This window comes from Sorex araneus, chromosome X, assembly GCF_027595985.1.
Source record: "Sorex araneus isolate mSorAra2 chromosome X, mSorAra2.pri, whole genome shotgun sequence".
Taxonomy (NCBI): Eukaryota; Metazoa; Chordata; class Mammalia; order Eulipotyphla; family Soricidae; genus Sorex; species Sorex araneus.
Window position 1 is genome coordinate 260,722,675 of NC_073313.1, and position 137,644 is coordinate 260,860,318.

General features: G+C 45.4%; 1 protein-coding gene across 1 annotated transcript; it reads right to left on the reverse strand.

Moving 5' to 3' along the window:
- Positions 1-5,814: 5,814 nt before the first annotated feature.
- COL4A4 (collagen type IV alpha 4 chain) lies at positions 5,815-120,034 on the reverse strand. Its single transcript, XM_012933241.2, has 47 exons — positions 119,961-120,034; positions 119,798-119,840; positions 115,766-115,843; positions 100,979-101,113; positions 99,480-99,524; positions 98,648-98,764; positions 95,165-95,233; positions 91,411-91,446; positions 89,896-89,958; positions 89,544-89,579; positions 89,315-89,356; positions 85,659-85,739; positions 84,691-84,744; positions 84,109-84,168; positions 83,216-83,260; positions 81,573-81,626; positions 80,671-80,740; positions 79,495-79,599; positions 71,797-71,961; positions 67,945-68,034; positions 66,537-66,700; positions 64,245-64,317; positions 62,169-62,275; positions 60,035-60,218; positions 57,608-57,676; positions 57,344-57,451; positions 56,653-56,871; positions 51,821-51,982; positions 49,534-49,704; positions 46,914-47,057; positions 44,448-44,555; positions 42,830-43,011; positions 41,605-41,668; positions 39,559-39,633; positions 33,866-33,973; positions 32,859-32,966; positions 25,592-25,663; positions 23,574-23,702; positions 23,372-23,485; positions 21,415-21,570; positions 17,163-17,270; positions 15,732-15,740; positions 12,672-12,797; positions 10,510-10,626; positions 9,381-9,569; positions 6,855-7,141; positions 5,815-6,208 (listed from the first exon to the last, which is right to left on the reverse strand). The coding sequence occupies exons 1-47, from the start codon at positions 120,032-120,034 to the stop codon at positions 5,945-5,947; spliced, it is 5,079 nt and encodes a 1,692-aa protein (XP_012788695.2). The 3' UTR covers positions 5,815-5,944.
- Positions 120,035-137,644: the final 17,610 nt, after the last annotated feature.

Sequence of the window (137,644 nt, forward strand, 5' to 3'; positions counted from 1 at the left end):
ACAGTGACATCGCAGAGGACTGGTTTATAATGTCAATTGTTTTGTTCCCTGCAGAACTTCCTGATAATGTCCCTATAGAAAACGGTGGGGTATTTTTTCCTCCATGGTACAGTAGCTTTGAGAATTGAAATGAAACAGCATTCCCAAAGACATTATAAATTTGCGAACTGTAAAGTAATTCTTATCCATACTTTATATGTTCTGTAAGAATCGTCATATAATTCTACTAAGTAAAACCACCGGGGCCCCTCAGAGGGGTGGGCTTCAGTTTCCCTCCCCGCCCTGACCAGAGCTCCCATGGCCAAAGACCTCCGGACCCTAGCTACAGCCATGCTCAAGGCCCCTCTCCACATGTTCGGACGAGGCGCACACATGAAGGAACTGGCAGAGGAACCCAGGTATGTGGGACCCAGTGCTGAGACCTCCAAGGCTGCTTGGATCGGGACTGGTCTCTTCCGCCCAGATTCCCCATTTTCCAGTAGCTAGGCAGTCACACCCAGGCACTGCCCCTGGTGCTGTGTAATCTCACCAATGGCCAACATCCAGAAACTATAAAACCAAGCTCCCGAAAGTTCATGTCCACTTTGTGGCCACACGACATCTTATAGCCTAGTTCTCCCTCTGAGAGAACCTGGCAAACTACCTAGAGTTTCCTGCCCCCATGGGAGAGCCTCGAAAACTCCCCATGGCATATTCATATGCCAAAATCAGTAACAATGATGGGCCTCATTCCCCTGACCCTGAAAGAGCCTCCAATGCGGCAACAATTGGAAAGGACAAGTAAAGAGAGGCTTCTAAAATCTTGGGGCTAGGATGAATAATATTACTGAGACCAAGAAATTCGACAATCAACAGGATGATGATGATGATGATGATGATGATGATGATGATGATGATGATGAAGTAAAACCACCTTAGGAATTATTCTTTATGTTAAGTGACTTATTTTATTATTTTTATTTTGTTGTTGTTTTGGGGCCATAGTCATTGATACTCAGGGCTTAGTCCTGGCTCTGCTCTCAGGGATCACTCTTGGTGGGCTGGTGGGATCATATGGGTGCCAGGAATTGAACCCAGGCCGGCCACATGCAAGGCAAATTCCTGACCCGCTGTACTATCACTTTGGCCCCAAATTGCTTATTTTAAATAAATGACCGAACCAAAACATATTTACTACTACTGGGTTAGGCATATGCTCTAATTTAATTTCCAATGTAAGAGATGTTATCCCATTTTATAAATGAGCAAAGTGGGTCTCAGGGAGTTGATGTGATTCACTTAGGTCAAAAAATGACAGAAATGCATAACTTTCTATAGTTGTGACAGTTCTTCTAAAAAAAAAGAATGGTTACCAGGTTGGCCTGGTGAGGAGGTAAATCACTAGCTTAATGTCAGTTCCTGGGACACAGATCATTTGCTTTATGCTTAAACAAAAAAATAAACAAATAATTTTTTTCCATTCCTAGAAAATCTTCCATCAAGTTCAGTACATTATTCATGAACTAAATTTTAAGTACTAGAAGGCATCTAGAAAGATTGGAGCAGTGGTTCTTGTTCCGAAAAGAATTATTGTGGTTGCAGGGTGGGTATTGAACCCAGGCATGTTCTCTACCATGTGTGCCTTTCTTTAAAGTTCTGTTTTGGCTTTTGGGTTTGTTAGTTTGGGGGGGTCTTATCTGGTAACATTCAGGGGCTCCTTTTTAGGGCGCCTCAAAGTTCAGGACTCAGGGAATTATTTGGTGTTAGGGATCAAATCGGGGCTCCTGCCTGCCAATCATACATTCAATCTTGAGCTATCTCCCTGGCCCCTTCTAAAAGGCTGAAGCTTCGAAATGAGGAGGAAGTCGGGGCAACAGGTAAGGCATAGCTCATCTCTGCGACAAAATGTCTCTCACCTAGATTTCTCAAAACTTACCATGACTGAAACTTCAGTCTATGGAAAAGCTGGGTTTCGACTATTCAGACTCCTCCGTTGACTCCCAGTCTGTAATTATGAGAGGAGCGTGGGAGAGTGAAAGCTGACAGATACACCCAAAGTTTCTGGAATAGAGGAACTCTGTCTTCATTTTGTCAATGAGAACTCTCTCCACAGAGCCATAGGTCACTGTCACCTCCTGACACTAAACTGCCACTGAACAAAGAACAGGGTGTCAATGAGGTGCTTGGCTGTGTGCAGACCCTGGTCACACAGACAGGACAAAGCATGGTCCCTAAAGTGGACCATGAAGGAGGTGACAAGCCATTGTGGGAACAACTGACACACCCACAGGGACAGGTCCACAAGCTATGCTGGGAAGAGCAGAAGGAAGTCCAGGAGTCTAGGAGAAGTAGAAAGTTCTCGCATGCTCTCCTCCTTGCTCCCTGACGCCAGTGCAAACTCTCCTGGGAATTAGTGCTCTGTCTGGCACACGTGTACCTGGAGGGGGATGTCGGCCATGGAAAGAGTGGAAGTAAAATCTCCTGGTGACCTTTTACCCCGGAAGTCATTGGGGAGAGGTGAAGGCGAAGAGCAAGTTCAAGTTTCCCTCCCAGAGACATGATAACTGGGCTTTGAAATGGGCGGTATCCACTGGGAGATGTCAAGTACCGGGCGCTGGTGAGAGGCTGTGTTCAGACAGGCATCCCAGGGGGCAGAGCAAGAATGTGGCCGGTCACAGGAAGCACTCTCTAGGGTCAGGACTAGGGAGCATAGAGAAGAGGAGGAAGGAGCAGCTGTTTACTGCCCTGATGCCCCAAGACCAGTTTCCTGGAAGGAAGGGAGCCCCACGGAGAGACTGAGGACCCAGAAGGGAAGCGGCCCAAACCAGCACAAAACCTAGAGCAGAGTGGCTGGAGACATAGCACAGGGGCCAGGACACAAGCCTTGCATGTAGCCAACCCCAGTTTGATCCCTGGCACCAAATGGTCCCCCAAGCATTGCTGGGCGGGGCCCAGGAGCCACTGCTGGGGCGGTCGGGGTAATCTCTGGTATCCAGGGCCTAAGCAACAGGGTCCTGCATTGAACCACTGGCCAGATTAGCTGAATAGCTCCAGGAGTGGCCCCCTGTGAGCTCTGAGCACTGCTTGGAAGCCCCCTCTGGGAAAAAGAGAAAAAAAAAACACCACCTAGAACAAGTTCCTGTGGATAATCCTGATGCATTCTATACCACAAGCAAGGTGGGGATTCTTGGGAAGAGGATCTCTTCAAGGCTAAGTGAGGACAGGAATAGATGTGGAAAACAGTGTTCAACATAGTTCATGCTGCACAGAGAAAGGCTGTTTCTCTAACCAGCTGAAGAAACATGTGGCCTTCTGGTCCAACACATTATTTTGCTTTTCCCCGACTGTATTTGCCCCTGGAGGCCTGTACCAGCTTTTTCAGCCTCAGAAGGCTGTGTCGGTGATGCTTGAGAGGGAATCTGGAGAGAACGGTATTTCAAAACATCAGTCTTGTCCCCATATCCCAGGCCAATTACCCACTTTACTCAGTCTGTTTTCAGAAAAGTTTATTTAGCCAGTGTCTGAAGGAAATTCTAATACCAGAGTTAATGTGTTTCAAGTCAAAGGCACACACCTGTGTGATACAGCAGGTAGGGTGCTTGCTTTGTATGTAGCTGACACAAGTTTGTTTCCCAGCATCACCAGGAGTTATCCCTGAGCACAGAGACAGGAGTAAGCCCTGAGCACTGTCAGATGAGTCCCCAAATCCAAAACCCAAAAAGTTCACACACAAAAAACATGAAAGTTGAAGGAGCAAACATATGTCCTGCTTATTATTTCATGGATCCTCCTTCTATCTTCCCAGGAGAGGTCTGACTGGCCACCATCAGGAATGAATGGAATGACTTTTTCAAGGGCTTACATTTGGGGACTGTGGGATAGTGTGCTTGGAAACAAAAAAAATAAGTGTCATTATAAATACGGGTGAAATAGAAGTGTTGAGTGAAACAGGAACTGTTCGGGCCCATCAAGGAAAATTGTTGTGTTAACGTTTCTGTTGATCAGGAAGTGTTTCTCTTGATCAGGAAGTAGTTTTTTAAAAAGATTAAGAAATGGCCAGTGGGCAGGACGGGTGAGGGGGGAGGGAGCAGGGTGGGGAGTAATCTAACATAAGGCTGTTTGGGAGCTAGAGAATAGCTTTTTCAGCCACCATTGGCAAGAAAAACTTTTTCTATCAACACTGTCTCATTGAGCTTTTCTATGCCCAGCTATTTTTAAGTCTGTTGAGGCTGAGCACTGAAATCGAAGTCGTTTTCTTACAAGTAATTTACTTAGTTTTCCTAGAAGTGACACTTTTTAGTACAAGGAAGGCTATTTCCCTAAACGTGTTCTGTTGTTGGTGTTTCCAGAAGGTCTTTTAGTTTTTAAAAGATAAATAGACAATGGGAAAATAGAAAATGGATCTTTGGCTTTTCAGTGGATCCAGAATACAGAGGATGCGCCATTAAGCATGAACCTACTGGGCCAGAGATAGTCAAGCAGCTAGGGCAGTGCCTTGTATGCATCTGACCCGGTTCTGTCCCTGAACTCTGCCAGGAGTGACCCATGAGCACGGATCCAGGAGTAAGCCCTGAGCACCACTAGGTGAGCCATCCTGCACCGTCACCAATGAACCTGTCTTGTCCACTGCATGGAAAATAGAAAGGCTGAACGTCTAACTACTGGCTGTGTGTCATGGTGAAAGAAAAATATAAGGATGCTTTGAAAATTGGAAAGAGAAGATGGTCCTATAAAAACCAGTCTTAGGAACATAAAATTCAAATTTCAGGCTGCCTTTTGTTGCGTTTTAAAGATAGCACCATGACGCCCTGGCAGGGTGACCCAGACTTAAATGAATCTTCTTCCCTAAGTTTAATTAAGTCGGCCCTTAATTTTCTCCCAAGTACATAATGATAGCGCTGTCACTCGCCCTCCGAGCTGTCATTATGCCAAGGGAAGGAGAGGCACACATGGGCCTGAGGCTTTGTACGCCCTCATGCCCCCTGAGGGGGCCCCAGGTGGCGACAGCCCCATTTGCAGGGGCGCAGGGAGGCTGGCTGGGCCCCCCGACTGGGGAAAAAGCGTTCTGTTTGGAAGTTCCCGGCAATGCCCGTCCATTTTTGTGAATCACGGCCTTAATATTCATTAACAGCTCTTAGGCTCTTAATCCCTTATTGAATATATACATTTTTCCCATAATTGCTGCTTTTCAAAAGCGTTGCCCAAGCAGGCATTTCCATTCTCTGCAAACTGCAGAAGAGAGTGTTTTATGCTCTCGTCTGGGATGTGTTTATGCTAATACCGCATCCCTAGGAGGCCAAGGCCCTTCCCGGCATCCTGATTCATTCTGCTTTGCAGTGAACTGTGAACACTGGGGTGGTTGGTGTGTGTGTGTGTGTGTGTGTGTGTGTGTGTGTGTGTGTGTGTGTGTGTGTGTGTGTGTGGTTGTTGTTGTTGTTGTTGAAATCCCTCCGGGTCATGATTTTACAATTATTTAAAGTGCATGGAAAAATAGATGACAGAGGAAATCATTTTGAAATGTTGGAAATCTCTACTTTCAACATTCATTTGTGGTCCTATTTCTTTCTTTTCTTTCTTTTTTTTTTCTTTCCCTGCAAAATCCAGCCGGAAGCCTGCTGGGTTCTGGAGTAATTGACTTCCATGGTTGAAAACGCTGCTCCCCAATGAGGGGAGACCTCAGTAACGCAATTTGTCGGCTGTCTCTCCCCATTGATTTCTGCCTGCCTGGGAATTCGCATAGTTTTCAATAAAGTCGGCTCACGCCCGTCCTGGAGGAGCTGAAAACTCCAGCTTAAAAAAAAAAAAAAATGGAGTCTGGAGGGAGAAGGAGGGGGAGCAGGACTCCCGGGGCTCCGGGAAAGCAGAATTCAAAACTGAGCACCTTGAGAGTTGCTGTCCTGGCGCTGTTGGAGGCCTCAGCCAGGCGGGTTTCTGGCTCCACCCCTGGCACTGTCCCCGCTGTCCTCTAGCCGGGCCTCATGCACACCTGGCAGCGGCTGACCCTCTGGCGCTGGGCCTGGCCAGTTTTCAGGGTGGCCGGGGATGGCGCCGAGGAAAACTGCCCATCTGCGCCGACGGTGCTCAGCCAGAAGCTGTACTCACTGGCGAAGAAGTGGCACGTGCCCCGCCGGCCTTGGCACTCGATGAAGGGGGCCACCCTGAAGTCTTCCAGGCAGCTGCCTGGGGACATGAGGGCCTGCCCGCCGCCCTGGGCCCCGGCTCCTGTGTGCTGCCGGGGAGCAAGAGACGGTCAGGGCGCTGGGTTCAGGGTGGGGGGGGGGGGCAAGGCGCTGACCCCAGGTCCATCCCCGCAACAGTGGGTCACCCCCTTCTAGCCTCACTGGGGACGGAACTGCAGGCCCTGGAGTGCCATTAGGGTGACCCCTGTGAACACCTCGAGGTTCCCAATAAACCATGACCAGGAGGGCCCCAAAGCCTGCCCGAGCAATGCTGGGGAGATGTGTCCCCAGATTTAAGAATTGGGGTGCAGACATGGGCCCACAAGCCCAGGCCCAGTCAGAGCACATGGAGGCCTGCACTTGACTTTTGCTTTCTGTTCTCCCTGAAATTAGCCCAGGAAGAGCCAAGTCCCACCTGCCTCGGAAAGAGAATTGATGCCCATCCTCCACCCCCAAAAAAGAAGAGAAACCCCGAGGCAGAGATTGACCTGTCTCCCCAATCCTGCCCAAGAAATAAGAACCCAGAGCGGCAACAAAGAAGCGAAAGGGTCCTTCTGTGGCCGGGTGGGGGGGGGGACCTCGGGGAGCTCATGTCCACCCCTGGCCCCCCAGGCTGACTGCCCGTATTTATGGGACCACCGTCCACAGCGCTAGTGTGGGGGCTGGGCGGGCCGGGGCGGGGACGGGGGTGCTCACCATCAGGAAGGAGTAGCCGGTCCAGAGGCTGGTCCATGCGCCCGGGCACGGGGGCACGGTCTGGTCCTGGCTATGCACAGCCACCGCCTGCGCGGGCGCCTCGCACACGGCGCAGCGGCTGATGTAGGGGCGGATGTCCTCCTCCGAGAGCGGGGCGGTGGGCACGGGCCCCGCGCTGGCCAGCCAGTAGGATTTGTCGTTCCTCCGGGCGTAGTGGCACACTTGGTGGATGTTGCAGTAAGCGAAGGGCAGCGTGCTGAACACGGGCAGGCAGGAGCCGGCCAGTCCTGGGCACGGGGAGAAGAGACGGAGGGTCAAGGCGCGCCCAGGGCCGTCCCTACGTGCCCGGTGCCCATCGCTCACAGGCTCTGTTGAAGGTTGCTCCCGTGTCGGAGAAACCTGATGCTTCTCCCACCCCGGACTCTCCTGGGCCCAGCAAAGGGCCAGGGGTGCAGGGACAGTGAGCTATGGAGTCTTTACAAAGCTTCCACCTGTGGGGCTGGAGCCATAGCACAGTGGGTAGGGTGTCGACCCAGGTTCGATTCCCAGCATCCCCTATGGTCCCCTGAGCACCGCCAGGAGTAATTCCTGAGTGCGGAGCCAGGAGTAACCTCTGTGCATCACCGGGTGTGACCCAAAAAGAAAAAAAAAAGGCTGGAGTAATAGCACAGCAGGTAAGGTGGTTGACTTGCATGCGTCAGACCCGGATTCAATTCCCAGCATCCCATATGGAGTAATTCCTGAGTGCAGAGCCAGGAGTAACCCCTGTGCATCTCTGGGTGTGACCCCCCAAAAAAAGAAAGAAAGAAAAATGTGGATAGAGTGGAAGTGGGATGAGCAAATGGGCAGAATGACAGAAATACAAAATCATAATGATGTAGGCAGGTAGGCAGATAGGGAAGGTCCCTGCCAAGGCAATGAAGGTAAGTGCTCAGGGGAACAGTCATACGGGGTGTCTGAGATTGAGATGGGGTTGGCTGCCTGCAAGGCAAGTGTCTCCCCATGCACTATTTCTCCGGCCCCCTGAGAGTTTTGTGATAAGGGAGCTAGGAGCTGAACGGGCTCTGAGATGTGACGGGAGGGAAGCTCAGTGAAACCCTGGATGTGAGTTTTACTGAGCTCATTAGGGAGTTTGGATTTTAGCTCAATAGTTCTGCAGAGTTTCGAGATGTTGACTCTGGCCTGACCAGGGCAGGAGTCAGACTCGGAGCATACGGGGCGGGCGGCAGGAGAGAGACTGAAGGGTCAGCAGGAGAGAAGGAAGAGAATGAAAAAGGGGCAAGACCAAGGCTGACCTCCAGGGGGCGACCGAGAGAGATGTGGAAGCAGCAGCCCCCTTTGCTGCCGGGGTCTTAGCCCAGGGGGCAGTGACCAGAGTCCACTTGCCGTCAACCATTCCTGTTAGTGCCTGCAAGGCCCACCATCCCACCACTGGCTTGGAAAATGAGGTCCAATGTGGTGCATGCTTGACCCCGCAGCCCAAACCCCATTCCCAAAGGGGACGCCGTCTGTTACTGAGAACCGGTCGGGAATGTCGGGCATCAGGCAGTAGAGGCAGCTGCAGGACTTGAAAAACAAACCTGAGCTGGACAGGGAGTGGGCAGCCGCCTGGAAGGACATCTCCTGGGCAGGGTGCTGACCATGCCCCCTCCTGCCCCACCCCTGACACACCGGTTCTCTGTGCCGGGATTCAAACCCCTGCTGGCAAGTCCCAACCGTTTCGTATCAGAGATGTCCTGGACATCAGTGGGGACATCAGGCGTTCCTAAAGCCTGCTGGCTGGCGGGCTGACCGTCCTGACTGCAGCCAGAGGTCGAACCTCGGCTCCTTAGAGTGTTGTAGAGTTGATAGCGTTTGGCTGAGAATTGACCGTAGTCCAGAGTCAGGGCCTGAGAGATGGTCCAGCGGTTCAGGCTGGTGCCTGGCCTGCACTCGACCCGGCCCGATGTTCAGCACTGTAGGATCCCTCCCAAGCACCGCCAGGTGGAGCCCAGGAGGCCCAGAGGCCCCCAGATCTGCAGGGTCTGTGTAGTGACACATTCTCGGGCGTCCAGAATGGCCGTGACTCCCCGGTGGTGCCCCTGGACCCCCTGAATACTTTGGGCAGGACCAACCCCAAACTACAGAAATTTGTAAATGAATGAAAAACGCTGAAGTCAAGGATCTCATTGAAGATGCCACGAGAGATAGCCCAGGGGGTTAGGGGGTTGCCTGGCGCCTCTCTCGCCCGGGTTTGATCCCTGGCACCACACAGGGCCCATGAGCTCTGCCAGGAGTGATCCCTGGGCACAGAGCCAGGTGTACGCCCCGAGCACACTCTGCTGCAGCCCCCGAAAGCAATCAAATAGAAACCAGTGGTGGAGGGTAGGGGCTGGGACCCCTGCGTGCCTGGGCCCTTGTCACTAACAGAACTGAAGCCATGGCACTTAGAGGAGAGAAGTTAAGGCCAGCCAAGAAACAACCCATCGCTGTTTCCATAAAAATGAGCCCAAATCTTGCTCCCACAGGCCCTGGCCGGGCACCTACCGAGGTCCTGGTTGTGAGCTTTCTCCTGCCCTTCCAGGAACAGCAGGCTGTAGCCCGCCCAGAGCCGGGCCATGCCCGCTGGGCACACGGGTTCTCTGTCCGTCTGACTGTGCAGAACCAGGAGGAAGCCCCCGAAGGCTGCGGCGCTGAGCCCCGGGCGCCCAGGAGCCCCAGGGGGCCCCGGAGGACCTGGCGGAATAAAGAGGGGAGATGGGAAGGCAGTTTTGGGAGCACAGCGGAGTGAGTCAGCAATAGCACACAGGCCGGCCCCTTGCTGTGGCACGCGCTCAGGAAACAGAGCAGCGTGCCTGGAGGCATTCCCAGGAATGCCCATCCCAGTGGCATAAAGATCAGAGCACACCGGAGTCAGCAGGGAGGGGCTTACGCTCCTCCTAGAGCCCCAGGGTGCATCCCTCTAGGGCCGGAGAGAGGGTAAGGTGCGTGCCTCACACAGAAGCAGCCCAGGTTATGGAGACACATATGTACATGCACGCACACACACATGCACACACACATGCATGAGCGCATGTGCATATATACATATGCACATGCATGCACTCGCGCTCACACATGTATACACATGCACACATGTGCACACATGCATGCACACATACACACACTCATGAACACACACACACCCTCCTACTGTCTGAATTTGCCACGCACACACACACACACACACACCCTCCTACTGTCTGAATTTGCCACACACACACACACACACCCTCCTACTGTCTGAATTTGCCATGCACACACACACACACACACACCCTCCTACTGTCTGAATTTGCCACACACACACACACACACACACACACACACACACACACACACACACACACATACCCTCCTCCTGTCTGAATTTGCTGTAGGCCATAGGCTAAGATGAAGGGACTCAGAGGCCCAGTGATTCTCCCGCTTGTAGCGGGTGAACACCCCACCCACTCACCCACCCACCCACCCACCCACCCCTGGAACAGCAGCAGCATAGCCGCGGTGTCCTGGGGGCTCAGCTACCTCAGGAAGAGACGGACGGAGCGGCCTGGACCCTGGGCACCAAGGCTGAGCCTTGGCTGGGCTGGAGGCACCAGGGACGCTGCACACAGCCTGCCCGAAGCGCCTCACTTACCTGCTGGGCCAGGGAAGCCCGCCTCGCCATGGTCCCCTGGGCGTCCTGGAGGCCCGGGGGAGCCGGGGATGCCGTCCTCGCCCCTCCTGCCGTCCAGGCCCGGCTCCCCTTTGCACCCTGCATGGGAGGTGAGGATGGCCGTGGGGAAACAGCTCGGGCCTGCCAGCACCCCAGAGGCCCAGGAGAACCCCAGCTGGCCCTGGGCTTCTCATTTCCACTGTCCCTGCCCACCCCCTCCCAGGGCACGATGGCAGGGGGGGCTGGAGCACTAGGACGGTCAGCGTGGCCATGAGGTCACGGGCAGGAGCGCGTGACCCACACCCACACGTGCTCAGTGAGAATGTTCCCCGTAGGTTAGGGATGTGGGGCCACGTGGACTCAGATGGTTTCTAGAATTCTCCATCTTTGAAGCCAGAGTGGAAGAGTGCATTGAACTTGTTAAATCCAACTGGGACTCAAATGAAGTTTGGGACGAGGGCAGCAGTTTTTACAGGGTTTTAAGTGATTAAAAATTGTAATAAAATGAATGATGTCTTGCGTGTTGCAGGGCTGTGCGTGAATCATGCCAGTCATTCTGCACCGCAGTGAGGTGCCAAGGGGTTCATAGATGCCAGGCCATCCTAGGGAAACTGAAGCCCAGCCAGCCCAAGGTGCCCTCACGGGCAGGGGGCATTGTCAGCCACCAGCACCTGTCTGGGGACAGCATTGCACCGGGGCTGGAAGGTCCCTGTGTGCTCACCATGAGTCCAGCGTGGACTTTGCACAGCACCTTTGGGTCAGGACAGGGTATGGTCCTTTCTGGGGGTGTATTGGTGTGGTGGATAAACAGGTTTAAGCTGAGTTATTAGGTCCCCTGGGGTTCCTTGGGGTTCCTTTCTCTCTCTCTCTCTCTCTCTCTCCTCTTTTCTGTTCCTGTGTCCTCTTGCTTCCCTTCTCTCCTATCCTCTAGCCCTTCCTCTTCTCCTTCTCTTTATCATCCCTCCTCCTCCTCTCTCCCTCTCTCATCACTCTCTCCCTCCCCAGTCTCTCCCTCTGCTCCCCTCTGTCTGCCAGAATCAGCTTGAGACCACCCGTGCATCAAAGAGCGTGTGCTCTAGTGACTCCCACACGCTCACTCACTCCCCTGCACAGCTCTTCAAGGTGGACCCTGCCGAGGGGGCCCACCCCGGAAACCTTGACTTTGGGGCCATCGAGAAGGCAAATGGCGGCACTGAGAGACCCGAGTGAAGGGCAAATCCTGAGACCTTGTGGGAGAGGCGAGGGTGGACATCAGCGTTGTGTGGCCTGACCCACGCTTAGTGGGCGTGCAGCGACCACTGAGATCACCACCGGGAGCATGGCTCACCCTTAGCTGCTTGGGTTTGAGGAAACAAGTGGTAACAAATTCAGTTCTACACCCACTTCGCCAACAACAACAACAGGAATCAAGCCAGCGCTGAGGGAGAGCCAGTGGCCTCTGGCCCCTGAAGCTCATTTTCACTCAGGGGGTGCAGGGTCAGGGGCACTGGCCACTGGGGTGGCTGAACTCCCATCCAGGGCTCCCTCTGTAAGTGCAAAGGACCAGAGGCAGTGGGGCTAGGCACAGAGAACACAAACTGGAGAATGCTTTTTTCAGAGAATCGTTCGGCTTACATTCTTCTATAAGCCCCCTGCCGTGACATCCCTGAAGGAACAGGGTGCAAGTTGGTTAGAGGGGGCAATGGTGCCACTGGCATCATTTAGTAGGAGCCCCCTCTCCCTCCCCCTCCTCTATGCAATAAATACATCTCCTCTTTGCTTCTTGTCAGCTGTTTCTGCTCCACTGAGCCAAGGCAATTGTTGTTCACTTAAAAGCAAGTCAACAGCTATTAACCACTATGAATAGAACATCTACTCTGTTGTCCTATGAGGTTTCAAAACCTCAAATCCCAACGCCGCCCAAACAGAAAGGATTTCAATAGTGTTTAACACAGAAGTAGAAGGAATGCGTTGATTCAGTTAAGGCAGGAAACCTTCAGGGAAGCCTGGAAAACGCTATGGAAGAGGAAGACTTTCATCACTTCATCCTGACAAGGATGAAAGACTTTTTAGCCTCCATATGAACACTCTACCTGGCACAACCAGTAGGGTTTCGATTCAGTGATACAGGGTACAAATAGTGAACATCAGCATGAGACTTGTACCTGGTCCTGGAGGGCCTCTTGTGCCAGGGGGTCCTATGGCTCCTTCTGGTCCTCTTGGGCCTGGTACCCCAGGCAGTCCCGGGATTCGGGGGCAGGAATCCAAGTCTGCAGGTGGTCCTCGTTCACCTGAAATTGGAACCTCAGCTTATATGGTGATTTGTATGCTTCCATGAATGGACAATCTCCTTCTTCCTTGTCTGGGATTCTGAACGATGCTGAACATTTTCAAGATTCTTCAAGAGTCCAGTGTCAGCGCCATGAAGGCAGAATTTTAATTCACTGTGAGGTGCATGAAAACCTTCCAGGAAGGATCTTGTTAAATGAATGGATGAATATGTGAATGGTTATTTAGAGGAAGCAAAGTAAGTGTGAGACAAGGAAGATTGGCTGGAACATGATTATTTAGTCATTCCAACAGGGGTTCCTGCCTTTGGGCCACTCTTGCTGGCATAGAGAGAGACACTGGTGGGTTCCTAATGCTCAGTTTAATGTCCTTCTAGTTTGTTACTCTACATTGCAGAGGGAGGTTTCCTTTGCATTGTGTCTGTTGCTCGAAGAGAAAGAATTTCAGGGTTGCTGGAGATCTGAAAGCAATGTTTTTCCAAACTGAGTGCATGTCAAAATTCTGCACGAGCATCATAAAAATAATCTGGATGCCTGAGTCCCCAATATACAGGTTAATGGTCTAAGTTACAGTCTGGGCATTGCCCTTAATCCAATCCAATGAATCCAGCTAGAGCTTTTGAGAATAACTGGCACCGGGACCCCTGCTTAGATGTAAAGAATTGGAATTTCAGGGGGATGAGCAACTGGCTTCAGTTACTTTTTTATATTCTCTAGCTGTTTGCACGGTCAGTCAAGCCTGGGAAGTATCATACTAGGAAGTGGAACTCTGACCATAGCACATGAGAACTTAGTTTATCAGATCCTCGAGGCCCTGAGCCTTACGTGTTCCCAGGGCAGGCTCACGGGCTGACGTTGAGAACCACTGCTCTAAAAGTTTGAGACTTCACTTGGTTATGATTGCATCTTTAAGGCATTTTTTCTTCTAATGCTTCATTTAGTCACCTGGCTGGGATCGCCCCCAGGAAGAGAAATGATAATGCTAAGTAGACGAGAAACATGAATGGAAGTTATTGAATTGAAGTAAACCAATGGCAGTGAGTTGAATTGTTGGATTGACTGATTTATCGAGTAGCAGACCCTCTGCTAAGAGCTCCTCATGCAGTGCTCCCTCCAGTGCTGTGTGCTGCTGTCGGGAGAAAGTTACAGGTGATTCCACTCAGGTAAGGGACACATCTAACATCACAGGACTAACACAGCAGCCTATAATGAACTTCAGCCTTCAGGTTTAAGCCCCCTGCTCGTAATTGTCATACCGACTGCATGAAGAACTCTCAGCATCCGTGAGATGAATTTTACAGAATGCAATTTTATGTAAAACATGACTTCTTAGGCTTAAAACTCATACAAATGTGCGGAAAAATTTTAATGACAGCTAAGCACCCTTTTGTTTGAAGGAGCCCAACTACAACAAAAATGGTACTCACATAAACAGTGCAGTGATAATCGCAAGAAAATCCTAATGGCCAAGTTTTAGTCTATATAAGAGCAGATTTGCCTGTGTAAATTGACTTGAATTCTTTATAAGCAGTTGGAATTTAACCCCTCGATAAACACTGTATGAAATCCAAGCATGGCAGAGCTAGATATCTTTTTACAATATATGTAATTTCATGTAAAACTTGGAACTTCTACCCTGGGTGACTTGAGAGAGATGCATGTCAATATTTTCCACTTTCCCCTGAATAATCTGGTGAATTACTGTGGAAATTTACCAGTGGTGGCAGGAGGAAGAGGAGGAAACGGGAGGGGACGTATACGGCTGGGCTATCTTATTTAGCCTTGGAATGCGTTTATGTACAACCTTAGAGATGCACTAAAAGGATTATGGCAAAAACTCAGCAAATACCCAACTTTAAGTTTTTAATGCAAATTTTTAGATAGTAGGATTTTTTCCCCAAATTCTGATTTTGGGTTTGTTTTTCTTTTTTAATACTCTTTAATAAACCAGAGGCTGATAGAGAAAACTGAGGTTCTAAGACCACCTCCTCCCTTCAGAAATAAAATACAGTATTTATGTTCAGGACTGGAGCAATAGCGCAGCTGGTAGGGCGTTTGCCTTGCACATGGTTGACTCGGGTTTCATTCCTTCATCCCTCTCGGAGAGCCTGGCAAGCTACTGAGAGTATCCCGCCCGCACGGCAGAGCCTGGCAAGCTACCCGTCGCATACTTGATATGCCAAAAACAGTAACAACAAGTCTCACAATGGAAACATTACTGGTGCCCGTTCGAGCAAATTGATGAACAACAGGACTGGACAACAGTGCTATTTTGTGCTCACTTCCTATAGGGTTAATCACACATGCCTGGAAAGAATAAATGTAAGAAAGGCATGCTTTCCCCCTTCTCTCCTTTTTGAGAAACTCCCTTTATCCTCACTGAAAATGCCAGGCATGAAATAATATGTTGCTTTTGCGTGATAGAAGCATAAGTGAACACCGAGTTAAAAAGACTAATGGCATTTTCCTCTGAACACACAAAGAAATTTGCTCCCTAAAAATGGACTTGGGGCACGATGGAAAACATTTGTTGCAGCTCCTGACTGGGTTTCAAGACCCCGTCTTTTCATGGGGTTGATACTGCTTATTTTAGGGGTGTTCCATGTATTTATAGTGTAGGATTTATAAAAGAAACGTACATGGGTGTGTGCTGTAGCATTTGACAGAGAAAGCACTCATACTCCAGGCTTGAATTGAAATTACATAACTGAGCATCTAGCCCGCCTTGACAACCTATAATGAGGCTCTGCACTGGGACACTCTAATATGGGGTTACTATATCTGTAACGAGGAAGCGATGGCACTACAACCTAATATAATTACAGCACCCCGACGACCAAAATGTAACCAAGCGGAGCTCACAAGACAAAAAGGCAAGCGCGGAAGTGGCTGGAAACCAGAATTAGAGGAAATAATTTATGCAATAGCAATACTTACCTTTGGAGCCTGAAGAGATTCAGATCCAAGGCCGCACGATATTCGTAGGGCGGAAAGAGATGTCAGATTTATCAGTTAGGACAAAAGTGGAAGAGATCATTTGAGAACATACATAATCATTTGAGGAACGCTTCAGGAGCAAGCAGGATGGCAGGACGTTATTTACATAAAAAGTCGGCATGAATATTGCTGACGGGAGCCGTGAGGATTTAGGGATGGAGTTTCCATAGCAAGACTGGAAATGAAACTCTCCTGCACGATATAAAATTTTCATGGGGTAGAAAAATATGCCCTAAAAAAAAAAGGAACATATAGAGGGGTTCTATCTAATTGGAAGAATTCTGAGAATTCCATGTTATTTTGCCAAGTTTTATAGGTGCTGGACGGAACCAAAGTGTAAAACCTCGTGAGATTGAGCTCTGTCCCAGCCTAGGGCAGTGCAGTTCGTGGTTTGGACCAGGGGTTCATTGATGATATTGTCCCCTATACCAAACGGACACCACATTATCATCATATAGATTTTGGATCAATGTTGGAATGGATGGGCTGGAGCGATAGCACAGCGGTAGGGCTTTTGCCTTTCACGCAGCTGACCCGTGTTCGATTCCTCCGCCCCTCTCGGAGAGCCTGGCAAGCTACCGAGAGCATCACGCCTGCACGGCAGAGCCTGGCAAGCTACCCATGGCGTATTGGATATGCCAAAAGCAGTAACAATAAGTCTCTCAATGAGAGACGTTACAGGTGCCCGCTGGAACAAATCGATGAGCAATGGGATGACAGTTGGAACAGATACTTCTGTCCCTCTCAGACACACTTGTCTGTCTCTCCTTCCAACTCAGCTCTGGTGCACTGTCACCCTGAGACGGAGCCATGTTAGGTTTCAAGCTTGGGTTAAACAGCTTTTCTCCGTCCTAGGAACCAATGTCCTTTGCAGAAAATGTTGAATAAAACATCCAGGGAAATCAGTGGGAATCCAGGGGCTTTCGGGAACGGGGCAGACAGTTCTCACACACAATCACCGGATCAGCCTTGGCTTCTCGTGGGAGCAAACACCGACTTACTTACTTTAGAAATATTCGGTGTGAAATCAACTCCTCATGTTCAGACTTATGTGGTCAGACAGTAAATATTTGCTTACCAAACACAAGGCTTGGTAGTGTGCCTGAAATAAATACAATCTTTTTCTTGGAGTGGAGACGAGGGATCCCAAGCAAGCAGAGGGGGCCTGCACGGTGACATATGGGGAATATTCAAGAGCTCTAATCCCTGTATTTTCCCCCCCCTCCCCAGCCTCTAAATTCAAACATTAGGTAGCGGGGCTACTTCCTCAGGAGATGCTAGTAATTTGAGATAATGCCATGGCTTTCTGATAGATGGCCTCCCAAACTCACGTTTGAACAAATTGCCAGGTAGAGATGTGTAGAGGCTTACCTGGAGGACCGGGGGGGCCTGGAAAACCCGGGTTTCCAGGCAAACCCTTCTCTCCTGGTGACCCTGGAAGCCCAGGTGGTCCTTGTGGCCCTGGAAATCCCATAGGACCTGAAAGGAACATATGGCAATAAGGCACCTGGGATGGAGATACAGAAAGACAAGGTGGGTTGAGGAGGAGCTAAACTCTGAGGGTCACCCCTACACGCTGTATCAGCCTCAAGACCAAGGCGACATTCCCTTTCCTTCTGTACACGGGACTCCCTCCGTCTGGAGGAAGCATGCTAATACGGCAGTAGGGCTGAAGGAAGTCCATGATATCAGAGTCACAGCAGCGCGTCCCGGAAGACACCATATCGCTGGAGATCTCTCTGGGGCCCTGTACTGAGATAATTTCACCAGGGCACCTCAGGTGGAGCAGGTGTGCTCTCTCTGCCAGCTCCAGATGAAGTCCCAGTGACCAAGAGCTGCCAGAAGCAAGGCCCAGGTATGCAGGTTCCAGGACTCAGACTCCAGGCCACACGGTGGTGGCAGCAGAGGAGCCGGCTATCCCTCCCCGACTCCCTATCCACTTGGCATCCTGGCTGTCACGCCCACAATCTGGATCTGGATGCCATCTCAGCACACCAACGGCCCTGGCCCAGGGACTCCCAGTTAAATCCCAAAATGGATTAGCACCCTACAGAGATGTCTCTGGACCCCAGCCATTTACAATCTTAGAATTCCAGAAGTGTGCGGCCACAAAAGCCGCTCATCATATTCAAAGCGAGCAATAGAAAATAACTTATCTAGCATATTCGATATGCCAAAAACAGTAACAAGTCTCACAATGGAGAAGTTACTGGTGCCCAATCGAGCAAATTGATGAGCAACAGGATGACAGTGATACAGTGATTTCCTGTTGAGAAGTCAACAGGCTGCTACAAACCTCAACGTTTGCCTCTCTGATACCCAACACCCTTGTTTATGAAGGAACATTGTTTATTGACTTCTGATCAACACAAATGTAGTTCTAGGGCCAGAAAGATAGTCCAGGAGTTGAGGTGGTTTCCTAGTACACAGGAAATCTGGTTTGCTTCCCAGCACCTACAGACAGTCCCTTGAGCACTGCCAGGACTGATCCCTGAGCACAGAGTCAGAAGTAAGCCCTGAGCACTCTTGGGTGTTCTGACCCCAAAACTTAAAAAAAAAAAAAAAGGAGTTCTATAAATCCAGTCTCTAAAATCCAGGCGACCAAATTCTAGTGCCCCTGAAATATTGTCACTTGGGTAAGAATTAATTGAAATGACTATTTTGGAGCAATTCAGAAACAGGAACTCTTTGGAAGACTTAAACCAGCAACCTAAAATAACTATCCAAGAAAAACACACCAGACTCTTGAACACTTGAAATTGATAAGTCCAAACTGAGTGAAGATTGATGAACTGCAAAGAAGAGTCTGGTTTAGGAAAGGAATAAATATTGCACAACTGTCCCTGGATAGCCTATTGATAATCGATATCGACCATAATCAAAATGATGCTACTTGAATAAACTGTATTAATGAAATCAAGGATGCATAAAGAGAGATTCTAAAATCTCAGGGCTAGGATGAATGGAGACGTTACTGAGATTGCTCAAGAAATTTGACCATCAATGGGATGATGATGATGATGATGATGATGAATGAAATTAAGTATGAAAACTAATTTTACTTTTTTCCTTGTCTGTATGGGGGAGGCTTGGGGCCACACTCAGGGATTGCTCAGAGCTTACTCCTGACTCTGTGCTCAGGGATTATTCTTGGCAGGCTCAGGGAACCATTTATGGTGCTGGAATCAAACCTAGGTTAGCCATATGTAAAGCAAATGCCTTACCCACTGGACCATCTCAGTGTCCCCTGCTGCGGCTGCTGTGACCAGAGGGTCACAGACTTGGCTTCAGTTGCTTCAAGCTGATGACTCCAAGGACTCCAAATCTCAGCGCTGTTGGATGGAGTCAGTGCCTGGATGGAGTGACATGGCCTCCTGCCTGCGAGGCTGGTGCCCTGTGTGGAGTCGTCTGGGGGGCCCCTTTTTGTACCATGCAAAAATGTGGCAACTGCATCCTTTTAGTGGGTGGGACCAGAGGGTTCTCTGCAGAGGGAATTTTTCCCTGATGGGACTTTCAGCTCAGAGGAGGCCCATGGACCCTTGGGATGTGGGGGAGGGGGAGAGCAGGCCAGCCCCTGGCTCCTGGCATCCAGGTGGACAGCCTCCCAGAATCCACTGAACCTTTGAGGCAGGGGCTATGGGCATGAAAGCAACATGGAAACTGAGGGAGGCAAAGCAGATGAATGGGTGCGTGTGGAGGGGTGGGAGTGGTGAGGATAAACGGAGGATCCCAAAGGTTGAGTTTCCTGGACCCTCCTCTGCTCTTGCCCAGGCTCCACAGGGGCTGCAAAGCTCTGTCTATTCCCAGTATCCTGCCTGGAGGCCACTCAGGGTATAGGAGGACCCAGCTAAGACCACTTGTTGAGGGTCTCACCCGGCTCTTCCTGGCTGCAGGACTTCTGGGCCAGCCGCCAGGCTGCTCACTTCTGGGTTCCCTCATCCAGGGAATTTGGGGTCTCTTGGAGCCTAAAGTCACCTGCAGGTCACTTTCTTCCCCTTGGCACAGCTGGCTTCACATGCTCGGGAACAGCTTACATCACTTCTCTGAGCCTGCTCTAGGTCACAGTGCTCAGAGGGCCAGAGGCCATTCGGGACAATCTTCAGCCCCGCTGGCCTGAATGTCTAGTGCTTGAACTTGGCAATGAGGCCCAGCAGAGTGTGGGTGGTCAGGGGAGTGTTGGGGCGTGACCAGAGCATTGGCAGGAGAGGCTCATGGGCCATGTGGTGTGGGGCTAGGAACAGCCAGAGCATTCACTCAGCCTTTCGAATCCTCTCCCCAGCCCAGAGACCATGTCTTTTTAAAAAAATTTTTTTATATATTTTTTGCTTTTTGGTTCACACCCAGCGATGTACAGAGGTTACTCCTGGCTCATGCACTCAGGAGTTACTCCTGGCAGTGCTCAGGGGACCATATGGGATGCTGGGAATCGAACCTGGGCCAGCCGCGTGCAAGGCAAATGCCCTACCCATTGTGCTATTGCTCCAGCCCTGAGACTCCGTCTTTTAATAACATATGGCCTGCATTTTATTTCTATAGTTTAGTTCCCATTTAGAGAGAAGACAATTGTGTGTTCTTGGAGAGGAACTGGTCCTTCTTATTTTAACTTGTCAATTTCTACTCACAGGAAGTAGGAAATACACTGGCAGTGTGGGCCTCACCTCAGAGCTTTAAGATGAAGTAATACTCAAGGAGATAGTCTAGTTCTCCCTCTGGGAGAACCTAGCAAGCTACCAAGAGTTTCCTGGCCTGGTGGGAGAGCCTGGCAAGCTCCCTGTGGCGTATTCATATGCCAAAACCAGTAACAATGATGGGTCTCATTCCCCTGACCCTGAAAGAGCCTCCAATGCAGCACCATTGGGAAAGACAAGTAAAGAGAGGCTTCTAAAATTTCAGGGATAGGACGAATGGAGATGTCATTGAGACTGCTTGAGAAAATCGACGATCAATGGGATGATGATGATGATGATGATGATGATGATGATGATGATGATGATGAATACTCGAGGACAGTAGAAACAAGGGACAGGAGGATTGGTCCATGGTTGGAAGCCTCCAAAAGTGAGGGAAGGGGGAGTGGGGAGGGCAGTTAGGGTAGAGATGGGACCATGATGACAATGAAAGCCAGAAATCGCACTGAAGAACTGCGTGCCATCTGCCTATGGGTGGTGATGGGAAACATCGAATGGTGGTGGTGGGAAGGTGTAATAGTCATGGGATTGGGGTTGAAATATTGAATGTAATCAATTATCATGAACATGGAAACTTTATGAAAATAAAATTTTAAATTTTTTTTAAAAAATAAAACTGCATGCTAAAAGTAGGTAAAGGGACAGATGTATTTCAGTACCTATCTTGCAAATCATAATGTCCAAAAGGAAAGAGAGAGAGAGAGACAGAGATAAAAAAAGAAGTGCCTCCCATAGAGGTAGACTGGGGGGAAGGAGGGCAGGAGAGTAACTCAGGACATTGGTGGTGGGAAATGTACACTGGTGAAAGAATGGGTGCTGGAACACTATATGACTGAAATCCTGCCATGAACAACTTTGGAACTGTGTATCTCATGGTGATTTAACAATTTAAAAAATTAAAATTTTTTTACCCATGAAACCATTTGCGCCCATACCTTTCGGACCATCTTTTCCGTCGCATCCTGGGAAGCCTTTATGTCCTGGAGGTCCTGGTGGGCCTGGGGGACCTGGTGGCCCTGGCAGACCACAGTCTCCTGGATCCCCTCTCAGAAGCTCAACACTCCCAGGGGTGCCCGGAGGTCCAGGGGCTCCTGAACAGAGGGAAGAGGGTCTCTCAGTGAAGTGCAAAGTATGTGTGAGAGTTTATTAATGAATGGATTTGATGGCTGGCAAGCAAAGAATGAAGATAAGAAGAATGTCAGCAGCATCCGATGTAAAAAGAGATTGTGCTTCATCAAGCCCCAGTTGAAAAATAGCTAATAGTCTTAGGAACTGTGTGAGTAAAAGAAGTTAAGCAGTTTTCCTTCTTTCAGAGCCATTCCTGTTAGAAGGAGCACTTTATGAGTTTTAGTTACATTGCCAAACCACTGCTTTAACACAAGGGGTGGATGGAGACGTGGACAGATAGGTGGATATATGTGTGGGTTGGTGGTTGGGTGGATGGGTGGATGGATGGGTGGATGGACGGGTGGATGGATGGATGGATGGATGGATGGATGGATGGATGGATGGGTAGAGGGTTGGTGGATGGATGGGTGGGTGGATGGATGGGTGGATGGATGGATGGATGGATGGATGGGTAGAGGGTTGGTGGCTGGATGGGTAGGTGGGTGGATGGATGGGTGGGTGGATGGATGGGTGGATGGATGGATGGATGGATGGATGGATGGGTAGCGGGTTGGTGGCTGGATGGGTAGGTGGGTGGATGGATGGGTGGATGGGTGGATGGATGGTGGATGTGTGGGTGGATGGATGGATGGGTAGATGGATGGGTGGATGGGTAGATGGATGGTGGATGTGTGGGTGAATGGATGAGTGGATGGATGGATGAGTGGATGGGTGGGTGAATGGATGGGTGGATGGATGGATGGTTGGATGGATGGGTGGATGGATGGGTGAACGGGTGGGTGGGTGGGTAGATGGCTGGGTAGGTAGATGGATGGATAGGTGGGTGGATGAATGGATGGGTGGATGAGTGGGTGGGTGGATGGATGGGTGGATGAGTGGGTGGGTGGATAGACATGTGGCTACTGCTTAGATGCTGCCGGGATGACTAGGTAGATGTGTGGATTGGAATGAGTGGACAGATAGATGGATTATAGGATAGGGTAATAAAGAAAGCTGGCAGGTGAAAAGGAATGTTTATGCAATGAAATTTATCATTCACTTTGAAAATTAGTATCTTTACACAGGAATTAAACTGAAATTCTATTCCTAGTTAACTTGTAGACTTCTCTGGACATTTTAAGCATCTTTCCATGTCATGTACAAGACAGAATTACATCATACTTGAATCCCATCCTTACTAAGGTCCTGGAAATTTAAGGACAGTGAGCCGGTGTTTTCTAGAAGAGCTCTAGTTGGAATGAGATTGTCTGCACGTAGCAAGATCTCACTGTTCTGTGCTCTCTACTACCCCCACCCCCCACCCCAGTCATCCCACTCTGTCACATCAGGTCTTTGCTAGAGTGAAAGTGAGGAAGGGAACCCAAAGCGCTGTTAGCGGTACATGAAGAGATTCTGCAGCTGCTCTGCCTGACACCTCTGTCCCTCAGGGCAAGAGACAATGGTTTTGGTGACAGGCACCAGAGACCACCAGTAGTTGCAGTTCTTTCCTGCTGGTTCCATCCAGACCCTCACGGCCAAGCTACGGGCAAGGCTTGCTTGAGTCGGAGTCCTCAGAGTGGGCTTCTGGGCCACATAAAGAAGGAGCAAAAGGAGCTTAAGCTCTGGCTGGGCTGTCGAGGTGAGCCTGTGGCCGTCCACTCTCCACGAGCCCAGTGTCCATCTTCCCAGTGCTGGAACCACCACGGGCATCTCCCCCGCCCTTTCCCCACGGAGCATCCAAGGGAAGGGGCATCGCTGTCCCCCAAAGACACAATTTGCTTGTACCTCTAGCTCCGTCGGGGCCAGGAGGTCCCGGATCTCCAGTGGGGCCCGGATCAGGAATGTCCCCCTCAGCAGCTCTCCCTGGGACACCTGCAGGGCCGGGTGGCCCACGGCGCCCTGTGGGGGACACATGCAGTCATGAGTCTTGTGACACCCAGCAGATCCCGATGCACCACCAAGAGAAGCAACGAGTGCATTGTCCTACCTGGAGGACCGGGGGGACCTTTCTCTCCAAAGGGGCCGGGGGGAGAAACCCCTGGGCTCCCCGGATCTCCGGGCTCTCCCTTCTGCCCAGGTATGCCCGGGGCGCCTCGTGGGCCCATTTCATGCAGACCTGGATGAAGAAACAGCGTTAGCCGCGTGATTCTTACGTGGCCTGGAAAGCTCGTACTTGCCAAGAGGGCCGTGACGGGGCAGTGGCTGGTTCCGCTGAGCTGGGGTCTGGAGTTGACCTTGTTCAGTGCTCAGGGTTAACTCCTGACTGTGCACAAGGATCACTACCGGCAGTGCTTGGGGGGCCATATCCAGGGTCAGAGGCTGAACAAGGGTTGGCAGTGCCAGGCAGGTGCCCTGCCTCCTGTGCTAACTCTCTGTGCCATTGCCGCATTCTGTACTCTCTCCACGCACCAAGTAACCACCGGGTCCAGCGAATGGGTGGCTCTTTCCTAGATATATATTTATTTTTAGCTTCTAGAGAACAGAAAGTTATTCTCACAGTTTGGGGAACCAGGAGCCTCCAATTTCTTTTTTTTAAACACTGGACCTGGGCTGGAGCGATAGCACAGCGGGTAGGGCATTTGCCTTGCATGTGGCCAACCTGGGTTCGATTCCCAGCGTCCCATATGGTCCCCTGAGCACCACCAGAGGTGATTCCTGAGTGCAGAGCCAGGAGTATCCCCTGTGCAGCACCAGATGTGACCCAAAAAAAGCAAAAAAAAAAAAAAAATTTAAACCCTGGACCTGAGAGTACAAAAAAAAAGGCCCTGGCCTGGCATATGGCCAACCTGGGTTCGATCCATGGCATCCCCAAAGGTCCCCTTGAGCACCGCCAAGAGAGATTCCTGAGCACAGAGCCAGGAGTAAGCCCTAAGCACTGCTAGGTGTGGCCCCAAACAAAAATAAATTGAAAAATATAAAATCACAACCCCAGAAGCAATCAGCCCATCTCTACTGTGGAAAGATGGACCAGAAAGGTCACTGAATGGCCAGGAAAAAAAAATGAAGAAATGAGTTAGGAACTTGAGGCACTTGAGGTTGGTAGGGAGTGTCACCCCAAAAGGGGAGAGAGAAGCATCAGCAGATTCTGGGAGGGAAATACACATCTGATCAAGCATATCTGTGGGGACCACTCTATGACTCAGAAGGCAGCTGACTTCCTCTTGCCCTTCCCACCCTTAGGAAGAATGTAAGAATGTGTCTCTCACACGGCCCATTCAAGCTATGCCCACGATTCCTGCAGCCTACGGTCCCGATCCCAGATTTCCCCGCCCACCCCCCGCCCCCCCCCCCCCCCGGCCCCGCCGATGGAGAGCAATTTTCCTCAGAAACCAATGCAACAGCAGGCGTGGTATTGAATAGACGCGGCTAAGATGCTGTTGTTGATGAGCCTGTTCGCACCATCAAAAAAATAACAGCAATTCATTCAGGTAATTTGTTTTAGCAGCAGGCTCTTGAAGGATGCGGAAAGCCCTAATTAGACCCATGCGATCATGCTTGGCACTACTACACTTAAAACAATACCCCCCAGAATAAAAACCGCAGCGCTTTATTTGTTATTCATAACATTTTGAAACCTAACTCCACCTAAGCAATTTGTCAGAGGTACTTTGGGTAGAGAGGGAGTCTCAGGCAATATCAACCACATGCCTTCTTTTATTTGGCAGGGGGGGTGGAGGCGGCACACCCAAGGGTGCTGCACAGGGATGACTCCCGGCTCTGTGCTCAGGGATGACTCTTGGTGGTACTCAAGGGATCTTATGACCAAAGCAAGTCAGCCACATGCAAGGCCAGCTCCGGGACCCCTATTCTAGCTCTTTGGCCAAAACCCTGACTTTGGAAACACCTGTTTGTTTGTTTGTTATAAAACATCTTCAGCACCAAAGAATTGTCCCGAAATATCACGTCTCTCGGCTAGTTCTTAGTGTTGAACCTGGAAAACGGCACCTACCAGAGGTAGCACGGTCCCACTGGCCCTGAATCTCTCACAAGTGGGAATTTTCTTACCTGAAGCGCCTTTGGATCCTTTCTGGCCCTTTAAGCCATGCAAGCCGTCCCGACCCGGTGACCCAGTGGGACCTGAAACACACCACAGGCCTGTGACATGCAAGAAGGGAGGAAGGACTCAACTCACAGAGTCCTGGCCCCCAGTCGCAGGTGCCGCCCTGAGGAGGCCACTGAGCTCTCAGGGGGATGCCACGAGCTCTTGGCCCCCAGAGAAACTCCACGGCATGGGGTTATTCCTAACGCCTCCATGGGATGGCTGTTCAACACGCTCTTCTTTGGCTTGGAAGCACTGCTCTTGGGGTCTGAGTCTGCCACTGGGACCTCTCCTTCCAGCCCACTGCAGACACCCTCACCAGTCTACAATTACTGGGTCCAGGTGTGGAAAGTGACCTTTGAATTTATATTGGTAAAATCACCCTAGATGAAGACACAGATTCAATAGGAGCATGAGGTTCAGGATCTAGGCGGGCTGTCACGTCTGCTGAGGATTTCTTGAGGATCTGGTCAGATCAGCGTAGTAAGACAAAAGGGAGGGGTGGGGTCTGCGGTATGCCAGAGAAAGCACACCTTTATCTCCTTATTTATTTCTGATATTTTTTTGAGTCCTGGGGTGGGGTGGGAAATGGGTTCAAGTCAAGTGTTTCCACAGCTATTAGTTTGTAATAACTTTCAAAGTAAATCCTTTTGTTGCCTCTTTAAGGAAGAGAAGTGTATTTTATAATAATCTCCAATCAGTCATTAGAGAGGGCCTCACTGATAACTTCTTTCAGAGTCTGTCAGACATCAGTGTAGTTTCTTCAGGGTAAATCTATCAACCAAACTTGAAGTTGTCACTTAACATTGAACACCAATAAGTCCACAGAATTGAAATTATAGATAGATTACATAGCTAATTGTGATACTCAAACAGCATATTATTATAACATATAGCATATATAACACAAAATTTGTGTTAGAATGGCACATCATTAACTTTTTAATTAAATATCATCTTTATTGATATAATATTTCATACTTATGTCTATTGATATAATATTTACAATATGTGAATATTTAAATTTACAAGGAGAAGACAGAGGGAGGGAGAGGCTGGTGATAGGAAAGAAAGGAGAGAGACAGCTAATACGTATAAAATATCTCCTGGCACCAAGGCCTCCACTGGGCCCTTCACACAGTCTTGTCCCAAGGTTTGGTTTAAAGGAAGGAACCTTCTGAGGGCTGGAGTGATAGCACAGCGAGTAGGGCATTTGCCTTGCACGCGGCAAACCCGGGTTTAATTCCCAGCATCCCATATGGTCCCCTGAGCACCGCCAGGGGTAATTCCTGAGTGCAGAGCCAGGAGTGACCCCTGTGTATCACTGGGTGTGACCAAAAAAAGCCAAATAAATAAATAACTAAATAAAATAAAGGAAGGAACCTTCTAAGCCCCTGGTCAAGCCTAGTAACCTGCCTCGGATGCTAAGAGATTTCCCATCCAGCAGCTTCCTTCCCAGCACAGGACAAACTCACTGAGTATAATGCAGACAACTGGTTCAGGGCCTCATCCCTCTCAGGTTTTAGGAGCAGAAAGTGTCCCTCCTCTCCCAAGCACCTACAAAGAGCTCCCTCCAAACTCTCAACCCTTCCCCATGCTCTACCCCTGTCCTGTCTCTGGATGACCGGTTGCCTTCTGGTACATTTATTGACTGAAAAGCTAGGTCTTTCTAGGTCCTATGTAGCATATCTCCTGCCACACATGAGGTGCCTAATAAATATGACATGATTATGTGGATTAATGAAAGATAAAGCAAGGTGGGGTGTGGGGGGGTGTCCAGGGAGAGAGAGAGAGAGAGAGAGGGAGAGAGAGAGAGGGAGAGCGGGAGAGAGAGAGGGAGAGGGAGAGAGGGAGAGAGGAAGAGAGAGAGACAGAGGGAGAGGGAGCGAGAGAGAGAGACAGAGAGGGAGAGGGAGAGAGGGAAAGAGAGAGAGAGGGAGAGAGAGACAGAGGGAGAGAGAGACAGAGGGAGAGGGAGCAAGAGAGAGAGACAGAGAGGGAGAGGGAGAGAGGGAAAGAGAGAGAGAGGGAGAGAGAGACAGAGGGAGAGAGAGACAGAGGGAGAGGGAGCGAGAGAGAGAGAGAGAGAGAGAGAGAGAGAGAGGGAGAGAGAGAGAGGGGGGAGAGAGCGTGCGCACAGCAGGCAAGGTGCTTGCTGTCCATGCTGCTGGTCCTGGGTCCACCCCCTGGCACTGAATATGGGTCCCAAGAGTCACTGGGAGTGATCCCTGAGCACAGAGATAGGTCTAAGTCTGGAGCACTGTCAGGTGTGACCCAACTCTTGCACCCCCCCAAATAGAGAAGGAGGGTCATGGTGAGGGAGAGGCTGAAGTGGTGCCGAGAAGACTATGAAGACTATTCCAAAAGAGTGCTACAATTTCTGATTCCATGCTATCACTTCCTTTGATGGATTTACAGGGTGACAAGATTTGAGGAGTCAGAAGTATCCGTTGGTACATAAATAATTCAAGTGCTAATTATTATCTATTCATTAAGCATGTCCTCCGTGGACTTCTTATTAGAAGATGTAACAGTTAATTGGTTCCATTTTCTATATAATGAGTCCATGCAACAGATAGTTACTCTATTTTTAAAATCTAAACTTAGATTGGTGCTAATGGGTTCTCTTTGCACATACACACAACTAGGGAGGCACCCTTATTCTCTCCAAAACATTATTTCCTAACCGCTTAATTTTTTTAAAAACAAATAATTCTGGTTTCATTTATTTTCTAATCTTCTTTCTTATTTATGTGCCAGTGTTTCAAGTTTGCACCAAAAGAACACACAGGCCTTCTTTAGCAGCCAAGTCTAGATATTTATTATGATCTATCTGAAATGGTGATACATTTGTTGAGACCACTTTGTTCTGTCAGTGGTTTTGATCTCCAGCTTAAGCCACCAAGACTGATGGTGTGGGGGACTCGGCTGGGGGTGGACAGTCCCCACTGCTGCCAGCTCGCCCTGGCCTCACCATACGCCCAGACCCTGGCTTGCCCGAGCTCCAGCCCCTCACCATTGTTGAACTGGCTGACCCGGGCCTGACCCAATGTTATCTTTCTAAATTGAATCAGCTACATCTGGGCAGGGTTTTCAGGGTGATCGTCCCCCCCCCCCCGTCGCTTTTTCACTGAAAGCTTTTTTATCAATCCCATCTCTAAATCAGAAAGTTGTTCATGCATAAAATATAGACAGTGCAGATGAGGCAATTAGGCTAACAAAGCACATCCTTGGTAATGAGGATGTTTTATTCACGTCTGAGGTCCATCCTCCCCTTAACAACCCTCACTGGAGAGGGTTCCAGGGGGCACCCCCAGCTCAGAGGCTACCACACTCCCCCTCCAGCCAGAGAGTCTCATTCCCTCCCCCCCAGCCCCCACCCGGCCCCCCAGCTAGCCTCCAACTAGCAGGGTTCCTTGGTTGGATCCTACTTCTGAGAACTTCTTTTGTTGTAAAGCCTGAAAAATTGTTCTTTGCAATCCCCCTCTCACCAGGGGCCTTTTATCCTACGTTTAATAGAGTGGCCCGTTTGTTCCACTTTGGGATGCTTCCAAATCTAGCATGGAATGCATCCCATCCTGAGATATTTTCTCAGTCCCAAGCCAACCGGGACAACTGGTCACCTGGACATCAGAGCAAATGGGCACGAGACATCCAGGTGATGCTTCCTCCTGAAGGGACCGTATCCAACCCTTATCAGAATAACCTCTGGGGCTGGAGCGATAGCACAGCAGGTAGGGTGTTTGCCTTACACGCCGCCAACCCGGGTTTGACTCCCAGCATCCCATATGGTCCCCTGAACACCGCCAGGAGTGATTCCTGAGTGCAAAGTCAGGAGTAACCCCTGTGCATCGCCAGGTGTGACCCCCCAAAGAAACAAAACAAAAAACCGAATAACTTGTGAAATTAGATTGCAAATTGAACTCTTCATTCGAAGGAGACTTGAGTGTCTGCCAAGGAAAGCCAAGAGAGCGGAAACATCCTCTTCACTGTCTCAAAGCTAAAGCCGCATGTAAGACCTAGCGGCAGAGCTAGTGACAGGCTCAGCTGAGGGAGGCAGAAACCCTTGACTTGAACAGAACAAATGGCAGTTTCCTCAGGAGGGGGAAGTGCGGAGTCAAGGGTTAGGAGGGGAAGACCTCGGGACTCCAGGGGTGAGAAGCTGGGAGAGCACCTCTGTGATTCTCTTACCTCAAACCTGGCATTTTTCTGATCCCAGAGACAGTTCCTGATGCTTTTGTTCTCAGGAAACGCTTTACTTGGCGCCAATCAAAATAACCCACATGACCATTCTTGACACTTGTCATGCTACAGAGCTCTCTTAAGATCCCCAGGATCTTGTGTGGAGACTCAGCTGGGGATTGAGTGTCTCCTTGGGGGGGGGCGGGGACTGGGGGTGGGGAACTGTGTGCTTAGACACTCACATCGAGGCATCAAGCCATTTATTTAAAAGCCCACATTCAAGTTCAAGTTTAAGTCGGACACAGCGTAGACCGGGGCTCTGAATCCACATGGCCTGTGGGAGCCGAGCGAACAGCTCAGTTCAGTGGCGGGTTTGTTCAAACAAGATCAATAGTCTCCTTGACTTATTCAGAACATACTTCAAATATTTAGCTTCTCAGTTCAAAGCGTTTCTGCTGGAGGGTGATTCATTTTTCGATCAGCATGATACACTGCAACAATGGATTTCTATTGTAGGCGTTTACATTTTTTAGCAACGGGTTTCACAGTTTTGTTTGGAAGTCGTGGTGGGTGGGGGTGAGGGGGAGCTGCAGGGTCCAGGCGACAGTTTGCAGTGCAACAGCGCCTCTGCGTGGCCAGGAAGCACACTGCAGCTGAAGCTGAGGAAGGGGAATGAAGGCGTTCTAGTCCCTTTCTGAACCAGTGCACAGAGTTAGGGTGTGACCAGAGATTATTTTCAAGGAATCTGTTACTCAGTCACGCTCGCTGGCTATTAGATCTCTAATATGGAAAATCTCTAATGTGGAAAAGCAATACTAGGAACTAAACTTTGTCATTCGAGTCCAAGTGGGTACTTGTTACCATACCAGGAAAATTCTTATCGTTTTTATTAAATTGGAAGGTTAGAAAGATGTGGCAATGCAGTAGGGGGGATTAATATTGGGAAATGTTCTTTGGGGGTCATATTTTAGTTTTATCTGCCAGAGACTCCAAAAAGTGGCAAAGAATAACCCGTTAGCAGAGCTGGGGCCATGGCTTGAAAGGCTGGAGTTTATGCTTTTGCATGCAAGGACCATAGGTTCGATCCCTGGCAAGGCATTGATACCACCTGGTCCCCTTTACATCCCCAGCACTACTAGAAGTATCCCCCTCACCCCCTAAAAAATCTTATATGGACACAAAGGCTGCCAGAAACAAGAAATAGTCACAGTAACTAGAGAGAGAGATTCCTAAGACAACCAATTTATTGCTTTTCTTGAGCTTCTATATTGCTTTACAAATAACTAGTTAAAAATACCTAAGAAATAGTTTTTTTCACAAAAACAGATAATTTGTGGGGTTTTTTTTTGAGGGGTGCGTCACCCCTGGAGATGCACAGGGGTTAGTCCTGGCTCTGCACTCAGGAATTACTCCTGGCGGTACTCAGGGGACCATATGGGATGCTGGGAATCGAACCCGGGTCAGCTGCATGCAAGACAAACGTGCTATCATTCCAGCCCAATAATCTGGTTTTGTGACGGGAACTTTCTCCAGCAAGTTATCTGGCTAAATAGAAACAGAGAAGTTGGCCATTTCTGCAAAATTAGCGGCTTCCTCTTTGTAGGTTTGTCCCAGGTAAGTCTACAACTTACTGGAAAATAGGAACTACTTGAAAAACATTGAGGAATGAAGCCATGAGGTAAACACACACACACATACATACACACACACACACACGCACACACACACACCAGTATTTGCACTTTTGAAACAATAAAATGATGAATCCTTTCCACCCAAAAGAGATTTCCAAATTTCCTAGAGGAAGAATGTTTAGCTTACCAAAATTTAGTATATGCATGAGTCAATGAGCAGAGAGAAAGTGGGAGGAGAGGCGGAAAAGGTAGAGGCGGTTGGTTATGGGAACACAGTGGCTAAGGGTTGCGCCTGCAATGGCTGGTTAAGGGGGCAAGTCTCAGCTTCCCAGCTACTAGTTCACTTTGTCACTGTTTACTCATTCATTTAATTCATAAATTAATACGCAAATCAGCCAGCAGGCTTCATGAATTCCCACTTGTTGTCAGGGATACAAAAAGTCGTTTCTGCTTTAAAAATAAATCCTATTCGACTAGATGAGAAAAACCTCTAAACAAAGAGGATCCGACGTAAGCCTTATGCTAGGACACGCACACAATATCCATGAAAAATGTCTTCTTTCTACAATGGAGGCAACGAACTGAAGAAAATGAAGCACGGATGAATGAGAGGCAATGAAAATTGTTAATTGCAAATTATTATATTCCATGCTGTATTGTATTTGATAGTGCCTTGTGTTGTAACAAAGTAGCAGTCTATGTTATAACTAGACTGCTGTTACTGTTAAAGGGAAAAAATAAACTGGATAAAAAGGTCTAACATCTAACAAAGACGATGACTACTAGTAACGTCTCCATTGGGAGACTTGTTGTTACTGATTTTGGCATATAAGAATACACCACGGGGAGCTTGCCAGGCTCTGCTGTGCGGGTGGGATACTCTCAGAAGCTTGACAGGCTCTCCGAGAGGGATGGAGGAATTGAACCCGGGTCTGTCGTGTGCAAAGCAAACGCCCTACCCGCTGTGCTATCGCTCTGGTCCACTTAGCACCATTGGTAAATGTAACTTTACTTGGATATTTAATTTTATATCTGCCTTTCCTGTTACAATACTCCATGAAGGAAGAAGTCATATCTTGTTTTCTTCAGAATTATGTGTCGCGTGTCACACACGTTCACAGACATCATAGGAGCTTAACTTCTTGGAGAGTGAGTCAGTGGTTAAATCTGACATTATGGACATCCCGGGGGAAATGCCCTCAGAGACGGTAAGGCAGTGCCATCGTTGCTGTAGAAGGCAGACCAGGAGACAGATGAGCACAGCCCCAGACTGTAAGAAGAAATAGGGAATGGTGCTTCTTCCCATCATCTCGGGAACGAGCAATAACGCGAAGTCTAGATGGCCGATGACTGAAAGGCACCGTGAGTTTGATCCCTAGATGGAGCTTTCCAATGGGCCGAGTTCCTTTGGACTTACCTTGTACCCCGGGAAGACCGGGTGGCCCTGGGTCTCCCGTGACACCTCTTGGTCCAGGATCCCCCGTTGCTCCTGGATGTCCCTCCTGTCCAGGCATTCCTGGGTTACCTGGAGGTGACATGAACATTTTGCTGACACTCAGATAATCCCTGACTTGCATTCACGGGGCAGTTTATCTGTGTTCCTACGGGGAAGCAAGGCCAGGTCACCTTTTCGTCTTAGAGCTCTACCTCTGGGGACAGCCACATGCTGATGCCAGGAGGAGAAAATAAACTCGAAGTTGCCAACCACAATTTAAAACTCTCTCTTTGGGGGGTGGGGGTGGGGTGGCGGAAGGGATACTGGGGACATTGGTGGCGGAGAAAGGGCACTGGTGGAGGGATAGGTACTCAATCATTGTATGACTGAAACGTAATCACGAAAGTTTGTAAATCTGTAACTGTATCTCGCAGTGATTCATTAAAAATAAAAAGCAAAATTGGAGAACAAGGTAACCAAAAATAAATAAATAAATAAAGATGGGCACTACTTCCTCATACTAAAATAAATAAATAAATAAAATAAAGTAAAATAAAATAAAATAAATAAAACTCTGCCTTTATTTGGCACCTGTGGGCAGAGGCGAGAGCCCAGGAGAGGGGCTGGTGTGCGTGCAGTGTGCCCACAGGTCTGAAAGAGAGCCAGAATCTCGATCCTGAGTGACTGGGGAGTGAGGGAGGGCGACACACGCACCTCTCTCGGCCAGACGGTGCAGGCGAGCTGGCACCCTGCGTGGCACTCTGGGCAGGGGTGGTCTTCACCTACCCCCACAGCGGCACTGGGAGACAGGACCAGCTCCAGCTGACAGGGGGGTGGAGGTCTGGGGAAGCCTAACTGACTCCTTGGAAGTCACAAGTCTGAGGAACGGGAGAACCGAAGCCCAAGGCAAGTCTAAGGGAAATCTGGCTGCTCCCAATTCACCAAGATAAATGTGAGTGCTGGGAAGGTTCTGGGCCCCCTCGGGGTACCTGGACACCCTGGGGGTCCGAAGGAGCCTGGTGGTCCTGGTCTTCCCGGCGGTCCTCTGGGCCCTTGAACACCCGGCATGCCCCGTTCTCCAGTTTCTCCAGGATACCCTAAAGGAAAAGGGTCAAACCTTTGAGCGGTTGGGCATCGCTTTCTGACAGTAAACCTAGAAAGCCTCACTTTGAGACCTGTTTCTCCATTGAAACTTCCTTCCTTCCTTCCTTCCTTCCTTCCTTCCTTCCTTCCTTCCTTCCTTCCTTCCTTCCTTCCTTCCTTCCTTCCTTCCTTCCTTCCTTCCTTCCTTCCTTCCTTTCTTCCTTTCTTTCTTTCTTTCCTTTTTGGGTCACACCTGATGGCATACAGGGGTTACTTCTGGCTCTGTACTCAGGAATCACTCCTGGCGACGCTCAGGGGACCATATGGGATGCTGGGAATCGAACCCGGGTTGGCCGTGTGCAAGGCAAATGCCTTACCCGCTGTGCTATTGCTCCAGCCCCTGTATTGTAACTTTAATACCAACAACTTTTCTATTGAGAAGATAACTTAAAGGAAAAACTGAAAACAAAAGCCCTATATTCAGATCACCTTCACACAGTTTTTTGCCACCGTACAATATGCAAATCTTGCCCATACTTTCAAATTCAAATTTTCTCGAGTTAGCGTTATATCATAAGTCATGATTCAACTTAGCTATTATTTGCCTAATTTTAGATGACAGCTCCGAGCTTATTGAGTTAATCTTTGATAAATTAATTCATCGAACTTCCCCCTACTACAGGTCATTTGAATTATTTCAACATAATGATCTTTATGTATTAAAAGATATTTTCTACTTAATCCACTTACATTTAATCCATTTTCTTCCATTAAATTATTTCCTAGGAAAATTCTTAAGAAACACCTAGGAAAAATCCTTAGGTAATACACTATGTTTTAATTCCTTTTTATGCATTTTTAAAATGTTGAACTATTTTATTTATTTATTTATTTATTTACTGTTGGACTATTTCAAAGTAAACCACAGACATCATAGAATTCCACCCCTAGATCCTTCAGGAGGCATGTCTGAAAAATAAGATTACTTTCCTGCATAACCAAAATAATATTATTAGAGCCCAAAATATTAAACACAGTTCCTTAATATCATCTCATGCTGATTTCATACTTGAGTTATCCCAATTTTCCCTTTAACGTACTTTCCAGCTGGTTTTCCACCTGTATTCCACTTCTATCTAGGGGACCTAACCCTTGAAATAAATAAAAACCCAAGAGACTCTTTTTCTCCTAACAGTGATCTGTCACAGAGAATAGATAGTCACAGTGTCACAGTGTCATAGAGCAAAAGTCTTTTGGAACAGACCACTACCACTTTCCGTTTGGTTTTTGATAGAGGTTGCCAGCAGGTTGGGTAAATAAACCAGCAACTCTTACCAACACACCCCAGCTTTGCTTCCATCCACAGCTCCCCAAGACAACTCTAACAGATGGCTATGATGTTCTCACAGAAGACTTTCCATTTGTTTGGTGCTTCTCTTGCTAATTTAGTCAGGACAAGATGGTATTTCAGACGGACTTTACCTTTCTTTGCTTGCTAAAGAAGAGGAATGCTCCCCCCTGGGTTAGTTTCTAATCTGTGTCTCTAATAAATTCACGTGAGGAGGATAACCAGTGCTGAAAATCACCAGTTGAATCTATGAATCAACTATATGACTCTATTGTCAAACCCATGGGGAGATGTGTATGGAAGGGACAGTCATCATTTACATAATAGATATGAGACAAGTCTATGACAGTCTCTCTCTGTTTCCTAGTAGAATTTGTGATCTATGCACCTCACTGGTTTTTGTTGTTGTTGTTTTACTTATTCTGAAAACAGCCTTTCAGTACAGGTAAGGCACCACTAGCCTTATCTCCAAATTTACAAAGTGCAAGTATTGGAAGTCTTCTCTCCCCGGTCCTTTTGAAAATTGTTATTATCAATCACAGGACTTGTGAGTTCACTTTGACGTGCCTTCCCTCTGGAATGAAAGGGGAGCTGGTTCTGAACCCGGGATAGTCCTACATAATCCGTTGACACAGACTTTGGAACCATGCTTTCTTCTAAGTTCATTACAACTCACTACAGCATTTCCCAGTTGATGGAAATTGCATACGCAGGTGAAGTCTGCACTGGTGAGTAACATGATATAATCTAACAAGTGTCATCTCACACCATGCCATCGGGTAAAGGGATCAATTTAAATGGTGATAATCTGGGAAACCAGAAAACTACAAGACAAATGTTCTTGAAAAAGAATTTAGGCATAATAAGAACTCAGATTTAGGTCTTTAAATTAAGTTCTGAGGCAACACAGAGAATTCCATTTTGAACCTTTTGTTTTATAAATCCTCATCATCTTTAAGGTTATGGACAAATGCTCATATATGTACCAAAAAAAACCTCAACATTTTGTGGACTGTCACTGATGCTGAGAACAGCATGAGTCCGAGTGTGTAGCCATGTTTAGTTTTACATTGATTTCAGACTCTTGCTGGTGGGGCTGGAGCGATAGTACAGCAGGGAGGGAGTTAGCCTTGCATGCAGCCAACCCAGGTTCAATTCCCATCATCCCATCTGGGTTATCCTGGGTTTAAAGCAACACCAGGATTAATTCCTGAGTGCAGAGCCAGAAGTAACCCAGGAGCATCTCTGGGTGTGACCTCCAAAGTCCTACCCCCCCAGGAAAAAAAGAATTCCCCAAAGATTCCCCCTGGCCCCTCATTGCAATCTGAGAAGCAACTGAGAGGTGAAGGAGCAGAATCGTTTTGATTTGCATGTCTCTGATGATTGGTGACGGAGAGACATTTTTTTCACATATCTTCTGGCCATTTGTATTTCTTCTCTGTTGTTTCTGTTCATCTCTGCTCCCCATTTTTTTTTTGGTAGAATTCTATGGGTTTTACCAGTGCTTTATATATCTTAGATATTATTGGATAAGTGGCAGATTAATAGTTTCTCCCACCCTGTGGGCTATCTTTGTGTTCTGGTCATTATATCCTGTGAGGTTCAGAAGATTCTTAATTTAATAAGTCCTTTTTGTTTATGCTTGCTTCTACTTGCAGGTTTAGGGACAGGAAGGAAGCAGGGGACATTGGTGCAGGGTAGTGGACACTGGTGAAGGGGTGGGTGTTGGAATATTGTACGCCTGCAACTCAATCACAAATATCTTGTAACTTTGTAATTCCTGGTGATTCAATGAAAAACAATTTTTTTTTAGAAAAAGAAGAAACAGAACCCAGAAATTAACAACCTACCAAGACCTCACAAGCAGTCTTAACAGTCACTGTGAACCAATGAGTGTTCTTGCTGAAACTTCTCACTTTGGAATTTCATATGAACTTCAGTAGTGCCAACCCCAAATTTCTCCTCCAGTTACATACATAAGTTATACACACATCCATATATTAGCTAAAGTGTTATGTTATTTATGGTTATTTGGCCATATCAGTGGTGAGAGAACCACACAAATGTCGGAAATGAAGTTTTTCCCACCTTGACTTCTTTTACTATTAGACTTCTATTTTATCACTTACGTGGTATAAAAAAAACAAAATAAAATGAATTCCCCCAGTAGTTCTGCTCAGATATTTTTCCCTCTTATATTGAATGAAACATGTCTATAGCCAGAGAAAAAATATAAGAGAATATACAAAAATGTATAAAATATATGCAACATATTTGTTGATATACATATAAAATATGTATACATCAAAAATAAGCTATGTTTTGATTTACAAGGACCCCATCTAAATACAAAACTGACATTTCACTGGTCCCCAACCTTTTATCTGACATTGGATTTCCACCATGAAAAGGACATACCTGTGTACACACCTTTGTATACTTATATGCTGTCACTGTCACTGTCACTGTCACTGTTATCCTGTTGCTCATCAATTTGCTCGAGCAGGCACCAGTAACGTCTCCATTGTGAGACTTATTATTGGTTTTGGAATATCGGATACACCACAAGGAGCTTGCCAGGCTCTGCCATGCAGGCAGGATACTCTCGATAGTTTGCCGGGCTCTCTGAGAGGGGCGGAGGAATTGAACCCGGGCAAGGCAAACGCCCTACCCACTGTGCTGTCGCTCCCTTATATGCAGATTAAGATCAATCCCTCTAGTCAGGGAGTAGTCAAAAGGGCTGAGTGCATGAGGGAGTTTGAAGTTCCGTCCGCAGCGAGCCATGATCCCCTGAGCACCATGGGATTGACTCCTGAACACAGGTCCTGGAGTAGCTTCTGAGCAGGGCTGGGTGTGATCCCAAAGCAAAAAATAAACTATACATACAAATGTATTCCAACAAGTGGACGATGCATATCTTTTTTTTTTTTTTTTTGCTTTTTGGGTCACACCCAGCGATGCTCAGGGGTTACTCCTGGTTTTGCACTCAGGAATTACTTCTGGCGGTGCTTGGGGGACCATATGGGATGCCAGAGATCGAACCTGGGTTGGCCGTGTGCAAGGCAAACGCCCTACCCACTGTGCTATTGCTCTGGCCCCGGATGATGCATATCTTGAATGCAAATGCACGTTCCATCATGCACAACAGAAGGGAGTGCAACTGTATTCCCCACCAGTCTGAAAGGTAAATCTACGAGTCACACCAATGTCCTACATCCACTCTTCCCCGTGGGGGATGCTATTCTGCAACTTTTCCTGGGAAGTGTGGAGTTGTGCATGTGTGGGGCCTCTTTCCCCTGTGGTTCACCTACGGGAGGTGCCGGGACTCGGCACAGGAGTCCACTGGCACATCACCATCTGCCGTGAGGAGCTCTCAGTGCTCGGGTGACTGAGGTTTGCTGGGATGGTGGTGGGTTTTATATCTGTCTGCTTTGTGTGCCCGTACATCAGAGCACTGGCCTTCATTCTCACGGCTTTTGTGAATCAGAAATGAAGGGCGGACTGTCAACTGGCCGCTGGGGGGAGTGTGGATGGGCGTTGCTAATGGAGCACATTAAGGTTTTCTTTTTCTTTTGGGCCACACCTGGCATGCTCAGGGGTCACCCCTGGCTCTGCACACAAGAGTTACTCCTGGACGGCTCTGGGTGCTCCCCTGGGGTGCTTGGGATCTAACCTGGGTGGTTCGATGGAAACACACATGCACATACAAGGCAAATCCCTACCCGCTGTATTATCACTCCAGTCCCAACTAATGTAGCACATTTAATTGTAGAGATTACAAAATAGTCGGGTTTTACTAGCCTGCAATAGCTCTTCTCGACTGTGTCACAATCTGGGCATGCGGAGGGGAGTGGATGCATATTCAACATTGTGAGAACCAGGGGAGAAAAAAAGATTGAGAACCCCCCGTGTCTAATCCTGGCGTGCTCTGAGACTGGGAAAGTGATGTCAGTGTTTATAAACAAATCTCCTGGCTTATATCCTAATGGTCAAATGGGAATGACATTAGAGTATCAATCATTTTGGCTGGGAGGGTAGAGTAACTGTCCTATTTTTAAAACTAACCTTCCTTCCTTCCTTCCTTCCTTCCTTCCTTCCTTCCTTCCTTCCTTCCTTCCTTCCTTCCTTCCTTCCTTCCTTCCTTCCTTCCTTCCTTCCTTCCTTCCTTCCTTCCTTCCTTTCTTCCTTCCTCCCTTCCTTCCTCCCTTCCTTCCTTCCTCTATTTCTCTCTAAGAAACCACATCCCTGTACCTGGGTATCCAGGGGCTCCTGGTTCACCCTTTGGCCCAGGGAGGTCGCAGTGCCTTGCAGGATCCCCCCTGTGTCCTGTAAGTAAGAAAATGCACGCACCATTATTGAAGAGAATTTAATTTTGTCTCGACAAGTGACCTCGTCACATTTACATTTTTATTTAGGGCCTATTTAAAAATACTTCAGAAGATAATTTTTGAGAAAATTCTTTTGGTTCCTATCTGACAATAAAAAAAATACATGGGTGCAATGTGTGAGGGAAACACACACTTTCACCTTTTACAGTTATTAGAAGGAACAACAAATGCTTAAGTCAGAACCTTTAAAATTCCCTAACACTTAAAGATACACAGAAGGCAACAACCAAGACCCAAAGGCAACGAAACGGTAGAACTGCCGGGCTCAGTAGGTTTGGGTGGCAGCGAGGCAGCAGGCTGGAGGGGCTTTGCTGCTAACGGGCACCAGGGCGGAATAGTGTCAGAAGAGTGGCCGTGACGTCAGTGTTTAGAGTACTGGAAGCCGAAACTTTAAAATGATTAAATAAATAAAATTCCATAACAGAGTTTCAAATTGAGGCTGGAGTGATAGCACAGTGGGTAAGGCGTTTGCCTTGCATGCAGCCAACCCAGGTTCGATTCCTCCACCCCTCTCAGAGAGCCCGGCAAGCTACCGAGAGTATCTTGCCCGCACGGCAGAGCCTGGCAAGCTACCCCGGGTATATTTGATATGCCAAAAACAGTAACAACAAGTCTCACAATGGAGACGTTACTGGTGCCCGCTCGAGCAAATCGATGAGCAATGGGATGACAGTGACAATGATACAGTGACAGCTAAAAAAAAAAATAAGTTGGCTCTGCGTGACTGTACCCTGCATGGTGTTTGGGACAAGTAGAGCAGAGGGAGGTGGACAGGGGGAGGGGGAGGGAGGAGGGAAGGGGGAGGGCTGTCAGTGCTTGGCTGCTGTAAGCTCATGGCCCAGTCTCTCGAGGAAGCCCGTCTCTGTCCTCTCGGGAGGTGCCGTGCTCGAAGGGCATCGCTGACGATGGCCCCCACAGTCCCAGGGAACCTGGGCTGAACCATCCACTTCCCTCAGGGTAGAAGCCAGCCGCCCCTTGAAGGCCCCGTTGCTCTGGGCGGTGGACACTCCCATCCTCTGCTCCACCCCTACTGTCTTCCCGTGTAAATCACGGTGCGCCTGAACCTCGGCCAGGCAGCGCCTCTGTGCTCATTGTCTAGAGTGCCTTGGTGCAGCAGGGATGTTCTGAGACAGCAAAACTGAAAATTGTTATGATCGTGTGTGTGTGTGTGTGTGTGTGTGTGTGTGTGTGTGTGTGAGCATTTGTAAGTCAGCTCAATTGTAAATGACGTGTCACCCGGGTCTTCCTTCCTGCGTGATGCTGGGACGCCGTGGCTCCCCCTTCCCTGGGCACAGTGATTGAGACCCCAAAGCTGCCACAATGCAGTGCTTACAGGAAACATTTCCAGGCCCAGGTGGACAGTGGCCTGTGGCTGGGTGTCCGGTCCCTCCCCTTGAGACATCACGTCCAGAACTGTGGTCACTGGAGGGAAAAGGAGCGGGGAGGAAGAGGTAGAGGAGGAGGGGAGAGGGAGAGAGAGGAGAAGAAGGAGAGGGAGAAGGGGGGGAGGAGGAGGAGGAAGATGGAAAAGAGGAGGAAAGGAGGGGGAGGAGGGGGAGAAAGGAAGGACGGGGGAGAAGGAAGAAGGGGAAGAGGAGGGGGAGGGGCAGGAGGAGGAAGACGGGGGAGGAAGAGGAGGAGGAAGGGGGTAAAAGATGATGATGAGGAGGAGGAGGAGGAGGGGGAGGAGGGCGAGGAGAAGGACCCACAGTTGTGGCTGCTCTGTCATTCTGCATTTGAAGGACTAACGCCAGCGATGTGGGCCTAGAGTGTTTGACTATCTGGAAGAGTTTAAGTAGAATGTTCTGGCAGGTGCAGTTGCTGGCTTTGCTGTTCACAGCCAACCAAGGTCACCGTGGCCCAGGTGCAGTGGACGAGCCTCGCTGGGTGCTGCTGTTCCCAAGCTTACCTTTGGGTCCTTTGGTTCCGTCCATTCCTGGGAGTCCAGGGAGCCCGGGAGCACCTGGCGGACCCTGTGGTTTAGCCACACAGAAACGACCCTTAACTGGGTCCAGACACGGGACTCAGACCTTCCCATTACCCCCATTTGGTCTGGGCGCTGAGCAGTGGCAAAGAACATTGGCGATGCAGCGCAAGTACCTGGCGCCTGTGCGAGTTGTTCAGCCAAGATAAAACTCAGAATTACAGACGGAGACAAACTGGTCACGTCCATTTCTCTGTTCTGGACTGCAAGCCAGTCATGGCCTCACATTTTGAATTTCGAGGCCTGAAGGAATGAGTGGTTCCCAAAGGAAATATTTTAAGTCACCATTCCATAGCCCACAGTAAAAAAAAAAAAATCAACTTTATCCCCAAGTAAGGGTAGCAAGTTTGACATGAAAATTTTCAAAAAGTTGTCCAGACCAAATGCTGTTAGAGCAAACTCGGAGATCTCTGCAGGCAGATGGGAAGGCTGAGAAGCCAAGAGATAGGCCCACTCTTTTTAAGTATTTATTTTAAAATTTATACTTATTTTTTAATTGAATCACAGTGAGATACACAGTTACAAAATTGCTCATGATTGGATTCCAGTCATATAATTTTCTTGCCACTTCACCAGTGTCCATTTCCCACCATCAATGTTCCAAGTTTCTCTCCCACCCGACCCCCCACCCCCCACCTGCCTATTTGGAGGGCGCTTCTCTTCTCTCTCTCCCTCTCTCTCTCTCTCTTTCTCTCTCTCCCTCTCCCTCTCTCTCTCTTTCTCTCTCTCCCTCCCTCTTCCCCCTCTCCTTCTCCCTCCCTCTGCCTCTCTCTCCCTCCCTCCCTCCCTCCCTCCCTCCCTCCCTCCCTCCCTCCCTCTCCTTCTCCCTCTCCCTCTCCCTCTTTCTCCTTTGAGTGGACCCACTCTTGAGATGACTCTCTGTTCTGATTAACCAAAGTCAAGTTGCTACAGCTGTGTCTCGTAGGCTGTGGACAGTGTCTGGGTACTTGGAATAACCTGGTGAGGGCAACCAACCATGAGCACTGCTCAGAAATTAGTTATACATCATGACCTTCCAGAAGGTCCCATTCTTCCCTTAGCCTATTTCCTAGAGTCTAAAAGTGACTAACAATATGGCACATATGTAAGCACGATACCCGAGAGACAGAAGATTTACTCCAACCTTGCTCCCCCGGCAGCGGCCGCTTACCTGGTCACCTGGATACCCTGGAAAGCCAATGACCCCTCTCAGCCCAGGCGAGCCTGGAGGGCCTGGGAGTCCCGGCGTCCCTGGCGGTCCACTGCTTCCGGGGTCCCCTTTGCGAAGTCCCGGGGGTCCCATTCTTCCCGGCTCTCCTCTCCTCCCTTGCATCCCAGGGGTGCCTTTGTCACCTGGTGGGGTCGGAGTGTTACAAAACATCTTCCCAGAAACTGGGCTCTAGTTCCACCGAGGTCTTCCTCCTGCTTTGAGGAGATGAAGACCAAGGTCTCGGGCCTCCTTCCGACTACCCAGCTCTGCCCCGTGCTTCAGAGGACCCCCCCCCTCGGGAAGGCAGCTGCCTGAGACAGACTCGGGGCTCCAAGGCAAGGCGCAGGCGTGGAACTGACAGATGAGTAAACACTTCCAGGGACCTCCAAGCCTGGGTCCCCAGACAACAGGTTCAAGACAGAGTCAAGTCTCTCGGAGATGACGTCTGAATTTTGGGGGGAGAGAACACAAATATGGTCAAAACTCTTTTTCTTCTTTTTGTGCTTTTTTTTTGGGGGGGGCAGGGGGTCATACCTGGCAATGCTCAAGGACTACTCCTGGCTCTGCACTCAGGAATTACTCATGGCAGTGCTCGGGGGACCCCATGGGATGCTGGGGATCGAACCCGGATTGACTGCATGCAAGGCAAATGCCCTACCCCCTGTACTATCACTCTGGCCCCTTGGTCAAAACTCTTGCCGGAGCCTGGTTCTGAGGATGAGCAAGACGGGGTGGCGAGACACGGGCAGCGGGAGGGCCCAGCTGCAGACCCACTGACTCGGAATCTGCACCGTAACCAAAACATTTGAGGAGCACTAGGAGAAGAGTTGAAGTTTGCTGTGATATTCATTTTTATTGCAGCCTCCCTAAATGGGAATACTTTTCACCAGGAACCGACATGATTGCTCTACAACCTTCCCATCAACTGCAGACCACTTGTTCACTTATTTCAGGCACACCCCCTCACCCCCCCCCCCACTCCCCGCTCTCCTCAAGTCAAGATGAAGCAGTTAAACTCTACCGTGCAGGTCTGAACAATGACCCCTCTATGACACTCAATGACGAAACCACCTCATGATGCGTTTCTAGGAACGTGTCCCAGTGTTAAGTACCACAGGACTGTTCATATCTCAGGAACAGTCTTAGTATGGGATATTCACATTTATAAGGACTTACACATGTCAGTTACATTCTAGCATGGAAAGGCAAAAAGGAAAACAAAAAGCGCGATGAAGTTCATTACTAGGTACTGATATCTATAAAAATGACCTTTTTTTAACTTTAGTGTTTTGAGGGGAAGCTGTTTCATGCCCAGGGCTGTTTCAATGCTCTACAGATAAGTTCATTTATTTGATATTATTATTATTATTATTATTTGCTTTTTGGGTCACACCCAGCAATGCACAGGGGTCACTCCTGGCTCATGCACTCAGGAATCACCCCTGGCAGTGCTCAGGGGACCATATGGGATGCTGGGATTTGAACCCGGGTCGGCCACGTGCAAGGCAAACGCCCTACCTGCTGTGCTATCACTCCAGCCCCCTTATTTGATATTATTTTTTTAAAAATAAGGGTTTACCTTCTTTTCCTGGGAAGCCATCATCTCCCGGAGGTCCAGGTTGTCCCATTTGGCCTTTTTGGGAAATTATAGTCGTTTCTCCTGCATCTCCGGGAGGGCCTCTAGATCCTTCAAATACAGATTACGTAAGAACAAGCCCGAGGAAGGCATCACACGAGTGAGTTCTCTATTAAGGCACTTCCCGTCCAGCGTGCAAATCTCTATTTAACCTAAGCCATGTGCATGCTTAGAGACTGCACGACACCAGAGTTGTTGATCCATCACCCTAGTTCAGGAACACCTTCTTACCTGCCTCTTCCAACCTGCCCAGTCACAGGCTTGGTGAACTGCATGCCAAGTGGGTGTTGGCAAAATTCAACCAAACAGTCTCAGACATAAGGGGAAGTAGAAGAGCCAGAAATATTTCTGCTCTGAAATATTTCTCTTCACTCTGTGAAAGTTGAAATGCCCATCCCATCTTTCCCAGTTCCCTGTCTTCCCCTGCCTCAACACCTCTTATTATTTTCTTTCCAGGAGAAAAACAGTAGATGTGTCAATAATTGATAATAATATCTAAATTATTACTAGTCAATAATGTATAGACTTAGTAAAACAAAAAATAATAGCAGAATCAATCAACGAAGAAGTAAAAATAACCTGAATTAAATGAGACTATTTTCCCCAAGGGTTTTCAGGACAACACCTTGCCTTGTAAAAATTGTTACGCGTTCACTCTCAGCATGCTTAAGAGAACGCCAAAGAGTAGGAAGTGTTGTATGGGTGGTATGTTCTTTTTGCCTGAGTTTTGTAGACCATGTGCAGTGGTAGACATGAAGTGGAGTGGGCTTGAGACCATCTCATGTATCAGATGTAAAACTGGTGGCAGCCTTGAGTCAAATGTGATTGGAACATTGGTGTGAGGGCCGGAGCATTGACAACACAGCAATGGGAACACATCCCTATCAGCACGACAGTTAGTATTTTTAGTTTAGAGCATCAATTTGCCAGCCCAGTGTGGCCATTCACTGGTCCCCTGCTCACCCTTGTAACGTGGGATCATTTTATGGTAGCACAATAGCATTGCAAACCTCACTTATCTAAGCTAGCAGAGTAACGTGGATTCCTGAATTCCACGTCAATAATTTATAGACTAGCCAAAAAAAAAAAAATAGAATCAATCAACGAAGAAGTAAAAATAATTCGAACTAAATGAGACTATTTTCCCAAAGGGCTTTCAGGACAAAATCCTTGCTTATAAAAATTGTCAAGCGTTCACTGTCAGCATAGGAAGCGCGATGCTATCTTCAATCATGCCCACAGCCTCGGGGCTGAGAGCGGAAGGAAACATTGAAGAGAATGGATGTAGGGTATTTAAACCCACAGTATTAAAACTTTTTATTTCTGCTATTAATGAAAACTCCTTCTTGAAACAGAACTCAGGAAGACAGTCCGTGATGGGCAGGCTTATGGGCTATGCCTGTTGTCTCTATGTGATGCTTGGTCTAGACACGGATTTTTACACTTTTAAACCATTGGGAAAGAAAACTCAAAACAAGGCAAGTGTAGCAATGGCCTTTGAAAATAAAATCAATAAAAACTTTCTGGGTGTCTGAATAAAAAATGTGGGGGGCGGGTGGAGGCTGGAGCGATAGCACAGTGAGTAGGGTGTTTGCCTTGCACTTGGCCGACCCAGCATCCCATCTGGTCCCCTGAGCACCACCAGAAGTGATTCCTGAATGCTCAGGAGTAACCCCTGAGCATCACCAGGTGTGACCCAAAAAGAAAAAAGAATGTGTGGGAACACACTGTGCCTGTTGGCCTCTGGCTCCTTCTGTTTCCATAAGTTGAGTAGATCTGAGAGACCATTGGGTCTGCAAGGCCTAGAATGTTCATCCTGGCCCTTTGCCAAAATGTTTTCTGCTTATTGTGGAAGTTGTGCCCAGAAGTCCTGGGATACTTTTGGTGCCTGGCAGAGAAGGCGTACGCCCTATCCCTTGAGTTTTCTCCCTGATCCCAAACTACTTATTTTTGTAAAATAAATAAATAAATAAATAAATAAATAAATAAATAAATAAATAAATAAAAGGAGAAAGAAATAGAAGTGCTCACACATCCACTTTCAACCAGTGAGACGTTCTCTGGTACCCAACTGTCATAAAACAGAGAGATTGCTAGTTTATCTATTGATCAAAAATTCTATCATATGGGAAGATACAATAGGGTGAAGATTTAGATTTGAAAATAGATTTCAAAATAGACTTGAAAATAGATGGTATCATAACAGCTTGACCTAAACTATTCTGCAGCGCTCTGCTTATGGTGATAGATGTTAAATATTACACATAATTGCATTACACTATATCAATTAATGCAGTCTAGAGATATGGAAAAATCAATTTTGTTTAAAATTCTAACCCATGGAAACCCAAAGGAGGAGGAAGCCGGGTTGCAGGTGATAGTTCTGGGTTTGGGTCAAATCCCCCTTACCTTTGGCCCCTCTCACTCCGGGGTCTCCTGGGGGCCCAGGCCAACCTTTCTCTCCAAGTTCTCCTTTTCTGCCAGGGGTTCCCTCGGGTCCAGGTTTTCCTCTCTCTCCGGGAAAGCCTGGAAAGCCAGGCAGTCCCTGGGGTCCTAAAAAACAAGAACCAGGCCTTTAGGGGCACCTGCTACCCCCTGTCTACTGCTGCTTACAGCTACATTTTGGCTGACTTCAACTCATACTGTGGACACGCCTGCAAATCCCTGGACTCTCTCTGAGACCCGGTAGTTTGATTTTCCCCCGGACCATAAACTCAGCCCCAGCTCCTGGGCTCACAGGAGAGCAAGAGATAATGAACAGTGCCCAGAGAGATGGTCAAATAGATAACTTAAAAGGCCCTAAATACATCCAGACAGGGGGCTAGTCTTATCATAGCAACACAATGGGCCCTGAACTAACAAGACAGCTCTGGGGAACACTGGGAATCTTCTCATACGCTGTGTTTGATAAGTAACACAGAGACTCAGTTTACCTATAAAAACCCACACAACGAGCCATACTTAACTTAGTCTTATACGAAGCCCCTTCCCTACTAGTAGGATGACATTACTTTGTCCTTTCCCTCCTTGCCACAAGTAGCTTGTCCCGGTTTTCCCCGGAGTTTAGGCTTACCCAAGTCTCACCCATCAAGGTGTTCCCGACTCTCTCCCATCCCTTTGTTTAGCTATAATCACTTCTCCATGCTCTCTTCCCCAAAAGAGTTAATCCGTGGCTTTCCCTTAATCTGACTCTGCTAATTTGTAAATTCAGACCTTTCTAGGATACTGAATTTATATTATATAAGTTAATATTGCCTTTCTCCTCTTCTTGTGCCTTTTGAATAATTTACTTTAAAGCTATGTCTGTTTTGTATAGACACAAGAAGACAATATTATGTTTTTATAACTTGGGAATTAATTGGCCTCGAATATTATTCCCTCCCGGGCATCTGCTTTCTCCACTTAAGCCTCAGTTGCCCTCAGTTCCTAGCAGCCCAAAAGCAGGGTCCCGACGAGGGACGGGAAGGATCCAGGGCAAGCGGTGAGTTATGTGCTACCTTGGCATCGAGATGGGCCTGGCCAATGTGCCTAATTCTTAACTATAAGTTAAGAGCTTGATCATAGACAAATACTGTCATGATCCAAAAGTAATGACGAGACTAGGACCCTGCTAGGGATAGGAAAGACTGATCTGGCCTGAGCACTGTAGTCTGAGATTGAGATGGCCCCAGGAGAGCAATTCCATAAGCTTTAATGCATCTCTTATTGTGTCCATACAAAATGATTAATATTATGAATTCTTATATGTTTGCTGGCTGAGGAGGAGAGAAACACATTCATGGGACTCTGCCCTTGGGTGGATCCTCCTGCTGAAAGAGAATTAAGTCCTAGGAGAAGCATCCCCTAAGGGAAAGGAACCTTACCCTATTGATGGTGACCACACCTAGGTGTACACCCCAACACCCCCGCATGTGGTGGAGATTTAACTAGGCTGTAAGGGTGGGTTGGGGGCCCAGATCCACGGGGGCCAGATCCACAGATCCTGAGAGAGATCCAGAGCCGGGAGAGAAGCAGGGAGAGAGAATGAAATAAACTGATCGAGCAACCAGTTTGGCCTTCTTCCTTCCATGGCCTGCCCTTGACCGACAGCACACACAGCGGTTCCAGTGCACCGAACTTGGGTGGTGAGACAGAGCCACCCGGAGAGCCCGAGAGTGCACTCGCCCCTCGGCGAGCCTTAGTTTTTTACAGCTACTGAGGAGATTTTTTTCTCTTCTACTTACTTTCCAATAAACTTCTCTATTGTCTAACCCTGAGCCTAAGCATATTTATTACTCAATATTTTCAATATTTTCGTTTGTGAAAATATTGAAGAACCCTTGAGCTGTGACAGAACTCAGACATCCTCCGTCACCACTCCTGGACACTGGAAAGACCTCCCTGCCTCTGCATCTGTCTTTCTCAGGAGAGGACCATGAAGGTGGCTTCACCAACGCTAGTCACAGCGTGTGTCCCGTCCATGCCACAGAGACCAGTTCTGGCCAGTGTTTCCACACCACAGAGACCAGTGTCGTCTACATGCTCCTGAGTCCTGGTTCTAACATGCTCTCTAAACATGCTTGATTCTAGCTCTGTAACGTGTGAAGAGAGCTGGGTGGAGGGTGGGCTCCATCTGAGGGGAAGAGTCTCAGCCCTGACCTTGACACGTCACTCTTTTCCCCAGCCCTGTGCAGTATTCACTACTTAATCTACGGAAGGGACCATGAGTCTGACACCCTAGTCTGACACCCTAGACACTCCCCAGCACCCCACACCCTTATGCCTTCAGTGACGTGCCCTGATGCAGGAAACAGCAGTGCAGAGGGCAAGAGAAGGCAGATGCCACAAAGCAAGCAATGGAACAGCTTTCGACTCTCTCTGTCTCTTTCTCTTTGTCTTTGTCTCTCTGTCTCTGTCTCTCTCTATTCCCCCCCCCCCCGCTCTCAGGGACCCCATGGAAACATTGAAAACCCACCCTTGAAAAGAAAATCCATTTTAAGCAGTAGGTTTCATAAAATGCAGTTGGGGGATATGACAAAGGTCTACTTACCTTTTGGGCCGGGAGGACCAGGTAGCCCATCATCTCCAATGGGCCCCGGGAGTCCTGGGGGCCCCAAGTGTCCATGTGCCCCCGGCAATCCAGGTACCCCAGGCAGACCCTTCATTCCAGCTGATCCAGGGGGGCCCCGATCCCCAGGCTCTCCTTTCCAACCCGGGGCACCTGAGACAAACCACAATGACAACATGTGTGAAGAAAGAAAACTGGTTTCACTTCCTGTTTATCCGGACAGTAGAAACCATATTCATGGTAACTAAAATGATTTCTCTACAACTGCTGAAGTGGAAGGAAAGCAGGTTTCATCAGCGAAGGTGGCCGTCCCAACTCTCACAGTCTATGGAATTTTTTTTTTACTGCAATTAAAAACAAAGAGAAGGGGCTGGAGCGATAGCACAGTGGGTAAGGTGTTTGCCTTGCACGCAGCCAACCAGAGTTCGATTCCCAGCATCCCATATGGTCCCCTGAGCACTTCCAGGAGTAATTCCTGAGTGCATGAGCCAAGAGTAACCCCTATCCATCCCCAGGTGTGACCTAAAAAGCAAAGAAACAAAAACAAAACCAAAAAACACAGAACAACAAAGAGAAGATGACTGAAGAAATAAATATCTCCTAGTAGGGATGCATGATTATTATAAAGAAATTTGTTTTTAAAGATGGAAGTGGATAGGGAAAAAATTTTAAAAATTTTTTCATAGTATTGATCTTATAAATTAAGATTAGTATTGATCTTAGAAATCAGGCTCTGATTTCTGGGGTCCCTGGGTACCCAACACTTCCTGCTCTGCCTTTGAGGACATTGGAGACCTGGAAACCCAGGCATGCCAGATGGTCCTAGAAAGACACATCCATGACACAGTGACATCAAACCATGTCCATGGCCTCTGACCAGCTCATCAAGACCAGAAGCAAATATTTTGTTTTTGGCTCTGTGCTTAAATGATTCATATTTTCTAAGGGGTGAGTAGCTAATAAAAGAAAACTTCCCAGATGCTCCCTGAAGTTTTCACTAGGTGAATTCTCTGCAGGCTGTTTGTTGTGAGGAGAGGATTTCAGAAATCAGAGCAATCCCATACAGGATCGGTGGGGTTGGGAAGAAAGGGGCAGAGGTAGGCTTGTTCTGGTTTTGTCTGGCTCCTGGGAGTGGATGCATTCCTGCCAGCGACCCACAGGACTTGAGGAGCAGAGCCAGCTTGGATGGGGAAATGAAGTGCAGAGTGGAAAAAGTTCCCAGCCTCGGGGCTGGAGCGATAGTACAGTGGGTAAGGCATTTGGGCATTTGCCTTGCACGCGGCCAACCCGGGTTCGATCCCCAACATCCCATATGGTCCCCCAAGCACCGCCAGGAGTAATTATTTAGTGCAGAGCTGGGAGTAGCCCCTGAGCATCGCTGGGTGTGACCCAAAATGCAAAAACAAATAAATACATAAATAAAATAAAATAAAAATTTCCCAGTATCACCTGTTGAGAGACTCCCAGTCTTGGATCTTGTGGAGAATCTACAATGTCTCACTAGCTATGCCAAGCATGAAATGGCCCGACTGTTCTTTACATGGATGGGGGCAAAGAAATTGTTCATTACAAGGTCATTTTTACTGCAAGCAACCCTGGCAGAAAAGAAAGCTGTCTGTAGGAGTTCCCAGGCTCGGGGGCCCTCACAGACACCCCCGTTCACCCATCTAGCCTTACATATGCTCTCAAATGACGTCATTTCCATGGCTCTTGGATGATGAGGAAAAGAATCCCAGCCAGCATTAAAACTCATGTAGAACGGTGCCACGGACCAGAAGGTCCTCGACTCTGACCTTGGGCATTCAGGAAAGAGCCATGGCTAGGCTTACTTTTCTTCAGAAGTAGGATGGCCCCCCGGCACCGTGCAATCCCACCAACGGCCAACACCCAGAGACTTAAAACCAAGCTCCCAGAAGCACATGGCCGCTTTGCAGCCACATGACATCTTATAGCCTAGTTCTCCCTCTGGGAGAACCCGGCAAGCTACCAAGAGTTTCCTGTCCACATGGAAGAGCCTTGCAAACTCCCCATGGTGTATTCATATGCCAAAACCAGTAACAATGATGGGTCTCATTCCCCTGACCCTGAAAGAGCCTCCAATGCGGCATTGTTGGGAAGGACGAGCAAAGAGAGGCTGCTAAAATCTCAGGGCTAGGACGAATGGAGACATTGCTGAGACCACTCAAGAAATTCTACGATCAACGGGTTGATGATGATAATGAGGAAGAGGATGGCACCCTTCAAAGCTCCCAGCACCGTGGGCACTTACCTGGACTGCCCGGAGCCCCAGGGAGCCCAGCTTGCCCTGGTCTTCCTGGATCCCCTCTTCCACAGGAACTGCCGGGGACACCTGGGGGCCCTGGATACCCAGCACTTCCAGCTCTGCCTTTGGGACCTTTGAGACCTGGAAAGCCGGGCACACCATGTCGTCCTGGAAAGATACAATACATCCACGACACTGTGACAGTAACCTATGTCCATGGCCTCTGACAAGATCCACAGACTCAGCAAGACCAGAAATAAACTTTTTGTTCTTGGCTCTGTGCTTAAATGAATTAAGACTCTGAATAGGTTTTCTTATCGTAGATCCCAGTAAGCTTCCAAAGACTAAGAAACCATGCGCTGCTAAGAGAGTTATTTTGATAAGGTTATGCAGACAAAAAGAAGTGGCTTATGCAAATTAAAAGCCCATGCTGCTCGTCCAGATTTTAATTAACCTCTGACTTTGGAGCAGCTTTACACCAGATTTTCACAATACTTACAACCACAGTTTGTGACTTAAAATTTGCATTTTGTAAGAACCGTCGTCATTTACGCTCTCAAATTTCTATCTGTTAAGAAGGCAATGCCATAATTTTCAGAAAGAAAGATAACTCCCACATAATTTCACACCCTCACCCCAAAGCCCACTTTATTTTTCTGTTTCATTATATTTTGGCTGATGTATTAGCTCTTTAAAAATAACAATCACATTCAATTGTTGAATTATTCCACATTGCATGGTCATCTGCAAATGACCAAAAATTTGTTTGAATTTTTACAACTATAATTTCAATCTCTAATAGAGAAGAATTGCATTTCTTTGAGAGAGACAGACAAGAAGAGAGTTAAGGGAGAAAAAAGGATCACTTATTTTTCCTGATTGTTTCCAAATTGTTCCTCTATTGCAGGCAGTACTCCAAGAATATTTTCATCTTCACCACCCTTGCCCTCTGTCGGACACTTCCTCTGAATACATTTCCACATGTAAGATAATGGTGGACTAAGTCAAATTTATTTTTATTGATTCACATAAAGTATTTTCTCGTTATCTTACAATGAGTTGGGCTCTTATTTTTCATGAATTAAAAACAATTATAATTTAAGTAACGGGTGACCATAGTGTTAATGTTTAGGAGACTACCGTGTTAAAGTTACTGCTGCCCAATACCCCCAAAGTGCCCAAACTTTCTACCACTGACTGTTTGTTCTCTCTAGTCCTATAGGCAAAGATGTGGGCTTGTAAATTACAATCCGTTCCCTGAGGACAACGAATGGGGCTTATCCAACCCCCACTGCCCTCCACTTGCCTGATTCAGCTCCACTATCATCACAAAGAGACTTAAAAGATAGCATCGTTAATGTGGGGACCAAGCACCAACACAGCAGACACAGCATCGGTCAAAGTCAAATCTGCTATACCCACCACCATCCTAGGGGAAGGGCCCCCCACCCTATTTTAATGTAATTGACACTTTAATGTAATTGACAATCAGAAGTGGTGATGATCCCAGCCCCCTCCTTGGTTTTTCTAAGTCACTAACACGTGGACATGGTGATGCAGGCAGGTAGTTTAGGGAAGCCCCCTACTCCACCCCAAACATGATGGCAATGAAAATTCTGGAAGTAATAAAGCCATTAGTCCTAAGTCTGACCCAACTTGTGGATACTGAAAGCAAGAACTGATAAGACTTTCTCCAGCAGACCCTGAGGAGACTGGACCCCTCCCTACAGAAAGGGCCTGAAGGAAATTACTGGAGAATCCTTGATTCCTACCTTTAATCTGACTATGGACTGGACTATGGACTGGAGCGATAGCACAATGGGTAGGGCATTTGCCTTGCACGTAGCCGATCTGGGTTCATATATGCTGCCAGAGCCCATGTGCTGCTTGTACCCATGTGGCTGAGCACATGTGCTGCCCGAGCACGTGTGTCGTCCACATCTCCCCTCTTGAGATGTGTACTTTCATGCTTCCGTGTCTAATGCTGGGATGTGTGTAGGGGCTCTCTTCGCTCTTGGAGAAGACCGCATTCTCTCTTGAGCATGTTACACTCCACTCTCCTCCACTTTCTCTCCATCCTTCCCCTTAAGATCTCCAGATAAAATCTGTTTGACTTCATTGTTCATCTACTCCTGAAATTCTTTTCTGTGCGGCGAGACTGTAAGAACCCAGTAACCCTGGGTCCCGGGTGGCAGAGGTGGATGGGGAGAAAGTGACCCGTCTTTCTCCTCCCTGCTTCACATAAGCCACTCATAGGGCCACCGACATCAATGTGTTGGGACCCGCTTAACCAGAGAACTGCCATTTCCTCTGGTTTTGAGGCCTCTGAGTGATTTAGGCCTCTTCCAGGAACAAGAAAAACAGAAACACCAGATGCTTTTGTCAAAGATTACATCCCCATCCCTGGAATGAGATTAGGTCTCTGGAAAGTAACTGTCAGGAAGTGGGCTGGATGTTGCAGGCCAAAACAACAACAAAATATATGTACTCTACAGGTAACAGAAATTTGCTGAGTAATGCTTACTTGCCAAAATGGAAGTATAAGAACTTGCTGAACCTAGTCTCGGGGTCCTTGTTGAAACCCGCTGGGCCAGGCGGATATTTGGACTTTAGTGAATTGGAGCCATAAACCTTCGCTTGTGTGATTTGCTTTATCGGCTCTGTTCTCTGTCCTTGAGGGGTGGTCGACTCCGGACCCTAACAAATGGAGGTTCCTTAGTGACTTCTGAACAGGACACAAACCCGAGCAGGATTGTCTTCCCGCCTGGAACTTTCTTGTCCCATCAGCTTTCAGATAGACTCTTTCTGCCCACCCCCTTCCCCTGCCAAAGTGTGTTTCTGCAGGACTCAGCTCATCCTTCAGGCCTTCCAGAGCTCTCACCCTCACAGCTCTGCCCTTTGCAGCACCCTCCTCATCCCTCTTTTTCTGCCCTTCCACTGGACTCCTCCTTCTCAGCACCAAAGCACCATTCTGAACCGAAAAGCAAAGCAGCTGGCTTCAAGTCATCTGCACTGATGCACGCACAAAACGTTCATTTTCTCAATTTCTAGGCCAGACTGTCTAACCACTCTGCATTCCAGGTTATGTGTCGGATTCCCCCACTGGCACTGCTCCCAAACCTTCTGGGCGATGCTGCCCTGTGGACTATACACCCGGGGATTCTCCTCGAAGGGACAGAGCTTCAGAGACTATAACTCCGAAGCAAAGGACAGCACCCCAAGGGGCACCGGCTCCCCATAATTTGCGATCCGTGCGCCTCTATTACTAGCAGTTCGGCCTGGCTCAGGTCTGCTTCTCTGCTAGGCCTTGATGTTAATTGAGTTCTGGGCCATCCTTTGTCTCACCAGTGCTTCCAGGGTAATAGACTCCCCGGGGCTACTCACATTCCCTGCTCCTGTTAAACTTCTCCTTTGTGCTACACTTCCCCTGCATTGTTTCCCAGTCTATCACTGCCCCCCCATCCCCTAGAGATTCCCCTTTCCTATACAAAGTCTGATTGGGAATAAAGCTTGTTGATTTTTACTTCTATCTCCCTCTATTTTATTTGGTTTAGTGGTCACAGTCAGTAATATTGAAGGGCTGCTTCTGGCTCAATGCTCAGGGATCACTTTTGGTTGTGCTCTGGGGACCAGAACGAGTACTGGGGAATTAGCCAGGTCTGGCCATATGTAAGACTAGTGCCTCAATCCCTTTGTATTATCTTGGGCCAGGAGACATCTTATAGCCAAGTTCTCCCTCTTGGAGAACCTGGTAAGCTACCAAGAGTTTCCTGCCCACATGGGAGAGCCTGGCAAGCTCCCCGTGGCGTATTCATATGCCAAAACCAGTAACAATGCTGGGTCTCATTCCCCTGACCCTGAAAGAGCCTCCAATGCGGCACCATTGGGAAGGACGTGCAAAGAGAGGCTGCTATAATCTCAGGGCTAGGATGAATGGAGACATAACTGAGACCACTGGAGAAAATTGATGATCAACGGGATGATGAAGATAATGGTGATGATGATGATCTGGTTATCTGTCTGCAACCTTTCTCCTGTATCAGTTGGGGATCATCTATTGTCCCCGAACGCATCATAGGGGGATCCTGGTGATGTAGGCAGGCAGATAGGGAAAGGCCCTTGGCAATTAAAATTGAGATTTAACAGAGTCTCTGGGAAGGGGACTCTTAAGATGTGCAGATTCAAGAAAACAAAAGACCCGGAAGAAACCGTCAGCAGACCCTGAGGATAATGGACCCCTCCCCAGGGGGTTCCCCAAAGAAGGCCATCACCACTCCCAACCTCCCTGGTAACCTCCTTAGCAACGGACTTTTACCTGGGAAGAAGCCCCCACGTGGGGGCAGGTTGGAGAAACCCTATAAAGGCCACCTTGAACAAAGGAAGCGCGCGCATATGCTGCCTGAGCCCATGTGCTGCTTGTGCCATGTGGCCGAGCACATGTGTCGCCCGCATCTCCCCCCCTTGAGATGTGTACTTTCATGCTTTCGTGTCCAGTGCTAGGGTGTGTGTAGAGCTCCCTCCATCTTTGGAGGAGCCCGCGTTCTTTCTTGAGCGCGTTACTCCTACTGCTTTTTCCTTTTCCACTTATCTCTTCCTCCTTCCCTAAGACCTTCTAAATAAAGTCTGTTACTTCACTGCTTGTCTACTCCTGAAATTCTTTTCCGCGAGCGAGACAAGAACCCAGTAACCCTGGGTCCCGGGTGTCTGAGGCAGTTGGAGAGAAAGTGACCGTCTTTCTCTTCCCCGCTCCACGAGAGTCACCCGTGGGGCCCACCGACGTCACTGGTAGCACGGGGATGGTGACTCAGACATTTATGGACCTCAGGGATCCCACATACCTGCAGGACCCGGGCATCCTGGACTGCCTCTGTGTCCTTTCAAGCCAGGTGCTCCTGAAAGCCCCCTCTCCCCTGGGGGTCCCGGGGGCCCATAAGCAGGGTCTCCAGGGATTCCTTTCTGTCCGTTTGCTCCAGGAGGACCAGGAGGGCCTGGGGGGCCCCTCGGGGAGGGCCCCTGTTCGCCTTTAAAGCCTGGATCTCCCATGTCACCACGAAAACCTATTTAACAACAACAAAAAAAGGTTAAATGAAGAACCATAGATACACGCCCAGCCCCTGCATTCTCTTAAAATATCAAAGGACTTGGACCATTTTGAGCAACTTAATAGATAGCGTCTGGCCCATCCTTTGTAGCAAAATAAATGGTCCCTTTGTGTTTCCTGTAAGTCAATGATGATTCCCTAATAGCTTTCATTCTCTGGAGAACAGTCTGGCTGCAGTGAGCAGCTTCTGCAGCCTAATAGAGCAGCAATGGCCCACAAATCATGCTGCAGGTAGAAGCACAAGAATACTTATTAAATTGCCATAACCCAAATGTGGTCGGGGACACGGCTAAAAGCTTAATAGATCAAGAAAGTCCACTTCGGCATTGTGTAGGGCTCCAAGGGCCATTGGCTTACTCAGATGATCCCATCTCAGCGCTATACAAGCACAACCATTCCGAAAGCAGGAAAACCACTCATTCACTTACCGGGGGGCCCGGGGATATCTGGTCGGCCTGGTTTGCCGGGTTGACCCTTTGGCCCATCCAAACACCTGGGCCCGGGAGAGCCCTGAGGTCCAGGAAAGCCCTTAAGGCCTAAAAGGACAATAAAGTAGACTCAAGAGAACAGAAATCAAATGAAAACAAAATAAGGAGATTTTCTAAAAAATCTGGGCTGTAATTTTTTAATTCTTTTTTTTGGAGATGGAATCAAAGATGCTGGCCAGCCTGATTGTCAGCTGCTGATCATACCTGGAGGGCCGTCCATTCCAGGGGGGCCTGGACTCCCAGGGTAGCTCACACCACAAGGAATTGTATCACCTGGAAGGAAAAACAAAAGTGGCATTCCGTCATCAGTTGCTCAATGCATCAAGAATGTGAGTCTCAATAGCAACACATTAGGCTCTTTCTCTGTAGAGGTGTGGCATTAAGAGAAAGAAGACTGTCAAGAATGATGGAGCTTGGGGCTGGAGCAATAGCACAGCGAGTAGGGCGTTTGCCTTGCACATGGCTGACCTGGGTTCGATCCTGGCATCCCATATGCCAGGAGTAATTCCTGCGTGCAGAGCCAGGAGTAACCTCCGAGCATCACCATGTGTGACCCGAAAAGAAAAAAAAAAGACAGAACTTGAAGGCTGGAGTGATAGTCCAGTGGGTAGGGTATTTGCCTTGCATGTGGCCAATTCCGGTTCAATTCCCAGCATCCCATGTGGTCCTCCAAGCACCGCCAGGAGTAATTCCTGAGTGCAAATCCAGGAGTAACCCCTGTGCGTTGCCCAAAACAAAACAAAAAGAATGATGAGCTCTTGAACTACTTTGCTTCTGAATTTCAACTACCAAATAAGTTATATACACAAGGGGGAAAAATAGAATGGGACTATCAGAAAAATATTGATTTCAAGAACTTTCTATTTTAATTACTATAAATAACAATGCATTTGAGGCCCAGGCATCACTTATTCATTTTTGTTTCGCTTTTTGTGTCACAGTCGCTGATGCTCAGGGCTTACTCCTGGCTCTGCACACAGAAATTATTCTTGGTGGTGCTTGGGGGACCATATGGGATGCCAGGGATTGAACCTGGGCTGGCCGCATGCAAGGCAAATGCCCTGCCCGCTGTGCTATCATCACTCCGCCCCCCAGGCCCAGGAATTCCTAATATAATAGATGTGACTCCTTTGCTAAGACATGAAAGTAACAATAAGCAGTCAGCCTGGAGTCCTGAAGATCTGGCTCCTCTGAATGATGGGGATTGGGCATGAAAAACTATTCTGGAGTGTTCCCAAACCAGTGGACCAGAACCCCAATGTGAATTCTTACCAAAGCTACAAAAGAAGAAAGTAGGGGGGAGAGTATGCCAGCTGCCATGGGTTGAGTCTGCCATGGGTCAGTGACTTCAAGCATCTCATCTCTTGTTTTTTGAATGATTGCACCATGTGGTTATTGTTGTCCCCCATTTTAATTTCTAAGAAAAACAGCAAGACTTCAAAAAAAAGGTTCCTCTGAGTTCCCAGCTACTTAAAATGGAATATTTCTTTTATAATAGAAATGCTATCTCACTGTGTATTACTTCTGACCTTCTCCGCTAAAAATTGTATAACTTAAAAAAAATGTTAGAGTTGGGTTGGATCCCAGTTGATAATCAGCTTTGATGATGATCTTCAATTTTAGGTATTTGTCTTTCTATTTAGTCAAAGGAACAACAAAGACTAACGTTTTGTTTAAAATTTCACAATTCCAGACTATATAGTTCAAGATATATGGACACATTAGCACTGTCATCCTGTTGTTCATCAATTTGATCTAGTGGCACCAGTAACGTCTCCATTGTGAGACTTGTTGTTACTGTTTTGGCATATAGAATATGCCATGGGTAGCTTGCCAGGCTCTGCCATGCAGCTGGGATACTCTTGGTAGCTTTCTGGGCTCTCCAAGAGGGGTGGAGGAATTGAACCTGGGTCAGCTTCGTGCAAGGCAAATGCCCTACCCGCTGTGCTATCACTCCAGTCCATGGACACATTACAAAAGTAAAAATCTTAGGCTAGAGAGATGGTATAGGGGTAAAGGGACTTACTCTGCTGGAACTACTGCAAAGTAAGTCCCTGTGAGCACTGCTGGGTATGGCCCCAAAGACACCCCTCCCATAAAAAAAAGAAAAATAAAGAAAATATTATGCAAATCATTTTCCAACCCATAAAAGAGTTTCAGCTACCATATCATAAGTCATTGTTGTTTGAAATTCATATCACTGCCAAATACATTTAAAATCCTTTTGTCCCCTCCCTAGAATGCTTACAAATGGGCATGATGTACTTTAAAAATAAAATTCTAATGGTTTTTAAAAAATACCTTACATTATATCAAATAAAGATTTATCTTTTGAATATATCTCTAGCATTGAAATACAGTCAGATTGTAAAAGTTGATAAAGAGAAATGGATGAAAAGCAATTTTAGTGTGCCAAATAAATAAAGCAAAGGACATTTCAAAATGTGAAAGGTCTATCTTAAATATTGGTGGTGCTGTGGTGCTTTTACTGGTGTAACAGCGTGCAAGGTTTGAACAAGGGCTGGACGGGATTTGGTGAACTGTTCCACCACAGCTGTGGCCAATCAGAGAAGCTCACCAAAGCTACCACGGTTTCTCTTCACCCTCTACCATTCAAAACATTAAAATTACCTTTTCGGCCTTTCATGCCTTCAGGTCCCCTCTTGCCTGGGTGGCCTGGATCTCCTGGTAGTCCTCTGGGGCCTGGTGGACCAGGATATCCAAGACCTGGAGGCCCCCTTGGGCCTGTTCTTCCCTGGGGGCCTGGGGGCCCAGGAAACCCTCGGTCACCTGGTGTAGCATCTTCATGATCCCCCTGGGGATGTTTGTATTCTGAATTAGTAGTCAGTCCTGGAAATCTGGGGACTCAAGTCAGTGATTGTTAGGAGCTGACTGAATACAGAGAGGCCCTAGTTCCAGAAGAGGCTATTCAAAAGCAAGTATAATTAAAAAGAATCCACTTGGGTGGTCCGCATACATATTTGCATAGGTGCATACATACCTATCTATTGAGGTGTTTGTGAAATGCAGAAATTTAATTATGTGTTAAAGCTAGAATAAGAAACTTTGTGCAGACATATTTTCTGGTAGCACTTAAAATACCACATAGAAGCACTTCATTTAAGAGAGGCTGTGGGCCTCGAGGGATTGGAGGTGGGTTGCTCCTTGAATCTCCTGGCCCCTTCAGGGTTCTGGCGATCACGCCCATGAACAGCTTCTGGGCACCATTTAAGCACATTAGCAGCCATGATCCAGAGACTCACGAACAAATCTCAGAACCCAGCAGCTCACTGCAGAGATGTCTCTGGACCCCAGTTATTTAAAATTTTAGAGTTCTGGATGAACCGGGAGCCGTGGCACGAGAAACAGACCCTCCTCGCCTATTGACTGTGATCCTGAGGTCTCCTAACCCATTTTGGCACCAGAGCGGATTCTTGCAGCCATCCATTTTGACTGTGAACTGAGCTAAAATATTAGAAACCTAAAACTTAAAGTCTTCACTCTTAGCAATCAAGAGAAATTATTAGATGATGCCTATTCAGCAGGCCTGATTGTTGGGGAAAATTTCCAATCAATAATAGTAAGTTCTGTATGGAAATATGGAATGTACTCAATATATAGAGAGAATAATGGGAATATCATTAGCTACTTGGATGGGGGGTGGGGTGGGAGGGGGGTGTATTGGGGTTCTTGGTGGTGGAACGGGTGCACTGGTAAAGGGATGGTGGTTTAATCAGTATTTGACTGTGACTTAAACCTGAAAGCTTTGTATTTTTTTCCTTTTTTCACGGTGGTTCAATAAAATATTTCTTTTAAAAAAAATAAAAAAAATAAAATTTTAGAGTTCTGGGAGCTATATCTCATGCTATTCATAACAAGCAATACAAAACAAATTATCTATCATCTGCCTGTGGGGCAGGCTTGACGTGGTGGTGGGAAAATTCAAAATAATGTTGATGGGAAGATGTAATGGTGGTGGGATTGGTGTTTAGATATTGAATATAATCAATAATTGTGAACAACTTTATGAAAAATAAAAAAATAAAGAGAGGCAGGGGGAATCTTAAATTGGGTAAATTCGTACATCTTCAGAATTAATTTTCTGCACTTTACAAGAAGCTACAGAGTTTAGATGAAATCAGAGGCCCCCAAATGAGAGACGTGTTATAAGAATGACACCAAGTTTGCCTTGCATGCAGCCATCCCCAGTTTGTTCCCTGGTATCCATAAGGTCCTCTGAGAACTTCCAAGCGTGATCCTTAAGTATAGAACCACAAGTAAACTCTGAGCACAGCTTACTATGACTCCAAATCAATTAGCAAGGAAATAAATAGAATGGCACAAAAATTGGAGACTGAACTGAACTAACCCTCAGACTATTATAAATGTCTTCAATTGTGCCTTGTCTTTGAGAATGGCTGCCTTCTCATGGCAGTCCATCGAAAGATGACTCTATGAAAAGCAAAGTGCCTGCCATAACGAATGGGGTCGGGAGAAGGTAGTGGGAGGGATACTGGGGACATTGGTGGTGGGAAATGTGCACTGGTGAAGGGATGGATGTTTGATCATTGTACAGCCTAAACTCAATCATGAAAGCGTTGTAAGTGTATCTCACAATTATTTAATAAAAAACTATTTTTCAAAGGTGACTATGTGTAGCATGTTGACACACCATTGAGCTGTGGATTTTTAAAACTGAGAAAGGGAAATAGTAACCATATTTTAAAAAAATTGTGAAATTCAAAATCAGAAGAATTGTACATACTGGGCGTCCCGGATCTCCCTTTTCCCCATCATATCCATCCCGACCATGCTGTCCTGGCTGCCCAGGGAATCCTGGGAGTCCCTCAGGTCCTCTTTCTCCTTTGCGCCCTGGGAACAAAGATCAAAACACAATCAAGCTCTCAACAACCGGGCAATGTAGGAAGAACTGAAGGACTAAAGATATGGGCAACCGCCTTCGTGATGATGAAAGACAAAGGCAACACCCTTGACTCTGGGCAAGTAGACTTTCCTCTAAGTTCCCGACTTGATTCCTGTCATGCAGACATCCATGCAAAAGTCAGAGAGGAGAATGGCAGCTTCAAAACACGAATGTCATTATGTGGAAAATGTTTCTTTTCCCTTTCAACAAGGTTGTATATGCAGGTGCCAATCACAGCAGCATTTCCTGTTATGTGATGCTAAGCATGGTACTCTGCTTCCTGTCATCGTGAATGTCCTGAGGCAAGTCTAATTCTTCCTAATCTGTATTTTTCTAACTGAAAATAAAAATTTTCTTTGGTTATTTATCTTTAATAATTTATCTTTGGTTGTAAAAACATGTAGGCATATGCCCACATCTCCTGAGAACCTGTATCCACAGCCAGTCCTGCAGGGAAATGCGTATGGCACAATGACAGATGTATGATGCAAGGAGACTCCGGATGCTAGCTGAGACCCTGGATTAGGTTGCTTTAGTGTGAATATTATATCTGCCCTTTCAAATGCTGTTAAGGAGCAGGAGAGATAGTTCAGAGCATAAGGTGCTTGTCTTGCATGTGGCCAACCCAGGTTTAATGCCAGGCACCACATATGGTCCCTCTAGGAGTTATCCCTGAGCACAAAGCAAGAAGTAAGCCCTGAGCAAGGTGTCCCCCAAACAAAACAAAATAAGAAACCAAATCAATAAGATGTTATTGAGATAAGTCAGTACATCACTTTCACTGCCACTGTCACTGTCACTGTCATCCTGTTGCTCATCAATTTGCTGGAGAAGGCACCAGTAACGTCTCCATTGTGAGATTTGTTGTTACTGGTTTTGGCGTATCGAATATGCCACGGGCAGCTTACCAGGCTCTGCCGTGCAGGCAGGATACTCTCGGTAGCTTGCCGGGCTCTCCGAGAGGGATGGAGGAATCGAACCCAGCATTTTTCTTAAACTACTTCATGCTGGACTTTATTTTTTTCTCCCTACCCAGCAGTGCTTATGGCTTATTCCTGGATCTGTGCTTAGGAAGCGTGTAGGATGCTGGGTTTTGAACACAAGTTGTCTGTGTGCAAGGTAAGCACCCTGCCAACTGTGCTATCACTCTGACTCTCAACCTGGATTTCAATGTCAACTAAAGTATGCTTGATTCATACCAAATACTATATGTATTTCAGTGAACAGATAGTGGACCAGTGAAAGGCATTCTTGTGTCAAAGATGAAGATGTAAATATACCTAAAGGAACATTTTTAAAACAGATGTTTGGGGGTTCCATTTCCATGTGACTGTGAAAGTCAGGGAGTACTTTTAAAAAATTTTTTAAACTTTATTGAATCACCATGAGATAGTTACAAGCTTTCATGTTTGGGTTACAGTCTCACAATGATCAAACACCCATCCCTCCACCAGTGCACATTCCCCACCACCAATATTCCAGGTATACCCCCACCTTCCCCATCTTCCCCCTGTCTCCATGGCAGACAATATTCCCCATACTCTCTCTCTACTTTTGGGCATTATGACTTGCAACACAGACACTGAGAGGTCATCATGTTTGGTCCATTATCTACTTTCAGCCTGCGTCTCCCATCCCAACTGGTTCCTCCAGCCATCATTTTCTTAGTGATTCCTTCTCTATTCCATCTGCCTTCTCCCCTCCACTCATGAAGCAGGCTTCCAGCTATGGAGCAATCCCCCTGGCCCTTGTATCTACCTTCCTTGGGTGTCAGCCTCATGTGATGCTACCCCACACTCCAAAAATGAGTGCAGTCTACAAGGAGTATTTTTAAAGCAATCTTGAAAAGTCCTGTTATAGAATTGATCTATGGTCATAGGAAGTTAATGCCAGAGCTAAGTGATTGATTACACTCACCTTTTATCCTGGATACGACCATGTTCCCCTTTTCTCCTTTGCTGCCAGGTGGTCCTGAGGCACCAGGATTTCCCTTGGTAAAATTATGATGGACAAATATATTTGTGATGGGTCAAAAGTTATTTACATCCATGTGCAATTTATATCCATAAAATAGCCTTTATTTCTTTCTAGATTGCCTATTCTACAATCTACTTGGGTACTTATGGTCTTCTCTTGCCGTCTTTCAAAGTAGATCCTACTTTATAAAGTCGGCTGCCAAGAACTATGTGTGAAAACACAGGGTCTATGAACAAGACTCTTACTCAAGTCAATGGAAAGGTATTAGTGTCAATTTCCTGGCTTAGGCAATATACTGTGATCCTAGAAGTTATCTCTGGGAGAAGCTGGAAGAAGTATATGTGGGATCTTAATATGATTGTACCTTAAAATGTTAAAGTTTCTCAAAATAAAAGAAATGACTAAAAACTGTTAAATGATAGTGGATTTTATAATAGTAGAATTGTCATGGGAGGAGTGTTAACTGCGACAGCAGCTGTGAGAACTGAATAAATATTCAAGAAATGGATAATTTTCCTTGAAGGAGGTAAATATGATGGAACGCGTTGATTTGCTTGCACAGATGTGCTGTGTTATTTTCATAAATCCAACAACCAATCAAGCAAGCTTAGTTTTCTTTCTAACTGGCCTCTACTTCTTTATAAGCAGTGAACAACTCAGGGAGGAAGAGACACATGGGAGCTACACACAATGGCAGCATTGTGTAATGAAAGCGAAGAAGCTGTCCCCAAAACACACAACAGGCACCAAACGTCAGGTGAAATAAACATCAGGTGGAGAAATCCATAGCACTCCGTTGTTCTGCCAATTGAGAAAACAACTAGATTTTTTATGCATCACCAGTAGTGAAGTTATTCAAGTTATCTTAATGCAGACTAAAAGGCAACTTGATGACATAGTTCACTCAGTCTCCCTAAAACTCACTCTCCACCAGCAGACTGTCTATTGGTTCCTCTCTTCAAGCTCTCTACGGGCTGTGCCACGTCATCCACAAAGCAAGCTCAAATCTAGCCCACCTACTAAGACTCAAATTCTGCACTCCTCCACGCACCTTTGGCTTCACCATCTTCAGCTCTCTCCTCACTTTCTTGTGTCACTAAACTTATGAGTTTTTAAAAAATTTTTATTAGTGAATTACTGTGAGGTACAGTTACAAACTTATGAACTTTCATGTTTGCATTTCATTTACATCTCTCCACCAGTGCCCATTCTCCTCCACCAATGATCCCAGTATCCCTCCCACCACCTCTATCCCAACACCTTCTACCCCACCCTGTCTCTGTGGCAGGACATTCCCTTTTGTTCTCTCTCCTGTTGGATGTTGTAGTTTGCAATAGAGGTATTGAGTGGCCATCTTGTTCGGTCTATCGTCTACTTTTGGCACACAGCTTTCAACCCGAGTGGTTGAAATCACCTCCCAACATCCTCTACTAGGTGTTCCCTTCTCTATCTCAGCTGCCTTTTCCCCCAGACTGTGAGGTCAGTTTCCAAGTTTGGGGCAGACCTCCTGGTTCTTAGCTCTACTATTCTTGGGTGTTAAAACTCATGATGGTTTTAACCCACATCTGTATTATGTATGCTGACTCGCTATCAATTAGATAGCAGGTCTCTCTCTCTCTCTCTCTCTCTCTCTCTCTCTCTCTCTCTCTCTCTCTGTGTCTCTCTCTCTTATTGAATTGCTATGAGATACAGTTACAAAACTTTCATTATTGAGATTCAGTCATAAAGTGATTGAACACCCATGCCTCCTCCACCAGTGTGCTCCAATATCTACCACCAATGTTCTCCTTCACCACCAATGTCTCCAGTATCCCTCCTTCCACCCCGCCTCATCCCACCCCCTGACTCTATGACAGGCACCTTCCTTCTTACTCTCTCCTTTTGGGCATCATGGTTTGATACTAAGAGGCCATCATGTTTTGTCCTTAGTCTACTCTTAGCACACATCTCCCATCCTGAGCGATCCCTCCAACTATCATTGACTGAGTGGTCTTCGTAGAGCAGAGGTCCCCAGAGACTCTGCTCTGGTCTCTGCTGGAATACAGTTGGTGCCAAATAAATGAGTTGAATGCACATAAATGATTTGGGGGTCAATCATATATAACTTAATAATATAGAAATGGGCATTTTCAAAAATGTAAAATATAGAATATACTACACATTTGATAGCAGCATTACTGGGTTATTAAACTGTCTCTCACATTGAAAGGCTGTCACTGGTAAGATACTCACAGGTGGTCCTGGGGGTCCGTCAGCACCAGGAGGTCCTGGAAGACCTTTTTCTCCAAACCACCCAGGGGGTCCTCGGTCTCCCTCTCTCCCCGGCCTCCCAGGAGACCCTGGAGAGCCTGGAGGGCCCGGGGGACAAAGCTGACAGGCACAGATCCCCTGGTTTCCTGGAGAGAGGATTAAGGCAGCTTTGTCATGTTTCCAGAATCCCAATAACTGCTTGATTATACAAAACCACTAGTGCAAATACGAACAAAATCCCAAAACTTTAACCATTGTATTCTAATTGTCAGGCACGGTTTTCATTAAACCATAATGAATTGTGATACCTTTGATTTGCTTTGTTTTGTTTTCTGTATATGGCATTCTTTTTTATTTTAGGCAATTTCCAGTATGCATCTGAAAGAAGTTTGAATTAAACTATGTACAGCTTATCAGATAATGGAATGCTCTAAGCGGCATTCAGAGAATGCTGGTGTCGTCATTTGTGTTATCTTAGAAATTCTGTTTTTAACATTTTAATTGTACTGCTGCTTGCAGTTTTTCTTGAAAAAGATCACCCATTTTCTGTGTATGCTGTATACTTATAATGCACTCAATATTCAAGTGAAAGACATTCTGCTTTAAAAACATTGATTCTACAATTTCGATCATGACTACTGATAACTTATAATGGGGGGAGAGTGCACGGAATACAGTTGTGTAGTGCCAGGCACAGTCTGCAGGGCTGTCATTTCCAGACAAAAGAGCTATTTAGCTCATTCTGATTAATTCTATGGGGAAAATTGATCATCTGATTCTACTGAAGAAAGCTAATAAATAAGAAAAATTTCGTATTTATTGGAAGTCTGGAAGTCTCCTAATTGGTTCCCATTGAAGAAATGAACAAAAGCAGCCAGGGTAAAAACTCTGAACACTTAAAATAATGCATCAAAGGAATGCTAGTTTCATGGTGTATTGCTAACTGATAATTTACTACCATGTGTTATTTACTCACTAGAACTTTCAGTGGAAATAAATGTGGTGAGGAGAGTCATCATCCTGCGTTTTCATGTTCTCACACCACCTGACTCAGGTGGCCAGAGAAGGCTCCAAACAAAAGTACAGACAAAGACACTACTGTAGGGGACCCACAGAAAGAAATGAAAATAAGAGTCCTATCTTGGTCTTTTTCAGGAAGCAAGAGGACCTGAGGAGGGAGGTGACCAAATTTTCTGGCACAAAGGGGTTGCTATTAGACAGAGATGCAAGCGTTTTTTTGTTTTGTCAGCTTCATCACAGTCTGAGCACTACTCCCCATGGAACTGAGAGTAGTGAAAAATATATGAAATGCCAGTGTCCAGTTTCACAAGTGCCTTCTCTTGGTGATATGTGCTGTCTCTCAGAAATCCTTCCTCTGCTATAGACTTGCCTTTTTCCCCTTGGGAGCCTCTTCTTCCTGGAGGACCCATTTGGCCTTTTGCTCCCGGTGGTCCTGGACGTCCAGCTCTACAGTAGAGAGCTATAAAACAAGGGAGAGGGTGGACAGAGAGAACCGTGCAACTTCTGTGAATGTCTTCTAGAGAACAACTAAAAACATCCCTGGTACCCAGAGTTTCCCTTCATTCCCATTTCTTCTTCCAATCTTCCCTAGGATGCTTTCTGTTAGCTCTAAGGCCACATGGAGGAACAGGCCACCATTGTCTCCACATGGTCCCGATACCATGCCCTACATAAGCCCTTCCTTATTCTCAGCCTCATGCAGTGAGTTGCAAAGCTAGTTAACGGACCACAAAACTCTCACCCACACAAAGCAGAGTATATATGACAAAGAAAATTTTCTCTGTTGACCCTCAAACATAACCTAGTAAATAAATTATAACGCATAGCTTGTAAAACAAAATAAAACAAAAATATTGAGACAATTGGATAAAGCTGACTGATAAATGTAAGCAAAAAGTTCCTTGTTCTCTTCCACATCTGAGTAAAACCACAATGAAGGGCTATTGTGAAAAAGGCGTAAGCAGGGGGTGAGGGATGAGACAGAGGGTACAGCCGACCCTATACAGCTGACCCTGTATACAGCCGACCCAGGTTCAGTCCCTGATATCCCTTGTGGTCCCCCGAGCACAGCCAGGAGTATTTCCTGAGTGCAGAGCCAGAAGTAACCCCTGAACATCACTGGGTGTGGCCTCAAAACCAAAAATCAAAAAAGAAAAAAAAAGGCATAAGCCCCGGTGAGTCATTAAAATATAAAAAAAAGGCATAAGTCCATGGGAAAGAATAGTAGAATGAAAAAGACAGGAAAAGAAAAAATATATATTGTGTTTTATATAGACATATTTGTATATAGTTATGGTATATAAACATATTTATCATATATATTTGGACTTCTCAAACCATAGAAAGTTGAATTCTAAGCAGATAGCATAGTAAGCAGAGAAAGAAAAAAACTGGATGCAAAATCTCTCCCAAAGAAAAATTGGTAAATCAGAAATAGAGAGATCCTGAGACCCCCGCATATAGACTTGTTAAAGAAAGAGCTAAACCATAAGATGGCCTTTTCAAAATTATCAACAGGCAAGACCAAGGACCCCTCACATCGGGGAAAGCAGACAACTCAGTAAGAAGATGACCTGAAATTCAATAATTCAGAAAGCAGATGAGGAAAAGTATTTCATCCCTGAAATAAGAGCAGGCTGCTACAAAAGGAAACGTTAAAAAATATATATTCTCTAGGATAGGAGAGATAGTCCAGCAGATGAGGACCTAGCCCTAAGCTGAACCCAAAGGAAGCCCTAAGCACAGCGGGGGGCTGTCCAGCCTACCCCCCAAACGAGCAAATAAAACAAGAAAAATGCTGCAGCAAAAGCATCTGAGATTGAAAAGAGATTATGACTAAAGGCAATCTTCATGAAGCAAGAGACACCCCCACCACCAACTGTTACAGACAACAGATGGGGGAGCAAGACGAGAAAGAGGAGCCAGGAGGACTGAGTCTCCATCAGGAGAGTGTAAAGGGTTCAGAAAGAGAAAGAAGGAAAAAGTTAGAAGCCAGAATATTTTTAAACAGATGCTTCAAGAACTTTTCCCACAAATGAAGGATTTGGGTTGGGTTGACATGGATCCAGAGTGGCAGCGGATGGATGTATTTGAACCCACCCAGGACACAGCAGGAAGAAAGGTCACTGAAACCAGAACCATCCTTTCCACTTTCAGAGAGCAAAAGAAACTCTGAATTATCAGGTCAGTGAACTTCTCGGTAACCAATGGTGGAAAAAGGAAGCAAGAGAAAGGACTGGAGCCATAGTACAGGGGGGAGGGCGTTGGCCTAGCATGCAGTCAACCAGGGTTGGATCCCTGACATCCCATATGGTCCCCGAGCACTGCAGGAGTAATTCTTTTTGTTTTGTTTTGTTTTTTCTTTTTTCTTCTTTTGCAGGAGTAATTCTTAAGTACAGAGCGAGGAGTAACCCCTGAGCATCGTGGGGTGTGACCCAGAGAGAGAGAGAGAGAGAGAGAGAGAGAGAGAGAGAGAGATTAAATTTAGAAAAAATAAAGGCATTTCCAGACAGGTAATATCCCTCAATCTACAAGCTTTCTCAGTAAGTAGAATGTGGAGTGTAGCTCATTGAGATACAATGTATGCACACCAGAGTGATTACATAGTTCATAAGCCAAAAGTTACTGAGTCAACTTTAAAAGTCTTCATTACAATAGATATTTGTAACTGTATGGTGGTAAACATCAACAAGGCTTATTATGACCATTTTGCAAATATCAACTCATCTAAATCATATCTAAATCAAATATATTATATATCAGTTATAGCTCAATAAAATCAAATTTTAAAATATGCAAAATCTAGCCTTAGAAAAAAATTGAAAATGTAATTAGTCACTATAAAAGAAAGGAAAAGGGGACCAGGGAGATAACTCAGAGTATCTTAGTGCTATACCCAGAGTTTTATCCTTAGTCATATGGTCCCCTAAGGGATAGCTCTAGTGATCCCTATCTAGCACCACCTGGTTCAGCTTCTAAAACCATTAGGCCCACATAGTCAGGCAGAATATTAGTGGGAATGACCCCTAGGCTCTTTGAGCACTGTTTGGAAGCCTCCATACCCCCCAAAAAGAAAGGAATAAATGAGAATGTATGTTATGGGAAACAAAACAGGACACAGTGAAACAGAGGGGGAGAGAGAGAAGGAAAAGGGAAAGAGAAGGAGAGGAAAAGAGAGGAAGAAAGGAGAGTGAGAAGAATTAGGAGAGAGAGAGAGAGCGAGAGAGAGAGGGAGGAAGAGACAAAAGGAGGGAGGGATAGAAAGAGGGAAAAAGAGGGAGGTAAAGAGAGAGAGGGAGAGGGAGGGGAGGAGAGAGAGAAGAAGAGAGTGATAGGGAGAATTTACTGGGTAATGGTGATGAAAGATCTCAAGATACCATATGAGCAGCAGATTAAAAATGCAACCTAATGTGAATAGGTCCCCAAAAGCTCCAGGAGAGATAATTCAAAGAGATAATATTGACAGAGAATTTAATGAGTTACCAGGCACTCCTCTGAGATTTAGATAATTCAAGATGGGTTGAAGTTGAATAAACTATAAGTATATTGAAAATCAAGCAAACACATGCAAGGAAAACAAGATAATTATCAACAAAATATAGTGCCGGAAAAGTAATAATATACACTATTTTGTGACTGAATTGGTAAATAGCATTTAACTATTCAGTGTAAACAGTGAATGTGGATTTAACCAAAATGATGAAGGTAACTATAGTTTCTATTGTGTGTCTGTATGATGGCAGTTGGGAGGGACGGGAGGACAATTCTATTCATCTTCTGTTGAGGGACATCAACGCAAATGCTAAATGGAAAACTTGAGAAATAGCAATACACAAGTCTTCATGGCAAAAAAAAAAAAAGGCAAATAATAAAAGATCCAAGTCAACTGCCCTTGGAAAAAAGAGATTAGTAAAGTTTATCTGAGACAGCAAAAAGACTTTTTTCACAAGCAGATTTTGTAGAACAAAGTCCATCTCTAACTCTGATAAAAATGAAAACATCGAGACACTGAAAGTAGCCTTTTACTACAAAGAACTGCCAGCAAATGTCTTCATCTGCTTTCAGTAAGATTCCATACACCAGTGCGTATTTTTTTGCACTATTAATACTACTGGGCTCATGAAATAGGAAATGACTTCTATGTTTAGGCAGCAGAGTTTCTGAACAACAGGGCAACCATCAAACGCAACATGCTGATGAAGACGAAGGAGGCACATGTTACCATCTGATCCTGGTGCTCCCGGTGGCCCTGGTGCTCCAGGCAGCCCAGGTGGTCCCGGGTTGCCTGGTTTTCCTGGAACAGCAGCCAAACTTCCAGGAATCCCAGCAGCCCCTGGAAGTCCCGGGTGTCCAGGAAAGCCGGGTGGTCCAGGCGGTCCCATCGGGCCTCCAAGAGAAATTGAGAATGAAAACCAGTGTAAATTCTAAGAGAAACCAAATCAGTGTACTCTTCCTTGGGCTGTGAGATTTCGTAAAAGGGAAGCACATCAGTTTAATATAACTCAAACTGTGGTTCTTCCCAGAGTGGGGGTGAGCTACCTCCCCCCGCCTGCCCAAACTTCAGGGAGCCCCGGCAGCCACACCCAGAGCCCACTATTGCTGCCATGTGGGCTCTCTGCCCAGTGAGATACTCTGAATTCTCTGGAGTGGCTGTGCAACATCTTCAAACTCTATCAATACTAACATCCCGGTAGGAGCACAGCAGACTGACGGGAATGTGATGGAGCAGTCAACTAAGCCCAGTTCACAAAAACATCAACACAGAAGATTCAACTAGTGACAGCAGCTGAGTAAGCCCTCAGACAGGAACTTAATGTCCCCACGGTGAGATAGAGCAATTTTCACAAATTTTCTTTAATGACGTATTTATTTTTATCATTCCATGAGTCACTTAGTGATAACAATCATGTAAAGGACATGATTTGGGGCCTGCTACCAGGGCAGGCTTGAGAAGCAGTTGGGAAAATGAGGACAATGGTGGTGGGAAGGTCACAGTGGCAGTGCGATTGGCGTTGGAATATGGATGCCTGTAACAAATGCATCATGAACAACTTTGTAAATCACGGTGTTTAAATAAAGTGGAAAAGATAAAATACCTCATGTCTCTGTCCTAAGGAAGGCTCAGTGCAGAAAGCGCGCACAGCTACACTCAGTGCAGTGCACTGCAAGTTGGATCCCCAGCACCAGTCGCAGGGGTTGAGAACTGCTCAGGCAGTTCTTCTTGTAGGAGCTCCTGGTCACTGCCACTGTCATCCCACTGTTCATCGATTTGCTCGAGTGGGCACCAGTAATGTCCCCATGGTGAGACTTGTTGCTACTGTTTTTGACATATTGAATACACCATGGGTAGCTTGCCAGGCTCTGCTGTGCGGGTGGGATACTCTCGGTAGCTTGCTGGGCTCTCCAAGAGGGACAGAGGAATCGAACCCGGTTGGCAAATGCTCTACCCGCTGTGCTATCACTCCAGTCCGTTAGGAGCTCCTGGTGCTGGGAGCAAATGTGTGAATACTGGAACTAAGTGTGTGGACCCTCACAGGCACTCCAGCTGAGAGGTGTGGGTGCACTGCGGCCCCCAGAAAGAACTCTCTGAGCACTGCAGTGATGCTTGGTCAGCACCACAACCAGATCATGCAGGAGCATCACAACAAAAAGTGCTCAATGAAGAGTATGCAACCCCCTCACCACTGCCTCCTCAGCCACAGAGGGAAGGGGTGAAAGAACTAAAATGAAATGAAATAATTCAACTTGAGTGATTTGGGAAAAAAAAACAACCAACTATAATTTAGCCATCAGAACTCCTCTTCTCTAGCGGGCAGGGTGAGGTCAGCCAGAAGGAAGAAAAGGGATAGGACTGGAGCGATAGCACAGTGGGGAGGACATTTGCCTTGCACGTGGCCGGCCCGGGTTCGATTCCCAGCATCCCCTATGGTCCCCGGAGCACCGCCAGGAGTGATTCCTGAGTGCAGAGCCAGGAGTAACCCTATGCATTGCTAGGTGTGACCCCCCTCAAAAGCAAAATAAATAAATAAATAAATAAATAGAAGGAAAGGGATAGTGAGACCAAATGGTCTCCCATAATATGGGACTTAAGGATACACACAACAAGAGAACTGATGCACATAACTGAGGTGGTGATGAGTCAGGGGGAGTGTGGGAAGGGAGGGACATTGGTGTCCTTGGGAAGGTGGGTACACAGGTGATGGGGTGGTGCTGGAATTATGTTAATGAGAAACCATCAAAGTATTATACATCATAGGCTCTCAAGCAATAATGTTTTTGTACAAAAGAGAGAAAAGTCTAGACACGTCATGAACAGACCCTAAAACCAACCAAATCAGAAACGTCTCTTCTTCACAACCAGCACACAGGTGGAAAAACCACAAGTTGGAGAGACTGTCTCTCCTCACCCTTTCCTAATTTGCTGAAGTTACTGGCAAAAAGAAACAGATATTTTTATTAAAGGGGCCTTCTCAAACCTTTCCATCTTGATGAGTTGGTAATAATCACAGTGAACATATGAGTTTATGTAGTGAAGAGAAATATGGGTTCCGGTCATCACTCATGTTGGACATCCAATCTCAGGGCATCCCAAGCTGGTGGGAAGCAGGAGGGTCTTGACTTTGAACTGAATTTCTTCCTCTCCAGCTTCAGGTACTTATAGGTACTGTGACTTCTTTACTGCTCTCTAGCTACCTCGGAGTCTTTTGATAAGGTTCAGATCAAAGGATTAATCCTGAGTGCATCGGCACCTGCTCTGGGAAGCATTGCATGCCCCAAGCAGGGAAAGTGAACAATGAAGCATCGTCAGATTTGCCTTCTCTGAGACATCACAGATTTAAAGAGAATTGAATCCTGCATGTCAGAGTGGACACTGTGTTGCTGCTTCTTCCTACATGTGCCTAGTTGCAGCATCTCTTTGGGGTAAGTTTGTTGTCTTCAAGAGTGGCTACCATAGTAGTTCTTGTCAACCTCAGGCTCTTGTTTCTCTGTCTTCATCTCTTGGATCTCTTGTTCCCCATGCTCTTCTTCTACCTATTGTCCCTCACATTTTTGTATTTCTCTTCCCTTTGGCTCTCATAGAGCTCCTCCCTCGTGTTCTTGTAGATCTGACTCCTCATGCACTTGTAGTTTTCATCCCTCTTTGGTCTTTTAAAGCCTGGAGGTGATGTGAGGTGGATGTCCTCTTCCCCTTGGACGTGGCAGGCTTTTGTGACGATTCGAACCAGTGGAGTAGAACGGATACGTCATGAATCCCCAGGCTAGATTGTTCAGTGTGATTCAGCTTTTCCTTGTAACTTGAAGCACTAGTTATAAGATCCATTCCTGATCCACCGTGGAAGCAGGCACGCTGCTCTGAAATCACACTCCAAGGAAGCTGAATAGAGTCCACAGAGAGACTCTGATAGAAGATGTGAGTTATAAGAGAGCATTTCCCACCTTCGGTTTCCATTTCCTGCTGCTATATGTTTGTGCCATATGAAGAGAACTTGAATAAGAACCAGTCAGCTTCACCCTTGCTGAGGTCTTAAACCACAGAGTGACTTGGCTTGTTTGAAGTCACTAGGATTTTAGGGAACGGACTCAGCTGAACCCTTATTAGCCCTCAGCAATGCAGCGTGGTACTTAATGACTTTCACTTTCATACTCATATGTGCTGAGGCTTGACACACATTTTCAGGTACTATTTTTCTCCCCTAACAACCCTGAAAAGTTTATACTTCATAGATGAAGCACAGAATGTATAGTATCAAATATGAAATAATGATAATAACTAACTTTGTGAGTCTTCAGCAAATGGCAGGAGGGATTCTAAGAGCAATACACATATACATTACTGCTTCACCCCCTGTTTTATTTCCCTATTTTGTTTCTGTAATGACTAGAGTTCACACACTTCAGTTGTGGTGCTTGCCGATGCTTAGTTGCTCACCAGGGATTTCACAACTTTTGTTTTGTTGCCATCACACACATGGTTGCAGTACAGAGAAGGCAGACTTTGGGTGTATCTGGGACCACAAATGGCAGTGCCATAGAGATTGCATTTGGGGTAGTAGCAAGGATCCAACTTCTAGCCTCATGCCTACAAGACAAGTGTTCCAACTCTATGAAGAACTTCATTGGCAGATGAGAAGTTTGAGGCTACTACCAGGAAGTAGTAGAATGGTAGACAGTAGAGCCTGAAATATTTTTAGAACGTAGAGGAAAGGCATAAGTCATTCAAAATTTTAGGTGGCAAGACTGAAATTCCGTCTCAGGTGTTTGACCAATACTCCACTTGTGTCATGAAAATAGGGTAGAAAGTTATAAAATGATACATGCAGGTCACATTAACCTTACTCTAGATATTCATCATATCATGGATATAAAATGAAAGAGCTCTTTACATACATAACTTGAAATGTAATGAGAATGTGCCCCTGTGGGCATGGCTTTCATCTGTGTCATGCCTTTCTGAGTTCTGGCTTAGATCTACAGTTGTACCAAGTGGCCCTGGGTACTGGTAATGGTATTGGGAAGAAGGCTCCATCTCCTCCCAGCAGAGAAAGGGTTACAGTGGAAAGTGTGACCTTAGAGTGCCTTGACTATCCAATTGTCAGGCATGAAATAAATTAAATTGTGGCCATAATAAAATAACAAGAGAATAGAATACAAGATAGAGTTCATAGAACATCCAAAAAGGTATTATTTTAGGAAAGTTGTGTTTCAGTCATATATGTTAGCCAAGTGGGACGAATGCTGGCTGACTTCGACCATGAGTGTGGAAAGGCCAAACTGCATCTCACGAAGACAATATTCATGAGAAACGAACTGGTTTCTGATGTTCTGTTTGCTCTCAACGGAACGAACATCTTCAAATGCAGCAATTACGTGTTTCTGAGCACTCAACATGAGGAACATCTTGGCACCAGAACTGTGCAGGAGAGAGTGGTGTAGAGCACCTTTAAGAGTGTCGAAGAAGTTGTTAAGAGGATGAAGAACCTCTGGCTCCGGCACATCTTTTCAACTCCACTGTTCTTTCTGCACTAACATACGCCTCAGAGACCTGGGCCCTGCACAAACAGGATGAGAACGCTATTCGGGTATCCCAAAGAGGAATCCAAGAACTATGCTTGGAGTATCATGTTTCACTCAAGTGAGAGAAGGAATCCAGAGTTCTGACCTCTGTTGATGGTTGAGGATCGAGGACACTGCCTTGAAAATCAGATGGGCTGGACACGTAATGTGATTTGGAGACGACCGCTGGACTAGAGCTGTTACCGACTGGATTCCACGGGATGTCAAAAGATTGCCTGGCCACCCACCTATGAGATGGTCAGACTTCTTCGTCAAGACTCTTCATGTTCTTGGAGGGAGCAGACACCATTGGGCTACACTATCATGCGATGGGGTTGAATGGAGACGTTACTGGTGCCCGCTCGAGCAAATCAGTTAGCAACGAGATGACAAGTGATACAATTGATACAAGTGATGTCTATATGGACACATGTGTTTGTAGAAAAATATAAATAAAACATGCTTTGTTTAAAAAAAAATAAGAGTACTGAGTTATAATGTTTTAGGAATACAACATTACCACAGCCACCATCAAAGTGATACTGCTAACTCTGGACTGCAGCTAAAAAGCTTGGAAAGTTTTATGTATGAGACCATTCTCATAACCATTTTGTAAACCACATTGCTTAAAATAAAATGCAAAAACAAATTTTTTTTTGCAAGCCACTGGGTTAATTTTTTTAAAAAACGAGACTTAAAGTATTTAAGGATTTCCTATTGTATTTTATTTGGAATCTACTAGAAATGAGTATTATTTATCCCCATTGGGCTGGGGTTTCAATCTGTTGGAGACACTATTCAATTATCAACAAGCCCCAAAGGCGAAAAGTAAGACCAGTGTGTAGTGCTCCCTACCCACTCTGGGGGACTTAAGTAGCTCTGCCCAATTAGGCCAATGCCCCGGTATCTAAAGATGAAATGAAAGAACCAGCGCTTCACTGCTTTTGTGATAGCAGAACCTGGAGAGCAGAGACTGAATTCACGATCGAGGAAATGAGAAGTCTGGAGTTAATGGTTGACTTGCTTAGGAAACTTCTAACTCTTTCTCGGGACAGTCAGCAAGAGACAGAGACTATATCAAATCACATTTATTCACGACTTTTCTCCTGCTGTGTTTAATCACCTCTCCTGGGTACACAGAATGCAAATACCCTCTAAATTTCTGATCTTACTGGGAATATCAACAGAAACACACTGGAAGGAATAAGAAAGGTTTTCTTTGTTTCTTTTTTTTTTTTTTCAATGTCAACAGTATCCTTCCCTGGGCTCTTCATCAATATTTCTGAACTACAGGGGTTTATATTTGTCTGGGGACCCAGGGATGTTATTAGTATTATTTTTTGTTTCAAGCTTTTGGGGAGAGGAGAAGACTGTCATTTTTTCCTATTTTATTTTTAACTAAGGTGAAATGATTTTTTTTTTAAATTCAAAATATTTATCCCTACATTTCATGGATGAGATGTAAGTTGGGGCCTAAGTTTGGGCACACAGTTTTAACAAGTAGGTGTCAAAAAAGAAAGTCTTCCCAGGGGGAACAGAAATAGAGAAATGTTCTACTGTAGGATAACATTGGGTTTGTCCTTTTAGCCTTGCCACAGGGAGAACTTAGTTTAACTTAAAGCATTGTTCTTTAAGTTATAGACACAGGAAGATAGTTTATTTTTTTTTGTTGTTGTTATTTTCTTATTTTTTTCATTTTATTTCTTTTTTTTTTTAGGAATTAATATCTTTAGAAATCATTTGTTGCTTCTTTTCACACCCTGGTTTTCCCTTTCATTGCATTTGCTATTGGTTTTCTTTAGATATGAGCTCTAAAATGTTAAACATTATATTAAACAGATTTTTCACTACCAAAAAGTAAAGCACTTCATTTAATTCCTAAAAAAAAAAAAAGAAAAAGAAAAAGAGGAAAATAACAAAAAAAAATAAACTGTCTTCCTCTGTCCTACAGAAAGGACATTGTTTTAAGGTAAACTAAGTTCCCTGCAGCAAGGTTAAAAGGACAAACCCAATGTTATCCTATAGTTCTACCATTATCTGTGATTCCCAGGTGTTCCCTGCAGGTGATTATCTTGTGGGAAGGTCAAATATAACCTTTTCCTTCACAATGTCCACCATATTACTGATATGCTGGTTGAGTGATTCAGGCAAACAACACAGTCCTGGATTTCTTTGTGGACTGATTGGTTTGAGCTCAGCAGTTCTAGGTCGTGGCTCTTGGATAGGTGCTTCATGACAGCAGATGCCTGGGCTCAAGAATGTCCCTCTGTGAGTGGACATTCTTGGATATCTGGCGGGTCCAGACATCCAGACCTTTGAGACCCATCTATGATGAGATTGTTTCAATGCCAACTGTAGCACTGTAGCACCGTAGCACTGTCGTCCCTTTGTTCACCTATTTTCTCAAGCGGGCACCAGTAATGTCTCCATTGTGAGACTTGTTGTTACTGTTTTTGGCCTGTCGAGTGTGCCATGGGTAGCTTTCCAGGTTCTGCCATGCGGATACTCTTGTTAGCTTGCCAGGCTCTCCAAGAGGGGTGAAGAAATCAAACCTGGGTTGACCTCGTGCAAGGCAAATGCCCTACCCGCTGTGTTATCAGTCCAGTCTGCTGACAATGGGTAGTGTGAGTGAAGCCGTAGAAACCCTCTGCCCTAGAAGCCGGGCAAACACAGAGGATCCTGGGCCAGAGCGAGAGTACGGTACTTGTCTTGTATTTGCCTTGCATGTGGCTGACCCGGGTTCGATCCCTGGCATCCCATATGGTACTCCAGCACCGCTAGGAGTAATTCCTGAATGCAGAGCCAGGAGTAACCCCTGAACATCACTGGGTGTGACCCCCCCCAAAAAAAGACAGAGGATCCATACCTTTGCATGTTTCTCCTGGTCTACCTGGTAGGCCCGGGGGACCAGGTGGTCCTGTAGCCCCCATTTCTCCATAGCGGCCAGGGAGACCTGGATCCCCTGGAGGGCCTGTGGCGGGGGTGGGGGTGGGGAATAACATTTGTGAGTAAAAATGCACATCCATATGCATTTTAAAAGCCACACACAATTACTTTTGCTGAGGCTTGGTTCTAACTAGCTCACTAGGAGACTCTTGGGGTTCTCATCCCATTGAAAATGCAATGCTTTAGCTTGGGGTCCTTTGGGCTGGCTGTCCACGGCGACATGCCAACCTTTGTGGCCTCTGCCATTGATTGCAGCTCCTCTTCTCTGGGAGGCAGCTTCTAGGGAGGTTTCATGCATTTTTGTGGTGACTATTTTGGGGTCACAAAAACACGCTGAGTATTAGGGAGCTACCAGGGCTACCTCTGGTGATGCTCAGAGGAGACTGAATTCAGGGCCCTGTGCTCACAAAGCATGTGATCCAGCTCTTTGGGATACAGCCCTAGTCCTTGATACTTTTTTGGGGGAGGGGGATGGAGTGAAGGAGGGTGTTCCAGATGCTGAACTCGGGCCTTATATACAAAAAACACTCTATTGCTGAGTTAATCCCTGGCCAGCATTACACATGCTTAATAATGAATAAACTTCTTGGTTCTGAAAGGGAACATAGCAAAAAATCTCAACATAGGGTTCACATAATAAAATTAGGAGTCAGCGCAACAGTACCATGGGGACAGTGTTTGCCTTGCATGTGCCTGACCTGGGTTGATTTCCGGCATCCCATATGGTCCCCCGAGCACTACCAGGAGTAATTCCTGAGTGCAGAGCCAGGAGTAACCTCTGAGCATCGTCAGGTGTGGCCCCCAAAAGCCAAAATAAATAAATAAATAAATAAAATTAAACTGGGTATCTTATGCTGCTGGAGAGGAAACAGGATACACTGGCAGTTGGCAGTGATAACTTCAGGGTAAAGTTCATTGTTTACCATGCATACCCCACCCACACTGATAGAATTCAGTATTCATGGCACAAATATCATAGGTCTAGCCTATGCCATGAGCAAACTAGGGACATATGGGGCCAGACTCTTGTTACTTACTCACTCTTGTCAGTCTCACTTAACTCCCACACTATCAAGAAACAACTAGAAACACAAACCTTTGAATAGAGGAGGCAGAGACAGCAAAACACCTGGTGGTCCGGGGTGCCCACGCTCGCCAGGATCCCCCTGAAATCATCCATTCATTCATTTTTCTTAAAAATAGAATTTCCCTCCATGTTGTCTGGCATTCAATAAATATAAAAAAAATTCAACAAATATCAAAAGAACCATGAGGGCATTCACATGAGAAATTTCATAAGTTGGTGAGAGAAATGAATGGCCGATGACATGTAGAAGAAGCAGGGCCACGGGTGCCTATAAACAGGCCATATTAACCGCAAAGTTCCCGCCAAAGATGAACAATGTTTAACGCCAATGAGACTTTTTCAATGGCCTTGAGTTAGTTGGATATGTTAGAAGCCATGATGTTTCATAGATCTGCTATGAGCATTAATGTCTCATTAGGAATAAAAGGGTTTTGTGTGCGTGTGTGTGTGTGTTCCTGTAACAGCTGAGTCCAGCAAATACAGCAAATATAGTCACCTGTAACTGTACCCCCTTTGTATTCCCCTATCTTGGGCTCATCCTTTTCCACAAGAGTTAAAGATGAGACACAGGATCACAAAAAAAAGAAGTACAATCACATAAGGCTGTGTATGTCCTATAACCCCTCCATGACCCCCGAAACTTTATCTCTCTTGTGACATTATATGATCCTCATGGAAATTTGGAAAGTTTCCTATTAGTCACCTACAAGATTGTTTCTCAAAAGTAAATGTAATCTTTATAGCATGATTATATATATATATATATATATATATATATATATATATATATAAAGTTAAGATGTCTCTTTCCAGAGTTGTAATTTCCATGAGCCTGAAACTTTAAAAAAATTACATTTTTTAAAGAGCTGTAGAGTTTTATCATACATTAACCAATAGACTGGTTTCCTTACCTTTTGGCCAGGAAACCCAAATGGCCCAGGTTCTCCAGCCAGTCCTGGTTCCCCCTAAACATAACCACAAACATACGCTTTTAAGATCATGACTTAGGAGCCAAAGGAGATGACTCAGAGAGCTGGAGGCCATTCATTGCATGTTGGAGCCCCAGTTTAATTCCCAGCATCTCTGGTTACTTCTATCCCAAGCCCCACTGGGAATAATCCCAAAGCACCTAGCTAGGAACAGTCCCTAAGAACCTCTGTGTGTGGCACAAAACACACACATGAGCACGCATGTGCGCACACACAGACACACACATACACACATGTGACTGGAGAAAAATTAGAATCCCATTTTCCCTAATATATTTATTGATTCAATTCTAGCATAGCCCAAAACCAGTACTGTAATTTCTGGCAGGCAACTATAATAATTTAGAATTCCTTTTTATTCACATTTCTTATTATTTTCACTCTAGCAGTTTAGAGGAAGGAAATTGTGTTAAAGGTTTTAAAACATGATTGGGGGACAAGTTCTGCCAAAGTTGCTTAATTTGAATGACACAAGCTTACAGAGAGTCTGTAAAACCTCAACAATTTGGAATTGCAACAAACAGTCCTTTTGCTTGTTTCTTTGTCCCTGTCTTTTGGGTCACAGTGGGTGGTACTCAGGGCTTATTCCCGGGTCTGTGCTCTCCTCATGGGCTCTGGGATCATATAGGATGACTGGGATCAAACCCAGATTGTACTGGTGCAAGGTATTGGCCTGCTGCTGTATTTCACTCACTGTACTATCTCTTTAGTCCTATAACAGAGATTAAATTTTTTAAATTTTAATTAAAGAACCATGATTAATGAAATCATTAATAGTTGATTTTTAGACATAGAGTGTTCTAGTACAGCAGAGTCTGGCAAGCTACCTGTGGCATATTTGATATGCCAAAACTAGTATCAACAAGTCTCACAATGGAGATGTTACTGGTGCCCGCCTGAGCAAATTGATGAACAACGGTATGACAATGCTACAGAGTGTTCTAGCACCAATCCTACCGCCAGTCTCAACTTTCCTCTACCAGCGTTCCAGGTTCACTTCTCCCCCTGACAGCTAGACAGGCACATTTTAAAGTTTGGTTGCTGTGGTTTGGATCTCACGTCTTCAGTGTTGAGACTGTGCTTTGGATCTATAACTATCCCACGCCCCAACATTATCACTGTACCCAAAGCCCTGAATTCTGTTCCCCCTTTACTGCCCTTTCACATTTTCCTTCCCTCTCCATTTATTTTCTTCTCTGTCCTTCTCCTCCATAGACTCTGGGGCCAAGGGTTATCTAGCTCCCCTGTCTCCCCGCTTAACTACATTGCGTTTCCTCGTCTAGTTATTCTATGCACCACAGATAAGTGAGATCATCTGTATTTGTTCTTCTGGCTTACTTCATTTAGCTTATCTTCCAGAACCATCCAGGTTGCAGCAAATTGCATGCAATTTGTAAGAGGCCGTTTGTATGCTTTTCTTTTTGCACCCACTGCTTAAATTGTTCAACTCATAAAGTGAATGTGTTTCTCTTTCCCATCACTACGTATGTATTGGCATGCATTTTATTAACAAGGTACTTGTTAATAAAAATATACTTATCATTGCTATCATGGTGCACATTTACCTTTAATCCTGGGAAGCCTGGATATCCATAGGAACCAGGGCCACCCTAGTAAATTCACAAAAAAAAAATCAATATAAGGAGAATCAAAATACATGAAACAGATCACTTCACTCTTTACTTTTCAAGATTGTTCCAGGAATATTAAATCTTGTCTTAAAGATGGTTAGATTCCATTTCTGTCTATCATTTACTGTTTGTATCAACCATAGGTATCATTAAAAAAATGTTCTTGACAGTTTAAAATTAGAAACATTTATTGTCGCTCTTCCATTTTAATTCATTTAATGTAATGCTTTCAGTGTGTGGGGGGGGGGTGGAGGGGAGTGTCTATTACCTTTGAAATCATTGCAACATAACTTGTCTGAAGATTTATAGTTGCTCTGTGAGCAATAAACTTACCAGGGAAGCCAATATTTCCCATTTAGCACTAAGCCTCCACCCAACTAAACTCAGTACTCATGCCTGTCGGGATCTGGCCTTGACAGAGAGTGGAGGGACAGAGACCCCTCAGTGAAACGGGTACTGATGGTTGAGCCTGGTGCTGAGCTATTGCTCTTAGGTCAGCACTTTTAATACCCAATAAGCTTAAAGGAATACAGCCAAACCGTTATGATATTGACATTGAGGCCAGGCAGAATAAAATCGCACAACCCTACTATTCCCTTCAATTTTATCTTCTGCTGGTCTGTTTTTGCTAACGGATGTCAATGGAAGCAACGTTTTGGGACATCCATCTCTTACATTCACAATTCTAGCTGTCCAAGACTTATAGTGCTCCTAGGATGTAACCTCCATCTTCGGACTCTCAGAAACATGGATGGAGTCTTACAAACACGTGAGAGAGAAAAGCATCCAAACTCACAGGGGTGAAGGACACTGTGCGGGCTCCTTACCCGAGGTCCCGGGAATCCGGGAATCCCTTTCTCTCCTTTGGCTCCAATGCCAGGTTCTCCCTTAAAAAGATGCCGAAAGGTAGAGATTTTCACGGAAACAGCATTTCAGCAACATGGAATGCAGAAAGAAAGTAAAAAAGTAAAAATGATTGCTACTTGCTTAAAGAAATAAATATTTAAATATATACACTCTACTAGATTATAATAGTGAATTATAAAAATATAAGAATACACTGTCACTGTCATCCCATTGCTCATCAATTTGCTCACCAGCGGGCACCAGTAACGTCTCCATTGTGAGACTTGTTGTTATTGTTTTTGCCATATCGAATACGCCACGGGTAGCTTGCCGGGCTCTGCCGTGCAGGCGAGATACTCTCGCTAGCTTGCCGGGCTCTCCGAGAGGGGTGGAGGAATCGAACCTGGGTTGGCCATGTGCAACGCAAATGAACAACCTACCTGCTCCATTATCACTCTAGCCAATAAAAATAAATTTTAAAGCAATGATACAAACCATGCAGCAGTTTCTTAAATTACAAAAAAGCATATCATACATATTGAAAAAAAATTTAAATAAATTACCTTGGGTCCTGGCGGTCCTGGTGGTCCAGGCCTTCCTGGAACTCCTTTTATACCCTAAAACCCACAACAAATATAGCAGCATGACTTTTTTGGGTGGGAAGGGAGGCTTTTTGGGTCATACCCAGCGATGCACAGGGGCTACTCCTGGCTCATGCACTCAGGAATTACTCCTGGCAGTGCTTGGGGAACCACAAGGGATGCTGGAAAAAATCAAACCCGGGTCCTTGTGCTATTGCTCCAGCCTCAACTTATTTTTAATTAAGGTGATAAATTCCACCTTATTCAGAAATTAATTTTTTAACAACCATTTTTCTAATTGTTAAAATAAGGGATCCATCTTCCACTGGTGCTAATCAGTGGCTCAATCCCAGTGTACATGGGATCCTATAGCCGTTCAGATCCACTCTGTGCATCACAGTGTACATCCCCATGGAAACAGGCAAAGATGCATGCTGGGCATGTGGCCAGGGAGAGAGGCACATTCTTTGGGGACATGTAATGACACATCATCCAGGACCTGAAAGCCAATCACTGGTTCCACCCATGGTGTCACTGACAAGTCAGCTGCAGGCAGAATAATCTATATTTGCCAGGGTACATTACTGGCCCAGTTTTATGCACCTGCTGTCTTTTCAGGGATCAAAACTCCAAGCCACATAAAACTCGGTACTTTCAGCACTTTTATCAAAGACAACGGTAATGGGCTACTAAGTCCTGGAGGCTGCCAACAGTAGCTGGAGCTGAGTCTGCAACTCAGCCACTAGCAAACTGGATGGCACTGAGAACTTTTCTAAGTATCTTTCCCCCAACAATACTCCTCCCCCGCCACCCAGTTCTGCACAAGGCAACTCCTAAAGGGTTCAGCCTCTCAGGGTTGCTGAGGGATCACCCAGCTACTCTGCCTTCTGCTGGCACAGGCTCCAGGCTATGCCCACTCTAGCAAAGTCAGGCGGGGATTTGGGAATTACCTTCTCTCCCTTGAAGGAACCATAATCCGGTGTTTCTATCAATAGGGTTAGTCCAGGAGAACCCTGCAGGCCAACGTCACCCTTAAGAAAAAAAGATGTCAAATTAACAGGAAGTTTGTATTTATTTTGAAATAAAATTTAAAGTTACTTTAACCCCCAAAGCCTGATGCTATTTTTTACCTTCCTGTGTGGCATGGATTGCAAAATAAACTGTGACAAATATGTCATGTAATTTTAAAGTATTTCTTGTTTTTCATAAATAACATATTTATAGGTTCAAAATAAAAAATAATCTAGAATCTTCTAAGATAGGGAAAACCTTTCATTAAATCTTGATATAATTCTTTGTGATGTGTGTGATATTTTATATGTGTGTCTACATATGTAAGCACATATGTAAGTATATATGTATACATTTGTATGTAATTAAATGGTGTCTGAACATAATTCTAAACATACTATAACAAAAAACACTATACAATAATATATAAGCATAATCAAAAGTAAACAACACAGGTTATATCTGTGTTATTGAAAGTTTAAGTTTAAAAAATTGTTTTTCTCTTCACATCTACTCTTATAACTTTCTGATTATGTTAGAAATTATTCAAAAACTTAATTTTTTATGTATATACAATCACTTGTCATAAAAATATGCTATTATTTATTGAACTATCCTTCTATAAATAGAATTATTTATGTTACATTCAACAGTATTTTTAAACTCTATAAAATGATTAATCAAACTCTTCATTTATCTTATATATTTATGTTATTTTCTTGCCAAAGAAAATGTTCATTGAATCAATTTTACCCCAGTATAACTATAAATTCTCACCCTTAACTAGAAGATGATTATTTTATATTTTTCTGGACATTTCTATTCCTTTTCTCTATGTCAGAAGTAACAGATGGTAGATGAGACCAGTTGCGCTTGCAAGCTGGACCCTTAGGGCAAGTGCCTTCAAATCTCTTCTCCCTCATTTTCTTAATTCCTCCAAATCCCATTTTCTTCTCTGTGAAATGGGATTATAAAACAGTCTACTTCAAGGAATTATTTTATTAACTAGGTAAAGCACACACAGTGCTTACTCCTTACTACATTGAGTGGAACAAGTTCAGCCCTCAAGTATATCACTGTGAAAGTCATTAATGGCTTTGATCAGTGGGACTCCAGGAGAGAGTGTTTCAAGTTTGAATGAAAACCTGCAACTCACTAGTAAACCCAAGAAACTGCAGAAGAGCCAAGAGTTTGCAAAGGTTGTTTTGTTTGTTTATCTACACTGGTAACTAACGCAGTGTTGGTGCAGTCCTGCCCTGTAGACAGAAGTTGCAGAGGGGTGGAGAGATAGCCCAGTAGGCAGGACTCTTGCCCTGTACAAGGTGGACCCAGGCTCCACCCCTGGCACCTCAAACGGTTCCCCAAACTCACAAGGAATTATTCCTGAGTGCAGAGCTAGGATTAGATTCTGAGCATTGCTGAGAGTGGGCCCAAGACAAAATACATAAATACATTAGTAAGTAAATAAGCAAAGACACCAGCTACATGAAGATGGAACTGAACAGAAGCACAAACTTTAGAACATGATAACTGGATAGCATAAAATTGTAAAAATAACCAAGAAATGGCTTGTTCTTGCAACTGGAATAAACCCAAATAAACGCCTAAAGGCCGACAAGCAAGAAACTTCTTCAAGATGTTACTCCTATTACTATATATATATATATATTTTTCATACTGTGAACATGCTCTAAACCCACTGAAGTCAAAAGGACAAAGAAGGATGGAGTGATAGTACAGCGGGCAGGGTGCTTGTTTTACATGGGGCTGAACCAGCTTGATTGTTTGATTGCTTGAGTCTACTTTACTTCATTAGTTGCTCAACCAGCAGGAAAGGACAAATGGCTACCTCCTCCCTCACTCTCCCAGGTTATTTGGGAGGTTTCATTGTCTATCAATGGGGAGGCCAGAATATTACTGGCATCCAGTGGGTAGATACTGCTAGGCATCCTTTAACACACAAGATACATCCCACTGCCATGAAATGTCAGCAGTGCAAAGGCTGGAAAACCTTGTCCTGGAGCATATTTCAATGTCTTATTTTTTTCTCTATGGGTTTTGACAAAGTTGAACTTACACCTTTTATATCTGTACTTTCAACATTTCATCAGAGGAATTTATCCCTATCATAAAATTTCCCAGTAGATTTTTTTTTGTTGTTGTCCTGTGTCATTTCTGCTAGAGGTTGTGCTCCCAAACTGACCGAGCCAGGCCAGATTCCTCACACAGCAAATCTGTCTCACTCAAGCCCACGCTCCAGAATATTCTAGACAGTTAATAGCTATTTGCTCTCCGTCAAAAGCTGCACTTACCACCTCTTAGACAAGTAGATTGTTTCCAGAAGAGCTGTAATTTAGGCAAAATCTCCTGAGCACCCTCCCCTCTTGCTAGGCTGTCTTTACTGGGGCCCTTTGGACAGGGGGCAGGTTAAGTTTCCCTCCCTGCCCCAAGCAGAACCCCGGCAGCTGAAAACCTCCAGAATCCAGCCACAGTCATGCTCAAGGCCATTCTCCACATGCTCCAATGAGCCTCATGCATGAAGGAACTGGTAGAGGAACCCAGGTAAGCAGGACCCGTGGCTGAGATCTATAAGCCTGCTCTGATCAGGACTGGGCCTCCTCCACCCAGATCCCCAGTTTTCCAGTAGCTTGGCAATAACAACCACAAACTACCCCCAGCGTCATGTAATCCCATCAATGGCCAAGATCCTGAGATTATAAACTAAAGTTCCTGGAACAGAGGGATGCAGTATTTTCTGGAGCACACAGCCACAAATGCTCTGTATACTCTAGACCTCTTATACTCTAGCCCACTGATGTACTAAAGCAACACAGATGTGTTTGGTTTTAACGTACTTGCTTGTATTCTCTTACATAAGGGCTTAAATGACCACAGAATGAAATACAAAAATCTTCATACACTTCCCTCTTACTGTGGTCAGAAGATGCTTGCTTGGTGGGGTGGGTGTTTGGATATATTATCTATAATGAACTAGTGTGAGCTACTTTATGAAAATAAAATGTATAAAAATCGAAAAATAAAAAGAAGAGCTGTCATTTTTTAAAAAATGGCCTTCAAAAGATCATCCTTGCTAACTTTCAGAGGTTGAGCAGGAAGAACTGTGGATGTAGGGTGGGGAGGGCAAGGCAGGGGAAGCTGGCCCCAGAGAGGGTCTAGGAGATTGTGCTGTTAGGTGCTTTTGGTTCCAGTTCTTCTTATCTCCATTTATGTGTCAATTTATGTGTCAATGAGGTGTTGAGGATTCTAAAGACATTTCTGAACTCAAGCCAAAGAAATTAGTAATTAAACATGTTGTTCATCCAGATGCAATACATGTTCAGAACTGTTGAGTCTCTTTTTGCTAGGATGAAATGTGTCAGATTAATAAATTGGAAGAAACTGTTCAGTTTTGTTAAAACTGTCAGGGACCATCCAGGGCCACGGTACTACGGTAATTTAGCAATAAACATTTCTGGCCCTAGAATTGGGCAGAGACTTGAAGATGAACCAACTGAAGGGAAAGTAAAGGTAGCCGCTGAAAGTCAGGCAGAAGACACATTTTCACATTTGTTCCCCAGCAAAGGAGAATTCTTACCGGGTCCCCCTTCTGCCCCTTTACTCCGATGCCAGGATTACCCTGGAAGAAAAGAAGAGGGAAAATTATAATTGAAAATTAAAATATTCTTTGCAAACAAGTTAGACTTTGGAGTAAGCAGTGTGATATTAATTTGTTACATAATTGGGGCATCAAAGAGAAGAAAGACAGTGCCCCAAATAGTTATTGAATGGAAGATCTATTGGGAAATGATGTTTGGGGTGCTTACCTTCAAACCTGGGTTCCCAGGGTGACCCGGAAGTCCCTAAATCAATGACAAAAACACATCGGTCAATGACCTATCCCAGAAATCAGAATGTGTCTGTGCGGGTGGCCCCAGCATCCGTTTAGGAAGTGCTTGGTTTGAATCCCTCCAAAGTGGGCTTCCTATTGGCTTGGCTGCTTCTAAGCCCCGAGACCCTGACTCACCAGGGGCTCACTCTGGAATGGTGAGTCGGCCTGACTACTCTGTTGGCCTGACTGCTTCTCCCAGAAGCCCCTGTGCCTTACCCCAGACCTGCAGTTTAAACCTCTAGCCTGATTTGGGGGGGAGGGGGCAGAATCAGCAGGAGTGTACTTACAGTGAATCCCGGCTCTCCTGGGTAGCCCATGGGTCCTGGTGGACCTCTGGCACCCCTCGATCCCTAAACATGAAACAAGCGCATTTGTTACCAAAGCTGTAGCATACCCACAGCAAGAGCTGCGTACAATCCTGTCTGGATAAAACCTTCATCCAATACACAGTCCTGAACACAGGGTACCTTCCTCATGGAGCGTCTCCCCAGCAGTTTTGAGGTGGCCATTGTGTGGCACAGAGCTAGGGGGGAGCAACACCCCCAAAGATGTGTCAGAGATCTACATTTTGGGTTAAATGAAGTCCCAGGGATCAACCTACTTATTTACTAATAAATCCTGTAATAGCAAAAGTAGAGGACACAGATGATTCACACTTGAAAAGTTATAGGTTGTAGTGCAATTTAAATTTGATAAAGGAAAGTCAAGTATAAAAAAATTTGTCAATAGCTACTCCTAAATTCTGTGCATATTACAATTCTAATATATCTTAGAATCCTTTTGAAATATTGATATTAATTAACATAAAAATATCAAAGTCTTTTACTTTTTAGTATGTTTTTTAGATGCATCCTATAAGATCAAGCGAGGAGAAATACTTTCCCCAAATCCAAATCACTAAACATTACAGCATAATTGCACACGAATTTGTTGGGTGGTTCTGGAGATGTGGAGAGAAGCACTCTTTTCTCTGTAGCCCTGCCCACATTGAATGATTTATGTATTCAGTGAATTCGCTTTCTTTCAGAGTGAACTGTTTTTTATTCTAATAGCAGTATTATTTCACTACTTATACAGAACTGAGTTTCAGAAGTTGTACAAAAACCCACATGAGTGAGTAATCCTGTCTACAGCCAGAAGTTATCAACATTATGGATTATTCATTGGGAAGCAACAAAATTGCTTTCAATTTTAATCTTGCAAGCATTGAAAAAGTGGGAAAGTTGGGACTGAAGCTATAGTACAGCAGGTAGGGCACTTGCTTTGCCCTTGGCTGACCCCGGTTCGATCCTTGGCATCCTATTTGGCCCTCTGATCCTGCCAGGAGTAACCCCTGAGTGTGGAGCTAAGAGTAAGTCCTGAGCAACTCTTGATGAAGCCCCCCACCCCTCCAAAAAAAAAGTGGAATATCTAACATAATCACTGAATTATATGTTTCACTCAGAGGCAAAATCATTTCCACCTAACACACCATTTATGTTGTTTCTGATTAGATTTTGCCTCCTAAGTATTAATTGACCATGTGAACACAAACAGCAGCTAATGAGTAGAGAGAAAAGAAGACAGAGGAAGTGTGCTGAGAATCCAGGATGAGCTTATGGGTACATATCATGCTGGATTTAATGTTCCATTGAAACCTCTTGAAATTCTTAATAATAAATAAGGAAATGACCTCTTATTTTGCAATGATTTTTTTTTTATAATTAGTAATTTGCAAGCCGCAAATTATGCCGCTGGTCTTATTGGGAGCCAAACTAGTATGGATGACAAAGGGAAACACACGATCTGCTCAGGAAACTTACAGGCAATCCCGGAAGTCCTGGGTCCCCTCTGTCTCCCTGCAATAATAACAACAAAATTAACACTTTTTTCAGAGAAACACCGTTTTCCTAAAACACAGATGAGGTCACTGTCACTGTCATCCGGTTGCTCATTGATTTGTTTGAGTGGGCACCAGTAACGTCTCTCATTGAGAGACTTATTATTACTGTTTTTGGCATATCCAATACGACCCGGGTAGCTTGCCAGGCTCTGCCATTAGGGCGCGATACTCTCGGTAGCTTGCTGGGCTCTCCGAGAGGGGTGGAGGAATCGAACCCAGGTTGGCTGTGCGCAAGACAAACGCCCTATCCGCTGTGCTATCGCAGATGAGGTACAGGAGAAAAATACACACAGGGGTTATCTGGACTGTCTTAGTGTCCAAACTATTGGAATTGTTGCACAGGTTTCTCATTGCTGAGAAGAGAACCATGGCAGGACTCTGATTTTCAGTCTTCATTCTGCAGCTCTGAGTTTTACTTCTGTGAAAATGTGCAGAAATCAGCAAAGCGCTGCAGGAGTTGTGACAACAGGGCATCTAACTAGTTTTCATCTTCCAGTTTAAAAGATTCTCAATGACAATTTCATGCCCCTACTTCGTCCAGTGATAGTGTCTACCAGAGCTGCGGGTATAGCTCGAGATTCTCTCTCCTCGGGGGAATGGCAAAGGAACTGTGGAAAGTCTCCTCAACTGGACTTTTGTCACTCCACTGGAGAGTCTACCACTCTCAAGGACCCCAGGATGTGTATTCTATTGTGATCATGCTATTTTTAAAAATCATCAAAGAGGGGCCAGAGAGATAATACAGTGGATAGGGCATTTGCCTTGCACCTTGCCAACCCAGGTTCCATCCCTGGCATCCCATATGATTCCCTAAGGACCTGCGTGCAGAGCCAGGAGTAAACTCTGAGTGCTAGCTGTGGTTCCCCAAAAAATCATAAAGGAAAATATATCGTAAAATACACTTAAGACTAAATAGAACATTTTGCGCCACTTTATTTTTTCATTTTTTAAAGTTTTTCTTTAAAAAATTTATTTTATTGGATCACTGTGAATTACAGTTACAAAGCTTTCATGTTTGAGTTTCAGTCATACAATGATTGAACACCCATCCCTCCACCAGTGCACATTCTTCACCACCAATGTCCCCAGTACCCCCCACCCCACCCCCACCCCTGCCATCCCACCCCTTCCTCTGCATCTATGGTGTCTATGTCAGACAATTTCCCTCTTATTCTTTCTCTACTTATTATGGGCATTATGGATTTTTTTTGCACCATTTTAAAGCATACTACAATTCTGAGGCATTAAGCACTATTTCCAGCTTCCCTGTCTTCCACTGAGGAACGTGTTTCCTGGGAAACACCAGAACGCTTAGCTCCCGCCCACCTCAGCCCCTGACAAGCACCATTCTGTTTTCTATGGATTTGACTCTCCTGGGAACCTCACTGAAGTGTCAACTTTTCTTTGGTGACTAATTATAATAACCTCAAGGTTTATCCATAATGTATTGTGTATCAGAGCTCCCTTCCTTTCTCAAGGCTGAATAATGTTCTCCATGAATAGGTTACATATTGCTAACTCATTCTTCCTGCCATAGGACACTCTTGCTTCCTTCTGCCTTTCACAATTTACAATTGACTTATTGTGAATAATGTGGATTTGAACAAGGACTCACAATGAATGCTTGAGGCCCTGCCTTCAGTTCTCCTGGGTACCTACCTGGATGCAGAAATGCAAGTTTAGGGGGAAATTAGAGTTTTGATTTATCAAAGAATAATCATACTGGTTTCTACAGCAGCTACGCATTCCAACCAATGATGTACAAAGTTCCAATTTCTCCGTGTATCTACCAACATGTGATATTTCCTTTTTTTTCTTTTTGGGTCACACCCAGTGATGATCAGGGGCTATTCCTGGCTCTGCATTCAAGAATTACTCCTGGTGGTGCTTGGGGAACACATGGGATGCCGGGGATTGAACCCAGGTCAACCATATGCAAGGCAAACACCCTACCCGCTGTACTGTCACTTGGCCCTATAATAGACTTTCAAATGGGTGAAGACTACCTTTTTTGGTGAGATCAGGCACATTTAGGATGGTATGGCCGTAGACAGACTACCTTTTTTGCTTGCTTGGGTTTTAGGGCCACATCCTGCAGTTTTCAAGGCTTACTCTTGACTCTGTGTTCAGGGATCACTCCTGGCAGGGCTCAGGGGACCATAGGTGGTCCTGGGATCAAACCCAGGCAGACCATGTGCAAGGTGAGTGCTCTGCCTGCTGTACAATCACTCAGGTTCCTTAAACGACTTCTTGCACGGAATCTATTTTTCAAAGCTTATTGAGTGGCAAACCACTTAGTTTAGGGATTCAGTTTCTCTCTCGGATAAAGTACCGTTATTCAAAATTTATCTTTCCCAATCTCTTACCTGTTTTCTTTTGAACTTTTACAAAAACTATTCACCACAGTAACAGTATGCAATGGATTATAGTTTACCATGTGCTGAATATAAATTATTCTATCTTCATCCTAACAGCATCAAGAGGGAGACATAGCTCATCTTGATTTTATGTCAGTAATGAGAAAAAAAGTTGAAGCTCAGAGAAGCTCAGGGAGGACTTAAAATCACAATAGTCATACAGTCAGAGTCCTTTCTGCAATATGTTTATCAACATATCATTTGAGCACATTTATTGCCATTTTACAAGTATGAATAGATCCAGATGGAATAGACACTGTAAACTCCCTAAAAGCATCACCATTCAGGAGTGCTTGGGGCAGCCTGCACTCAGGATCTAGTAGGAAACCATCTCAGACAGCTTCATATAATTATTTAGACTAATTCACCCTCTGGTGGATTAGTGATGAGAAATGATGTCATCATTAAAATGTGTTGTCTCTCCTCAGGATTTATATTTAGTGATCTTTGCTCATTCATGATTACTCATACCAGAGAGACTAGGTGGTAATCCAAGACTTGTTTATAGATATTGCATTTCGTTCTTCACTAAAAACACAAAAGTATTTATTTTACCCAGGGCAGTGCCATAAGTTTTCATAATTTTCAAGTCCTATAATTATCAAGCTTTTATACTTTCCATAATATGGTGACTTCTACTATATTGGATTTCCTAAGACAGAGTTTAGCATCTTACCATCTTACCCCATGGTCAGCCCCATCTGGCTGAAAATGTCAGCAGTACCAACATAAACAAAAACAACCTAAGACCAAATGTATCCATAGCAATGCTGCAAGAATAGTTAAGAGTTGCTCAGATTTTTCAATGAAAGTAACTAAGGCCATATGCCTTCCACAAGTAAGATGCATCCCAGAGAATCAGGGTATTGACCAAGCAAGACTCAGGCACATTTCAAACGGATCGTTTAGACACACAGTACTTCCTGTATGGGCTTGCCTTTATGAAGCACTAGAGCACTGTCCTCTCGTTGTTCATCAATTTGCTCCAGCGGCCACCAGTAACGTCTCCATTGTGAGACTTGTTGTTACTGTTTTTGGCATACTGAATATGCCACAGGTAGTTTGCCAAGCTCTGCTGTGAGGGCAGGATGCTCTCAGTAGCTTGCCGGGCTTCCTGAGAGGGACGGAGGAATGGAACCCGAGTCAGCTGCGTGCAAGGCAAACGCCCAACCTGCTGTGCTATCACTCCAGTCCATCTTTACGAAAAACAAACAAACAAACAAACTGTTTTCAATCCACTGTGACCATAAAGCTTACCTGAATACCTTTAATGGCACCAAAAATGAACACAGAATCTCCTTTTTCTCCATTTTCCCCAGGAAGGCCCTGAAAATAAAATATTCATTTAAGTGAGGGGCAACAGCATATTGCTCTTCCATATTTCTTATCTATGTGAAATGCTACTCATCAATGAAATTACCAATATATTCTTGTTTCACTGGTGGAGATTTCTATATTCTCTTTATAATTATTATTATTAGGCTGTAGTATACTTTTATGAAATATTTAGTTAAGTTCTATTAAATCTCCAAAGACAAATTATCTACTAGTATATTTATTATTCATATGCTATAAATATAGAATATGTATTTTTATAGGTTGTATTTAAAATTTATTAACATATTTTAGTGACTTATTAATATTGAGCAGGTAAATTAATTTTTATAGCATACTATACATGTATCATTCTTAAAAATAATTTTGCAATTTTCAGTTAATAATTTATGTTCTAGAAATAGTTTCTTTAAAATAAATTTATTTAGTTTAGTTTTTATATTCTAAAATTACATTTTTGTATGGTTTTTATAAGTTAGTTGCAAGGTATTTAAATACCCTGTTTTATTCAGGGTATTTAAAGTGAATAAAATACCTCACTGCATTGTCTTAGCATCTTCAAAATTATCCTACTGAGTAGCTTAATATCTTATTTGATATATTAATATACTCAGCTTGGTTTCTATATAAAATTTCCCCCTATATCAAGCTCCTACAAAGGTCAGGCAGACTGCACGTCAATCCGTCTTAGCAGAGAGCCTGACTTGGTTTCCCTGGGAAAGAGTTAATGGTTTTTATATGTTATGCCAACAATTTTCTTGAGAAATCAGATTAGCCTATACCAGCAGGTCTTACTTCAACAATTCTAAAACACATGAATTTCCACAGTTAATTAAGTAGAACTAATTTTCAAGACAATGGTTCAAGTTTCCAATTACCTTGGATATTAAATGCACAAAGGGTGAACTTCATTATTATCTTATTGGTCCGTGAATTATTTAGCAAATGCAAACCAGGATCAACAACTGACCGCATCACTCCTATCAAATTTTGGTGACATTTCTGAGTTAGTACACACACATGTATACATACACACATGTATACACACACAGACTGCAAAATATGTGATCGATGATATTTCATGAAAATAGAATATTGAGGCGCTAAGAGTTAGGTAACAGTAGGGTGTAAGGCTTGCCAATGTGAGGTCCTGGATTTGATCCCTGGATCCACAATAAATAAAGTGATGAAATCATCTATTAAATCAGTAATTAAATAAATCATGAAAAGAAGGAACTAGTCATCAGAGTACAAATGAAGTGAGGAAATGAAAAGTGACACTTGGAGAAAAATCTCAGAGAACGTAAGTGGGGTTGAGAAGACATTGCTGATTGGGAGTGTTGGCTCTGCCGTCCTTCACACAGTAGGGGCTTGGTGAAGGCACACTTAGCAATACACAAAGGGAAGTGATGGAGGCAAGACAGATAAAGATGTGCAAGAGAGGAAACCCAGGTCTAATGTCCTGTGAAAGAAGCCCTTTAAGAAAGGCAGCGTCCCCGGGAGATGACCTAAGCTCAGAAAAGAAGCTGACAATTCACCAAAGCCCAGGGCATTCACTTTGTATCGTTATTCCACAGAAGGAACTGTTTCAAGTACTCTTGATCGATTCCCGGTGTGTCTAGCATTTTACATTATAATGCACTAAAAATATGTTTTAAAATCTATATATTTATAAAGGAGCATGGGGATATTCCTATTGTTTTGATAAAACCTTCTGGGACAGAGGGGCCACACCCACCTGTGCTCAGGGCTCACTTGTGGCTCAGGGATCATTCCTGATGGTGCTGAGAGACCACGTGCAGTGCCAGGAATCAAACTCAGGCTGACTGTATGCAAGGCAAGCACCTAACCCACTGAACTATCTTTCTGGCCATAAGTTAAAATCTTTTAAAGGCCATTTTTGAATGTTCCTAACTGGTGTCAAAGTTGTTTCGTGGGGTTTCAGCTTGCCAATGGTTCTGAAGACATCATGGCACTGTGCCAAGGACTGCCTGCAGGAAACTGTCTGAGGAAAGGAAGTTGCTCTACTAAGATCGTTGAGACAAGGTGCAGTGTAGTGGTCACACTATGTGCTCTGTTCAGGTAAAACTCAGCTCTCCTGGATGTTGGTAGACACTAGCAGAAGGAAATTGGGTTAACTCTGCAGTTCTTTTTGAGGCGGGATGGTGGGGGTGGGGAGAGAGGTGAGGAGAGGGGAGGAAAGGGTTTGGAGTCTCAATAGGAGTGCTCAGGGCTTACTACTGGCTCTGTGCTCAGGAATCTCTCCTGGCATTGCTCAGGGAACCATATATGGTGTCTGGGATTGAACTCAGGCTAGCTGTGTACAAGGCAAGTGTCTTACCTACTGCACCATCTCTCTGCCCCCATATATACACTGCAATGTATATGTATTCGTCTGGAAGGCACCTGGGCCTTGAGGTGGCTGCGCATGAAAGTGAAGCTGAGAAGCTTACCAAACGATTCTTGTGACTTGTTCTGACTTGGTGCCCAAGGAGAGGTGATCATACGGAAATTCTACCTGGTGGTGTTTACTAGATCAGTTCCACTGGGGCAAAGGGGAAAACAGCAGGATGACTCCAAGATGGAGATGATGAATAAATGATCCTAATTGGCGTCAAAGTTGTTTCAGCTTTCAGAAGGAAGCTTGGGAAATGGTATTTAACTGGGCAGGAGAAGATGTAGATGAATAGTCTACAACTTTTAAAAGGACAAATCTTTTCCCGCCTTTAAGTGCAAGAAAGAAGAAAGAACGGGAACATAAGAGGGTGGAAAGTGGGAGGAAAGTGAGAGCAGTAAAATGTTCTCACATTCCTGAGATAGTTTCTGAACATCCTTTTAGAACTCTCCACAGAGAGCATTTAAGGCCTAGAATGCACTAAATGCATTTTCCAGCCCCTTGGTCACTGTGATCCAGTTACCACCTTGAAATGGTGCCTTCCCACAGGGGTGAGCCAGGAGAGGGAACTGCTTCTGATGCAGTTGGAGGAGGGGTTGCTTTTTTCTTTGTTCTCTCTCTCTCTCTCTCTCTCTCTTTGGATCACACCCGGCAATGCACAGGGGTTACTCCTGGCTCATGCACTCAGGAATTACTCCTGGCGGTGCTCTGGGGACCATATGGGATGCTGGGAATTGAACCTGGGTTGGCGCATGCAAGGCAAATGCCCCACCTGCTATGCTATTGCTCCAGCGCCAATCCAGGGCTTTTAATGCCAGGGAAACAAAATCCTTCTCTTCCCACTGTCTGGGAGGTTCCGCATGCTCTGGGATCTGTCCAACTCCCTGTCCTCATCCTCATTCCCCTTTCGGACACCGTGTCTGTCACTTGGTTTCTCCGAAAGATCAAGCTGGGTCTCCTCTAAGACCTTTCACATAGACCCCAGCAGGATGGGCTGTGGGGGATCTTACTGGCGGGCCTCTTGCGCCATGAGGTCCCCTTTCTCCTGGAAACCCGGGATCACCTCGAGAGCCGTTATAGCCATCCGGGCCAGGCTTGCCTCTGGGTCCCGGAGGTCCCGGGTGCCCCTGCAGGAAACAAATGGAGAAGTGAAACGTTTTATTCTAGGAATGTGATAGTATAGAAGTCAGGTGACATGGCAACCAAATTATGGCAAATGGTGTCAGGTTTGTTTACTTTGGTAATGCTTACTTCTCTGCTCAGCATAGTAGAAATAAATAAAAATTCTCCTATACTTCAAATTTAATTTGATGTGGAAGACTCTGGGAACTTTCATTAAAATTCTTAAAAAATAAGACAATAATTGTAAAATTCCCAAATCCTTCTTTTTTTAAACTTAAAAATATATATTTATATATATTTTAATATATATTAAAAAATATATATTTTTTTAAGTTTGAAACCTAATGTTCAGATTCATCAACAATGGAAAACTTTCACTCTGAATATGCATTTCTCGAACATTGCATGTGACACAGAATTTCTAGATTCTGTTGTAGAATGTCTTTCTCACATGTACCTGGGAATCAGTCTTTAAGTGTTTTAGGCTAAAGTCATTATGCAAAATTGAAGCGCAAACATACCTTTCATGAAATGAGGTGACAAAATTAGAAGGATTTGTTTTATTTATATGAATGTGAATATGTATGCATATATACATACATAAAATATATACATATACACAAAAAGAAGAAGAGAACCTGTGATTTTAAGGGGTTATGTGTTCTGAGCATTCTGAGTGGCTCTCACTTTCATAAAAAGAGAAAATTGAGAGATACTTACAGGTATACCATCCAAACCCGGAAATCCAGGGACACCAGTTGGACCCTAAAACCCCCAAAAAATAAACAAACAAACAAAAAAACAAAACAAAGGCAGAAATGTCACTAAATTATTTGATTAATAAGTTGATCTACTTTAAAACAATTATATAAAAGTAAATGTAGCAATCATTGTCATGTAGTTTTACAATAATGAACATAAATGCTAACAAAAGAATCAACCTTTTGTACTTTGCTTGGGGTTCTTAGGAAGCCAAACCCTGGGAAGTGTCAATTTAAAGAAAACATTCAACCCTCCATGAGTCAAAAATTCAACTTCCTGGGAACAATCTCAGAGAAACCATCCAAAAATAAGTATAGACAAAGGTTCTCTAGGACAGCCTTTCTCAACCAGGGGCTACATAATCTCTCATGAGTCCGAGGTTATTCCAAAGGAGCTATAGGTGAACATAAAGTAAACTGGGTGCCAGAGCATGAGACTAGGGGCCCACAGAGGGAAGAGAGAAATGAAGAGAACAGAGAAGTGGCCAATAAAAGAAAAGTTGGGAAACATTAATCTAGAACCTTCTCTGCTATGGGCCCTTCAGACACCGCCTTCTTTCTGTACGCCCTATGTACCAGTTGACTCATACCATGGCCAATGTACACAATTTTGCTCTGTGGGCCCTTGGAATATTCTGGGCCAAGTGGACCCCTATTGAGAAATGCTAATCTAGAGGTTTGTTCTCTCCCACTTGAACTACAAGAAGTTAGGGAGGAATTACCTAAGTTATTCATAATGAATAGAACATGGCAGATTTTTTAAAGAGAATAAGTTCAGTTTATATAAACTGGGGGATGGGCACGGGGCCGGAAAGATGCAGGAAAAGTATGGTTACCAGTGTAGTAAAGCCCGGAGCTGTAGTAAAAAAGGGAAAAAGTTTAAATGATAATAATAATATAGTGATGATGGGCTGGAGTGGTAGGACAGTGGGTAGGGTATTTGCCTTGCACGCGGCCAACCCGGGTTTCATCCCTTCATTCCTCTCGGAGAGCCCGGCAAGATACCGAGAGTATCTGGCCCGCACGGCAGAGCCTGGCAAGCTACCCATGGCATATTCGATATGCCAAAAACGGTAACAACAACTCTCACAATGGAGACGTTACTGGTGCCCGCTCGAATAAATCTATGAATAATGGGAAGACAGTGCTCCAGTGCTACATCAACTGATACAGAATGATCTCAACCCAACCATATTGTTGAGTTGGCATGGAACTATAATATCCTTAGGTTTTTGAGAGATCCAGGGATTCCTAGCAGACCTGACTAGACGCCCGTGTGCATTTGTGAGCATGAAAATTTGTAGGTGTACATGGTCCTCTGGAAAGGGGTCAGGGAGAGAGGACTGATCCTACAAGAAGAGTTTGGATTTCTCTCATGCTAAGGCACTGCCAGTGCTTCCCGTGACCATCCAACCTGCACACAGCCGTGCTGGTGAAGAACTCACTGAGGAATCTTACCTTGTCTCCTCTGTCCCCCACTGCTCCTGGATGGCCACTGTCACCTCTCAACCCTTTCTCTCCCGGGATGCCCCTGGGTCCTGGCAGTCCTAGGGATCCTATTGGACCCTGTGGCCCTGGCGGTCCTGGTCGACCCTAAGAGGAAAGATTAAGATTGTGTTTGGAGGGTGTTGTCCAGACAGTGTCATATCTCACTACAGCCCGGAGAAGGAGGACTGAGCAAACCTATTTCACAAAGGATTCAAGAATTACAAAATTAGGAAAGAGTTACATCGCCCGTTGGAATCCAAATTTAGTGCTATGATAGAGAGGAATTAGAGCATTTGCACAGAGGCACATCAGTAAACTTATGACGATTGTATTATTCTCCTTCTGCAAATGAAACTTATAAATGTTGAGCTGGTTAGTGAAGCAAGGATATGTTTTTAAAAAAGCAGTCTTATTGTCATAGTATTATGACTCATTGGTGATGGGATGACTAGATTTTATTCATTCTTTTGGCTCATGATTTGTCAGTCCCTTTAGGGGAAAATTCCTTTTTTTTTTTTAAGCAGCTTTGACTTAATTTTTATTTATCATTTGCAAGAAGTCCTGCTAGGTTACATTACATAGCTGCAATTCAATTTTCCATAAATGAAAAAATTACCCCTTACCTTGGGTAAAGGGCTGGAGCGATAGCACAGCGGTTGGGCTTTCGCCTTTCACATGGCCGACCCGAGTTCGATTCCTCCACCCCTCTCGGAGAGCCCGGCAAGCTACCAAGAGTATCAAGCCCGCGCAGCAGGGCCTGGCAAGCTACCCGTGCATATTGGATATGCCAAAAAACAGTAACAACAAGTCTCTCAATGAGAGACGTTACTGGTGCCGCTCAAACAAATCAATGAGCAACGGGATGACAGTGACAGTGACAGTGACCTTGGGGGAAGAAGCTTCGTGAGCTCCCTCCTCCCCTTCCCGCACATGTGCTCCCAATGAGTCCTGGACGGGAACGCTTCGTCAGAGAGCTGCGGGCTGCCCTGCTCCCTTTGCACTGTTCTTGCATTGCACTAAGATGAATGGAGTCACCTACTGGATGTTCAGTTGTGGCCCTTCAGAAGCATCCCTCGGCCTCCTGATTCCTTCTGCTCTTCGAGAAGGAAGTGAGGCTTTGCGTGGCTTTGGATGCATGTGATCCCGCCATGGCTCTGAACAGACAGAATATGGCTCTGTTCTCTCCCAGACACCCCACCGCCCCTGCACAGTGCCTACATCCAGGCTCCCTGCAGGAGAGAATTGGAAAACTTCATGACTTCAGGAATTGTGTTCTTCACTTACAAGTTTCACCTTCGACTCTAACTTCTTGCTGCCTCGTCACATCTCCTTCCGTACAATGGTCTCTCCAGCTTTAAAAAATCTCATAGGGAATCCTTTACCCCCAAATCTGATTCTCTGTCTACCTTCCCTATCTACCCATGTAACCCAGACTGGATCCTGGAGAGGAATCTTGAATATTTATTTTTTTGCTACACCAACATTTTCCTCAGGATCCCTTTCTAGCTTTTCATTTCTGAAATAAAGCTGAAACTCACCCAACTCCAATCTCCAGGTGACAACCAGTGTCCGTGAAGTTATCGTTCCTAAGTGGTCCACCCTCTTTCTCTGCCTTCTCCAAGCCTCCCCTACAAAACAACCCAAAGTGGCTTAAAAATAAATCAGAGGGGCAGGGAGATAGTTCAAAGGCTTTACATGTGGGAGCCCTGGGCAAATCCCCGGCACCGCATGGTCCCCTGAGCACCAGGCTGGGAGTGGACCCACCCAAACACAGACACCCTCTGAAAGCAGACCATTACACTTCTCCCTTTAAAAAAAAATGAGGTGACATTGTGCTACAACATTCTACAGGTTTCAGATGTGCATTGTTAAAAACAGATCATGTGAGTCGCACCTACCACATATATAGCATCCTGACATGATGTCACTTCAAACAAATGAATAAGTAAAACTCTACATGAATATAGACCACTCTACATTCACCGCTGATGCTCCAGCTCTCTTCTTCACCATACAGATGTCCCCATTTGCCCTGGTTACCCTCTGCCACCTTCCCTTTTGGTGACCAAGGGACCTTAAAATCTGAACATTTGGTTTTTTTTGATTCTTGGGTGTTGTGGAAGTGGAGGGACACCTAACTGTGCTCAGGGCTTCCTCCTAGCTCTGTGCTCAGTGGTCCCTCCTGGTGGTTAAGCCAGGGAACCCTATGGGGTGCCCAGGATCAAACTCGGCTAAGCCATATGCAAGGCAAATGCCCAGCCGTCTCTCTGTACGGCTGTTCCAGCCCCGTGCTTGTTTTATGCTATGCAGGTCCTCTGTTTGTTTTCTCTCCACGCCCCAGATGCTACCCTGGAGCCTTTGTTTTTGCTCTGACTCACTTCACACAGCATGCTGCCCCCGGGCCCTGCTTCTACCACCTGGCCGCCTTCCCACCGAGTGTAGATAAAACCAGGTGCGCTTCACCTTCCCAGCCTTGTAGGGTGTGCCCAGCTTTCCTGGCAGCTGTGCCATTGTCATTATTGCCTCCTCCCCCCACTCCCCAACGCGCACACACACACACACACACACACACACACATACACACACACACACACACACACTCCAGGGACCGTCACTCCAGAGCTCACTCTAGGGGCCCTAAAGAGGGCAGGCCTCTTGCAAAGGAGAGCTTCATCACAGTCGCCGTGGACCGAGGAAGGCTCTGCAGGAACAGAAATGCGGGTGGGTTTCAGGAAACACCTGCTCAGACCAGACCTTGTACTTCTCCAGCCTACGCTGAGTGCCCAGTGCCCAGTCTGAAGCATTCGTAGGACCACAGACATGAGGACAGGGCAGCCCCGCAGGGGCGTGGGGCCCATGAGGAAGTGTTGGGTGTGGAACCCAATCCATCTAAAAGCTGTATCTTTACAAAAGATGCAAGTGCTATCAAATGTGTCACTCACCACAAAACCAGTATGACCCAGATGACAGTGGGACCACTTTTGGGGGAACCCAGTGTCACGTGATCCCATGAACAAAGCTCTACACGAATGTCCAGGGGGAGTGTCTGAATCCAGCACCTTGCCGCCACACCCCAGAGCGGCTCCTACCTGGAGCCACAGTGCTCCTTTGTAACCAGCCCTTCTCAGAGTCAAGAGTCTGAGCGCACCCTGCAAGGCAGAAACAGAGGCGGGACTGAACCCAATCCTAGCTCACACTTGGGGTGCCCTGAGATTATTGTGCTTCTGACCTGACTCCTATTTGCCCAGGACAATAAAGCAAGCATACTCTTAGAGTAGAGAGATACTCTCAGATACTCTCTTAGAGTAGAGAGATACTCTCTTAGAGTAGAGAGAAAGATACTAAGAGAATAAGATTCTTTCTTTCTTTCTTTCTTTCTTTCTTTCTTTCTTTCTTTCTTTCTTTCTTTCTTTCTTTCTTTCTTTCTTTCTTTCTTTCTTCCTTCCTTCCTTCCTTCCTTCCTTCCTTCCTTTCTTTCTTTCTTTCTTTCTTTCTTTCTTTCTTTCTTTCTTTCTTTCTTTCTTTCTTTCTTTCTTTCTTTCTTTCTTTCTTTCTTTCTTTCTTTCTTTCTTTCTTTCTCTTTTTGAGTCACATCCAGCGATGCACAGGGGACACTCCTTCCCTCTTTTTCAAAATATAATGGCTATTGTTTACTGATTAGGCACAAAATGTCTAAAAGCTTAGAATTTTCAAGGAAGTTTAGATATATAAATGCGTCACAAAAGGCAGAAATAAAATATATAAACAATAAAATAAAAATTATATGAGCAACGGGACCTGGGAGCAGAGATCCTCTGCCTGCTTCCCCCAGTCTCTGGTGACCCAGGGGTCATACCCTTAAACCACCTCCTACCGGCTCCAAATAATCTCCACATCGGTCACTGTCCAGAACTCAACGGCTGCTTCTCCTGGAAGGAGCATAAAATGAGGCCCCTATCACCATGCCACCGGACTCTGCACCAGGCTGTTCTCACTCGGGGTGCCCCAGAGGGGGGCGGGTGAGAGCCCTTCCCGCCCCAAGGGACCCAGCCCCGAAGCTGACCTCCACAATCCAACCACTGCCACACTCTAGGCCACTTTCCACATGCTCGGGCTGAGCCTCACACATGAGTGAACATATTCCTGATGTGTTGCTTGGCTTTTGTGGCCACGCGACACATCATAAGACATTCCTCACTCATTTTCCATAATTACCACGCCATATTTGATGGGGTTCAGAGTGTAAGCAACAAATCATAGAGGGAGATATGTATACATATGTATATATGCATATATACATATATATATGCCTGACTTAGAATACCTGTAAAGGCAATTAGAGGCCGATCCCAAAAATCTCCATCCCTCTTGGATTGTCTTGCAAGCTACCGAGAGTATCCCGCCCGCACAGCAGAGCCTGGCAAGCTACACGTGAAGTACTCGATATGCCAAAAACAGTAACAATGACGATCCTCACTCTCCTGACCAGAAAGAACCCCCAATATGCCTTTGGGCTAGACTAGCATGCAACAGGGATGAATGGAGACGTTACTGGTGCCCGCTCGAGCAAAGCGATGAACAACGGGATGGCAGTGATAGTGATACGAGCATTTGGGGCTATGTGAGACTATCAATGACTTAAATTACTGAACAAATATTATACTATAATGCAGGAAGTAAGAATAAATAACGACTTCCACTGACCTTTTTTAAAAAAACCTAGGTGAATCAATCATTCTTGGTAAGATTAATTAACGTAAGTTAACAACACCCACTTTCCCTAAATACAAAGTTCAAGCAATAACTGCTTTTTCATTAAGTTTGGGAATTATCTCTTCATCTCGCGTGTAATTTATATGAAATTCTTCAAATTACCTTTCACGAGTGCTATACTGTACAATAACGTATTATTTAGAAACATAACAAAATGCACGTTGGAACATAAAAGGGTAATTGAGAAAGAGACAGCCAATTAACTGGCTATAAATCTCTTGAATGTATTCCAGTGGGGACAGGCTGTGCAGAATCCAGGGAGCTGATGGGAAGCCGGGGTGCGATGGGGAGGGGCCAGAGGGTGGGGCTTGAGTGGAAGGGTCCAACTCAGCAGTAAAAATGGCAAAGTCCATTCAGTCTGGACATGAGACAGTGGCCTCTAAGTCACTTTCTTTTCTTAGCTTTTTTTTTGGTCACACCCAGCGATGCTCAGGGGTTACTCCTGTCTCTGCACTCAGGAATTACTCCTGGTGGTACTCAGGGGACCATATGGGATGCTGGGAATTGAACCCGGTTGTTGGCATGCAAGGCAAACGCCCTACCCGCTGTGCTATCGCTCCAGTCCCTCTAAGACACTTTTTTTTAATTTGAAATTTATTTTTTAATTAGTTAGTCACAGTGAGGATACAGTTACAGATTCACACATTTTTGTGCTTGTTTTTTCCTCATGCAATGTTTAAGAGCCCATCCCTCCACCAGTGTCCATTCTCCACCACCCATGAACCCAGTATCCCTCCCACCCCCTCAATTCCAATTTCTAAGACACTTTTTATTTTGCTTTTTGGGTCACACCTGGCTCTGCACAGGGGTTACTCCTGGCTCTGCTCTCAGGCATTATCCCTGGCGGTGCTCAGGGGACCATATGGGATGCTGGGAATCGAACCCGGGTCGGCCGAGTGCAAGGCAAATGCCCTACCTGCTGTGCTATCACTCCAGCCCCTCTAAGACACTTTTTGAAAGAAATAGAAGCAGGAATGATTTGCCTTGGGGATACGGATCCCTCCCTCAGCCCCTTTCCTCACACCTCCTTGCCCCCCACATGTTCTTTCAGACTTCAGTGCCTGATCCCAGGCGCCTCTGGCCATACCCATCCCTCCCTGCCCCCAACACCTCTGGCCTGTCTTTGATTGGCCAGCTTTCCCAACACCCTTTAATACTAGATGCCTCTCCCCCAACACCAACACACTGCTAGGGGGATTCCTGTCCTCTGTCACTTGCAGGATCATTTTATGGGAGGTGTCCGTAGTTCCACACCCACCAGTGCATGGACTGGAGCATGAGGGCGTGGTGGGATGGGTCAAATTGGCCAAGGTCAACATGGTAAAAAGCAGTCACTGTATCACTGTATCACTGTCATCCCGTTGCTCATTGATTTGTTCGAGCGGGCACCAGTAATGTCTCCATTGTGAGACTTGCTGTTACTGTTTTTGGCATATCCAATACGCCATGGGGAGCTTGCCAGGCTCTGTCGTGTGGGTGAGATACTCTCCGTAGCTTGCCATATGGGATGCTGGGAATCGAACCCGGGTCGGCCGAGTGCAAGGCAAATGCCCTACCCACTGTGCTATTGCTCCAGTCCAGGAAATCAATAACAACAACAACAACAACAAAATTGAAAGACCCACCCTATTTTAGCTTTCCAAGAACTGGAAGAGACAGGCAGATAGACAAGCACAAACATACACCTTGTCACATTTCTTTGTAACCACTTTCTGTTCCTTCCCCTTTGGAAGCCAGATCAGTACCAAGATGCAGAAAGAAATGTTTGCTAGTTGATTTGCTCATGGATACCTTGTTGAAAGAATGAATGGGCAAATGGACTCAAAGGATGCTTTTATTATAACATCCCACATGCACTTCTACCTCCCTCCCCCGAGACAAAGACATTGCTCTTTAAAAAAAATTTTTTTTTTGCTTTTTTGGGTCACACACACCTGGCGATGCTCAGGAGTTACTCCTGGGTCTGCACTCAGGGATTACTCCTGGCGGTGCTCAGGGCACCATATGGGATTCTGAGAATGGAACCCACGTCAACCGTGTACAAGGCAAACACCCTACCCACTGTGCTATTGATCCAGCCCCAAGACATTGCTCATTTAATGTACTGGGGGAAGAAGCAGGAGTTTACTTCAATGTATCCTTCCACTACCCCTTTTCAGCTGTGTTAGTCCCCAGAGACAAAGGGGCTGTAGATTAAGTCAGGGCAACATTTCTGCCTCTCATCTTAGACCCATCCTACTTAACCGCTTCGGGTGATATGTGCAAACAGCATCTTGGCCCCTGCATTACACAGTGCTCATTCGAACTATATACTCGAAGAGTTTATGAAGATTGCCAGAGTTAAAACGCTAGGAAGCTTGGAGGGGCCCTCCCCACCCTCCCACCCCTCCCAACCCCCCCACCTCCAACCCCCCGCCTCCCGCTCGATTGTAATTCAAGGAGGTGACCACTAGGTGTCGCTACGGAAGCACTTAAACCCGTTAAGCACTCATCCCTGGAGAGGTCAGGGGTGGGGGGCCTGTCTCAGGAAGAGTTATAAAATCAAACGGCCAAAGGTGCTGCTAAACGAGCAGACCATGCAAGGACAGGGCTGCAGTGGTGGCAGTGTTGCTTAAGTTCATCTGCTTGTCACGGAGCCCCTGGTGACACGGGAGCATTTTTGCTCAGAGAGGAAGAGGATGCATCGGAAAGGGTCGAACCCTGAGAAGGGGGGAGGGGATGCGCCTATGCCACCTTCCTGGATCCAGGTGGTCCGAGGGCGGCTCTCCCACTTTGAATCACGACACCAGGTCAACCCCGCAGCGCTCACTGTGTGGGAACCGCGGACAGCACCCCAGGAGGCTCCAAAGGTGCTGGGCTGACTCCCCAGGGTGCTCCCCCTTTCCTGCTCTGTCTTTCTCCCACCCGTGTCCTCTGCGCCAGCACCCCCCAACCCCGCTCGCCTCCCTCCTTGCACTGCTGGGGTCCTTTTCCATGACTCATTTCTGTGGGCTCAGTCGTAATCCCAGCGCTGCCCCAAGGGAATCCTCAGGCTGGGAGTAGTAGCCCCTGAGCACTGGCCCTGAGCAGGAAGGAGCAGGGTTAGAGACTATCCCAACAAGCAACCCTAGGAAGTAGACTCAGGTAGTGGTGCGCTTATGACGCCACTGGGAATGTGCACCAGGAACAAGTGTCAACCCACAGACCCTGTGGGCCCAAGACCACAACCCCCCTACTCCCGTGAAAACTCAGTTGAGTGCATCTGGGGAGCGGACAAGGTCCTCTGTTCCCCAAAGGTGCTCTGAGCACCCCAAACACTGCTAGGCTTCCCGGGGGCCAGAAAGAACAGCCAGCAGGAGGCCCTCTAGTTCCCAGCCCTTGGGACTTTCTTCCTATCTGGGCTCCCACTGTGTGTGTGTGTGTGTGTGTGTGTGTGTGTGTGTGTGTGTGTGTGTGTGTGTGTGTGTGTGTGTGTGTGTGTGTGGTTACTTGCTGAATGGATGGTGATTTGATGCATCTGGAAAGCGTAGGTTGGAGACTGCGCTGTTTCCTGGTACAGTTCTTGACCCATTCCTGGGCAGGGCATTTGTTTCTTTCTTTAGCCACATTGGGCTGAGCTCAGGGCATCCTCCTGGCTCTGAGCTCAGGGATCATCACTCCTGGAGAGTGCGGGGAACAGGAAGAGACACCAGGGATCAAACTACAGTCTACGGCATGCAAGGCCAACGCCCTGCCCGCTGGGCTATTGCTGCAGCCCCTGGCCGTGGCATTTTAGAGGAGAGCTGTCCTTCTTTCTCCGGTGTCACCCAGCATTCTGATGAACTTGGTGAGACGCTTCCTTTGTACTATAGGGCTTCTTCCTGGCATCACCGTGCTGCCTTCCACATCCCTAGTGGGATATTACCCTGATACATATATACATACGTGGGCTTACAGCTCCCAGGCCCGGGGACGCCCCTGTGTTGGTCAGCTTGGCTTCCCCTCCACAACAAGGCCGTCCCTCTATAGTTAGAACCCGAGTCCAGCAGAATTGGCCTGGTCCACTCACACCGGCCCACAGGGGCTCACCGTTGCTAGGAAACGGACCTCCATTCAAGGCAGAGGCTGGAGTCTCCCTCTCAGATCAGCGGCTGTTTCACCAGGTGAGAAAGAAGAAAGGTTCACACGAGTGTACTCCAGGCCCAGGGAACGAAGCTTTGCACCCTTGGCCTGTTGGCAAAACACGTTCTACAACTAGACACTCGTGTCCTGGCCTCCCTCTCAGGCACAGCTGCCAGCGTGCCCCTCTCGGCCTCCTGAGATGCACTCCTCAGACAGACACCCGCGCCGCTACTTCTGCCACTGTGCTAAGTAACATGCCAAGTCAGAGGAGATGACAGGCACCCTCCTCCCTCCACCTCCAGACACCACACCCTGCCCAGACATCGCTCCTCAAGCTCCTGCACAAAACACCTGACAACTGACTTGTTTTACAAGGAGTTGAAGTTGTCAAATGGCAGCTGATGGGTTTGATTCTACATGGAAATTCGTCTAATGGAAGGCGTTTGAAAAAGTCCACATTCTAATGCCTGCCCATGACCCAGACATCCCAGCTGCCCACTGTCCCCAGAGCTGACAGTCCCTTCCTGGGGATGCCTCAATCAGGTCCGCTGTGGTCACATCAGGCAGGAATTAATTCCTTGGGGAATTCTACAATGACGATATGAATAAGGCTCAAACACTGCAAGGCATCCCGGGGGGTGGGGGGTGCAGAAGGGGGAAAGGAGTCTCTATCTCTCATAAAGGCCATGGGGACTTTATTCTTGGAGGATAAAAACTTGACATGAAAAAGAAGAGAACAGAATAAGAAAGTGAAGGAGTTAGTGATTTTGCCAACTTATTCGTTGTCACTAGATCTTATTTTCAGCAGAACAGAACATCACTGACCCCTGTCAGCCTGGACACATAAAAAGCATAGCTTGAAACATTTATCAGGCTACAGTCATGGAAAGGTCTAGAACACAGCTGTGTGACGGCTAAGGAGATTGCATTCTGTAACAGTATGTGCGAATAGTTCGATGATAGGAGAAATGCTAGCTAGAATGAAAAATTCCCAAGTAAATTCCAAATTCTATTTTTTATCACGGAATGCAGGCTTTTAAAAACACAGTGAATAAGTATATGGGATTACAGAGAAAAATCGTGTGCATTTTGTGGTGATTTCAAAAGTTCCAAAGGGAAGACTGATGGGCTATGTAACTTCAATTTTCAAGCCATAAGACAGCTCTTGAAGTTCTGTTGGCTTCATTGAGCCTAGGCTCCTATGAGTGATCACTGTATCACTGTTGTCTTGTTGCTCATCAATTTGCTCAAGTGAGGGCCAGTAATATCTCATTTGTCCCTGTTGCATTCAGGATCAGGGGAATGAGGCCCATTATTGTTACTGTTTTGCCATATCGAATACACCACGGATAGCTTGCCAGGCTCTGCCGTGCGAGTTTCTGCATCGCTCCCTTCTGGGAGCTTTGTTTTAGTCTCTGGATCTTGGCCGTTGATGAGATTACATGGTAGTGGTGGGGGAGGGAGGCAATTGTGGGTGTGACTGCAAAGCTACTGGAAAATGGGGGACCTGGGTGGAGGAAGCCCAGTCCGGATCCAAGCAGGCTTGGAGATCTCAGCCCTGGGTCCCACACATCTGACTTCCTCTGTTGGTTCCTTCATGAGTGAGGCTCATCTGAGCATGTGGAGACTGGTCTTGAGCATGGCTGTGGCTGGGTTCTGGAGGTTTTTGGCTGCTGGGGCTCTGCTTGAGGCAGGGAGGGGGGACTCAACCTGACCCCCTCCGAAGGGGCCCTGATGAAGACAGCCTGGTGCGGGGGCAGGAGATTCTGCACCGCTCTCTACCGAGAGCTTTGTTTTATAGTCTCTCGATCTTGGCCGTTGATAAGATTACCCCCATTTTTTAGTAGCTTGGTAGTCACACCAACAAACCACCCTTGGCGCCATGTAATCTCATCCCATGAATGATATGAAAGAATATATATATTATCATGTAAAAAAAGGCAAACACATCTTTGTTATACTAGTTGCTTCAGCAGAATTTAAAAGAGGATCCTCCTAGTATATAAAAAAAATAATTTTCCCTGCAAGGGACACCATCCAGAGCATGGAGATCCCTCCTTGGAAATGGATATAGACCATTTAGCATTCTGCTTGATGTCTTCATGCGCCATCATTTGAGAGGGGTCCCAGCGAGTCGGGGGAAGTACAAGGCATCCTCCCGACATCTCGGCAGCCAATTAAGTAGCTTTTGCTTGTGGAGCCACACACCCTCGCAGAAGCACGGGATATCAGGGATGGCAGAGTCGGGACCAGCCCAGGAGGAGAGCTCTTCTTCTTCAGGTGAGATCTCTGTACCATAAGAGGCCACAAACACTGGGGTGGAGGGAAGCCCCAAGTCTCCTGCCCACAGAGAAGAGCTCTTTGATGCCTTGGACCCTTTCGAGATCACGTGGGGCAATGCCTTCATTAGGTGCTTCAGCCCACCTTTTTTGTTTCTGTCCCTACCTGAGATTCACAAGGGAATTTGAACGATGTGAATTACATGTTTAAGAATATAGTTTCAACAGAACACAAACATGAAAGGATGTAGGCACACTTATGTTCACTGTAGAGTTTAGTCCAATAGCCAGGCTATGAAAACAGCCAAATCAATGAGAGGGGAGTTCATGGGGAAGTTGTCTGATGTGAGTGCCATGGATCACTACGCAGCTGCAAACAATGAACTCCTGAGGTTCACTGAGGCTGCAATGTGGATAGATCTGGAGGGTGTCGTGTTAAGCCAAATAAGTAAGAGGGAGAAGGACGATCACCAGATGATCTCACTTACCTGCGGAATAGAGTCAAAACAAGGACATAGATAGTTTCAAACCATGACAGATGCTTAGTTTGAATTACAAAACTAATTACTAAACAGAGAGAGGAAGGATGGGGATGAATGACCAGAGGTCATTAGAGGTCATCAGCGGTGACATAGGGACAGTAGTGGAGGGCCCTGGGCACTTTAGGGGGTGTAGTAACCTCGAACATCACTATCATATATTTTGCCGCTATTATAACCGTTTTATCTAAACTATAATCTTTTTCAAAAGGAATAAAAATATACAATATTGGACCCAGAGAGCTAGTATAGTGGGCAAGGCATGCAGCAAACCCAGGTTCAACCCCTGGCACCACAGAGATCCCCTGCGCACTGCCAGGGGATCTAGTAAGCCCCGGGCAAAGCTGGGGGTAACCCCAAAACCAAAGAGAGAAAGAGTTGCTTAGCTTCCCCTTAGATACAGCCCAGCTCTACCCCAAACTCCAGTTGCAGCCTCTGGCGCAAACCTAACACACAGTCTTTCCACCCCCTGGACCCATCAACACTTGCTCTGGGCCCAGAGGTTTTGATAAGGGGGTTGGACAAATGATTCTCCTCAAAGTGTGCTCCCCCCATTCCTTTCTGGGAATGCCTTCCTATGGACTGGGGCAATAGCACAGCAGGTAGGACGTTTGCCTTGCACGTGGCCAACCTGGGTTCGATTCCTCTGTCCTTCTCGGAGAGCCCGGAAAACTACCGAGAGTATCCTGCCCACACGGCAGAGCCTGGCAAGCTCCCCGTGGCGTATTCGATATGTCAAAAACAGTAACAACAAGTCTCACAATGGAGACGTTACTAGTGCCCGCTCGAGCAAATCCATGAGCAATGGGATGACAGTGCAACAGTGCTACAGTGCTACAGACAGTGCCTTCCTATGCCTCTGAAGGTCTGAACCATTTCAAGCAACATCTCCTCTCTCCCTCCTCCTGGCCTTCAGCAGACTTTGATTTTTATGGTCCACCCTGAGCTGTGACCGAGGCACTGGAGACGGTCTGTGAGCTGGCGGGCTCAGAGGCCCTGGGCGCGCCTTCCAACCAGCCCCCAGCTATGCACAGGCTCTGCTTCCAAGTCCCCAGCTGGAGAGCATCCGGGGCCCTGTGCAGACTGCACACGGGACCTTCAGGGTGGGTGGTGTTCTGCTCTCGGCTCACCCTGACCACCCAGAAACAGACACGAACAGCAGGGCACAGCCCAGGATGGGGACCCCTCAGCCCCCCCACCCCGCACACACACACCCCAAGCCTTTATTGGAGTCCAGTGTGTCCACAGGCAACTGTCCCGCTCCCTGAACAGCCAGGAAACCAAAGGGCAAGTCCTGGGGACGAAGAGCTAAACTGGCTGAGGATCTAGTCTGGGATTTACGGTAGAGGCCCAGCAGCCTTGCCCTGGGAGCCCAGAGAACTAAGTTTTGGAGCCTGTATCTTTTACTGTGTTTATCCAAATAACTGCAAGTATTAACACAAAAGACTACGGCTGCAGCAAAGCCAGACTTCAGCATGTTCAAGTGTCTACTCCAAGTTCACACGGTGAGGACAGGGCCTGAGTCCTGCCTTCCGTGTATGGGGCTCTATCTAGTGCCCATCTCTTGCACCTCAGGACTCTTGAGCACCGCCAGGGGAGACCCTCCCCTGCAACCCCACCCCCCAGCTCCCCAACATCAACCAAGTTATAGCTGGAGCTTGGGGATTCCAATCTGAGCACAGGCGAAGAAATAAAGAATTTCAGCGCCCAGCCGTTAGATGGGATCTGCATTCGGAGCACATTTGGCTTTACGTGACAGCCAAATGTGCATCTCAGTATCTGCACTGCAAACCACAATGGCCAAAAGTAGAGGGTGAGTATGGGGAGATTGTGTGCCATAGAGTTAGTGGAGGGGGCTGGGAAGGGAGGGATACTGGGGATGTTGGTGGTGGGGAATGTGCACTGGTGGAGGGATGGGTGATCATTTTATGACTGAAACTCAAACATGAAAGTTTTGTGACTGCATCTCACGGTGATTCAATAAAAACAAAAACAAAAGCAAAATCTTCGCGGTTGGGCTTTCGCCTTTCATGTGGCTGACCCGTGTTTGATTCCTCTGCCCCTCTCAGAGAGCCCGGCAAGCTACCGAGAGTATGGAGCCCGCACGGCAGAGCCTGGCAAGCTACCCGTATGTATTGGATATGCCAAAAACAGTAACAATAAGTCTCTCAATGAGAGACGTTACTGGTGCTCGCTCGAACAAATTGATGAGCAACAGGATGACAATAATAAAAAGACTAAACAAAGGGGCTGGAGAGAGACTGAAATAGGGAGGGCATTTGCTTTATTAGCTTTCCATGAGGTTCGATTTTCAACATCCCATAAGTTCCCCCGAGTACCACCAGGAGTCATTCCTGAGTGCAGAGCTTAGAGTAACCCCTGAACATTTCCGGGTGTGATCCCCCCCAAAAAAAGCAAAAACAAAAAACAAACAAACAAACAAACAAAAACCATTTCAGGTGCTCACATTGCTGACCCTTGTAGCCGCAAGTGCTGTTCAAACTGCAGATCATAGTTTAAGTCTTTTGCCCAGACCAGCAGACGACACCCACCAGGTGATAGACAATATTTGGGGGAAAATGGTTTGCAGTGGTTCCAAGACAACCACACCATTTTCACGGCTTTAGTGTCACACAGTTCCCCTTAGACGTGTGGTTTGATGAGCATGCGCAATACGGGGTGAGCAGAATTTTTTAAATCTCGATCATCACACAGACCCTTACACATTTAAGTCTGTTCCCACCAAGTGGGGGGGGGGGACAAAGAGAAAAAGAATCTCAAAAGGGAAAACCAAAGTCCTGGTTGGGATGGGCGACATCGACCAGGGGCACGTGTCCGTATGTTCCGGGGTCCAGCGCCAGCGTCCTTTGCGCCCCTGAGCAGCCCCTGGAATCCTAAGCCCGGAGGGGCGGAGCAGCACTGCATCTTCCACGGTCAACACTGAACTGCCTGGCCCAGGAGATGGAGCATCTCGGGGAGTCTCTCCCATGACCCCTGCTGGGCATCCACCCCCCCCCCAGATCCCCAAATAAAGGCCCAAGTTTACTCACTGTGCTCCACCCAAGCTCGATTAGGAACCCCTTTGCCCACGTTTGTCCTTCACTTACCCGAGACCCCTTTTCAGGAATGCAGTGACAAATGGTGCAGTTTCTTCCTCCACAAGGACCGATAAACTTCTTTGCACTCTGGAAAGTGAAGTATCTGAATGAGTACACGGGCATCTAGCCCTCTGGGGGCGGGGCAGGATGCGCACGTTACAATGAGCAGTTGTCTCCCTCCCTCACTGCAACGCCCCGGCACACGCTTTCTTACCTTCGGCTGCGGGAGAGGCCACTAATACCCTATTTAAGAGGCAAAAACCTTCATAAAAGGTTTGGTGATATGAGCAGAGAGGCTGTGTAATCTAGGTGAGGGTTGTTTTCATTTGTTGTATCCCGCCCTCACGGCAAGCTACCCCTGGCATATTCGATATGCCAAAACCAGTAACAAGTCTCACAATGGAGACGTTACTGGTGCCCACTCAAGCAAATCGATGAGCAATGGGATGACAGTGTTACAGTGCAGTGCAGTTCTCATTTAAAATCTCTTCTGAAACCACTTTATTTTAACTGGTAGTTTTGCCACTTCCTTCCCGTAAAACTTCATTGATTGATTTATTCTCAGTCTCAGAAAGTCAATTATGAAATTAGGGAAATCCTAAGTATATAATGTTTCTATTTCAATTACAACCTGCTCTCTCCCCCCAGTCGCCCCAGGACTCTTGCTTGCTCTCCAAAAGTAGCCCAGTGTGACCCTAAGTACTCTGTTTGAGTCAATGTTCCACACTGGGCTTGCGGTAAAAATGTTTTTCCCCCAAGTGGCTGATTTTCACGGCTTTCCTGCTAAGGTGTCTCTCAACCAGGAAGCTCGTGAACTTGAAAACTTTTAGGTCCTTTTTTCCACTTTTGGAAAACTGTCTTTCAATAATCTTTAGAGTCACTTACCACTCAAATATTCTCTTCTCTCTCACACATAGGAACACACACATCCACAGAAACACATACACACACAGAAAAAATACAGAAACACACATAAACAGAAACACACAGAGAAATACACACACTCATTGGTGGCCCCTTATCCTTGCAGATCCTTATCTATCAGTGAGGCCATCAGTTAATTCAAGGCAAAGGATGGTTCTGAGTCTGTTTTCACAGATTGCTCCCTTGGAGCAAAGCTGAGGGTATGACCAGGACTCTCAGAAAAGCAAAAGGCATCGATGTCCCTCCATAATACTGCCTGTTGTACCCCTGATGCAACATGCAGGTATTCATGTCATATTTCTTTCATCATATTTTTTAACTTGCTGAAGGCTGTAACTTAAATCTTTAAAACTAATGTATCACGGGCTGGAGCGGTAGCCCAGAGGGTAGGGTGTTTGCCTTGCACACGGCCGACCCGGGTTTGAATCCCAGCATCCCATATGGTCCCCTGAGCACCGCCAGGAGTAATTCCTGAGTGTAGAGCCAGGAGTAACCCCTGTGCATCGCCAGGTGTGACCCAAAAAGCAAAAAACAAACAAACAAACAAACAAAAAAACTAATGTATCACTGTGTCACTGTATCATTGTCATCCCCTAGTTCATTGATTTGCTGGAACTGGCACCAGTAACGTCTCCATTTGTCCCTGCCACGCACTAGTGTAGCCCAATAATGTCTGCTCGCTCCGGGAACACGAAGAACCTGAGATTTTAGCAGCCTCTCCTTACTTGTCCTTCCCAACACTGCTACATTGGGGGTTCTTTCAGGGTCAGGGGAATGAGGACTGTCATTATTACTGTTTTTGGCATTTCGAGTACGCCATGGTTAGCTTGCCAGGCTCTGCCTTGCGGGTGGGATACTCTCGATAGCTTGCTGGGCTCTCTGAGAGGAAAAACTGCAGAACTAATGTAAACAATGAAAATTAAAATAGTTGAACCAATATTTAAATTTCTTATGGAAGACATACATTGTCTGGGGCTAGAGCGATAGCATAGTGGGTAGGGCGTTTGGCTTGCACATGGCAGACCCGGGTTCAGTTCCCAGCATCCCATATGGTCCCCTGAGCACCGCCAGGGGTAATTCCTGAGTTCATGAGCCAGGAGTAACCTCTGTGCAACTCCGGGTGTGACCCCAAAAGCAAGAAAACAAAAAAGACATACACTGTCTGCACATACCTCTGTACACAGTGATGTACATGTGTGCATAAGTGTGTGAATATCAGTATATACATGTATGTGCATGTGTGTATGTGTGTGGGAGAGAAAAAAATTGTTCTGAACATCTCTTTTCTTTTAAATTAACAATTTAGATCACTCCTTTTCTAGGAAAAAAAAGTCGAGACACAATTTGAAAATATCTTCATCAAACATTAAAATAAAAGGATCGTTCTCTATAAAGATGTTATAGACCATTAGAAGTACATAAAAATTTGAACATTGCCAAGAACCATGAAATGAGATAATTTAAATTAAAAATGTATTTGAAATGTCAGAAATATATGACTCTTGAGTTTTGAGTAACTTTATTACCTATGAACGCAGAAACATAAAGTTAAAAACTTTGAACAGATTGTTTTTATTAAAAAAAAAAAAAAAACCTCAGAGCCAGGTCAGGACAACATACAAGCACTTAAAATAACTAGTGCACTCAGGAGTTCATTTAAGGTTGGGATTCATTACTAGTGTTCAGTGAAATAGCAAAACAACCAGAGAAAGTTCATTTGATTAGATTGTTTGATAATGAAAGCAAGTCTGTTATAATCTGTTATTGCTTTTTCAAACTTAATTGGGCTAAGTAGCCCTGAAATGTCTGTAGTAAAACTACATTTCAGGAAAGAAACACTTCAAAATAGATGAGCAGATCCTTAAAAGGAAATAGAAACAGTTACATATAAGTCTTTGACTGGGAAAAATAAAAGACAGACAGAAAGAAAAAAGTGACTAGATAAATATCTATGGAATATTTCTACATTAAATAAGTTTCAATAAAGATCCCCTGGAGAGGGGAGGCATTTACACAGAGGGAAGCTCTGTCTCCAAAACTGCACCGCCTCAAAGAATGAAGACAGTAAATCAGACAAATCAACCGTGGAAGTGTCTTCACAGGGAAGACACAAACATTCTTAAGAGCCAATATTCCTCCACTTCAAAGACAAAAAAGGAAACGATCATTTCCCCTCTGATATTTTAAAACAAATGTTTATTACATAGAAAGTTCAAGAAAATAACTTAGCAATTTCTACGTTAATAGTCTGTCCTAGTATGCCTCTATGTTTCTTTTTTGGACAAAAGTTACATAGATATGTGATTTTTAAAAATGCAAACTATAAAGAGGAATGTAAGGGGGGAAAAAGTTCTTACTCAAACCACCTTCAGTTTTTCTCTCTTAGAGGCAACCACTCTTCAAATTGTGCTCAAGCATTTGTAAACACATTCAGACAATGATTTTACACACACACACACACACACACACACACACTCACACACGTGCAAAGTCCTTTATGTTTTGTAAATCTCGAAGTGGCCAAGCTGCTTTCCTCCCCCCTCTGAAATTTTTAGAACAGAATTTACTGATTTATAAAACTAAAACAAATTGGGAGTATGGTTTCACATCTCTCTGTGTGCATCCGTTTCACCACACACACCAGCCAAGTTCAAGTGCCATCACACTGTCTAAATGAGCCCTCTTATTCTTCTCACCAACCTTCCCTTTTCCCTCAGGTATCCTCTATGCATTTCATGGGAAAGACAGTCTTTCAACCAAGAAGAAAGATGTTCTCGTGAAAGACATTCTTGTTTTGCCAGTTCATTTGCTTTGGTTTTAAGAGAGGATTATGGAAATTATAACATAAGAAAATCTCTGATACCTGGGAAATTTGTTAAGCAAATATTAAAATATAAAAGAAACCTAAGGGCACTTGTCTTGCGTGTGAGAGGTCCTGGGTACAATTTCTGGCAAAGCAAAAACAAATTTAAAAAAAAAACAGTATTTATCTCATCCAGCCTCCACTTCACAAATGAGAAAATGGCGTCCCAGAGGGTCCTGCATATAAGTATACCTCCCAAAATGCAATTAGCAAAGTGGATTTCCACGCACAATTAGAACTGATCGATGACTTACCCCAAACACATGTTGCATAGAAAAGAGAAGAAGTAGAAGGGACCTGTGAGAAAGAAAGAATGCAGATTAAACTGATTGTTTTTCACACCAAACAGACTAGCAATAAAGGTAACCAGGGAATTCTAAAACTTTTGTTGTTGTTGTTCTAACTGGCTGCTGTCACCAGCTGATTGCCATCATGACAAGATAAATGTGATCCTCGATCGGCTTGTCATCATTAGCCTCTTTTTCACCCATGATTCTGGGTCCCGGGGGTAATATATGACAGTGAGATATGGATATAGACAGGTGAGTGATGGGAAACCACTCCCAGAATGAAAACCAGGAGAGGGACTGGAGGGTTAGTACAGCAGGTAGGGCATTTGCCTTGCATGTGGCCAACCTAGATTCAGTCCCTGGCATCCTATATGTTCCCCTGAGTACCAGGAGTAACTTCTGAGTGAAGAACTGGGAGTAACCTCTGAGCATCGCTGGGTGTGGCCCAAAAAGAAGGTAAAAAATGAATGAGAACTGGAGGAGTGTAAAAAACTAAAGCTCGCCGAGGGACGCGCGCACTTGTGGGCTCTCTGGGCGGCTCTGTCTCACCGCCCGCGTTCAGTGCTCTGGAACTGCTGTGTATGGCTGTTGGTCAAGGGCAGGCGACGGAAGGAACGAGGACCAAGCTGGTTGCTGATTAGTTACCGGTTTATTCAATCTTCCATCTTTCCCATATCCCGCACTCCCAGCTCCCCTCTCTCTGGATCAACTGCAGCCTCTCTTGCTTCTCTAGTCTCTCCTCCTACTTCTCTCTCCCACCTTGCCCTCTAGGCTACACCCAGCCAGGTAGCAAAATCAACATAAGAAAGCCCTTCCTGAGGGCAGGGCATTCCAAAGCCCTTCCTCACTCTTAAGGTTTTTTTCCTTTCCTTAGTCCAAACACTTATAAACATCTTAATACTAGTTATTTTTGTATATGGACATAGCAAGAGACACATTGAGGCTTGCAAGGCAGCTCTCCTGGCAACATCTTGCCACAGGCTCAGACCACAGCACTCAGACCAGATTAATCATTCCTCACCCTAGCAGGGTCCAAATCTAGCTATATTGTTTGGATCATGACAACATTTGTCCATGATCAAGCTCTTAACTTATAGTTAAGCATTAGGCACTTTGGCCAGGCCCATGTCGATGCCAGGGTAGCACACAACTCACCGCTTGCCCTGGGTCCGTCCCGTCCCTCGTCAGGACCTTGCCCCCAAAATGCCTCCAAAATGTGTGCTCGGAGCTTCTGGCCCAGGCGCTGCCAGCGAGTGATGCAATTACCAAAAGAATTTTCCTTGGACTTCATATAGAAATCCAAAACCGCGCGGCTGCTATAGCAGCCGCGCGACCTAATATCTCTTGATTGTCAGCAACGTGTAAATGTTCCTTTTTGGCAGGGCTTACCATGGGGGAAAACTCCAAACAATAGTACTGAGTTTTTTGTTGAAGGGTAAAAGATTGTAACGATAGAATTTTAGGCAGAATTTTCCCTGGACTTTATATAGAAACCCAAAACCGCGCGGCCTCGGCAGCCTAATGTCATCTAATCATCAGCAATATGAAATGGTTCCTTTGTAATGGGTTGGACTTTGGGGGGACCATAATAGGGTTAAAGTTTGTAGCGACGTGTAATTTCTGGCTGTACTTTCCCTGGACTTTATACAGAAATTCAAAGCCGCGAAGCCGCTGCCATGGCCGCGCAACCTATTGTCATTTAATCATCACCAATATGAAATGGTTCCTTTTTAGCGGGTCGGACTTTGGTGGGAAATCCTAACAAGAATAGTAAGTCTTTTGCTGAAATATTGAAGGCTACCAAAGTGGTAGCCATCTCTATAGACTGAACTAAGCCATATCCCCACGCCGGCTGAGAAGAAATATCCTTCTTTCTCGGGAAGAAATGCGGCGTGGCGTTAACCATAGTATGATGTCCATTAAGCTGACACGGACCTGGTGGCATGGGAATGGGATACAAGGGAATAGATTATTATGTACTTGGAACAGCGGGACGCTGGTGGAATCTTGAGCCGGGACCGATACCAGCGTATTACTTTTGGTTCCAGAAACTGCTTGCAGACATTCTACCAGACTATCAACTAAGCCAGAGCCCCACGCCGGCTGATGACGGGAAATAACCATCTTTTTTGGTTTGTTTTCCCTTTGTTAGGCAGCGTGGTGATTACTAAACAGGCGTGATCTCGGTGGCGTGGGACGAGGGGGGAAAAAATAGAAAAGTTATGTAACAAACAGCGGGACTTAATATCTCTACATTCTCAGCAATGGAGAGCTATCAAATGCTTCCTTGACAGTGGGACTGTCTTTTCTTTTTTGGGGGGAAACCCTAGCAACAATAGTGAGTTATGTGTTGAAACATGGACTGTAACCAAGATAAAGCGTAAACGAAGTGAAACTTATCACTTACAAGGGCGGGGACTGGGGGGTGGGAGGGGGCAGGAGGTATAATGGGGTGGTTGGTGATGGAATATGGGCACGGGTGAAGGGAAGGGTGTTTGAGTATTGTATAACTGACATAATCCTGAGAACTATGTAACCCTCCACATGGTGATTCAATATAATTTAAATTTAAAAAAAAAAAACAAAAAAACCCAAAATCAACTTCCTGAGCTTTTCCAAGATCATAGAGGCTGCCTGCCTGTTTGGGTGTATAGGCCTTTCCATCTTCTTTTTTTAATTTTGTGTTGTTGTTGTTGTTGGCTTTTTCTTGGGGGGGGTCACACCCAGCGAGGCTCAGGGGTTACTCCTGGCTCTGCACTCAGGAATTACTGCTGTCGGTGCTTGGGGAACCATATGGGATGCCAGGGATTGAACCTGGGTCAGCCGTGTGCCAAGTAAACTCCCTACCTGTTGTGCTGTCGCTCCAACCCTGTGGAGTGTAAAGAGAGTCAAAGGGGATTGGAAAATTCCCAACTGAAACAAATCCTGAGGTACAGTCAGTAGAACTGAGACCTAAGAAGGCCAAGGGAGGAGCCGGGTCCTAGGGACAAAGGTGAAGGGGTCTTGACAGTGGTGGTGTGTGTGATGTGCCAGTGTTGTGTAACCTCTGATACCTCAACCAAAACTGATCTGGAAGGGGAAAGTGGCAGGTATACTCTACAGATTTCTGGAACTCTCTGGCTTTCTTAAGGAGACTGCATTTGGATAATCTCTGCCTTTAGGTACAACACTTATTTTTTAAATGATATCAAAGCAGATGAGCGCAGAAAGGACACTTACCAGCATCCAGTGGCCCTTGGTGCCATGGTCTTGGGCTATGTTACAGTCAAGTCTGGTTCTTCATCAGAACTCTGTCATTCTCTCTCCTCTTTCATAAGACTCCCATGCAACGAAGGATCTGTCTCGAGTTTAAAGTCTATATTAAATATAGATAATTTTTTAAGAGATGGTATAATTTTGAAAACAATTATTTTTATTGTTCATGATAATAGAACTATTTTCTTAAGGGAGCATCCACGTTTTTGATAGACAATCCTTAATGGTTTTTAATTTTCTTTTCTTCTTTTTTTCTTTTTGCTTTTTGAGTCACACCTGGTTATGTTCAGGGGTTACTCCTGGCTCTGCACGCAGGAATCACTCCTGGTGGTGCACGAGAGAGCCCATATAGGATGATGGGAGTCAAACCCGGGTTGGATTGGTGAAAGGCAAACACCCGCTGTGCTATTGCTCCAGCCTGACAATCTTTAATGGTAGTTAAATAGAATAAACACCAATTTTCATTAAACATATATTTTTTTGCTTAATTTTTTTCTTTTCTTTTCTTTTCTTTTCTTTTCTTTTCTTTTCTTTTCTTTTCTTTTCTTTTCTTTTCTTTTCTTTTTATTCTTTAGTTAGTGAGTCACCATGAGGGTACAGATACAGATCTACACATTTTCGAGCTTGTTTTTCCCTAATGCAATGTTCGCAAATATATCCCTCCACCAGTGCCCATTCTCCACCACCAATAAACCCAATATCCCTCCCACCCCCCAATCCCATCTCCCCCCCACCCCACCCTGCCTCTGTGGCAGGGTATTCCCTTTTGATCTCTCTCTTGGGTGTTGTGGTTTGCAATAGGGGTATTGAGTGGCCATTGTGTTCAGTCTCTAGTCTAATTTCAGCACGCATCTCCCTTCCCGAGCGGGGTCTCCAACCACATTTTACTTGGTGTTCCCTTCTCTATCTGAGTTGCCTTTTCCCCAAGAATGTGAGACCAGCTTCCAAGCCATGGAGCCAACCTGCTGGTACTTATTTCTACTATTCTTGGATATTAGTCTCCTACTCTGTTATTTTATATTCCACAGATAATATTTCTATGTCTCTCACTTTCTGACTCATTTCAGTTAGCATGATACTTTCCATGTTGATTCACCTATATGCAAAGTTCATGACTTAATTTTTTCTAACAGCTGCATAGTATTCCATTGTATAGAAATTGTATAGAAATTTTACCCAGCCATACCACTCCTGGGAATATACCCCGGAGAAGCAAAAAAGTATAGTCAAAATGACATCTGCACTTATATGTTCATCTCAGCACTGTTTACAATAGCCAGAATCTGGAAAAAACCGAGTGCCCGAGGACAGATGACTGGTTAAAGAAACTCTGGTACATCTAAACATATTTTAATAGAAATAAGTATATTCTACGGTTGGATTGAAAGCATAGCAGTAGGGTGCTTGCCTTAGCACCCCATAGTCCTTCAAGTGTACAGAACCAGAAGGAAGTCCTGAGCACTGCTGAATGTAGCTCAAAATTTTAAAAACTTGAAAAATTAAAATATTCTCCAGTTTTGTGCAAATGAAAAAATATGCCTCAGGCCAATTTCATTAATTAATTATTCAACAAATCTATGATGACACCCCCCAAAAAATTTGTCCAGTTTTGATATAACATACATGAATTTTTGAAAAATGAAAAGGTATTACTCATGGATTTTTCTTCTACATAATATTTTTTCTTTAAAATCCTAATTAGGGGCAGAGAAATAGCACAGGGGTTATAGGACTTGAGTTGTATGAGGCTAATCTTGCTTTTGTTCCTCTCACCACATGATCCCAAGGCACAAATTCATGGTATTCCTGAGCATCACTGGGTGTGACTCAAAACCTCCCTGTTCCAAATCCAGATTAAGATTCATTCAAGTGCTTTATTATTCTTTGAAATTAAAAGGGAATATTTTTTTAAAAATTTAATCACCAAGAGGTACACAGTTACAAATTTGTTCATAATTGACTTTCAATCATACAATGTTATAACACCTGTCTTAAACTAGAAAAGGGTCTATTAAAATATAAATATGCATATAAAATTCATATAAAACATTTTTATATACTGGTATAATAAAAGAAAACATTATATATGTATATATAATTACCATATAACCCAGGAATTTTATTTCTAGATGTATATATATGAGAATTGACTGTATACATTCATTTTTGAACCTGTACATAGATATTTATAGTGGCATTATTAATAATAGCAAAAAAGTAGAAACAACCTAATGCCCATCAATTGATTTATAAATTAACAGACGGCTTTATCTGTAGAGAGGAGTAATAATCAGTCATGAAAAATATGAAGTACTCATAGATACTGTAACATAGGAGACCTTGAAAACGTGTTGACTGAAGAAGTCACCTACTCTGAAGATTCTATTCATTTAAAGTAAATGTCAAAGTCAGGTTAATACACAGAGACAGAAAATAATCAAGGATTAGAGAAATGAGTGGAGAAATTTAGAGGCAACGTGTCTTTGAGGATGGTGCAGACTTTCTGGGAACATCATGGGAATGATTGTACATTAAGAATATATGAAAACACACTACAATGGAAACCTAAAAATGATTCTAATCTTGAATTTCATTTTGTGATTCTTATCTCAGTAAAAATCATTAAAGGAATCATTTTGACTCAAAGAACTCTGTACTTTGATCAAAGATATCTTTGGCTCAAAGAGTTGAAAGGTCTCACTTCAAAACGTTGGCTTCTATAATGCCCAAAAGCAGGGAGAGAGTAGGGGGAATATTGTCTGCTATGGAGGCAGGGGAAAAGTGGGATTGAGGGGGGTATACCAGGGATAGTGATGGTGGGGAATGTGCACAGGTGGAGGGATGGGTATTTGATCATTATGTGATTGTAACCCAAACATGAAAGCTAGTAACTATCTCACAGTGATTCAATAAAATTAAAAACAAAACAAAAAGTTGGCTTTTCTGAAGACCTGTACTTATGTGAATTGATTAGAGAAAAGGAAACTTGGAGTGTTGAATGCTACAAGCTATTTTTAAATTTCTGGATTGAATCTAGATAACTCAATACTCTATGGGAGACTAGTTTTCCAAGTAAGTGGTAGAACAGCATTCCATGATAGTTTCAAAATCAAGTAGAAACAAACTCACCTTAAATGCCCAGATCTTCTCCCACCCCCTAAATCCATCATTTAAAATACTTTCTTAGTGAATTACAGATACAAGACTCTATAAGATGAATTATGGGTTTGGAAGGAATGCAAACATTGGTTCAAATCATTCAAAATCATTTAAAATATTTAAGTGTTTTTGAAACAAAAAATTGCCAAAAATGAAAGAAAATCCGATGTTTATATTTTCACCCCCAAACAGATACCTGATGCAACTGATATCCACACATATTGTGACAAAGGGCACACAAAAGTGGAGGATTATTCAAATAGACTGTTGCAGTGGCCTCCTTTCAAATAAAGAATGACTATATATGATTCTGACACAAAGGAGGTACATCGTACATTTCCGTTTAATGGCTTCAAGGATGGACCATTTGTGGGAACCCCCTGCCTCTCCATAAATCAGAGGCTCCATCCAATTAGTGAAAAGACACTGATGGTGAAAGAATACAGACTGGGTCAGAGTAGACAAAGCATTCCTACCACTCCCTAGGCATTCAATTACCATATAAGCTCTGACAATAGGGAATTTGTCCTATTTAATTCATGGATTCATCCCAATTGCTATAATAGGTCTGGCATTTAATGATTTGTGCTAACTAGGTGAGTTAGCTTTTAGATCCTCAGGGTCCTTTGGAATATGAATTAAATAAAGTTAGTAAGAGACAGAAAATGAAGCATATTTTGGATATATATGAGTGAGTGGAAGAAGAGAGAAGAAAGAGAGATGAAGAGAGAAACCCAAATGGTCCCAGGGAAAACAGAAGAAGAACTGGCACTCTGCTGATTGTTGCCCTTCTCAAGTCACTTAGACTCCAGACTCCACAAGGAAAGTATTATTTCCACAGTACAGGAAAAACAAACCGCATCAGATTCAGGAGTTTATGCAAAGTTAAAGCACTAGTAAAAGGTAGAACTGGGCTTTTTTTGACTTGAATTATATATGTGTTTCTTCTCCCGAGTACTATCACAGCAGACTTCATGCACCTCTACTCTGGTGCTCCAATTCAAATAGGAAAATGTAAACACAATCTTCTATTTTTGTAAATTAGACCTAAACATTTTCATCATGTCTTTAAATAATTGCAAAGAGTACAATTTTAAACACTGCAAAGGGTGGTCTATAAAAACCACTGTTATACTATTACAGACTGGAGCGAGAACACAGTGAGTAGGGTGTTTGCCTTGCATGCAGCCGACCCGGGTTCAATTCCTCCGTCCCTCTTGGAAAGCCTGGCAAGCTACCGAGAGTATCCTGCTCGCACGACAGAGCCTGGCAAACTACCCATGGCGTATTCGATATGCCAAAAACAGTAACAACAAGTCTCACAATGGAGACATTACTGGTGTCTGCTCGAGCAAATTGATGAAAATGGGACAACAGTGCAACAATGCTATACTATTACAGGGCCAGCCAATATATTAAGGTACCACAGATATCTAATTTCCACATTTATCAGTTTAAAATATATGCACTCAAGTTCTTTATCACTAAGGAATTTATATTATTTTTCTTTTTGAATTTATATTTCTATTCTACTACCTCACCATGTGTTCTTTTATCCTGGGGTAATAAAACTTTATACTTTCAATTTCTATACTGGTCTTATAAAGTCTTATATTGGTATTTACTTTTACATAGTTCAAATATAGATGTATGTATATGAAATGAGTATTTTTAATTTTCTATGATCACAAGTCTGCCCTAAATATTCTTCTCCTGGATTAGCTTATCATTATGATTGCTCTTAGTCTAAAATTCAGAAAAATATACAAGTAATTAAATAATTACTAGGAATTATTAAACATTAGAAGTAAAATTTTATTGGAAAGGTAGGTAACAATTAGTTAACTGGTCTTTTAAATTTTTCAATGAGTTTATTTATCTCCAAATTCATAGCACATCTAGGGCTGGAGCAATAGCACAGCAGGTAGGGCATTTGCCTTGCACGTGGCTGACCTGGGTTAGATTCCCAGTATCCCATATGGTCCCTTGAGCACCACCAGGGGTAATTCCTGAGTCCAGAACCCAGAGTAACCTCTGTGCATTGCCAGCTGTGACCCCAAAAAGCAAAAAAAAAAATCCATAGCTCATCTTCCTGGGTGAGATTTAGTAATATTCCTACTTCCAATTTCATTTTTAAAACTATAAATTCTAATCAGCCTTGAAAAAGTGAGCTGTGACTGGAAGAAATTTGCTTTATAAATGTGGCTTAATTCTCTATACTTTCCTTGAGTTGTTTAACAAGATTATCATGGAATAGAAGAAGAATTATTTTGTGCATGAGCTGACATCTTCACTCCTCAATTGTGATAAAAGCAAGATAAGGCTGAAACAACCTGGACCAGAGCACAGTACATTCTGCTCTCAACGCCTTCATCTATGCCACCTTCCCTCTGACTCCTCCGTACATCCTGGGGCAAAGACTGGTAGTCATATTTGTGATGGATGTGCACAGAGAGATAGAGGGGGAGATGCCTTTTGTTTGAAAAGTCGAAGGACATTGGAAATAGGAGGTAAAAATCTACACCTAAGTTCCATTTTCAAACAGAACAAGTCCAATAAAGAAAATAACAGGAGCTGAGAATTTGGAAAAGGAGACACTCAATATTTTCCCCAAGAAAATGCGTGCTGAAAGTAGACTATAGACCAAACATGATGGCCACTTACTACCTGTATTGCAAACCATAACACTCAAAAGGAGATAGAGTAAGAGGGAATGTGCCTGCCACAGAGGAGTAGGGGGGAGGTAGGAGGTGGGATAGGGGGGTGATGGGAGGGATACTGAGAACATTGTTGGTGGAGAATGGGCACTGGTGGAGGGATGGGTACTCGATCATTGTATGACTGAAATGTAATCACTAAAGTTTGTAAGTCTGATAGATAGATAGATAGATAGATAGATAGATAGATAGATAGATAGATATTTTCCCCAAGATGTCTACATGACTCTTTTGCCAGTCAAAGGTCCATGCCCCTCACATGGGGAATTTCTGCCTTGGGTAGGCAGCTGATGGGAAGTTACACAAACCTCAGGTCATACCATGCTCACCCCATGTGCTTGCTTAGCCTGAAGGCGAGACCCTGTGTCTGTGTACACTGGTGTCTGATGTACACTCACTAGGGTAGAGGTCAGCTGTGGCCCCCTTCTGTCCCACGTGGACCCTCCCATACACACATCAGTGAGCACAGATTAGCAGCTCCCCAAAAGCTGCTACCTGTGTACCCCGCTACCCTCTTTCTGGATTGCAACTCCCTGTTCAGAGCCTAAAACATTAACCGTGGGCATGCTTTGGACTACACTGAAAGGAAAACCCCATTGTTCAGAACGTCACTCCTCTAACCTTCTCACAAACAAATGACGGTCACCATCCGCGACTAGCTGAGATATGCAATGTATCCTTTGGGGTCCATCACTGCTCCCAATGCTAAGTCACCAAGGCACACCCACCCACCAGCTCAGAAGGCCTTCCTGCCTAGGAAACTTCTGCAAAAGTTCTGTGCCTTGGGAGAGATCTGCTTTATTTGGCCAATTGTTTCCCTCAGAAGGGAGTGTTCTCCATCGGCTGCCAAGTCAGAACATAGTGGAGGTGAGGCCAGTTTGCACCACTGGATCTGCCCCAAGATTGGGGACAATCACTGGGCCCAAAGGCAGCGTGACCCAGATCCTCTGGAAAAGGCTTCCTGGAGAACACAAGTTGGGTAACAGAGAAGCCTGGGAGGTGAGGGAGCAAGGAAACATGCAGAGAAGACCTGGGGTCTAACAGGGTCTTGGGAGACTGGCTCAGATCTACTAGAAAAGAAGCCCTGAACTGAGAAGAAACAGACGCTCCCCCTAGAAGGGCTCTCCCGAGAAAGTAAAGCGCATGAAGGGAAGACAGATGAGGACAAGCTGATCCTTGAGCTGCCTGATGCCATCTCTGCCCACATTTCTTTTCTTCTTTTCTTAGATTTTTTTTTTATTTTAATGAATCACAGTGAGAGACAATTACAGACTTACACTTTCTTTTTTTTTTTCTTTTGCCTTTTGGGTCACACCTGGTGATGCACAGGGGTTACTCCTGGCTCTTCACTCAGGAATTACCCCTGGTGGTGCTCAGGGGACTATATGGGATGCTGGGAATCGAACCCGGGTCGGCCACGTGCAAGGCAAACACCCTACCCGCTGTGCTATCGCTCCAGCCCCGACTTACACTTTCATGATTATGTTTCAGTCATACAATGATCAGGCATCCATTCCCCCACCAGTGCCCATTCTCTACCACCAATTTCTTTGACCTGAGCAAAGCAACCCGAGAAGACAGAAAGCTGTGCCCGGGCCTGCAGCTGGTCTGGAGACTGCAACCCAGGGGCGCATGCTGAGTCCCTTTCCCAAGAGGGAGACTGAATCTAAGCACCCTGGACCCTCGCCCAACCACTCAACTGGCTTCTGCAGGTTCTGTTGCCTTGTATATTGATCTTAGTCCTTTCCAGTACTTACACTCAAAGCTTCACAGTTCTCATCTTCCACCAGCTCCCTGAGATGATTTTTTTTCTTTTTGGGTCACACCCGGCGATGCACAGGGGTTATATCCTGGTTCTACACTCAGGAATTACTCCTGGCGGTGCTCAGGGGACCATATGGGATGCTGGGATTCGAACCTGGGTCGGCTGCATGCAAGGCAAACGCCCTACCCGCTGTGCTATCGCTCCAGCCCCCTCCCTGAGATGATTTTTGTCTTCACTTCTTTCTTTAAAAATTTCTGCACTCTAATTTCCCTGGAATTCCTTATGTGCTGCCGATCAACGCTTTCCAAAAAGTTTGGGAACCGGATCTAAGATCTTCTAAGTCATTATCTGTTATGTGGTGGTGGTGGTGGAGGGGAGGGGGGAGGGGGTGGTGTTTGTTTTCTTTGCAACCCAATCTTGAAAAGAAACAGCCTGCTGGGACCCACAAGTAGCGGGGAGAAGATGCAGTGTCCAAGGTGCACAGGAGACTGACTTTCAGATTTTTCCAGCAGCAACATAACGTACGCTCCTTCCCCAAGTAACGCTAAGTTCCTCTTGACGGTAATTTATTTTGCTGTTGTTTCAGTAAAATCATTCCTATTAACTCAATGACTCCATGATTTTTTCTTTTGATTCCAAGATACTAGGGCTATCAGAAAAGTCTATTTTCGAAGATAAATTTTGGAAAGAGTCTGAACACCTTGTTGTATATACCCTTCTCTTTCCAAAATAGAATCCCAAAAGACCATGAAATTATGAGCTGAAGAATACAATTGGTAGGATGCTTGCCTTGCACGCAGCCAACCCAAATTTGACCCTCGACATCCTATATGGTCCCCCGAGTACTGCCAGGAGTAATTCCTGCATGCAGAGCCAGGCGTAATCCCTAAGCATCACCAAACAACCACAAAAATTGTGTGGTCTCCAAACAACAACAAAAATAGACCATGTTATTGTATAGAAATAAACCAAGATATGCTGAGGCTATCTAAATGATCCCATGTCGAGGAGAGGCGAGAAGATATTTGACCTCTGTGCCTTACAATTCCCTGCCATTCCTCCACATAGAAGTCTCTTTTTGTTTTTTTGTTCTAAAATCTTATAGCTTTGAGTTGACTATGCTGATAGACATTCAAAGATTCCAGGGTGGTGTGTGTTTTGTAGCAAAAAAAGTCTGTCTTACGGCCAGATTTTTACAGTAGGTTATAGCCTGTATGGTCCAGGGGTCATGGAATGTGGCTGGAGTGTCATGTTCTCCGGGAAGCAAAAACAGAGGAACAGTTGCAAACTACTCAAGTCAGTTCATGCAAATGACTGAATTCCAATTTGACCAGAATGCTGTTGGGTCCTGGCCAAGCCCGCTGATACCTCTGCTGCCTCCAGGTTCTGAGCGTGCTCCAGAGTCCTCAGCTGACCTTGGGGTTGAATTGGCCAGTCCAGGATGGGCTGTAGCTCACCCGCCCACTCCCCTGCCAGTGTAGGCCTTCCTTATCATTTTCTCCTTGAGGTCTCCTCCCAAGGTCAACAGAAATTTTGACAACAATCATAATAATGTCATCACTTAGGGACCAAGTGCCGGTGAAACATGTTCCAAAAAACATACAGCTGTTTTCAAAACCGGATGGATTCGAAATGCCATAGTTCTCTTGCCAAAAATACTATTCCCCAATGGCCCTGGATCTGTGATTTTCCTCTCTAAACAGAATGACTCTATATGAATTCTCTGGACCTTTTGATCTCTGGGAATAGTGTTTGGAGGTGCAATTTGACAATAAAACCCCATGACTGTTTCAGGAAGGGTTCCCTCACTCACATATTGTGAGGATGGCATTGTTACTTTTTTTAGAAGTCTCTGATCTCTTAGATAATTTGAATTTATATACACATGGGTTTGGTTGGTTAATATTGTGTTAAGAAGTGATATGTATGCTCATGAGAGATATAGTCTACAGATCTATTGCAACCTTCTTGTCTAGTTTGGTACCAGAACAGAACTAGCTTCATAAAATGAGTGGACTAGCATTCTTACTTTTATTTCTGAAAGTCTTTGAAGCACTGCTATTATTTCTTCCTTTAACATTTGTGGGGACAGAGAGATAGTATAGTGGACGGGGCAACTGTCCTGCATATAGTGGACCGCCTGTCTTTCTCTCCTTTTCCTGGTGCTTTCATGGCTAGGGAAGAGAGCAGAGGCCTAGTGTTAGAGGACTGAGCTCATATCCTCATCACTTGGCAGAACAGCCCTGAGCAGGTTTGTCTTTCCTCTGAGCTCTAGATTTCTCTTTGTGTAAAGTCAAGAGCTGAGAGAATCTAGGGGCTGGAGCAATAGCACAGCGGGTAGGGCATTTGCCTTGCACACAGCTGACCCAGGTGCGATTCCCAGCATCCCCTATGGTCCCCTGAGCACTGCCAGGAGTAATTCCTGAGTGTGGGGCCAGGAGTAACCCCTGTGCATTGCCAGGTGTGACCCAAAAAGAAAAAAATAAGAGCTGAGAGAATCTAATAACTGTAAACCAGGACCCAGCACAGTGCCTGGTGTTGGGTAGCATATCAATAATTATTTATTTCCTACCTTTATTTGTCACGCTGACAGAAAGAACCCCCACTATGTTGGAAAAGGATGACAAAAATGGGGATGGGATTCAGGCTGGGCAGAGGTCAGAAGAGGGAGAGATTTGGTCCACGAAGAAAGGAGACTCTGGGCAAAGAAAAAGGAGAAATAAAATCTAATGTGCTTCTAAAGAAACTTTTTCTAACGAGGAGAGAGAAATTGATCAAGGGGATGAATCATCTTGGGTGTAGAAAATAGATAATTCTAGTTAGAATCAGAAACGGACTCTGTGGGGACAGCAAAAGACTGGCACTAAGTATTAACTAACACATAGAAAGCTTTAGAGTGGGGCAGGAGTGATAGCACAGCGAGTAGGGTGTTTGCCTTGCACTCGGCCAACCCGGGTTCAACCCCCAACATCTCATATGGTCCCCCGAGCACTACCATGAGTAATTCCTGAGTGTAGAGCCAGGAATAACCCTGTATATAGCTAGGTGTTATCCAAAAAGGAAGAAAAGAAAGTCCTAGAGCTAGGTGCTGATAACCATGTTGATGGTTATCTGTCCCACCGTTCACTCCTTCTCCCCCTCCTCAACTTCTTCCATTTTCTCCCCACCGCCACACTGCCATCACCATTATGATCACAATCAGCATCCTCACCCCAAGAAACTTGAGCAAGCAGCATTTTCAGAGCATAGCCTATATGCTAAGCAGTGTGCCAAGAGCTTAGCATGGATCTCAGTCTTGACAATGACCCTGTGAGGTAAGTAATATGATCACTTCCCTTTAGCAATAACTCCCACACCTAGTAAGTGACTCATCCAGAATTCAAATTCCAAAGCTTTCCTTATTAACTTTGCTTCAAATTTTATATATATTAAAAATAAACATAAATGGGTTTCAGAGAATTTACTTCTAAAAATAGTACCTGTTGCCTTCGAAAAAGCAAAAGTCATATAATGTTCCAACGCCCATCCCTCCAGTATTTCCCACCAGCAATGTCTCCAATTTCCCTCCCTTGTATGGCATGGCTGAAACCCAATCACGAACAACTTTGTGACTGTTTATCTCAAGGTGAATCAATAAAGAAAGAAAGAAAGAAAGAAAGAAAGAAAGAAAGAAAGAAAGAAAGAAAGAAAGAAAGAAAGAAAGAAAGGAAGGAAGGAAGAAAGAAAGGAAAGAAAGAAAGAGAAAGAGAAAGAAAGAGAGAAAGAGAGAGAAAGAAAGAAAGAAAGAATACATTATACTTAAAGTGAAAAATTAAAAATCTTAAAGGTAAAAGATAAGCTTGATAAAAGAGAATATGCACATCATGAACCTATCAGGTAAATAAAGTAAAAAAATTCCTAGTCCTGATAACCTACCAATGTCAGAAATTTCACTTAGGTATTAAAAAGATATTATTGTATCTTCTGAACTATTTTTATTAAATTTGACAATGTACAAAGGAAAAACACATTATGAAAGATGTTAATCATTAAAATTAATGAAGAAGGCAATAGGAAATATGAACATCCCTACATTAACTGAGCTGATCATAAATTGTATCAGTGAAAATCTTTCTCTCAAAAAACTCCATGTTCAGCCAGTTTCACTAGTGAATTATATAAAATATTTTTGCTCTTATTTGGTTTGGTTTGGGTTGGGTTTTATGCCGTACCCAGTATTTCTCGGGGCTTACTACTCCTGGCTCTGTGCTCAGGGATCATTTCTGGAAGGCCCAGGGAATCACATGATGTGTCAGGGATAGAACCTGGGTTGGCCAGATGCAAAACCTCTATATGCAGGACAGTGGCCCTGTCCACTACACTATCTCTCTGTCTCTACAAATTTTTAAGGAAGAAATAATAGCAATACTTCAAGGACTTTCAGAAATAAAAGTAAGAATGCTAGTCCACTCATTTTATGAAGCTATTCTGTTCTGGTACCAAACCACACAAAAGGTTGAAACAAATCTATAGACCTATATCTCTCATGAGCATATATATCACTTCTTAACACAATATTAACAAATCAAACCCACGTGTATATAATTCAAATTATCTAGGCAATCAGAGACTTCTAAAAAAAAAGCAACAATGATAAAGGATTTGACACTACATGATTTCAAAGGTTCTTATAAAGCTAAAATAAAAAGGAAACTGTGATTTTGGTGAAAGAAGAGCCATTCAGACTGACCCCAGCACAGATGGTCAACTGATTCTCCATGCAAGGGGTTTCATGTAAGCAAGCCAAGTATTGTGGGGTCCCCAGTATAGGAGCTCTTCTAGCTGCCCTGTGGTATAATCCTTGGGAGGCCACTCTATAGTTGGTTACAATAGGCTCGGTAGGTCCCTGAACAAGCACATGTCCCAGTGTGGTCATAACTGGCACAAACCAAGGTTAATTCTACCTGTCTCAGTATCAGAAAGTACCCAGTGCCCAAACTGGGGCAGGTAAGAAGCTCATTCTACAGCTTTCACTATGAGCATGCAGAAACAGAGAATAACCCGTGCCCTTCCCACGGTTCTTTTAAGTCACTTTCATCAGTCTTATCTTGAGGGGGTTGTCTCCCGTTGTCTGGACACAATACTGGTCAGTGTCGTTCTGTCTCCAATGGGGGAGGCAGCTTTTTGATTCCGTCCTCCTTCGGGGCAGTTTGTGTGGTCAGGATCACAGTACCAGGACCTCTCCCAATGCGTACGGATGAGGAGTTCACTCTGGCAGTGTACTCCGAGCCCCGAATGGAGCTAGGCCTTGATACCTGCAAAGGCCAGTAGTGACTGGAGAAGAGAGAGACCATACAATCTGGCCTATGCTTCCTTATCAAGGCTATGTTGGAGTAATGGCAGTCGACCCAAAAGAATTTCAAAGGGAGCAGAGTTCCTCCAAAAGGAGGTTTGCACTCACAACAGGGCAATTGGAAGGGATTTTCAAGGCGGGAGGGGCTTCCTTAATTTATCTATCTACATCATATTCCCCTAGAGATTTCACCACCTTAAATCTTTAATGGGAAAATGGTCCAAGTTCCGTCTTCTGGAGCTGCTTCCTGCTGACACAGGGATGTTGACCCTGCCTACACCAGGGGCGAACTCTCAGGCTACCTTAGTTTTTAATGAGCCCCAAGCCATGAATTTGAAAGATCAGATCAGTTAGACTAAAGAATGCTACTTTGGAATGACCAGACCTTGGAGGGGGAAAAACAAATGACAAATGCTCCAATGCTAATGGCATAGAAAGCACAGTTCTGAGTTACTTCCTTCTTACTGCCCTGTTCTAATATTTTACTTTCACTAATATTTTACTGCATTAGTCCATGTGTCAGTAATTTTCAACTTCCCTTTAGACACCTTGTTCCAATGCCCATTCTTCCTCTTCTACAGAGTGTTCTGGCTTAGAGAAATATTCTCTCATGTGGTATTAAGCCCATGATGGAACAAGAATTGAGAGCTGTTGTGTATTAACTAAGAATGAATACTTAGCACTGGTTTAGATGTCCACTCTCAGTACTTCAGCCAGTTGACAGGTTGTGGGGGAAAGCAACTGATCCTGCCCTTCGGGCTGAGGTCCCCCTGGTAAAGCTCTGGCTTCTGCTTTTCTGGCCAGACTGGTGACCGCATGTTCAACATTGAATTTCTTCATAGACTAGACCTCTTACTCACTGAATTACCCAATTATTCAATCACCTTCGTAAAACTGGAATCTGATCCTTATAGAAAGCAAGTTACAGAAACATGGTTTTCGCTCCTTCTGCATTTCGAATCTGCCAGATGGCTTAACAAACCTGGCTTGTTCCCTTGCATAAACACAGCAAGATTGGAGAACTCACCATCTGGGATACCCCGTTACTTACTGAGAAGTCCTGGGCGTTGGTCAAAGACAGAGCAGGAGACACGTCAGTAATGGCATTTAATGTTTTACCTCACGTCGGGGCTACCCTAGGCTTGGCCATAAGATGTGACGATCAGATCCCATGATGAACTAGAGGTAGAGCCTTCAGGTTGAACTGGGCTCAGGCCTCTAGCCCTCCGTAGGAATGTCCTGGGAGTCAGGAGTCCATCCCATCCCTTCTTCACGGCCGGGAGAGATCTCGACCTTCAGTTTTTAACACTGAGGGTTGGGCCCAGGCTGAGTCAGTCATTGCAGATTTCTAGCTTCCTCATTTTCCACAGCACAGATGATGTCTAATCCTTTCTTGAGCCGGCCTCCCTTTAGGGTCTCCCTGAAGTTTGTAGGGTACTTGAAACAGTAACTGTTAAATACCTGCTACTGTCATTTAAACCAATCCTCTGACCCTTTCCCTGGAAGAGGGCTTTTGGGGTCCCATCGCTGGTTTTCCTGTCTGCACCAGGGATAGACCCTATTGCAGAGAGGAAAGTCTTTTG

Excerpts from the sequence above, each read along its gene's own strand:
- COL4A4 (XM_012933241.2), bottom strand. The coding sequence starts at position 120,034 with ATGGGTGAAAAAGAGGCTAATGATGACAAGCCGATCGAGGATCACATT. Across the intron at positions 32,967-33,865 it reads CGGACCCCCAGGGTGTCCAG|GTAACCCAGGAATGCCTGGA; the intron begins GTACCCCGAGGG and ends TGTCACCTCCAG. Across the intron at positions 9,570-10,509 it reads GGGCTTCCCTGGCCCAGCAG|GTCCTCCGGGGCCCCCTGGG; the intron begins GTAAGTGAGGCG and ends TTATTCCGCCAG.